This window comes from Megalobrama amblycephala, linkage group LG21 (genome assembly GCF_018812025.1).
Source record: "Megalobrama amblycephala isolate DHTTF-2021 linkage group LG21, ASM1881202v1, whole genome shotgun sequence".
NCBI lineage: Eukaryota > Metazoa > Chordata > Actinopteri > Cypriniformes > Xenocyprididae > Megalobrama > Megalobrama amblycephala.
Genome location: NC_063064.1, coordinates 28159008 through 28268863, shown reverse-complemented (window position 1 = coordinate 28268863; position 109856 = coordinate 28159008). Strand labels below are relative to the sequence as shown.

General features: G+C 36.8%; 2 protein-coding genes and 1 long non-coding RNA gene across 4 annotated transcripts; 2 read left to right on the top strand and 1 right to left on the bottom strand.

Moving 5' to 3' along the window:
• Positions 1 to 33762: 33762 nt before the first annotated feature.
• Positions 33763 to 56101, top strand: klhdc8a (kelch domain containing 8A). The gene is made up of 6 exons (XM_048173249.1): positions 33763 to 34283; positions 47724 to 48149; positions 49172 to 49336; positions 49572 to 49790; positions 55437 to 55538; positions 55626 to 56101. Exons 2-6 carry the CDS (start codon positions 47774 to 47776, stop codon positions 55826 to 55828), a joined length of 1065 nt encoding a protein of 354 aa, XP_048029206.1. The 5' UTR covers positions 33763 to 34283; positions 47724 to 47773; the 3' UTR covers positions 55829 to 56101.
• On the bottom strand, positions 55395 to 61498 carry LOC125256923. Its single transcript, XR_007182216.1, has 4 exons — positions 61303 to 61498; positions 60448 to 60610; positions 60288 to 60373; positions 55395 to 55798 (listed from the first exon to the last, which is right to left on the bottom strand). It is a non-coding gene; the product is annotated as an uncharacterized LOC125256923 (long non-coding RNA).
• Positions 61499 to 72654: 11156 nt separating this feature from the next.
• Positions 72655 to 105800, top strand: slc41a1 (solute carrier family 41 member 1). 2 transcript variants are annotated; one of them, XM_048171721.1, is made up of 12 exons: positions 72656 to 72819; positions 74374 to 74539; positions 74616 to 75088; positions 80985 to 81092; positions 92544 to 92615; positions 93407 to 93551; positions 95931 to 96077; positions 99145 to 99292; positions 99462 to 99541; positions 99652 to 99786; positions 99946 to 100094; positions 101426 to 105800. In XM_048171721.1, the coding sequence occupies exons 3-12, from the start codon at positions 74624 to 74626 to the stop codon at positions 101609 to 101611; spliced, it is 1635 nt and encodes a 544-aa protein (XP_048027678.1). In that variant the 5' UTR covers positions 72656 to 72819; positions 74374 to 74539; positions 74616 to 74623; the 3' UTR covers positions 101612 to 105800. The 2 variants fall into 2 exon arrangements, with proteins under 2 accessions (XP_048027679.1, XP_048027678.1); XM_048171722.1 differs by having other exon boundaries at positions 72655 to 72832; positions 74374 to 75088.
• The last annotated feature ends 4056 nt before the right edge of the window (positions 105801 to 109856 follow it).

The window sequence follows — 109856 nt, the reverse complement described above, 5'->3', positions numbered from 1 at the left end:
ACTCACTCTTGCATCATTCCAAATGTCTATGACTAACTTTTTTTTCTGCAGAACACAATTGGAGACGTGGTCTCAATGGAAACACACTTCCACATAATCAAACTTGGCACATAATGATTGTTAATAAAACTTATGTTGTTCCTTGAATGTAAGTCACTTCAGATAAAACATCTGCAGAAGGTGTACGCCACCATTCAAAAGAAATACACAAAAGACAAAAAAATTATATTTCAAATAAATGCAGTTCTTTTGAATGTTTTATTCATCAATGAATCCTGAACAAAAGGGTATCATGGTTTTAAAGGGGACCTATAATGCCCTTTTTACAAGTTGTAATATAAGTCTCTGGTGTCCCCAGAATGTGTCTGTGAAGTTCTCCCACAGATCATTTATTATAGCTTGTCAAATTTGCCCCTATTTGTGTGTGAGCAAAAACACACCGATTTTGTGTGTGTCCCTTTAAATGCAAATGAGCTGCTGCTGCCTGTCAGTTTCCAGAAGAGGGCGGAGCTTTAACAGCTCATGCTTCAGTTGCTCAACAACAACAAAGCTGGAGAATCTCACGCAGCCAAAATGAGGATTGTCAGTAACGGTGTTCAGCCTTACATTGTTCAAACCGGAGTCGACACTGATGGAGAGACTCAGGAAGAAGTTACAACTTTTAGAATGAAACTGGACGTTTCTGAATGGTTAGTGGATAAATTTATGTAGTTGCTGTGGAGTTGATTCAACTCATCCACTAGCATGTGCCGTCATGTTAATCTTTTGTGCAAATCCAGTGTTGAATTGATCCTCGTTTGTGAAGCAGTCCGGCGTAAAATGACGGCATGACAACAACACTCTACTACAACAACTAAAAGCAGCCCAACATGGCCCCTTTGTTGTAGGGTTTATGTCAATTTTAGGGTTAGTGATGTCACTAACTCAGTAAGAAGCTAGTTGTAGTCCCTACCAGCCATTTGTTGTAGACCTTAAACAGAGAATTCTTTAAAAGAAAATATCCCCCTCTGCATTGAACTTTGAGCTTTGTAACTTTCCAGACATTGTTTATGCTCAAACAGCAACATTACATACTTACTAAAAGTTAAAAAAATCCTAATCAACCACCCTTTAAGATGCGTTTTGGTTGATCGGATCAAAAGTGGATGAGAGAGACATACCTGTTTACACCTGGTGTTTTAATCCGTCTCTTTTGGCAGGTAAATGTATGGGCTTTTTTCAGATCTTTCGATCTAATGGGTGAAATAACAGCGTTCAGTTGGCATATGAACACAACTGGAGATGACGGGAAAGCATACAGAGAGCATCAGCTTTCGTTTCTGCTCTGACAGCCACAAGACCACGCTGAACATGGTGAGTGCGTGTTAGAAGAAAAGAAATGTTTAGAGAACATTGTGCTTAGTACATTTTTCATCTTCAACCCAAACTTATGGCTTCAGCTGACAAAGTTTAAATCCCGTCTGTTTTGCAAGCCTCCCATAATGTTTATTGTGTCAGTAGGCAGTCTTTACCAGCTGTTCAAACACTTTCAACAACATGAGTGTTTACACTATGAGCACAATGCGTATTTGACTACCTCTGGAAGTGGTCGAAAGTGGACAAGCCCAAAACATTTTACACCTCGTTTACACCTGTATTTAGCGTCGTCCACTTGTTATCTGATGGACCAAAAATGAATGATTTTGATAGAATGATTTTGAAGGATCATGTGACACTGAAGACTGGAGTAATGATGCTGTAAATAAATTGTAATAATATTTCACAATATTCCATTTTTACTGTATTTTTAATCAAAGCACAGCCTTTGTGGGCACTTTCAAGAACATAAAAATTCTCATACCGACCTTTTCAATAGCGATCTTTTGAACGTAATCATGACAGGATACTGAACAAAACTAGTTTTCTCATAAGAGGTTTCCCTTTTCATATTTTTTCTGCAGATTGATTGTGTGAGCTGCCAATATGCGTTACCATTTTTCCTGACAAAGCAAACTCTGGAAAAATTACAAGAATGGATGTTTGCAATCAATACAGCCAGCAGATACGAGTATAACCCAGAATAAATTTCCTCTCTCTTGAACAAGAATGGAAGACATTAATATATGAATATGAAATATTAAATTCAATCCAACAGATGCACTCAACCGCCGACAGAATTCTGACAGGTGTTGTGACAAGAAAATGATATGGATATGCTCATAAAAACCACTTATTGACAATGAAATTGCTTTAGAGGACATTCTCACTTCAGGTCCCCTAGTTTAATTCACTTATTATAATTTACTGTACATTTTTTGGTCGACTAGCTTCTGACAGTCATGAACTCTATAATATCAGATTGCAAATCTATCCACACAAGATTCACATTATAAACACGACTTATTTAAAGGATTAGATCAACCAAAAATGTATATTCATTCATCATATATTCACCTTCAAATTTGTTGTTGTTTCAAATCTGTGTCTTCCAAAGAACAAAAGTACTGGAGATATTTTCAAGAATGTCCTGGCTGCTGTTTTTATGAAACTTTGTTTTGGACTGAACAGACTGAAATCTGTCATCATTCACTGAAGATCTTGATATTTGGAAGAACATAATGGTGAGACTATTCATTATTTTAATCTAATTTAATTTAAAGATCTTACCACAGCGGGATAGAGTCTCAGTAAACCATAAACACCACTGGCGCCAATGGTTCTATGAATGATCTACAATACTTTTGAGAAACACAGCCCATTTTATTAGGCCTATCCACCTTAAACTGGAAGTGATTGACATGTCTGAAAGCTTAGGCAGTTGACTTGTTGCCACGTTGCCATCAGTTAATGACTTTCAGGCAGCGTTTGCAAATGAAGGTATCTCACAAAACTGATTTCAGAGGCACTGTAACGGTTTAATGATCTACAACAAAATAGAGAGAGGTGATATCTAAGCAAATATTTAATTACTACAATAGAAATTTCTCCCTAAAAATAACATCAAAAGTGGAAAATTTGGTCAAAATTGTACATTTACACACAAACTGACCACCAACCGCAACTTTCAGATGCCATCTATAGGAAAACTGGACAACGGCATTTTTGGGGCCTGAAAATGCAACAGGTTTCAGAGTGCAAGTTTTTGAGAATTATACCGTTTATTGTGAATTTTTAAAAATGGTGACGTCATAAGCATGCATGTTACGTGTTCAGTCTATAGGCGCGTAGTGTTTTTTTACAAAGTGACATTGCCCCCTACTGGCCTGGCAGCAGAATACAGTATTTTTGCGGATCCGTGTGAACAGGGATCATTTTGACGACGGCGTCTTCTGTACGCGAAAAACACAAAGGAAAAACTTTTCCATTTTAGTACTTCACTGTCGTTTGTACCCTTAGTGTTTTGCTCAATTGACTGTTCTCAAAGACCCGCCCCCTTTAGTTACTGTTGCTACGTCCGACAATCCAGGCCGCTCTCACACCACACTTCATGTTCTCACGCAGTGAAAAATACATCGCGGAGCAAAGACACTGACAACGTGTTGACAGACAAGACAGATCAGGTTACTTTTGATATGAAACAAAGTCTCAAATTTTGTCATTTTTAAAGAAATGTAAACAATAAATACCGTTTTGTGGCTCTTTAATGTGTTGTGACAGATTGCTGTAGCGCCTCAGTTTAAGCAGCTCGTAAACCGATCATCTTCCTGCTAGTTCATTTGTAGCATCAAATAAACATGAATGAACATCAGAAGGAATGTTGTTTCAACTGCGGAAAGATGTCAGTACACACCATTTTTCAAGTTCAATTCCACCAACGTTAATCTGTTAACTCCCCTGACTGCTTTGTCAGACAAAATGGTGGATTCGCCGTTATGATTGGTTAGATCGCCTGTCAATCAAACTCCCGCCGAAGGGTCAATTGTCACAGAATGGAATGCACAGGATTTTGGGATATCAAAGGCGAAGGATAAATCAGAATCAGAAAGAGCTTTATTGCCAAAAATTTACCTTGGTTTTGAAGCTTCCAGTCCACACATATAAAAATTACAAGACTCATAATAACATTTAAGAATAACAAATATAAAAAAGTATAAAGAGACAGTTTAGTCAGAATAAACATTTACAGATAATTGTATTGTGAATACTGAAAAATATATGTCTATTTTTTGAAATAATACAAATTATATGTATAATTTTTAATTATTTCAACGATGTCTTGACTACTTTTCTGGACCATGAAGGATGGTAATTACGTTGCTTTCTATGGGGGATAAAAAAAAAAACTCTTGGATTTCATCAAAAATATCTTAATTTGTGTTCCAAAGATGAATGAAGGTCTTACGGGTTTGGAACGACATGAAGGTGAGTAATTAATGACAGAAATGTCATTTTTGGGTGAAATAACCCTTTAATAAACAATTACCTTACTAACTATTAATAAACCGTAATTAGGAGTTTATTAATAGTGAGAATTGGACCCTAAACTAAAGTGTGACCCAAAAAAATAATGATATGCACAGATAAATACTGCCATATTCCATAAAAAAGAAAATAAGAATTTTCACTTTTGATTTCACAGTGACTTTAAACCAAGAACAGCAGGTGCTCCTCATAAACTCACCCAGATCTTCAGTGGCAGTCCGCCCTCACACCAGGACAGATGTATTAAGGCTGAGGAACAGAGCGTTTTCTACTGTCATAGGTTTTTCTTAGAGTGGGTGAGTGGAGAACATAGTATTTTACTGCTATTAATAATGACAAGTCTGAGGGAACACTCCTTTACTGCTTAGATTTAAGACACGGGTGGATTTTTAATAGTGGATTCCTTCTTTGGATCCAAAAGGAAGAATATGATATTAGTGAACAATCATTTCAGAGGGCGTCATTGAAATCTGGGCTTCACAGCAGTTCCCTGCTTCATCAGTATGTTCCTCTGGTTCATTATAATGTGATAAATGTACATTGACACTTCGTTAAAGTGTGATAAAACCCTCAAGTGACCAAAAAGAGGTAAGATGGTGGATTGAGGATTTAATGAGCTGAAGTCCACTGCATATTATCAGCCATGAACCATCCAACCTTATATTATATTAAAGGAATGTTCTAGTTCAAGTTTAGCTCTATGCACAGCATCTTTGATGCATGCAAGGATGTAAGAGAGAGAGACGGATTAAGACAGCTCAAACACACATTTCTGTATGAAATAATTAATATAAGAACTTTGCCAAGAATACAAGTTGCACATTTGCAATGTCTTGCCCAATAGACGTCCATTGTAAGTGCAACACTGATAACGGTTGTCTGTAGTAATCGACATCATGTCACAGATGAGAACATAGAGAAGGTTTTGAAAAAATTCCTTTAAGTGATTGTTAACTAGATGTGTTATGGTAATTACAAAAGTGGAAATTAACTTTTACGATGAGCATGTAAGAAAACAGTGTTGATTCACTCGTCAATCAGTGACACTGAAGTTAGGGCTGCCAACTTTTTGTCTTTCTTTTCAGAAATATGTTTGAAGTAAGCGGTTGACCATGACAGTTGATGACATTGGGAAGAAAAAACAAAATGCTGCATACAAAAAAAGATAGCAAATAGTCGCTGCTTAACTAAATTAAGTGCTAAAACAAATTTGAGATGCTTTTGTCTCATTGACATGTGACTTAATTGGATCTGTTGTAAAAAAAATAAATAAATGAATTTTAATGTCAAACTAAAGTGTCACACACCATTACGCACATCAATTTAGCATCAATCTAGGCACATTAAAACACTTGAGAATGACTGTACATAAATATTTCAAGTTCAACTTTCAAGTGTTTTGTATTGTAGACATTTTAATTAACAGAGCAACAGATCCAGTGAAAAATATGAAATGCTGAAAGTGGACTGATTGTGTTTATATATCAGCATAAAAAAACATTCTGATGTGAAAAAACTCAACATTAAAGTTATCTGGCCATTTGCTTCTTTGATGTAACAATTCTGTTGGTAACCCGTAAATGAATTATGATTGTGATATACATGCATAATGCTGTTTGAATATAAATCTTATGAAAGCTTTGTCGATTTGACGTTGCATATTGGCAGTAGCTCTAACCCGTTTTTGGCCAATGGGTTGTTAGTAATTTGGCTCGCGTATGTCAGGTCAGCTCTGAGGCTGAGAGAGCTGTTCAGTTCAGGGCGGCTCTGCTGAGAACTACTGGCAGATCTGGGCCAGCTGTGTCCATGAATACCATAGACCTCATTTCTCTATTTTATCGCAGAGGCCATCAAAAACGCCCGAAGTGTGTGGTGTGTGTGTGTCAGAGAGAGAGAGAGAGAGAGAAAGTGTATGGAGTGTTAAGGTGAAAATACAGCAGCGTCTAATCAATGCAAGAGTTTCTTAAAGGAACGGTTCACCTGAAAATGAAAATTCTGTTATTTACTCACCTTCATTTCATTCCAAAACCATATGCGATATTATTATTATTATTTATGGAACAAAGAGAATCTTCATTCAGCCTTCATTCAACTCCAATAATAATAATAATAAACACTATAAACGTAGTACATAAAGTATGGCTTGTTAGTTTTAGAGTAAAAGTATTTCCAACCCAACGAGAAAATATAACTATTTTACAAGGTTTCATATGAAAATGTACCATTTTTAGAAAAAGGTACGTATGAAAGTCCTCCACACTGGGGCTTTAAGCAGACTGTACGAAAATGTACAAATGACAAATTCACGTAAAATAGTTATAAACTGCCATGAGATTGTGTTGTTCAAACAGAAAGTTTGAGTGCAAAATGAGACCAATTTTCTTCTCTGTTTTCCTGGACAAGAAAGACTGAATATTTCAAATCCGCTAAACGTTTATTCAGTCAACTTTAGGAGCCCTCTAACACATAGACCCAAGCTAAAAGGCATGAACTAATAGCCACAACACTTAAATTTTGATTTCATGGTGTATAGCTACAGAAGACTTGAGTTGCATCCCAAATGACGCACTATGCACTCACGCACTAGTACTCAACCGTGTAGTGTATGAATTTTATAAGGTTATTTTGTCATTTAGCATCAGAGACTGATAGCCCCTCCTTCTTTGCTACATAAATAAAGCTACTACAGTTGAGACAAATGATGACAGAATTTTCATTTTTGGGTGAACTATAAGTGCATAACCCAATTGAGCTTAAGTGCATAACCCAGATATATAAAGTGCACTTTTTTTTCTTTCTTTTTTTCAGTTTGAACACACTACTCACACTATTTATACTACAAAACTGAATTATTTTGTCTGAGATTATTTGTTAACAGAGTGCTGCAGGGATGATGTATTTTTGTAGGCCAAAACCCATCGTCTAGAACAGTGGTTCCCAATGTGGATGTCTCTCTCATCTAACACACCTGATTCAACTCATCAGCTCATTAGTAGAGACTGCAAGACCTGAAGAAGGTGTGTCAAATAAGGGCGACATACAAAATGTGCAGTGCTAGGGGTCCTTCAGGACAGGTTTTGGAACCAATGGTCTAGAACAATGCCTGAAAAAAGGTCTGTGGTAACAAGCTCAAGATATTTCACATTTTATTCTATGACATAAAATACATCAGTAATGTCTCCTTGTGATTTTTTTAAAAGCTTGCATGTACTTGTCTTGACAATGGAATACTTTCAGGGAAAATGTTCTTTAAATAAAGACTGAAAGAGTTGTTGGAGGTTTAATGATGGTGACGTTGAAGTCACATGACCATGGTGTAGTTCGTTTATAGCCTACATTTAGCTTTTGACTTCTGCCGATTGTATTTAGGCTTCAAAGTTCATAAAAGTTGTGTTTAATTATAAAGATTATCATGATAAACAGAACATGTAGGTATCATAAACTTTTGTTGGTCGTATTTTCTAAAATAATCCAAAAGCTTACTTCATCAAAAAATTACGTCATGACTGCAGCACTCTATAGAGTACCTCAGAGATGACGTGTTTTTGTTGGCCAAGTTAGTGGCGCACGGGTTCCCTCGAGCTAAAGCCTATGCATTTTTCCCATAGACTTTTGGAAAATCACAAAAAATAAGATCTGTGTTTAACAAAGGGTTATGACACTTACACGTTTTGTCTGTCAAGATAATCTTTACAAGTTAACACAACATTTATACATTTTGAAGCCTAAATAAAGTCGTCAGATATAAAAAGCTAACAGTAGGCTATAAACGGACTACAGCAAACCATGGTCGCAGATCAATGTCACCACCACCAAGCTTCCTTAAAGGTGCCCTAGAACGTTCTTTCACAAGATGTAATATAAGTCTAAGGTGTCCCCTGAATGTGTCTGTGAAGTTTCAGCTCAAAATACCCCATAGATTTTTTTAAATTAATTTTTTTAACTGCCTATTTTGGGGCATCATTAACTATACACCGATTCAGGCTGCGGCCCCTTTAAATCTCTCGCTCCCTGCCCCCCCTGAGCTCTCGACTATAAAGCAGTGCATAAACAAAGTTCACACAGCTAATATAACCCTCAAATGGATCTTTACAAAGTGTTCGTCATGCATGCTGCATGCATGGATCGGATCAGATGAGTATAGTATTTATTTGGATGTTTACATTTGATTATGAATGAGTTTGATAGTGCTCCGTGGCTAAAGCTAACCTTACACACTGTTGGAGAGATTTATAAAGAATGAAGTTGTGTTTATGAATTATACAGACTGCAAGTGTTTAATAATGAAAATAGCGAAGGCTCTCTTGTCTCCGTGAATACAGTAAGAAACGATGGTAACTTTAACCACATTTAATAGTACATTAGCAACATGCTAACGAAACATTTAGAAAGACAATTTACAAATATCACTAAAAATATCATGTTATCATGGATCATGTCAGTTATTATTGCTCCATCTGCCATTTTTTGCTATTGTTCTTGCTTGCTTACCTAGTCTGATGATTCAGTTGTGCAGCTCCAGACGTTAATACTGGCTTGTGTAATGCCTTGAACATGGGCTGGCATATGCAAATATAGGGTGCATACATATTAATGATCCCGACTGTTACGTAACAGTCAGTGTTATGTTGAGATTCGCCTGTTCTTCGGAGGTCTTTTAAACAAATGAGATTTACATAAGAAGGAGGAAGCAATGGAGTTTGAAACTCAATGTATGTCTTTCCATGTACTGAACTCTTGTTATTCAACTATGCCAAGGTAAATTCAATTTTTGATTCTAGGGCACCTTTAAACTTTATTTAAAAAACAACTTTATTTAAAAACATTATGATCTGCGCTGTGTATGAATACTTTTTCATGAGAAATGCTGTCCAAATGTCCTGTTTGTCATGATGACGTCTAAAGTTCCCGCCAAAGGAAGTAGTCCTTTTTAGCAACTTGTTAGCAACCGCCGTTTTTAAGACACAATAAAGGTTTAAAAGATCACAAGCGGGTTATAACTGGTGTGTTTTATGTCATAGATCAAAAAGTGAAAATATTTAGAGGCTTTGTTAACCACAGACCTTACTTCAGGCGATTTAGCAAAAACCCATTCAAAAAACCCATAGACTTTAGGGCGATGGAACCGGAAGTCCTAAAATGCTAACTCACTTCAGGGTTTTGCATACAAAAACACGTTATCTCTGAGGTACTCTATTAGCTTACAAAATCTGACCACTTCCTTCTGATACCCACAATGCAACATGTATACATGAAAATGCCAAATAAGCACCTCAGCCAAAACCTCTCAGGCTCTATACGCTAATTTCCTTAGCATCACATTTAAGCATTCCTGGATAACCACATAGATAAACCAGCACTTGTAAACATGATTCATTAATGGCCTTGTTGATGTTATCAATTACTGTGTTGCAGCAGCTATTAGCTGTGCTAGTCGAGTTTGAGTCTATGCTGTGGGTGGGCAAAACTCCCATCCTTTTTAACCATGAAATATTCAGTTATCTAATTAAAGAGAAACTTAGTGGTTGGATGGCGGCCTTATTTCTCACAGCATGGTGGCGTTTGTCTGATTAGGTGCTTCCTGTCGTTCTTTACCCGGCTCACGCTGATAGCGCCGCACTTGACGGGAGGAAAACACACCTGACAGGAGTTTCACGGAGGGGACATGGTGTGCTTGAGGATGGATGTGTGTGGGTATGTCGGGTGGGGGATGAGCGGTCGTGCTCCAGTTGGCACACCTTGCATCGCATTACATTTCCGCCCACGTCGAAAAGCCACCCGAGGGGAAAACCGAAGGCGAGCATGGAGGGGGAAAAATGCGCGAGAACAAACGACTGGGTTGTTTGGATCCGGCTGACGGCCTCGACGTATCAAGTTTGTGGTGTCTGATCTAAATGCGAAGAAAAATGGGGAGGCCTCATGCAACCCCTTATTACTCTGTCACTTACCATTAAACATGAATAAACAGCTTGGGCTCCCCGCATCACCCAGGCTTTTTATTTTACTGGCTTTTTAATGAGAGTAAAATTGCATCCATTGCCGAATGTGCCTCTGTAATTTCAAGTGCATTAAAAAGGGGGGAAACACTCTTCGAATCTGTTCTGCAATGTTCTCTGCACGTAGGAATTATTTGATTATGAAAAGTTGCTCAAATGTTTACAGAATAAAATTAGATTTTGGATGGGCTGCTGATTCAGAAAGTTGTCTTTGATCAGCGAGGAGATGTTTGCTGTTGGTTCAGCTGGTGTGCATCAAAGTCGAACTGCACTGGGATCAACGCGTACCTTGTAGCTATAATCAAATTATGGCCAACAAAACAGGGAATTGACATGCTATGATGTAGTTTAGTGTGCGTTAACACAAATTCAATGAGTGGAACTCAGGTTTGTACAAACATTGGTATCTATATTTCAAATTGATTTGATTGTGACAGTTATTGTAAGAATATTTGTGCAAATTACACAATCTGCTCATGCTTCATGAATGAGGCTCAATTTTGCATTGCTTTTGAATATAAATTTGAGCATGTAGATTTTCACATGGAATGCAGTATATAAGTATGCAAATGCATACCCATGTGCAACAAAAAGCAATACCAAGATTATCCCACAATGCAATGTGCTCAAATTGACCACCGAGGCAAAGAAACGGAAATAATATCAAATGTGATTTTTAGTATCTCTTTCATCACTCTTTTTTTTTTTTCAGGTGGAGCTGGGGAAGGTGGAGGGTTTTTGAAAGAGCACTGCAACTGCTACAGCAAATGCTGACCAAGTATTTGAAGGTTGAGCAGCGAGTTCATTGGCTACTGAAACATACTGATGCTCTATAGAGAATGCTATGATTGTAAACAGATTGAGTTAAGGACCTATTAGCCTGTGCCATCTAGAGTTTTATGACAGAACTTTGAACAGAACTCATTCACTGTTTTTTTTTTTTTTTTTTTGTTTTTTTTTAAATAGTAGGTTGTGTACAGTAAGTAGTAAGCTAGTATTCCATTCTGAACGTTTGTATGTTTGTACAGGCAGATACAGGTGTATTCTGAGAAGACATGTTGCCCAATCCCAAAACCATCTTAATCAAAGAATGTTTTCTTGGATGGAACTACGTCCTGCTTGTCAGCTTGTCACTGTAGCTGCATAGCTTTATATTACCCCATCGTTTGACGTCCTCCATGCAGAAGCAAAGATAGCTGTTCAAAAGCTTGTTTGGGTGCTTTATTAAAAACAAATCTCTCCCTATTGACAGACCCCAGCAATAAAGCTCTACACGGCTTAGCAGAGTAACGCTACAGCATCCAGAAGCGAAGAGAGAGAGCAAACAGTAAACAAAAGTGACTGTTTGCTTGTGTATATTACAGAAATGCACTTCAGATAAAGGGTTAGATCACCTATGGGATGGGCATCTGTTATCATCGAAAAATACAGCAACAAAAAGGGCTTTGGAATAAAATAAAACTGACATTTTCAAAACAAAGTCCTCGGCAAAAACTGGAAGAAGTGCACTAATGGGATGGAAAGGCAATGCTTGTGTTTGTTGAATTAGTCATGTTTATTTTCAAAAGATTTGTTCCATCTACTGTTCACAGTTTAAAGTCAATATGAAATAAAAATGTGGGCTACCTAATTTACTTGTCAGTACACTTGAAGAAATTGTCCACAATGTTATTCCAAAGAATAACACTGCAATCTCACATTCAGGTCTGTTTAATGTGAACGCCTACATTTCACAATCCAACTCTGTATTCTCTTGCATATCTTGTTTCACTCATAAATATGTCATATTACAGAGGTAAAATGGGTTGTGAATGCTGTTTATTGCAATATGAACCAATATTCAAGTTCCCAACTTTCATTTTACCTGATATATAGTGTTTTGTAAATACAGTGTTTCACAAAGATCTTGCATTTTGTGTGTGTCTTGATGTTTAGTGTAAAATCTGCAAGCAAACCAGTTATGAATAAGTGTCCTGGATGTAAAATATATTTAAAGGTGCCCAAGAATGCTTTTTCACAAGATGTAATATAAGTCTAAGGTGTCCCCTGAATGTGTCTGTGAAGTTTCAGCTCAAAATACCCCATAGATTTTTTTTAATTAATTTTTTTAACTGCCTATTTTGGGGCATCATTAACTTATACACTGATTTTGGCAGCGCCTCCCCTTTAAATCGCGTGCTCCCTGCCACAAGAGCTCTCGACTATATTACAGTGCATTTACAAAGTTCACACAGCTAATATAACCCTCAAATGGATCTTTACAAGATGTTCGTCATGCATGCTGTATGCATGCTTCGAATTATGGGAGTAAAGTATTTAGTTTGATGTTTACGTTTGATTCTGTATGAGTTTGAGGCTATGCTCTGTGGCTAACGGCTAATTCTATACTGTTGGAGAGATTTATAAAGAATGAAGTTGTTTATGCATTATACAGACTGCACATGTTTAAAAATGAAAATACCGACGGCTCTCTTGTCTCCGTGAATACAGTAAGAAACTATGGTAACTTTAACCACATTTAACAGTACATTAGCAACATGCTAATGAAACATTTAGAAAGACAATTTACAAATATCACTAAAAATATCATGCTATCATGGATCATGTCAGTTATTGTTGCTCCATCTGCCATTTTTCGCTGTTGTTCTTGCTGGCTTAAATTGTCTGTGCACAGATCCAGACGTTAATACTGCCTTTCCTTGTCTAATGCCTTGAACATGGGCTGGCATATATGCAAATATTGGGGTCATACATATTAATGATCCCGACTGTTACGTAACAGTCGGTGTTATGTTGAGATCCGCGTGTTTTCCCGAAGTCTTTTAAACAAATGAGATTTATATAAGGAGGAAGAAGCAATGGGGTTTGAAACTCAATGTATGTCTTTTCCATGTACTGAACTCTTGCTATTTAACTATGCCAATATAAATTCAATGTTTGATTCTAGGGCACCTTTAAACATTAAACAAGACTGTTCTGATGACTCAATTGCTATTTTCTCTGATGCATGTTTTGCCTTAAAAAGATCGTCAAGTCTTTGTTGCAGTGTTCTATATATTGTGTAATATGCAAATTTTATACAGCAGTGCAAGTTCTTACCGCCCGTAACATCCTTAAATCAGTGGTTCATGTACTCAGATGGCAGCCAAGCGCTCAGTTACATTTTAGTTTGTAATCAAGCTGGTTTCATCCAAATAGAAACACTTATCCGAACATCAAGATTCAGCCGCCCCAGCCCATCAGCCCTCACCACAAATGAGTTTAATCAGTGTGCTAATTATGTCATTTGGTACATTTAACTCAGTGTGAAACTTTGGGCTTTATTGTGTAACAATCTATTGTTCCTCTCTGTGATTTAAAAGTGGCGAGCTAATGTCATGCTTAGTACAAGATTCCTTTGTTTGGCATGCCTTCAAACGAGAGATCTGTCTCATTTTGTGTTATCTCAAGACACTTTCAAAAGCATCTTTGTGAGCTGAAATATGGGTATGAAGTGAGCAGTGAAACAGTGCCACCTTTTGACTAATGGCAGCATCACGGTCCTTCTTGAGGGTTTTGAATGTCCAATTCCAGCTATTCCATCTCAAAGAAAGCACTTGGCTTCAGGTCAGAATGGAACCACTGCCAGATACGAGATGAACAGCAGCCCCCCCATCCCAATGGAAGACCGACTTCAGCTGCATGAAGATGTGTTTTATTACAATATTGACTGGCCTGGTTCTCATATGAATAAATAATAACCCAAGATGTTAAAAACCTCACAGAGGTGTTTGATTAATTTTCTAAGCCAGATAATCCTTCTAGCCTTTCAGAACAGCCAATAATCAGGTGTTATGCAAAGGTTTATGATTTTTCATGTTTTACTTTTCTCAAGATAGACCATGTATAAATGGGGAAATGATAGGTACTTATTTACGTTTTTCATCTCAAAACGATTGCTCAGGCACTTTTCAGAGGGTTTGACAGTCCCTTTACACATACCATTGTATGTTTTAAATTACCATACCAAATTATTATGTTGATGGACCATGGTATTCCTAATGTACTTTTCCAATTTCCAAAAACAAACCCATTACCTTGGTGCCATGTCCAAAAACCATGGTGATACTATGGTGATTTTTGATGAACTTAAGACATTAAATACCAAAATGCTTCTTTTCTAATATCTTGTATAGTGCAAAAGAGCAGTACAATTTGATGCTACAAAATTAGATTTTTCACATTATAACTGACTACTGCAAATGTAAATCAATGATTTGTTGAGTGATGTTGTAATTTTTCTGTCCACACTGAAAGCAAATGCTCAATATGACCAAATGATGTCTCATCATCCATATCAATGCTGTATATCAGACTTTTACACCGAAGACTCAATTTCTCTTGTTTCAAATGCAACTGCCGCCATCTTGTATTCCCAGATAATATTCATTAGTGAAAATTACCTCAGAGGACTTTAGCGATGAAACGGAAATAGTGGCAGATCTTTTCTTAAAGGGATAGTTAAACCAAAAATGAAAATTTGATGTTTATCTGCTTACCCCCAGGGCATCCAAGATGTAGGTGACTTTGTTTCTTCAGTAGAACACAAATGATGATTTTTAACTCCAACCGTTGCCGTCTGTCAGTCGTATAATGCATGTCAATGGGAACTCCATCTATAAGAGTAAAAAAAACATGCACAGATAAATCCAAATGAAACCCTGCGGCACATTGATGTCCTAAGACACGAAACAATCGGTTTGTGCGAGAAACCGAACAGTATTTATATCATTTTGTACCTCTAATACACCACTATGTCCAACTCCCTTGAGCATCCGGTGTGTGAGGTCTGAATGCACGCTGACGCCGGAAGTGATCGCTCGCACTCATTGACATATACGCATGAGAGATCACTTCTGTAATCAGAGCGCGTTTTCAGATCTCACACACCGGATGCTCAAGGCAGTTAGACATAGTGGTGTATTAGAGGTAAATTATATAAATACTGTTCAGTTTCTCACACAAACCAATCGTTTCGTGTCACATCAATGTGTCGTCATGAGCCGCAGGGTTTCATTTGGATTTGTCTGTGCATGTTTTTTTTTACTCTTATAGACGAAGTTCCCATTGACATGCATTATACGACTGACAGACGACAACGGCTGCAGTTAAAAATCATCATTTGTGTTCAGCTGGAGAAACAAAGTCACCTACATCTTGGATGCCCTGGGGGTGAGCAGATAAACATAAATTTTCATTTTTGGGTGAACTATCCCTTTAAATATTGTGATCTACATCGGCCTACATTCGAGTGTAACAGGTTATAGGAAAAGAAAATGGCAGGAACTTGGTTTTATGCCTCATTTGTTGACTGAATTTTAAAATGTGGCTGTTGCATGATAGTAGTCATGATAGTAGTCTATCGCTCAGCCATTGTGTTTGGTTTTCAAGGCTAATTGTCACTACACATGAACTTGGGATAGCAGTTATATAGAGTTTGACTTTATACAAATGAGCAAATATTATTAAAAATTATGTAGGCTAGGCCTATATATTATTATATATTTAAAAAATTGCCGACGTCACTAGTCGGTGGTTAATAACGATCGTGAATCATCCGTAACGGAAGCGTTTTGGTCGCGTCACGCGCTTGAAGAGTAGCTTGGTTAATTATAATGCAAGCGTTCTAGTTTTGTCACGTTACGTTGTGCCTCACACTTCCCGCGTCGACACGCAGCGTTTCGCTTGAGGGGAGATCGGAAGGTCTCTAGAGCCACCCTGCATCTCCTCAACCTGGCTGCATTCAACCTGTTCCTCTCACCTCTTTCCGTAGCCTTTGGCATCACTCAAACGCTGCTGAATAACTAACTCACTCTTCAACTTTATTCATGAGGCGTTTCATCTCTTCTCTTCATGTGTCAGTTTCTTCACAGCTGTCTGGACAGGTTTTATGGAAGTCCAGGGTCCCACAGACAGCTCTGGCTGAAATATTTCTCACTGTGTGTTGTTGGGAGCGTTGTAATGAATGGTGCCATTCAAAATCAAAATGCCATAAAGGAAAGAGATGAGAGCTGGAGAGATTGAAACGGCCCAGGTGACCGACTCCAGACAGCACTGCCCTTGCAAAACTTTACAATGGTAAACATTGTTTCTGCTAAAATACACTTCACAAAAAGTCCTGTGGTGGTGGTGGTGTGATATATTAGATTTTGATACTTTGATGAATACCATATTTCTTAATCATTGCAATGCTCATGTAGCCAGAGGTGTAAAGTATTTGAGTAAATGTAATTAGTTACTGTACTTAAGTATCTTTTTGGCTACTTTGTCGTTGTACAGAGTATTAAAGATATTGGCAACTTTTACTCTCTACTTGACTACATTTTTGAACAAGTAAATGTACTTTTTACACCATTACATTTGTGATGAGTAATGCAATTACAGATTACATTTTTCATGGCACCTAACTTTTTCTGCAGCAGTTTGTTTCTGATATAAAGAAGGGCTTGAAGGTACTATCTCGTGCGTTTTGACTTTACTCACCCAAACTTGTTAACAAGGCTACTTTACGTGAATGTGAGTGCATTAGCAGGTAGTTGCTGATCGCAGATGGTTGATTTATTAGATGAGGAAATGACTGCAGCCGGTGCTGAGGCTCAAACCAGCACGTACAGTAGACTTTGACTATTTAATTTTACTTAATTTTTACTGTAGCCTACATGAATACAACAAAAACTTGGTGCTACCATGGTATTCCTAAAAGTACTTTGGAATGCCATGTATCTGTTCCACTGGTGTGTAATTTGACATACTTTACCTTATTTTTATTATTCTCAGGTAAAGTAATTAAGTCAAATCTGACCTAAGCACTTTAAAATACTTAAGACTGGACAGAAGACTTCTTCGTGGTCAGTTCTGGCTCAACATCATAAATCAATGACCCAGGAGGCAGACCAGTTATAAAAAATAGAAGTCAATTTATTGATTACAATTAGTTTCCCTAGCAGTATAAGTCTTCTACAAGTACTCTATATAAGTTAAAGTACAAATATCAAAAAGTTTTTCAATCAAGGCATCTTTATCGGATGCTCTTCAGGTGGTCACAAAGCAGCATCTGATGTCACTGTTATCATCATAAATTAGTGACCTCCCCAAATGATGTTATCCAGACTGTGAACACCCCCTTTAAAAAAGCCTGTTTTATGTCTCCCTCTCATTTGGCGAGCTCCTGTCCTCTTGTCTGCATCACCTTTTACTTACATCAACATACTTAACACATAATAGTTATAAAGTTGCTCTAATACATGTTTTCTTCTCTACTTTGAGCATAAATAAGTCATCTGTAGAGTGATATGTAGAGCGGTCTCATCCTCAAATTTAACTCTGTACAACTGTACTACACTCACAGTACTACTGGGTGAATACTAACACATCATACAAACGTTATATTCATTGTAGTATAAATAAAATACCTATGTAACAGTTATGTCATTGCCCATTCAAGGCTTTTCAAGGAAATAACCAAAATAATAAAGCATATTATATTAGTTAAATAGGTAACACTTTAGTATGGGGAACAATTCTCACTTTCAGTTGCTTATTAGCTTGCATATTACTAGAATATTTGGATGTTTATTAGTACTTATAAAGCACAGCATATTAATGCCTTATTCTGCATGACCTTATTCTACCTTTATCCAACCCAATACCTAAACATATATGCTACAACATCTACCTTACTAACTATTAAAGGGTTAGTTCACCCAAAAATGAAATTTCTGTCATTAATTACTCAACCCTGAAAGTTTACCGAATTTACTGAAAGGGGAGAGACGAATTTGTTGAATAAAGTTATTTTTGTTTTGTTTTTTTCAGTGAACTAACCCTTTAAATATGCAGTAAATGAGAAGTTTATTGAGGCAAAAGACATAGTTAATAATTAATATGTGTTCCCTACACTAAAGTGTTACCGTTATCAAACAATGAAGCAGGGTAAGTGTATTCTTATTCATATTACACAAAAACTGCCACAGTACTTTTTTATAAGGATATTTACATGGTACTCCAATGAACTTTAACAGCTTCTTTAATAATACCATGGTATTAGCATGGTAAGCATAATTTAAATGGTACTGTGAGAGTTGATATCACTACTTTGATATATACCATGTTTAACATACTCGTATACAAGAATAAAAGGAAAAGAAAAGAACTGTCATGGTGATCTTATAAGTAATTTGATGTAAATACAATGGTATATACAAATTGCTGTGATATAACCACAATCACTGTATACACCTTTTATAAGGGTATTTACAAGGTAATTCAAGATATTTTAACCCTTTCTTCAAAAATACCATGGTATTACCATGGTAAGCATAGTTGTGGCACAAGGATAGTTGATACCATGGTGCTTTGATATACCATGTTTCTGAATGATTACCATATTCATGTACAATGGTTAACTTACAAAAATGTACCAGAAGAACCCATATGGCTGCATATTGTATTGTAAATGTCATAGTACATGAATTTCAGTATTTCAGCATATTTGCTGAATGGTATTGACCTTTATTTACACTTCAAGTTTCATCAAAAAATACCATGGTATTACGATAGTACTGTACATGTCCAAACCAACACAGTATGTCTAAAAACTATTGTGATTTTAACAGTAAAATACTGTAAAAATACTACGGTGAAAAACTGTTAACTGATTAACAGAAAGTTTATGTACTATATACGGTGAATAACTGTAATATATCTAACCATATTTAATGTAATTTTACAGTAAAATACCATTCAATTTACAGATTTTGGAAGTGAATTGTTTAATTTACAGTAAAAAACGTAAATTGACATTCCCAGAATTCCCTGCGTGACACTTCACATTTGATGTATTTTCTTTGAAATAGGCTGTTTCTTCTTACTTTTTTTCTAATCAGTTATTAGTGTTTTATGTTACATCTAATGTTGTCAAATTAATGTTTATTGCATTTATTAATCTCATGTGTGTTACCATGATGGTGTTTAATGTTTGTGTGAATGACACTGTGCACCTTCTATATATATAATTAACCTGTTCAGCTGGTGCCTGGTGGAAAAGCTGCTTGTGATGAACATGATTTATCACGTGACTTTCATCACCACTGTGTATTTATACAAACAGTTTATTTAAACAACGGTGGTTGTCAGTGTATTATAAAGGTATAAAACAGATATTAGTTCTTCAATAGACTGGTAAATTAACATTATATCAGTAAATGAAATATGGTATTTTCTGTAAATTTAAGTTAAATCTGTAAAACTTAAAGGCCTGGTTTCACAGACAGGGCTTAGCCTAAGCCAGGATTAGGTCTTTGTTCAATTAGGGCATTTAAGTAGCTTTTTTAAATTTTCACAAGAAAAAAAAACAAACATTTCTGGTGTGCATCTTGAGACAAAACTATGGCATATTTTAAGATATGTCAGTATAAGTTTTCAGTTAAAGCAGCTCAAACATGCATTTTAGTCTAGGACTAGCTTAAACCTTGTCTGTGAAACCGGGGGAAAATGTTGCAACCGTATTTTTTACGGTAAATTTCTGGCAACCACAGCTGCCGTTTTTTCACCGAAAATTTAACGGAATTTGTTTACAATGTATGCTATATATCCAAAAACATGTATGTATTGTGTATTATCATAGTACCTTATTAAACAAATAAACATGGTCGTACCATGGTACTTTTTTGTAAGGGAGGGCTGTGAACTGTCTTCTGGAATTTATAATAAAAACTGGTTTGTTGACATTTTGCATTATAAAGATAAATATATTTCATGTCATATTGATATTTCAATCAATCAGTCAAGAGATAAAATCTGTTGGTGCTGTTCATGTAAAAGCCACAAAAACATGACTGAAGACATGAATTCATAAGATGAATTATTCCTAAAAAAAAAACAACAACTGCAAACCATCTATAAATAAAACACAATAATGCTGTTTTAATTACCCACAGATTATGTCAAATCTGGCTAATTTATAGCCTTGCAACAGGCAAAAATAGGTGTTCTTTATTGCAACAAGACCAAAAAAACATCAAATCTAGGTCTTGTTGTTATTCTGTAACTGTGTCCCAGTTATGGCAAAATGGCCTATTTGTGTACGACAATATCTCACTCGAACATCCCACTCCTAATGGCTGTTTTATTTTAAACAATGCGTCTCGTTCCCTAGGCGTACTATTATCAGCGAGTGGAGTCTTCAAGGGGAACGCTCGACGTGACGGCGCGTGGGAGGCCAACTCCAGCTCCACTCATCTGTCACCTCATAAGGGTTTCCATGGGAACCAAAGAGCGCATAGCAAAGTAATGAGGCAGCCCATAATTGTTCACCGTGACCTTGCTGATCCCATCAAGGTTGTATCCCTTGCCTCGGTGCTACGTGTTTGCGCAAATGTTAATGCAAAACCATCTGAGATGGATAAGATGCAGCCCCATGTTTAGGCCGTTTGAGTGAGGCTGGACTTAATCGGTTTTACGATCTAGCCGATATATAGAGTATCATCCAGGGGATGAATCATCACGCTTATGTCCGCCATAACCCGATTAACACGAGGGCTCGAACGCTGCAATTTTGCAATTACGCACAGACGCCAGCAGCCTCTTGGAAACTGCCCTTCACTGTGTGTCTTATTTTTCCATATTCTCTCTTCTGATTGGCTTGTTTTGTTCAGACTATCATCTCCTTCCCCTAAAATCTGTCGCCGGATGCAGGACTTGTCACTGTCGCTGTCTGTGTTTACCTGTATCTCTTGAGATATGACAGGTGGCTGAAATACACTGTGGGATCAGCTATTAGTTACTTGCTAAACTGTCGTCATCTCTCTCCGGATTGAATTTGGAAAGACGATTTGAGGTGAAACAGGACGCTGTGTTTTCTGTCAGAATTACACAGATTTCCTGCAGGTTGCATGTAACACTTTAGCAACTAGTAGGATATTAGGGAAGCCATCATTTTAGATAAGGTTCAAGTGTTTACATAATGCTTTTTGCACACTAAAAAGGGTCATCATCATCATTTTTCCCCCTTCCTTTTCATATTTTTGGCCAAGAGCGGCTGTTCGCCAATAGTGTGTGAAACTCCAGCGCTAACCTAATTAGGGCACATTTAAAATGATTGCAGTGTATTTGCCAAGACTTCGTATTTGTTTATCCGGAATAATTGGTTCTAATGGTGATGTTTCCACAGTTGTTGAAGCAACTGGAAGTTTTTGAAATGTAAATGAAATTCACATGAGTCATATGTTTTCAGGAGGAGCGTTTTCTCCACGACTAACTAATATCTTCAAAGAGTCAGAATGTACCTGCTGTTCAGAATATCTTATATAATAAGACACAAGGATACAAAATGAGCAAAAAAAGTTCTGCACCTACTTACAATTCTATTATTCTTGAGTGAATTGAACTTGTGAACTTGTAACCCAATTTAGAGTTAGATTTAAATGTATACATTTCCATATTCATATGGCTTTACTTAGGAATTTACAGTAAGTCCTACAGATAAAAGAAAAATTCACGAATCTCTTTGATATCTCACTTGTTTTTCTTCATGCTGAGAAAAAGACCCTAATAATCTCATGCATCTCTAGAGTTTCAGAGCAGATCTCACTGTCACATACTGCGCTCAGATTTTCAAGTATGCAGTCAGTAGTCAGAGGTTTCAGTATGAACTCAAACATTTCTCATCAAAGTCTCCCAAGAGTATAATCAAAGAATGCTATCTACATTAATTGTATGGCTCTATACTCTTACTGCATACTATTGTTCAAACTATTTTGTGCTCAAGAAACGTTTCTTATTATCAAACAGTTGTGCTGCTTAATATTTTGTTTTTTGCAAAAAAAATAGTAGGCTAATAAATTGTGTGCGCGATTTACTATTTTGTTCTCTCGATTTTCTAAATCGTGCGTACGATTTACTTTTTCGTTCCCTCGATTTATAAATCATGCACACAATTTAGTAAAATGAGTGAACAAAATAGTAAATCGTGCGCATGATTTAGTAAGTCGAGGGAACAAAATAGTAAAACGTAAGCACGATTTAGTAAATCGAGGGAATGAAATAGTAAAACGTAAGCACGATTTAGTAAATCGAGGGAATGAAATAGTAAATCGTAAGCACGATTTAGTAAATCGAGGGAACAAAATAGTAAATCATGTGCACGAGTTAGTAAATCAAGGGGAACGATTAGTGTGGAGGGAACGAATTAGTAAATCGTGCGCATGATTTAGTAAATCGAGGGAATGAAATAGTAAAACGTAAGCACGATTTAGTAAAATGAGGGAACAAAATAGTAAATCGTAAGCACGATTTAGTAAATCGAGGGAACAAAATAGTAAAACGTAAGCACGATTTAGTAAATCGAGAAAATGAAATAGTAAATCGTAAGCACGATTTAGTAAATCGAGGGAACAAAATAGTAAATCATGTGCACGAGTTAGTAAATCAAGGGAACAATTAGTGTGGAGGGAACGAATTAGTAAATCGTGCGCATGATTTAGTAAATCGAGGGAACGAAATAGTAAATCGTGCACACGATTTAGTAAGTCAAGGGAACAAAATAGTAAATCGTAAGCACGATTTAGTAAATCGAGGGAACGAAATAGTAAATCGTAAGCACGATTTAGTAAATCGAGGGAACGAAATAGTATATCGTAAGCACTATTTAGTAAATCGAGGGAATGAAATAGTAAATCATATACACGCTTTAGTAAATCAAAGGGAACAAAATAGTAAATCGTAAGCACGATTTAGTAAATCGAGGGAACGATTAGTGTCGAGGGAACGAATTAGTAAATCGTGCGCATGATTTTGTAAATCGAGGGAACAAAATAGTAAATCTTGTGCACGATTTAGTAAATCGAGGGAACGAAATAGTAAATCGTGTGCACGATTTAGCAAAACAAGTGAATGGAATAGTAAATCGTGCGCACGATTTAGTAAATTGAAGGAACGAATTAGTATTAAGGGAACAAAATAGTAAATTGTGTGCACAATTTAGTAAATAGAGGGAACGAAATAGTAAATCAAGCGCATGATTGAGTAAATCTAGGGAACGATTTAGTAAATCGTGCACAGAATTTACTTTTTTTTCATGCATGTCATGTGCGAGGCTCTGTATTCAAAAGAATTTATTTGAAATATCATTTTTTTTATTAATAATGAAAAAGCCTATCACTTTGGATCAATTTAATGCATACTTGCCAAATAAAAATCTTACTGACCCCAAACTTTGAACGGTATTGTCAACAATCTTTTAATTCTGCTGAGGATTTTCAGGAGAAACACTTGAGACAATAATGGTAATGAGGACTCTATGTCTTTTACACTGTGAAAAAGCCACCTTTGAGCAATAAAACTTCCCTCTGGAGTAAAAATGACTACAGTGTCCTGCGTTTTAAAAGGAAAGAATGACAATGTCACGCTCCGTCCTTCACTTACAAAAGCATCGGATAAAGAAATGTCACTCTCCGTCCTTCACTTACAAAAGCATCGGATAAAGAACAACATCTTCTGAATGTCTATTTTTCTTCAAAAGCTAGATTACGAGGAAGGGTGTGATAAAGCCTTATAAGTTAAAGCTACAACAGAGATCTTCACAGATTGCTTCGAATGAATGTCAGAAATTGAAGGATTACTTTGTACTTCAAGGAAAGTACAAAGAAGTGTTCATGTCAGAGGGTTTTGGGAATCAACAATCCTCACCTCCCTTTTGTTATGCTATTGTACTCTTGCTTGTAGAACAAAGACCTGTATTGGTTTAAATTGAACCTGAGATTGTTTTACATTTTCTCAAGAAAATCCTGTCAATAACTATATAAGTTTGATTACGTAAATTGAAAGAATGAACAAGCCACACAAATTGAGACAGATCTAACAAAAGTATGTTCTAACAACATTTTGCTAATGTTCCCATTAAGCAGTTATTTCTGAATGTTCTCTCAACGTTCAAAACGTCCAGTTTTTAAAATGTTTTTTCTTGGTTATGCACTATTATATTAAAAGGTTAGTTCACCCAAAAATTAAAATCATCCCATAATTTACTCACCCTCAAGCCATAGGTGTATATGACTTTCTTCTTTCAGTCAAACACAAAAAAATATCATGGCTCTTCCAAGCTTTAAAATGGGAGTGAACGGTACCCTAGATTTTGAAGCCCAAAAAAGCGCATCCATCCATCCATCCATCATACAAGTAATCCATACGGCTCCTGGGGGTTAATGAAGGCCTTCCAAAATGAACCCATGCGTTTTTGTAAGAAAAATATCCATATTTATAACTTTATAAACTGTAATCACTAGCTTCTGGTAACGGCTGTCCGCGTGTTCACATAAGAGTTGAGTTCTGGCGTATGACGTAGGCGTAGCGTAAGCAGCGAAGTGATGAAAATGGAACTGCATAGAGCAAAACAAAATACCGGTCACAAATTAGAAGTAAACCAAAAGGATTTTTTAAAGAAACATGTCAGAGGATTTTGATATTAGAGAAGAAAAGTTAGAGTTTGTTTCCCAGCCCTATTTGTTTGAATACTAGCCTTTACATAAGCAACAGTAATAGTGATGCTTGGTTTGACCAAAAAAAAAAAAAAAGAAATAACACTGACTAACCTAATGGTTAAAGGTAAATACAATTAGCATGCGAACCGTAGCAACCTTTTACTAATGGAGACAGAAAATCATTGCTCAGTGATGAAGCGAAAAGGCCAATATAAAAGAGAAAATTGCTAATGTGATGTTTCCTTGCTAGAAAATCCAGGTAGCTTGCACCAATTACAAGATACCAAATTTTACAGCAGAGTTAGCTTGACATAAATAGAAATTAAAGGCTTTTTGGAACCGTAGCCGTAGAGCTTAGTATGCATGCTACAACATTTCAAGTTCTCAATGAATGTTTACTGCTTTCTCTCCATCAATATCAGTCACAAAAATGACAAAGAGGCCAAGAAATCTGCTTGGTTGTCTTGGTTTGTTGTGCTTAGCCACTTCACATGGCACAAATCAGTACTTTGTGTGACTGTGGGAGATATTGACAATAGTGTAGTATATACCTGTGTCATCTCTATCGGTCTTGAAGCACTCTTGGGAGCCGTACACCCAGCGCTCATGAGGCCAGAGTCTATTTTCAGGTCTCATTTCATCTTGGTCCTGCAGCGGCTGAGATTTGTACCAATTAAGGTGATAAAGACAACAGGCTGCCATATTTCTCTCCGCACCAAGGCTGGAAAATTAGGGCGGAAAGATCGGGCCGGTGAGAATCCTTGAGAGACCGCTATGATGAATACTCTTCTTCCTCCACAGGGCAGTGCTGGGTAGCAATATGGTATGCTGACCTTTCTCATAAGATCATTTTGCCGGTAAGATTCATTTACTAAAATCCCAGTTTACGCATTAATGCTGCATGGGGGCACATTTTCTCTTCTTATTGCCTGCTCTTTGAGTGGACTCAGCTGGTGAGCTTCTCCATCCACTCAGTTAGGGCTTAATTCGATGTGTTATCAGTGCTCCAGTAACCGGTTTGTGGCCAGAGATATGAAGCGGACACATGCTGTGATGGATGCGTCTTTGTGAATTTAAAGAGCTTGCAGTGCTGTCAATGGTTTGAAATCACTCTTTCACGCTGCTGTCCTTGACCTGGCTTATATTTTCATTAGAAGCCTCTTGACAAAAGGCACTGTAAACGAAATAAAGCCTGAGCCACTGATCTGATACTGATGAAAGGTTGAATGAGTCATCGTCAGATCAGGCCTCTGGAGAAAGTCACCCAAGAACTAAGTGGTGTGAAGCAGAAAATTCAATGATGTATTGAATGATGATCATTTATTGAATGGTTAGAAATACCGTGCTGGGAATATTGTGTGATTTGCATGAAATACATTCAGCTTCACAGTAGATCATACAAGATATCTGTATACAGGAAATAACCCTTTTTCCATTTGGTTTTGAATGGCTTCAGTTCATCAAAACAGCAGCAAAACCATCTCAGCCAACTTACTGTACAATATAAGAAAAGGCATGGAAACATTTGAACGCATTGACCATTGACTTTTACTGCTCATAAATTTATTCATTTTGTGCTTTTGAACACCATTTGACCATTATTTAGGTGTTGTGTGTTAACTGTTAAAAAGGGTGGCGTATGCGCTAAAAATGGTCATATTTTGACCAATAGTTTCATATGAAACGCATTTATTTTGTTGTTTTTGTGAAAAAATTGTAAGTCACAGCTAACTTACAAAACTACACACACACACACACACACACACACACACACATATATATATATATATATATATATATATATATATATATGCATACAGGGCTGTACGCTAACTCTTTTTGCACTTAAAGGATTAGTTCACTTCTGAATTAAAATTTACTCACCCCCATGTCATCCAAGATGTTCATGTCTTTCTTTCTTCAGTCGAAAAGAAATTAAGGTTGAGGAAAACATTTCAGGGTTTTTGTCCATATAGTGGACTTCAGTGGGGTTCAACGGGTTGAAGGTATAAATTGCAGTTTCAGTGCAGCTTCAAAGGGCTCTTCGCATTCACAGACGAGGAATAAGGGTCTTATCTAGCAAAACAATGTCATTTTCTAAAAAAATTAAAATAATAATTATATACGTTTTAACCACAAACGCTCATCTTGCACTAGCTCTCTTCTTCCTCTTCTTCTTGTAGAATTCTGGCAGTGTAGATGCTGCTAAGTGTATTACTGCCCTCCACAGGTCAAAGTTTGAACTAATTCTTATAAACTTGCACTAACATATTGTATATGACAATTTAGTTCAAACTTTGACCTGTGGAGGGCAGTAATACACTTACACTTAGGAGGAAGTGAGCTAGTGCAAGACGATCGTTTGTGGTTAAAACTTACATACATATATATATATATATATATATATATATATATATATATGACCAATCGTTTCGCTAGATAAGTCCCTTATTCCTCATCTGGGATCATGTGTAATGCTTTGAAGCTGCACAGAAACTGCAATTTAGACCTTCAACCCAGTGAACCCCACTGAAGTGCACTATACAGAGAAAAACCCTGGAGTGTTTTCCACAAAAACCTTAATTTATTTTCAAATGAAGAAAGAAAGTCATAAACATCCTAGATGACATGGGGTTGTGTAAATTATCATGAAATTTGAATTCAGAAGTGAACTAATCCTTTAAAAAGCAACACATTTGTAGTACAAGTATAAAAAGTCTGTTACCATCTCTGAAAACAACCACAAGTAGTGAAGTTCACTTCATATTTACTTCAAATTTCTTTACAGAGAAGTATTATCTTTCCTATTTTTACCCAAAACAGGTTGTTATGAGCATTAGTGAGTACACACATATAATGTAATGTCTGTTTCATTCATACTTGCAGCTGGGGAGCGCCCTTGCACAGAAAGTCCACAAGTGAGTCCACAAGTGAGACATAAAACTTATGACATTCCAGGAAATCCCTTATATGGACAAAGGCATCCAGCTATGGCTGTAGTGTAACTGAATAAAATGCAGATAAAGACGTTTCGACTTATGAAATATGAAGACAATAAACATACGATTAAGACAATATATGGTTTATCTGCATTCGTACACATCTCATGTATTTTCATAAGAATAAAGTATATTTATAATGCAATGCTAATCTAAATAGCCTTTATCACTCAATAGAATACTATAAAATAATATAATTTCTGCCTCATTCTATGATATGAAACAACGTCAGATCACAAAAGGAAGTTATTTCAAACACTCGACTCTTACATTATGAAGTGAGTTAACTGGCAAAGCTATATATACAGTATATAAGCTCTGCAATTACAGGAGTAAATTACTATATATACATGTAAATTGATTTTAATTTTAAATTGATTTTAATCACTGACTGACAAATTTCTTTCCAGTCCATGCAGTACTTTGTCGCTGCATGTCGCCAGTCACTGTACTGCTCAGTTTCTAGTAGGCGTTTCTTGTTTCTGGTTGCCCTAGTAACAGTTGTGAACCTCTCTGCTGCTAAGATGCCATTCCATGTTGAGATTGAATCAGTTTATTTGTAGAGCCGATCACAAACAAGCACATACATGCCAGCAAATTTTAGTAGAGAAAGCATCTTAGCAACCGCATAGCAACACCCTGGCAACCATCCACAGCACTTATGCACAGGCAGGCACCACAATTTTTCTTCAGGAAATGTAAGTCCCATTTTCTTGCTCAGATGTCAACAAACTCATCATTCCAGGCTGAATTGCTCATCCATGGTGATCTCAAACCTGTATTTTCCAGGAAGTGTGGAGGATAAGTCATGGTCCCTCATCTTCCACTTTCACACCTGAGTTGCGCTCTGCCCCAGGCATCTTCAACCTCAACTATTAGATAAAAGTTAGAAAATCCCAAGCATCAGCAAGAGAGCTCGCCGGGCCATGTCTATCACTTGATAAAGCCACACATTCACTGCATGTGAGGTCAGCATGAAATTGGTTGAATAAAGTTGTTTAGAATGGAATGCATTAGGAAATGCGTGACTACTCGTTATTTGTTACTAGTCATCTTCATTATGTTCATTATGCATCAATTCTGGCTTGGTACTTCAGAGGAATTTTCCTGAAACAGAAGTCATAAGATCCACGTTAAGTCAACACAAACTAGACGGTGCAATCCCTAGTCTGTATTCTTATTATACCAGTTATGCTGTTCTGTTATTTGGCTTCATAATTCACTGAGACGCTGCGGCATGAAATACTTTCATCATCCCAAGGAGTGCATAAATCAGCGCTAAATTAGCAGGGTGTTTTTATCAAGAGGCTGCGGCGAGACTCTCTGGATGAGGCAGACAGAAAATGATCACCAGGACGCTACAAATTTCTCACCCCATGCCCTCTCGTTTGCATTTCATCCCACGCATGCTAATTATGTGGTATGTTAATTTTTTGTGATTTTTTTAATTGGCAATCAAGTTCCACAAAATGTGTTTTTTGTCTGTACCAAGTACCATCTTTATAATTAACTCACAGTTGTCTTCTTCTTCTACATGAAATCTTGCCCATGGACGAATATGAACTTCTTCTAGTGTATGATGTGAAGAGAGTAAGATTGGATTACGAGAACTATTATGCCGAGTTTTGGGTGATTTTTCATGGAAGATTTTATCTCTTTTCTAAATTTAGTTAATCAGGCCTAGATAGAATCTGCAGGCATTTTTCTTCACTGATTTTAGGAGACACACTGCAGAATTCTCTGGAAATGGACTTAAAGAAGTATGAATTTTGTCATTTTTTATTTTAAAGGGGTGGTTGATTATGATTTCACTTTTTAAACTTTAGTTGGTGTATAATGTTGATGTTAGAGCATAAACAAAAACAAAGAGAGACATTTTCTTTTAAAGAATTCGCTGTTTAAGGACTACTTCCCAGGTTAGTGACATCACTAACCCCAAAATGTACATAAACCCCGCCCCCAGAGAACACGCAACAAAGGGGGTGAGGCCATGTTGAGCTGCTTTAAAGAAAAGGAAGAGTTGTTGTTGTAGAGTGTTGTTACCATGCCATCACAAACGAGGGTCAATTCAACCCTGAATTTGCACAAAAGATTAACATGATGGCACATGCTAGTCGACGAGTTGAATCAACTCCACAGCAACTACATAAATTTATCCACTAACTATTCAGAAACGTCCAGTTTCATTCTAAAAGTTGCAACTTCTTCCTGAGTCTCTCCATCAGTGTCGACTCCGGTTTGAACAATGTAAGGCTGAACACCGTTACTGACAATCCTCATTTTGGCTGCGTGAGATTCTCCAGCTTTGTTGTTGTTGAGCAACTGAAGCATGAGCTGTTAAAGCTCCGCCCTTTTCTGGAAACTGACAGGCAGCAGCAGCTCATTTGCATTTAAAGGGACACACACAAAAACTACGTTTTTGCTCACACCCAAATAGGGGCAAATGTGACAAGCTATAATAAATGATCTTTGGGGAGATTTTAAACAAACTTCACAGACACATTCTGGGAACACCAGAGATTTATATTACAGTACATTGTGTGAAAAGGGGCATAATAGGTCTAAAATATTTTTATTCAAAGCTTAATATGGAGAGCCAAGCCTTCATCCAGAAGTATGTTCTTCATTAAAGGCAGTACAAACTGTGACAGTAAGCAAATTTGGATGCAAAATATTAAAATGAACAATAAACATGCTCACATGTGTTACAGGCTGTATAGAACTTGACACTCTTGATTCCTATAACCAAATGTATTAAAAATATAACGTCAAATACAGTCTGCATTATCAGCATACGGAGTATATTTGGGACATTCTTTCTGCATTTCTGCATTATGTGTTATTGTCAGGGGTGAAGAACTATGAAGCTAGTGTTTTGTAGCTGGAAATAATAACAAGGCAGACTTTTTCAAAGCCAACAGAGTTCAAAACAACGATCAAGAAAACTATTGAAAAAATAATGAGGTTAAACCTGCTGGCCTGTTTACTAATATAGTTTGTCATTCTGATAGGGAAAACTATAGTTGTTAATACTAATAACATTATGAAAACTGAATGTTTTGAAATGAAACTGAAATGCCGCCGGTAAATGAAACAGTAGCAGTTGTTGCAATGCCCATGAGGGCATCACACTCTGTCAACATCCTGAGAAAAACTGCAGAAAGTGCTTCAGCTTACACAGTGTCTAGTGTGTGTGTGTGTTTAGTGTCACAAATTCAGAAAGTTTTAATAAGGTCTCCAATTTGACCTCCATCACCTCAAGCATATAACTGCATCCCACATAAATCCCAAGATCAAAGGTTCTTTAAAAGTTATTGACAACCTACTTAGTTCACAAATGAGAGTCACACCATGGATAAATGGAAAACATTCTGAATTCCCAAGCATCCCTTCAAATGGCGTGGAATCAGTCCTGATTGCAGCTTCTGATTTCTGGATTTTCGTCTCAGACTTCAAACCGTACCCGAGGCACCTGCTGTTCTCTGTATTGTTAATGCGTTGTCCTCAATCCCAGCATGCTCAGGAAGCAACATCTATTGCAACAGAACAGTGCAACATAAAAGTGGCGTTTCTTTTGACGTTATTCATTATTAACAGCACTTGGTGGACTGCAGAACACATAACATATCTTTATTGTGTGCGTGGGTGTGCATCTTTCATGTTTTATCACAAAGACGCCCTTACCGTCAGACTTCTCTCTGTAATTACTTCTCGTGGGTTATCAGCACAAGCGGGTCAAGTCTCCAGTGGACGGGCTACGGCAACACAAGTCTGGACGAGTGGCATTGGGAATCTAGGGCAAGCTGGAGCTTGATGTTGTGATTGACATCGCCTGGTTCAAAAGAAGGACTCCGGGAGCTATATATAGATTAATTATTGTTGCACAAAGACGTCCTTCTGGAGTGTTTGCAGATAAGATGTTTACAGACTAAAGAAGAAAGGAGGGTGACAGGACTGTGTGCCATTCAGAATTGAATTAAGAATGCCTTAAATTCCTGAATAGAAGCAAACAGGATTCGAATTTGAATCTGCATACTGTATGTTTTCTGCTGTAAGTTTAAAAAAAGGGTTTATTTTCAATGTTAATTACCCATTTTATCATACAGAAAATTATTGATGTTAATGTTCTATCTATCTATCTATCTATCTATCTATCTATCTATCTATCTATCTATCTATCTATCTATCTATCTATCTATCTATCTATCTATCTATCTATCTATCTACTGCTTAGAACATACTATCCCTTCACAGATGCTAGTATACACTAAATTTGTCTACAGGCTATCTATCTATCTATCTACTGCTTAGAACATACTATCCCTTCACAGATGCTAGTATACACTAAATTTGTCTACAGGCTATCTATCTATCTATCTATCTATCTATCTATCTATCTATCTATCTATCTATCTATCTATCTATCTATCTATCTATCTATCTATCTATCTATCTACTGCTTAGAACATACTATCCCTTCACAGATGCTAGTATACACTAAATTTGTCTACAGGCTATCTATCTATCTATCTATCTATCTATCTATCTATCTATCTATCTATCTATCTATCTATCTATCTACTGCTTAGAACATACTATCCCTTCACAGATGCTAGTATACACTAAATTTGTCTACAGGCTATCTATCTATCTATCTATCTATCTATCTATCTATCTATCTATCTATCTATCTATCTATCTATCTATCTATCTACTGCTTAGAACATACTATCCCTTCACAGATGCTAGTATACACTAAATTTGTCTACAGGCTATCTATCTATCTATCTATCTATCTATCTATCTACTGCTTAGAACATACTATCCCTTCACAGATGCTAGTATACACTAAATTTGTCTACAGGCTATCTATCTATCTATCTATCTATCTATCTATCTATCTATCTATCTATCTATCTATCTATCTATCTATCTATCTATCTATCTATCTACCTTTTCACCATTTGCATCACTCCGCTTGAAGCAACTGTCATGGTGGCCGAGCAAATCCACCGTATTTTTTACAAATGCTACAGTACCACAAGCTGGTTTTAAGAGTTTTTAGGCAAGAATGTAGTGTTTTTTAGACCTGAAATATGTGATTTATATTTAATTATAGCACCTATTTTACAATTTGTGTAGACATTTTCGGAGATGCGAGCTCCAGGCCATCAGCGGCCGTTCAGTGCTCGTGTACCCGCCGACAACAGCTTCATCTCGGCCAGATGATTCAGGGATTTACCGCTGGCTCTTATAGTGGTTAAACATGAGATATAATTAATTTTGAGTACATAAAACAGGCAATCTTTGGTCTTATTAATCTATTGTTACTGAGCAAATCGAATTGGACTTTGACTTTGGACTTGAATATTATTAAATTTACTCGTATGATATTGCTCATATATATATATATATATATATATATATATACACACACACATTTTGGTGTTAATATTTATAATATTTTATAAATAATAATTTTAATAATTAGAATTATGTATTGTATTTAATTTTAAAATATATAATTATAAATTATTATATATAACATATATTATTTACCTACTTATAAAGTTCCATGAAAACAATGTACCAATGTGGCGGATATTTTGTGGCATGTAACTACATTAACATTAAATATATTTTAATTTTGACAAAGGTGTAGCTATTCATTTTAGGCAACGTTTAACTTGAATATCTAGTCAATTATGTATTCCGTGTAGGCATAATTGCATAATTAATAATGTAATTCATTATTTTTATTTATTTATTTTTTTTGTCACAAAATGTCCTTGTTGAATTTGAAGTAAATAAAATAAGTAAACAAATTCCTCTTCCTGTCATTCCATCTCAACTTCCTGTGGGGAGTGGCCAATTCGGTCCAAACTTACAACATTCTTAAATAAAAGGATTCATTTCTTAATTTCCCCAAGTTTAAAGGTAATAAAGATCAACAACAACACAAAACCAAGGAGAAATGACTCCTGCAACTTTTCATTTCTTCACAGGGCGGGAGCGTCATTTGCGTAGACGTTACAGTGACATGGACTTATGTAGGTTATCAGACGCACTGGAGCCCCCTTGAGCATTTCTGAAATTAATGTCAGAATGACGAATATGATGAAGGGCTGCGATGAATATTTCATGTATGACCCATATGAGGGAAAGAGAGAGGGAGAGAGCAGGAGAGATGCTGAGAGACGCTGTGCTGGGTTCGGCGGATACTGAGCTAGTGGTGATGATGCGGGGAGGCTGACAGACAGACGGAGGGAGGGTCTATTCCACGCGTGGATTATTATTGCTCTGCGTCGCTCTCTATCCAGAAGGGAAGCACCCGAGGAGAATCGGAAGAAACCGAAGCCCAGACCCGAAAAGTAAGTGATTCATTTCCAAACCTCTGTGCTTTGATGTTATGAATAAGTGCATGTATAGAGAAATGCTCTCTGTCTTCACTGTTCACAGTAAATGACAACCTTGAAACATTTGAGTCACACTTTATATATTGCAGTGGTAGGAGGCTACTGTATATTTACTGTACAAATCGAACTACTTTGTGTGATTATTTTGTGGAGCGAGCTCCTTGTAAATTGTTGTTCTATATTGTGCAATTAATGCAGCTTGAACTGTTTGCAGACTCCATTCAAACTTTACTGTGTGGATAATTTCTCAGGTGTGTTGTTTTTTTTTTAAACTTTAGGCTTTTAAAGAAATGTATGATTCAAGTTTGAAAATCTCCCTTTGACTTTGTTTGAATGTTCTCCCTTGTGATGGCGTCATCATTATATTTGCATACTAAAGCGCAATTGGCCTTCTGTCATGCATAAATGTGAATTGTGTCATTTCTGTGCCACTAATGACAACAAACAGAATTGCAAAAATAATGGCTGTGTCCAAAATCACATACCCTCTGAGTAGGTACTTCTTTTGTATAAGTATGTACTTACAGTACTTTGCGACCATTAAAAAAGTAGGTTCTATATAATCTCTCAATACTCAGATTGATGCTTCCTCGTTTCCTCGTTCCTCCGCCCTCCAGCCCGTGACCCGGAAACCGATCGAACTCAGCCATCTTGAAGGGTATCTCTGTCAATTCTCTAATTGCACAGCGAGGAACAAGGAGCGAGGAAGCTTCCTGAGGAGTCACGAGCGAGGATACACAGATGTATCCTTCCCTCGCATCCTAAGGGAGCTAAGATGTGAGGAAAGGAAGGATGCACAAATAAGAAATGAGAAGCACCCTATGAATGTGTGTATTATCAGTGAAGCGTCAGTTGCGTCACTTCACTGCCATTCACAACTCCCGAGGCCTCGTGGGATATTAAGGTGTCTATTGAATGCGCACTTCAGAATTTCACCGGAAGTAGTACTGTTTTAAGAATACTGTGGCTGAATCCCAAATGGCACCCTAAACCCTCACGGTCTTCCTCAGTGCGGAGTCCGCACTTTCGTGACATAATGCCGGTTTGATTGCCGGGTAAAGTCCTCCGCGTAGCTCGCAAACTTGCGGGCTCAGCTGAAGTGTGCATTGAGGGCGCATAGCGGCTGCAAAGGGGGCGCTCGTGGGCACCCTTCTGAAACCTAAAATGATGAACGGGACACCCTATGGTCTTGTGGACTTAACGAACACGTGCACACGGCAGCCATTGTAAGTCCACAAGGCCGAAAGTGCATAGAAGTGTGCCATTTGAGATTCAGCTTGTGTATTTGGACATACTACTCTTTTCACATACTGTTTATAGTAGTGAAGTATGCATTTTGGATGCCAATTACTTTTCAAACAGATAGTTTCACCCCAAACTCAGACCATTGGTTGTGCTAAATTGAGTATCTGGTGTCGTGGCAATGTATGCTATATGCAATACATACAGGATGTGCTACCAACAATATATTTGCATGGTTTTAAGGGTATGTTTAGGCCTTTGTAAAGCCTCACAGCACATGACCTTAATGCTGGTATACATTCTGACGAGTTATTATTTACCTACATTTTCAACACATTTCACACTGTCCTACTACATCTGACTGCTTCTTTTGTGCACCACGAAGCATGCTACCCATGTTTTGGACTGTTTTGCCCGAAAAAATGAAAGCGGGTGGCACAAATCATCAGAAAACCGGCCCAGTTGGACCAATCAACTAAAAAGATTTCAATTCCAATCGGTGCCACTAGTGTTGCAGACATAACATACTTTTAACATTTATTTTTTTACATTTTAATATAATATGATAACACCTGCAGAGGTTGATCAGAAGCTGCGTAACGTTGATTTTCATGTATTGCCAACAGAGAGCTATGATGTGACATTTACTGTACATTTTGCTCAGCATAAAACCAAAGCCTTAGATCTTTAACTCTATGGTTTTTACTGGTATTTTATAAATTATACAGTAGTAACATGAAATCATCTATTTGCAAGTGCAACAGGATATTCAATGAAAAAAGAACTTCATTCTGTTTCTGACTATCTGTTTGGAAATAGAAAGTCATTAGTTTTGCAATTCTGCCTGGTGCCGTTATTGGCAGAGAAATTGATCGGATTGTGAAAAGTGGTCAATTCATATCAGAAGAGAGTCAATTGAAGAGAGGGGCTAAAAAAAATTAAGAGGGATTTGTGACATCATTCTAAAATGCAAGTCGTTTCAGTGGTGGAGCATGTTATTACATTTAGAAAAAGATTACAAGGAAAACTTTTTTTTTAATTGAAAATAACATGCACAGATGAATTGTGCACAATAAGACCAAGAACATGCAAAGTAAATAGGGTTAATTTTTTTGAATTTATGTTGCCTTTAAGGTAACATACAGCGTACATGTGAAAGTCAGGTGGGCTAATTGAATTGGACGTTAGTTGGCCAAATGAAAAAATGTGTGTGTTGTGTTTTAACCAATATATCAGTGCTAGTATTTTTGCACATATCCTGAGATCTCTCGCCCTTTGGTAAAGATGTCACACCTTGCTCCATCCATGACAAGTCTTTAAGTATGGATTGCATCCATCTACCTGAAAGGTCAGCGGCATTGCAAGCAGTCAGTCAGCCTTCTCATTTGAATGCAGCTGATAATGTGTATTAAAGGTTAGCGGACTTTGACTTGCAGCTCTCTTGCAGGGCATTTTCAAAAGGGGGAATATTTGCTCTACAAGTTTTTTCCCCCAAGGCTCAGCCCAGCCAATTTCTAAAGACTGTTTCAGCCTGCTTTAAACTGCAACTGCATAATGTCCACCCGCTCCAAATATTAACTGTCTGCAGCAGTGACAGCCTGCCAAGTTTTCCGAGTCGAGCTTCAGTGATTTCTCGCCGTACTGGTGTCTTTAAACACCGCGGGGGAATAGCCAGTCTGCTGATTAAGGATCCACGGCCTTGGTCTCATTCATACTGTAGGAAGGTATTTCCATAGCAATTAGCTATGAGACCTTTTGGCTCAAGCTTTAGAGAAATACATCCCCAGCTCCCAATTGTAATCTTCCTGCCGAATCCTCATTCGGACCAGTCTCATCCACATTATTATCCCACTGCATTTATATTCAAATGGCACATGGAAGGCCTTCGTAATTGAATCTAATCCACTCCGTCTGATCAAAGGCCTTTTACAGGAGTCATAGTTTAATTTGTTGAATCAATAGAGCAGCTATGGTTTTGTCCATGGCTGACCTAGATTTCTCTGGGTTTTATTACACCGCCTAAGTTAGCCGGCTTTTTTTTGGGAGAGAGTGTTGCAGGGAGTTTTGAATATAAAATCGTCACGGAAAGACAAACGCGTTTTATATAATCCTCCAGGGAATGGCGACGGCAGAATTGCATTATATTCTGTGCTCTCGTGCACTGAATTCAGGGTTGCTATGGAAATGATCTGCTCTGCTACAGTTGACATTGGCCAGACAATGAACACAAAGGATTAAGGAAGCACCAGATGTATAAAGAAGAGGTCAGGTATAGTATTCTCCGATTTAGCTCTGTTATATCATGATTGTTTGATACTAGGTGTGGGAGGAAGTTATATTGCAGGGTGAGCCATTTTCTATCATGATGATATGTATCACTATATATATATATATATATATATATATATATATACAGAGAGAGAGAGAGAGAAAATGGTTCATCCTGAAATATAACTTTGGCCCTTCCTCCCACGCTAATAAATATTAAAAAATATATATATAATAATAATACATTTAATAATAAATTAATATAAAATAATATATATAAATAATCACGTCATTCTCTATAGGGCACAGCACTGGTTTTGCTGTCTCAGTAGCCAATGAGCTCACTGGTCAGCCTTCAAATACTTGGTGTGCATTTGCTGGAGCAGTTGCAGTGCACTTTCAGAAACCCTCCACTTTCCCCCAGCTCCACCTGTATAGATCTACTACGGGTAATTCATGTACGCTGTACTGTACAGCAGCAGCATGGCTTACTTGCTCACAGCAGTGTATCGTGTATGTATTGGCATTAGCAAGTCCCGTACTTGCTCTGCAGCAGCAGCAATGACAACAGCAGCGGCAATAACTAACAGCAGCAGCAACAACAGCAATAACAGCGGCAGCAATAACAGCAGCAGCAATGACAACAGCAACAATGACAACAGCGGTGGCAATAACAGCAGCAGCAGCAGCAGCAGCAGCAGCAATAATAGCAGCTACAATAACCAGCAACAGTAATAACAGCAGCAGCAATAACCAACAGAAGCAGCAATAACAGCAGCAGCAATAAGAGCAGCAAGAATAACAGAAGCAGCAATGACAACAGCTGCGGCAATAAGAGCAGCAGCAGCAGCGATAACCAACAGCAGCAGCAGCAGCAATAACCAGCAGCAGCAATAACTAACAGCAGCAGCAATAACCAACAGCAGCAGCAATGACAACTGCGGCAATGACAACAGTAGCTGCAATAACAGCAGCAGCAATAACAGCAGCAGCAATGACAGCAGCAGCAGCAATAATCGCAGCGGCAATAACCAGCAGCAGCAGCAGCAATGACAAGAGTGGCAATGACAACAGCAGCGGCAATAACAGCAGCAGCAATGACAGCAGCAATAACCAACAGAAGCAGCAATGACAGCAGCAGCAATAACAGCAGCAGTAATAACCAACAGAAGCAACAATAACAGCAGCAGCAGCAATGACAGCAGCAGCAGCAGCAGCAATAACCAACAGAAGCAACAATAACAGCAGAGGCAGCAATGACAACAGCAGCGGCAATAACTAACAGCAGCAGCAGCAATGACAAGAGTGGCAATGACAACAGCAGTGGCAATAACAGCAGCAGCAATGACAGCAGCAGCAGCAATAACCAACAGAAGCAGCAATGACAGCAGCAGCAATAACCAACAGAAGCAGCAATAACAGCAGCAACAGCAATAACAGCAGCAGCAATAACCAACAGAAGCAACAATAACAGCAGTGGCAGCAATGACAACAGTGGCAGCAATGACAACAGCAGCGGCAATAACAGCAGCAGCAGCAATAATCGCAGCGGCAATAACCAGCAGCAGCAGCAGCAATGACAAGAGTGGCAATGACAACAGCAGCGGCAATAACAGCAGCAGCAATGACAGCAGCAGCAGCAATAACCAATAGAAGCAGCAATGACAGCAGCAGCAATAATAGTAGCAGCAATAACCAGCAGCAACAGCAATAACAGCAGCAGCAATAACCAACAGAAGCAACAATAACAGCAGCAGCAGCAATGACAATAGCAGCAGCAATAACCAGCAGCAGCAGCAGCAATGACAAGAGCGGCAATGACAACAGCAGCGGCAATAACAGCAGCAGCAATGACAGCAGCAATAACCAACAGAAGCAGCAATGCCAGCAGCAGCAATAATAGCAGCAGCAATAACCAGCAGCAACAGCAATAACAGCAGCAGCAATAACCAACAGAAGCAACAATAACAGCAGAGGCAGCAATGACAACAGCAGCGGCAATAACAGCAGCAGCAATGACAGCAGCAGCAGCAATAACCAACAGAAGCAGCAATAACAGCAGCAACAGCAATAACAGCAGCAGCAATAACCAACAGAAGCAACAATAACAGCAGCAGCAGCAATGACAGCAGCAGCAGCAGCAATAACCAACAGAAGCAGCAATAACAGCAGCAGCAATAACCAACAGAAGCAACAATAACAGCAGCAGCAGCAATGACAGCAGCAGCAGCAGCAATAACCAACAGAAGCAACAATAACAGCAGAGGCAGCAATGACAACAGCAGCGGCAATAACAGCAGCAGCAGCAATAATCGCAGCGGCAATAACCAGCAGCAGCAGCAGCAATGACAACAGCAGCGGCAATAACAGCAGCAGCAATGACAGCAGCAGCAGCAATAACCAATAGAAGCAGCAATGACAGCAGCAGCAATAACCAACAGAAGCAACAATATCAGCAGCAGCAGCAATGACAACAGCAGCGGCAATAACCAGCAGCAGCAGCAGCAATGACAAGAGCGGCAATGACAACAGCAGCAGCAATAACAGCAGCAGCAATGACAACAGCAGCAATAATAGCAGCAGCAATAACAGCAGCAGCAATGACAGCAGCAGCAATAATAGCAGCAGCAATAACCAGCAGCAACAGCAATAACAGCAGCAGCAATAACCAACAGAAGCAACAATAACAGCAGCAATGACAACAGCAGCGGCAATAACTAACAGCAGCAGCAATGACAAGAGCGGCAATGACAACAGCAGCGGCAATAACAGCAGCAATGACAGCAGCAGCAGCAATAACCAACAGAAGCAGCAATAACAGCAGCAGAAATAACCAACAGAAGCAACAATAACAGCAGCAGCAGCAATAACCAACAGAAGCAACAATAACAGCAGAGGCAGCAATGACAACAGCAGCGGCAATAACTAACAGCAGCAGCAGCAATGACAAGAGCGGCAATGACAACAGCAGCGGCAATAACAGCAGCAGCAATGACAGCAGCAGCAATAACCAACAGAAGCAGCAATGACAGCAGCAACAGCAATAACAGCAGCAGCAATAACCAACAGAAGCAACAATAACAGCAGCAGCAGCAATGACAACAGCAGCGGCAATAACAGCAGCAGCAATGACAGCAGCAGCAATAACCAACAGAAGCAGCAATGACAGCAGCAACAGCAATAACAGCAGCAGCAATAACCAACAGAAGCAACAATAACAGCAGCAGCAGCAATGACAACAGCAGCGGCAATAACAGCAGCAGCAATAACAGCAGCAGCAGCAATGACAACAGCAGTGGCAATAACAGCAGCAGCAGCAATGACAGCATCAGTAGCAATAACCAACAGCAGCAGCAATAACCAACAGTAGCGGCAATAACAGCTAAATAAATAATAATAAACAGATAAATCTATATTTTATTTGTGAGAACTGAACGCGAGTAGAATGTTATTTAAAAGTTACTTAAGAAATCTAATATAAAGGAGGAATGTTTTCTTTTCCTTTTTTCTTGTAATGCTGATAACATAATAAGGATGTTCTGCTTATGTTTATTCCTAAGACTTACTAGTGTTTATGCAACATTAGCCAGAGTTAGTTGGGAATTCAGCCCACATTTGGAGCCCTTATTTTTGCATTACTCCTTGTTTCACGTCACTTTCATGTTTAAATTGCTTTATGCAGTTCTATCCATGCAAATATATACTGAGATACATAGCAAATAGTCTTCCCGCTGAGACATTTCTAGCATCGCACAGTACAGTATATTGTCAAAACGCTCAACCCTATTTGATACTGAAAGCAAATGTAAATTTAAATGAAGATGGTGCAGAGAATCCCCCGCAGAACTTTAACAACTCTTGGTAGATAAACCCTCCCAGGATCATTTTGTTCTGATTAAGAACCGCACTTCTGTGGACTTTAGAGTTGGCGCTGTTTGAATTCAGGGAGGCTAATTAAATAGAAGTCGATAAACGCTTACCTGCTGGGGCCTTATGGATTCACCGGAGGAGAGAATGACAAGAGGACCTTAAATGGATCATTTGCGTAAAGTCTATTGGATCATACTCGTAGCTAATAGCTCAGGTTTAGGATACAATGAGGCCCAGAATTAAGCCCAAGTTATGTATTGGGGATGGGAGACTAACTAATTAAAAGTTTGAAAAGGATGCACACTGATTGTAAATGACTTCAGTGGGCGCTCTTAGGCCTACTGTTGATCTCAAGCTGTTCGAGCAGTTAATTAACCAAAAGAAGAAGACGTGGTGGAGCAAATCATTACAGATTGCAATTAATGCGATTTGCAAGGCATGCATGCCAAGAGAACGTTAACAAGAGAACGTCAGCTCAGGTCAAAGGGGTAAGATCGCAGTGATTTTTGTTTGTTTGTTAATGCATCATTAAAAGCAAAGAAGCCTTCCGCTCAGAACCCCCGATTCCCACATCTTGAGAAGGTCTCATTGTTTCTATGGTAACCCATCTCTGCATACCGAGTCGAGGGGGGGAGGGGGAAGAAAAACGGGACTTGAGAAATGTGTCTTTCCTTCAGCTTTCTTTTAAGTTTCTGTCTTCTCGTGGATGAAACGTATGACAGCTTGGCCTGTAAATGATGGTGGAGATAGTCGAAACCCCAGGTGAAAGACTGTGATTGGAATACAAAGGCTGAGAAAGAAAGGCAGAGGGGCGGACTCTGAGAAAAAAAAGCTTCTCATCTCAGCTCGTCTTTGACAGTCAATTTACATCTGAGAATATCTCCCCAAGTTACGACTCGCCCCAGCTCGGCTTCGTGGCTCTTTGTAATTGATACGTGAAACATTTATTTAAATCTCAACTGATAATCTGCACTACAAACGCTCTTCAAAGAACAATGTTTTCCAGGTGACTGAGCATCAGAACGTCTAATTGGAAACAGATCCATTTCTTCACATTCCAAAGGGATTTTATTGTAGATTAGCATGTCTTGTCATTTTTCAGATTCAAGGGTATTGACTTTTTTAAAAGCATAAAAAGGCTGTCTGACTAAGGGAGGCTTGCTGGTTAGACTAGTTAAAAAGCCTAGATCCTTATTTCTTAATGTGTTCCTTTCTTCTCTTGTGATAAGTTTCCATTGCCTGTCGTCTGTCTCTTAAAAGTTTTTATTTTCAGTTGTGAAGCAAACTTGAGCTGTGGAAAGGGCGCTTAATAAATAAAACTTATATATATATATATATATATATATATATATATTTTTTTTTTTTAAAGATAGCATATTAGAATGATTTCTGAAGGATCATGTGACACTGAAGACTGGAGTAATCATGCTGAAAATTCAGCTTTGCATCACTGGAATAAATTACATATTCAAATAGAAAACAGTTATTTTAAATTGTAAAAATATTACACAATATTACTATTTTTACTGTATTTTAAATCAAATAAACACACCCTTGGTGACAAAAAAAAGGCTATTTTCCACATATATTTTCCTCATATAATATCACATTTCTCATTCTCTTGCAATCGATTGCTCCTTGTTCATGTTTGATGTTTAATATACGTGAAACACTGTATTTTGCTCCTGCGAGCACCCTTAAGATGGCAATATGTTGAAAGAAAATGAGAAAGTCTGACAGAGATAGTGATATTTTGAACCTGTGTGAGAGCACAAGAGAAAGAGACACTGAATGATCACCTCATTTTACACTGTGATTGGACTTGATGAAGTGTTCACCACTCTCAGGGGTCCCTGTGTAGTTAACACAATCACTAGAGGCCCAGAGCTCTCAACCTGTAATAACCCAGTTTAATCGTCATTAAAGTACTATCTGATGGCTTTCAATGAGTGCAGAGCGGCCAAACACTTATAGTCTGTGATCAACTTTTACAGAGAAGCCCATCAGGGACTCACCATCCGCCTGATCGGCTGTAAATGGCATTGAGATGGGAATAATTATGAATGAAGGTCTTGTAAATTGAGACATGTCCTCTGGGATTTTTCTCATGACTTGCGTTGAGGACTAGCTAACTCCTAGTAGCAGTACTACTAACTTTACTAAAAAAAAAAAATTCAGTGGTGTGGCAACTGTTTTGTTTTTTCACCAGTTCATGTAAATGAAACATTTACAAAAAAAACAGCAACATATTTTGCATTTTAGGTCTGCTTTTTAATACTTTGTTAAAGGTGCCCTAGAATCAAAAATTGAATTTACCTTGGCATAGTTGAATAACAAGAGTTCAGTACATGGAAAAGACATACATTGAGTTTCAAACTCCATTGCTTCCTCCTTCTTATGTAAATCTCATTTGTTTAAAAGACCTCCGAAAAACAGGCGAATCTCAACATAACACAGAGTGTTACGTAACAGTCGGGATCATTAATATGTATGACCCCAATATTTGCATATGCCAGCCCATGTTCAAGGCATTACACAAGGGCAGGACATCTGGATGTGCACAGCTGAATCATCAGACTAGGTAAGCAAGCAAGAACAATAGCGAAAAATGGCAGATGGAGCGATAATAATTGACATGATCCATGATTACATGATATTTTTAGTGATATTTGTAAATTGTCTTTCTAAATGTTTTGTTAGCATGTTTGCTAATGTACTGTTAAATGTGGTTAAAGTTACCATCGTTTCTTACTGTATTCACAGAGACAAGAGGGCCGTCGCTATTTTCGTTATTAAACACTTGCAATCTGTATAATGCATAAACACAACTTCATTCTTTATAAATCTCTCCAACAGTGTGTAATGTTAGCTTTAGCCATGGAGCACCATCAAACTCATTCAGAATCAAATGTAAACATCCAAATAAATACTATTCTCACATGATCTGACGCATGCATGCAGCATGCATGACAAACATCTTGTAAAGATCCATTTGAGGGTTATATTAGCTGTGTGAACTTTGTTTATGCACTGTATAACTGCACTTATAGTCGCGAGCTCAGGGGGGGCAGGGAGCACGAGATTTAAAGGGGCCGCAGCCTGAATCGGTGCATAGTTAATGATGCCTCAAAATAGGCAGTTAAAAAAATTAATAAAAAAAATCTATGGGGTATTTTGAGCTGAAATTTCACAGACACATTCAGGGGACATCTTAGACTTATATTACATCTTGTGAAAGAACGTTCTAGGGCACCTTTAAATGCTGCTGTTTTTTTCACTAAAAGTAATTTTTAAGTCATAATATTTACTACATTAGGGTGTATTGTAGTTGATGAAATTTGCCACAATTGTAGAGATGGTCATGAATAGTGATTGGACTCAATTTTTTTTATTCATCTTTGTTCAAAACTTATGATGTCGCGAACTTAATGAGGTCGACCCAAAATCAGTTCAGAGGCTGTATCTCAGGCAGATTTTGAGCAATCGAAATGAAAATGGGTATGCTTCATCAGAATCATGATCTGAGGGTCCATGATCTGAGGGAAATTTGGCATGTGGGTGAACAAACATCTACCCAGTGGCGCAGCAAGATGAGTTACAGGCACCTTACCCAGAGACTGTGGGTTCGAATCCCGTGTGGGGCAACTTTATAAAATTGTGTGTAATGTTCTGTCATTTTGTACTAATCTTTAATCCTCTTGGATTATACATTAGTATGTTTTTGTTAATTCTGTGTTTGTTCTCATTCTGAACTCATTTGAGTTCATTCTCACCTGTACTCCTGGACCAGCTGTTTTCATGTACGTTCAATTTCTGCTGTTTTTGCTCTTCATGCTCCACATTAGGCTACAGCCCCTTCAGGGGTTTTGCCCTATATCGCTGCTTGCAGCTATATTCTGAAATATTTTTACAATTTAAAACAACTGTTTTTTTTTTTTTGTTGTTTTTTTTATTTGGATAAATTTAAAAATGCTATTTATTCCAGTGATGCAAAGCTGAATTTTCAGTATCATTACTCCAGTTTTCAATGTCACATGATCCTTCAGAAATTTTACTGACCCCAAACCTTTGAACGGTAGTGTATAATGCTACAAAAGCTTTCTATTTCAGATAAATGGTGTTCTTTTGAACTTTCTATTCACTTTGAAATGTATACAATGTATACATTTATTTACATATATAGCCTACTCTATTTCAGTGTATGTCTAAAGAACAAGTACTGGTTTCAAATGAGGGTCAAATTGAGATGTGTCCTTTCAGTAACGAAGCAACTTTGTTGTGTAGTTTAAGAAACAAACCGGATGTTCAATATTAATTGGATTTCATTTTGAAGCTAATGTGTGTTTTGTTTATATCTGCTTAAATGACAGCTGCAATACTTGTAATTTTTCACCATTATATTCATCGGTTGTGAAAGCACTCTGGGAAAGCCTTCATGCAAGGGTTGTAGGGGAAGCATGGGAATTGTCTCTTGAGGAAAGACAGGGACTGGGGTGAAGACCACGGTTGCCTAGATACTGCTGGATGCTAAGCCGCGGTACAACAGCCCACTTCAAGCTCATTGTGTACACAGCTGAGGAGAGAAGAACAGTTGTGTGAAATTGGCTGCATCAATTGAATCAAGTGATGATGCTATTCTGGGCCTTCTTCCATATCGCTGCCTCCACTTGGATGGAAATAGAACATAAAAAGTGTTTGCATAACTTAAGCCGTGGACTTCGCAGCCATAAATAAGACAAAATGTGCCTCTCTGTATGCCTACTGGAACAACATTGAGCTTTTCTTTCTGAGTTCAAGTATTTGATATGCATTAGCCTTCTGTAATTAGTTCCCTTATTATTTGTCTTAATATGATTACAGAATAATTGTAGAATGTTATCCTATTAGCACTATGTATATAAGAGCGCTAAATGGAAAGACAACAAGCTTTTGATACATATTTTTGTTTTTAGCAGGCACTACAGTAGATCTATCTCACATTTAACTGCCACTAAGTGTTCAAATACACTCTAAACAATGCTGGGTTAAAAATGGACAAACCCAGCAATTGGGTTGTTTTTGACCCAGCAGATGGGTTAAATGTTTGAACCAACCTGCTGGGTAGTTTTATTTAACTCAAGTATTGTTTAAAAAATTACTATATTGCTCACTAAGATGAACCCAAGATGGTTGGAAATTAACATTTATTAATATGTTTAATAAATTAACGTTTATTAATATGTTTGATAAGTAAATATTAAACATTTATTAAATTGCTTATTAATAAATGTTCACCTTTTGATTATTCCTGTTACCTCTAGTAATTATATGTTTGATTTTGGGTTATTGCTGGGTTTGTCCATATTTAACCCAACTTGGGTTATTTTTAACCCAGCATTTTTTAGAGTGTACAGAGAAGTATATATACATAGTGTATATACAAGTTTTTCATCTAATATTTAGGGTTTTTTATATTGGTTTTTACATTGTTGTTTAATCTGCACTTTATATTGTAAATATTATATTTAGGGGAAAAAAGACAAAAATAATAATGTATAGCATTCATTATATAGAATTCAGTTTGCACATTGTTTAAAGAAAAGCATTTGGCTATTATAAATAAATCTAATAAATAATGGAAAGATTTGATTAGCAAGACAGTTTGTCCTACTGGCTCATAAATACATGTAACTTCTGCTCCTAAAATATTATGCTAAATGCTTCTGGAAGAAGGATGGAACAGCAGACTGCAAAAGTGAGATGCACTCCAATGATGCCTAATATATATTCAGAGGTGTTATGAGATGAGTCAAGCATCATATCCCAGTAGTCGTGGGAATAGTAGGCGACGGTATGAGAATATATGGACATTGTCATTGTTATTGCAAATGTTGTAATCACTGTACACATTGTCATAATTGCTGTATGAATTGCACACTGCGGCTACAGCAGTGACTACTAAACATTAATGCTATTATAGACGTGGGCTGAATGTAGAGTTAGCCGTGTAAACTAATTACTCTTGATGTTTCACAGGAGCTGACTCCAAAAACCAAAGTGAGAAACCACAGCGATCGGACAGGGTGATGACGGTGCCCTCGGCCCATGAGTTCCATTGGCAGAGCCTGGCATGTCTTTCCAGTGCCCGCGTGTATCACTCACTGGCTGATGTCGGGGGGCAGCTTTATATGGTGGGGGGTTGCGATGCCTCGGGTCGACCCACCAGCGCTCTTGAGCTCTACTCACCCGAGGTGGACCGCTGGCTCAGTCTTCCTCCGATGCCCACGCCAAGAGCCGGGGCGGCAGTGGCTGTTTTGGGTAAGCAGCTGCTGGTGGTCGGTGGGATGGGGAAGGACCAGCGCCCCCTGAAGGCAGTGGAGGCGTACAACACAGAAGAAGGCAAATGGAGGAAGAGGTGCTCACTCAGAGAGGCGTCCATGGGGCTTTCTGTCACTGTTAAAGGTAGAAAACCATCTTGTGGCTTTAAAGTCAACACGGAATGGTGTTCATTACCAATATTATTTCCATACTCTGATGTATTTACAAGCAAATATATTCAATGATTGAATGAGAAAAAGTACAGGGCCCTTGATTTTATTCATGGAAATTGATTATATTATATTATATTATATTATATAAAACTATTTAAAAACTATATATTAAAGTTAAATAAGATGAATTGTGAGCAATACAAGTGTTTAAAGAATTACATTGATAAATATGAATTTTACAATAATATATATTGTGTGTATATACATATATATATATATATATATATATATATATATATATATATATAAGGCACAACAAATGAACAAATAATAAGATCAAGAAAATGTATTAAAGAATGAAATAAATTGTTTTAGATGTTGGGATATTGAAAAATGTATCTATACTACAAGTTGGAGGATCAATGTTATATATTAGGAATGTGTATTAAAGAACGAAATAAATAGTTTTAAGACTTGGATGGTAAAAAATGTCTCTATATTACAAGTTGTTGAAAATGTTTAATTTTTGATAAAATACAATGTTGATAAATATGAATTTTACACTAATACATTGTATCATTACATTATAATATATATATATATAAGGTCAATAAAACAACAACAAATAAACAATAAAATCAAGAAAATGTATCAAAGAATGAAATAAATCATTTTTAGATGTTGGGATAGTGAAAAGTGTCTCTATACTACAAGTTAGAGGAGAATATATATATTTTCTTTGGAATAATATGATGATAAAAAGCAAGAGCATGTATTAAAGAGCAAGTTAAATCATTTTATTTATGTTGACTTTAAACAAGACCATGTCAATGTCACTTTAAATAATTCAGTTACCTCTTTTCAGCCGCAGTTCTGTCAGAACATGGCATTTAAAGTATTTATTCATTGAGAATTTGACATTGTGAGGTGAGAGACTGTTTTGTTCAAGAGTTCTTTGTTCAAAATAAAGACCTTCATTTGACCTCTGTTCAGATGGCAGAGCTCTTGCTGTTGGGGGAATGGCAGCAGACCTCCTGCCTAGAAGTGTTCTCCAGCAGTACGACCTTCGCAAGGACGTGTGGGCGCTCCTTCCGCCCATGCCCACCCCGCGCTACGATACCAGCGTCTGCCTACTGGGCTCCAAGATCTACGTGGCAGGTTTGCTGAGCAGAGAGAGTCCTTGTGTATCCGTTATCTCCCCTCCACACTATGTGCGTGTGTATTTGTGTTCCTGACCTCGATGTAGTGTTGAGGACAAAATTGCCACTTAAGTTAGCTAAATCCGAAAAAATAACAACTAAAATGATTTACAACGGATAACTGGTTTATAAAATCGATTTACTTCTAAATGTGCAAAAATGACCAGTCACCACCAATAACCCTGTCCCTTCAGGTGGACGTCAGTGTAAGCGTTTGGTGAAGGCGTTTGAAGTCTTTGACATGGAAAACCGCACTTGGTCCTCCCTACCCAGTCTGCTCTGCAAGAGATCTTATTCTGGAGTCATATGGGACAGCGCTGGGCGTCTCTGCTGGTTAGGAGGGCTAAGACAAGGAGGAATACACCAAAGTTCAAAGTTCACCAAGAACGTTAACATCTTTGACACCAACCAAGGTAAATTAGCTAGACATACCAACACTATAATAATACATATCTCTGTATGTCTGTTTCCCACTGTAAACATGAGTAGTGTTGTGAAAAGAGCACTGAAAACTATTACTATTACATATTAGAATGAAGGATCATGTGACACTGAAGACTGAAGTAATGATGCTGAAAATTCAGCTTTGATCACAGGAATAAATTACATCTTAAAATATATTCAAATAGAAAACTGTTATTTTAAACTGTAATGATATTTCACAATATTGCTGTTTTTATTGTATTTTTTATCAAATAAATGCAGCCATGGTTGGTGGGCAGAGGAGACTTACTTTCAAAAATATGAAAAAATCTTACTGACCCCAAAACTTTGAACTTTACTTCATAAAAGGCTAGATTGCTAAAGATTGTGTTGATAAATAGGTTTATAGGGCATATAGTCTAAGATAGTTTGCTGGCATTACCCAACTAAGAACGGTTTGCTAACGTTCCCATTAAGTTATGAAAACGTTATTTCTGAATGAAACATTTCTTGGTTATGCGAACATTAGGGAAACATTCCATTTCGTTATTTTGCAAACATTAAGGGAACGCTAGTTTTGAATGTTCTCTAAGCATTCTGAATCAAGTTGTAACATTTTAAAAATCTTAGACAAATGTCCAATAAAATGTTTCAGAAAAAAAAAAAAAAACATTCCATGAACGACGTATAAATAATGTTTTTGTCCTAAAGTTTTGAGAACATTATTAAAGACCAGAAAGCTTTGAACTAATGTTCTATTTAAAGTTACTGGGAAAATGTTTGTTCATAACTTTGAGAGAACATTGCCAGAACATTTTTCAAAGTTCTGAGAAGATTCCATGTTAGCTGGGTAGCTGGTTAAGATGGAAGCTTGTTTTCACCACTAAATAAAAAAGGTAATAAATAAAAAAAGGTTATTTCTCACAATTGTCAGATTTTCTCATGCAATTCTAACTTTATAACTCACAATACTGACTTTTTTACTCAAAATTGTGTTATAAAGTCAAAATTGCATGATATAAACTCACAATTGTGTCTTTCTCAGAATTGTGTCTCAGTTTTTATCTTGCATTTCTGACTTTATAACATGCAAAATATAAACTCACTATTCTGAGGAAAAAATGTCTTTTTTTCTGTCACAATAGGACATTATAACACGCAATTTTGAGTTTATATCTTGCAATTCTGACTTTTTTTCTCGCAATTTCGAGTTTATATCACACAGTTATGACTTTATATCACACAATTCTGACTTTATATCAAGCAATTATGACTTTATAACTCACAATTCTGACTTAATATCACACAATTCTGACTTTATAACTCACAATTCTGACTTTATATCTCGCAATTCTGACTTTATAACTGACAGTTGTGTTTATATCTCACAAGTCAGAGAAAAAAAGTCCAAATTGTGACATATAAACTCACAAAAAAAAAGTCAGAATTGTGAGATAAAAAGTCGCAATTTTTTATTTCATGGTAGAAACAAGCTTCCATAGGTTAAGCTAGTCTTCCCATCTGGCAAAGCTGGTGTTTAGCTGGTCTCCCAGACTGACCAGCTAAAAAGTGGCCAAAACCTCTATAAAATCAACAACCTTGACTAGCTTAAGCAGGCCTGGAGACGAACTAATTCCATTAAAAATCCTAGGCTGTTTTCAGATTTTTTTTTTCCACATGGTTTTCATCACACAATGCATTACAAAAAATAGGCTTAGCGCTGAATCTCTCTGAATACTGTAACCTGTAAATATAGACACCAAATTAGATAAGTGCTGCTTATACATGCAGTATTACAGTGAATCAGTGAAATCTCCAAGAAAAATAGTTTTTTGTTGAATGCGTACATAAAACACGCATACATCATCACGGGTAACAGTTCCCTTTTTATTCGATTTTTTTTGTTTTTGTTTTGGATTAACCCAAAATAGGGGTGGAAAGATACAAGGTGTGACAAAATGTAAGACCTGCTGAAATGAGTTATTGATTTCTCTCCGGCTTCTCACGCTTTTTCTTCCCCTACATCGTTTCCGCTCAAATCTGATCTTTTCTAATCAGATTCAGCAGATGGGAAAATTGCACAGTTTTTTTGGCCCCAAGGGCGATAAAAAAAAGTTCCTGTCGTAAGTGGGTAGCGAGGAGGTCAACTGAACTTTGCACGCTGGCGTATGAATCATTTCTCTCTTTTTTTAATTATTCCATTACTGGTGCATGTGTCAGTCAACAGGTGCGTGAGCCGGCGTTCACAGAGCAGCACGGGGGATTAAGCCTCGCTATCTAATTTCCTTCTGCCCGAATCCGCCACCGGCAATAAAAGCCCTCGCGTACAAGTCTCCCAATCTAATATAACTAGGCGATAAGATCGTGGGATTGGAAGGGGGCGTTAAATGATGCTATTCAGAAACACATTGTCATCCCTTATCCATAGCTCATCCTGATAGATAGTTGAGCCCATCTGCTCTTTTGTCTTAACGCAGGCTGCTGCGGAGAGAGTTATATCCCAGTTTGTTGGCAAGATGGATGTGCACTTTATTAAAGATCCAACTTGACAATGTATACTTGCTAATTGAGTGGTGATAGACCCAGAACAGCATGTTTTCTAACGTTATGCCAAATGAACAGCCACCAGGATGGACCCTGCCACTTGTTTGAAAGGAATATGAGTTTGCATCTGAATAAAAAAAGTATGCTTGGCATCAGAAAAAGTGAAAGGGCAACACCGCTCAACAGAAAAAGCGTCAGATTTTGGGCCAACAACAGAGCAAGCGTTGCACGCCAAGGGCTGAAATCAATATCCTGTCCAAAGTTGACAGACCCTTCATTGCTCATTCAAGTCGGACACTTTGATCCTGATCCAAATTGCCAAATTTGCAGCAAAACATCAATAAATGATTTAACTAAAATCACCGGAGAAAAACAAACACAGCGAGCAGCCTTGTTGTCCACTGGCTACATGGGCTGCTACCTTTTAAAGCAGCTTCCTGACTGAATATTGCATAGCCTTTGATTGCATAAGGTCTTTGAATTCCATAAAGTCCACACTGATGTTTATTTTAGTCAAGAACCGCCCACTGAGACAGGAAGAGATCATCGAGTTTTGGCGAAAGTTATTTATAAAAGCAATGCCTTAGAATATTGTGTTATTCCCTAAAAAAGTAACTCATTGCGTTAGTTACTTTTTATGGAAAGTAATGCGTTACATTACTTTTGCATTACTTTTTTTTCACCTGGGCTGGACCTGCTTGTCTGTTTTTTTAATGACAACAAAAAACGTTATATTCTCGTCAAACGTAAAGGCCCTTTCACACCAAAAGTTAAAGCATTAGTTCACTTTCAAGTGAAATTTAGCCTAAGCTTTACTCACCCTCAAGCCATCCTAGGTGTATTCTTTCTGATGAACACAATCGGAGAAATAATTAATAAATATCCTGACGCATCCAAGCTTTATAATGGCAGTGAACGGGACCAGTGAGTATGAGCTGAAGAAAGTGCTTCCATCCACATCCATCCATCAAAACGTACTCCACACGGCTCTGAGGGGTTGATAAAGGCCTTCTGAAGCGAAGCGATGCATTTTTGTAAAAAAAATAAAAAAATAAAAATACATCGTTATGACGTAACATATCTAGCTTCCGCCAGACCGCCTTCCGTATTCAACATACCTAGAAAGAAAGTGTAAAAATTTTGGCAGTTCACAAACCTTACACCTTCCCTATTCAACTTACCAAAAAGTGTAACTGACGCAACGCCAGTTTACAATTTCTACGTAACCTGAATATGGAAGACGGTCTGGTGGAAGCTAGATATTTTACTTCATAATTTGTTAAAATATTGATATGTTTTTACATAAACGCATCGCTTCAGAAAGCTTATATTAACCTCTCAGATCCATGTTGAGTACACGTTTATGATGGATGGAAGCACTTTCTTCAGCTCATACTCATTGATCCCGTTCACTGCCATTATAAAGCTCGGATGCATCAGGATATTTATTAATATTTCTGCGATTATGTTCATCAGAAAGAAGAAAGTCATATACACTAAGGATGGCTTGAGGGTGAGTAAAGCTTGGGCTAATTTTCATTTCAAAGTGAACTAATAATTTAAATGAATAAGCCTCAGACTGAAAGAAATGCAAATTGACGCCTGTACAGTAGAGGGCGCAGTTAAGACATTGATTAATAAAGTGAGATTAAGTACATAAAGTATATTTGTATAATTTTCTGAGATTGCATTTCACTCTTTATTCATTTTGAGTAATACTGAATATTTTTTTATTTTTGCAAGTGAAATGAGTAAATGTATGCTCACATTTATTCTAAAGCTACAATAACCATCATGTTCACAAAGCACACACAACACCTCTGCACTTACTCACTATTTCTCTCAACATGGGGACAGGAGAGCTGTCAGTCAATAATTATTTGAAAAAGTAACTCAGATATTTTGCTTTAAATCTAAAAGTAATGCATTACTTTACTAGTTACTTGAAAAAAGTAATCTGATTATATAACTATATATATGTTTTGTTTCGTTTTCACTTCTTCCTCAAAAGCAGTTATTGTATTGGCCTTTTTACATTGTGTAAAGTTTTTTAAAGCAACATTAGCATGATGCTAAATAAATGATCTGAGAAGCATTGGGTAAAAAGTAAATTTGGTCACTATTGGGTCAGATTAATTAGGCTGATCTATTTTTTATAGATACTTTCTGGTATTAATAATACATAAATGCATATATATTTACAAATACATAGGATATGAATGCATATAAAACTATAATATAAATCCAGTATAAAATATAGCCAGTGTATCTGGTATTATTCTAGGATTGCCTGATCTGTGAAAAATGCCTGCAATGACAAAAGTTAGGTGTTGCTCTTCCATTCTGAAAAGGTTTTAATCATTTATATATACACAAGTGCTGTGAGCATCTGCATATGTGTCTTTGCAATCAAGCATGTAAACATGAATGTTGGAAGATGGTCAAACAACCATCATTATTCTAATGCCGTTTGTGTGTTATTGGCTATGATTGTGCTTTTTGGCAGATTAGGTTGACTGAGAAATGTAAATAATGTGCCAAATTAACATTCTACATCTGTGAAACACAGAAAGCCGCTCAAATCCAACTTCCTTTTCAAAGCAATTAAAGTGTTCTAGCTCAGTAATTTTTGAAGAAATAGTGCTTGCATTTATTACAGCAAGCCAGTGGCTTAGTTATTAGACATATATTAGATTCTGCAAATGGAAAAAAGTCTGTCAAGTCTAATCGACAAGCACGCAGGCTCTAATCTGCAGGAAAGTCCTTTATTTCTATTTCCTCTTTAGATGCTTTAGGAAAAGCTGTCAAACAAAACCATTTCAAATCATATACTGCATAAGCCTGTTAATTTTCTTTCACTCATTGTATAAATCTGATTTATTATGTCAGATTTTAAATCGCACAGTGTTAATGGTGAATGGTGTGTAATTTATTCAAAGCTAAAATACCCAGTTTAATGTACAAACTATACGTAAGACATAATTAGAATGACATCTTGCAAATTGCTGCTAGATGTGCAGATAATACACACTTCACCTTTAATATTTTGCACTTTATTATTGTTATTTGTTTGTGTCCGCTTTGTTTCGTAGGAATTTGGTTGAAATCAGAGGACACCGTACCCTTGAAGACCAAGCGAGCAGACTTTTCCGCAGCCATAGTGCGAGGCAGAATGATCGTGGCGGGAGGTCTAGGTATGGAAGTTGCACCATAATATATTTATCTACCGCACAGTTGCTGTCACGGTTGGTGTCATCCAAACATCTGCTCTCTTCTTACAGGCCATCAGCCATCAGTGCTGGACACCGTTGAAGCCTTCCATCCCGAAAAAAGAAAATGGGAAAGGCTGTCGCCAATGTCGACGCCGCGTTGCTCTGCCTCAAGCGTCGTGATCCGTGATCGCCTACTGGTGGTAGGAGGCGTCAATCAAGTCCCAAGCTCCGCCCATGAGATTCTATATGTAAAAGAGGAAGAGATTCTTTAACCACAGAACCTTTACACTTCAGAAAAAGTTGCCTTCAATGATTAAGTAAAAACACAAATTTTCACACTAAAGGTGCGGTCACATTTACCAATGCTTGGCCAAATTTCACGGGCGAAATCCAGCCTGCAATTTCGCTCATGTGCGTTAGTCAAGTGAATTCGCCACGCTGACCAACAGTGCTTCATACATCTCTACGCTATTGACAATTGATGTTTCGTTAATGTGACCACACCTTAAAGGGATAGTTCATCCAAAACTAAACACAAAAGAAGATATTTTGAAAAATGTCAGTAACCAAACAGTTGATGGACCCCACTGACTTCCATGGTATAGAAAAGAAATATTATGGAAGTCAATGGGGTCCCATCAACTGTTTGGTTACCGACATTCTTCAAAATATCTTCTTTTGTGTTCAGCAGAAGAAAGAAATTCATACAGATTTGGAACAACTTGGGGTGACTAAATGATGACATAATTTTCATTTTTGGGTGATCTATCCCTTTAAATCCTGAAATATACTCTACGCCAGTGTTTCCCCAACCCTGTTCCTGGAGGCACACCAACAGTACACATTTTCGAACTCTTCCTAATCAAACACATCTGATTCAACTCATCAACTCATTAGTAGAGACTCCAAGCAAGTCCAAGGATGCTTCCGAAATCACATACTATATAGGTATAGGTACTTATTTTGACTAGGTAATTACTTCACAACCACAAAAAAAGTAGGTTCTATAGTATGATGAGTATGTGTACTATGAATGTAATCCGGACATACTACATTCGCCATGTTGTCATTATCATGTGACCTACCAGCATCAGTTGTGTCGCTTCATTGCCATTCATATGCCATGGATAGTAAAGTGTCCATCGTATGCACACTTCAGACTCTCGCCGGAAGTAGTAGGTACTTTTTGCTTACTCTTACTTAGTACTGTGAATTCAAACATATTTCTTTTGTCACATGCTGTTTTCCACCTACTATATAGTAGGGAAGTATGCGATTTCGGATACGATTTCCCTTCCCTCGCTAACTTCCCTCCGTCTCATTCACTTGGATGTACGTCATGTACTTACAGTACATTGCATGAGTACCCATTACTGGCAGAACCCTTGCAATGTGTTTAAATGGAACGCCCAAAGCAGGGTTGCCAGGTTTTCACAACAAAAACCTGCCCAGTTTCTACTCAAAACTAGCCCAATCACATTTCGGGGGGATCCCCTGGTAAAATTCACATTCCAGGGGCTAAATATCATGTTATTTGGGGTCGCTTCAACCCACGGACATGAAAAACAACCTGCGGCAACAGTGTTAAAGAAAAAAAGTGGACTTGGCAACATTGGCCCAAAGCCCACTTGGAATCTGCAATGGAGCTGATTTATTATTTACAGTTTTTTTTCCATATGAATTTGTTTTACACACCATTCTATACCCATTTATGTATACTTGAGCTGTTGGATAAATACAAAAAAAAAATACACAAACAAAAATTATAACAAAACAATAAACTATAACAGCCTGCTTAAGGTAGCTACAGGTATTATGCAGTAAAATGTAAAAATAACTTCAATATCATACACTAGAGTTGTGTGGAGTGGGGGTAAATTAAGCTCGACCTGCTGTGACATCACAATCATGTTGCATTGTGGTCGATGGATCTGCCTGAAGTGTACATATTGAGTAGACTCGCTCCCTCTGTCAAAATCAAGGGGTCGAGGGTCTGTCCAAATACACTTCCTTCACCCACTTGACAAAGTTGAACACACTTCAAAATGGTGGGGAGGGGAAGTGCTTAGGGAAGTTGGAGAGTGTATGTCTAAAAGTGGAGTTAAACGCATCTCAAGACCGGAAATAGATGGGTCAGATAATGGAGACATCCAAAATGTGTACTATTGGTGTGTCTCCAGGAACAAGGTTGGGAAACACTGCTCTACGCAAATACACAAATGTGAAATCTTGGCCAATAGAGGAGGCCGTAGAGCAGGGGTTCTTAAAGGGATAGTTCACCCAAAAATGAAAATTTGATGTTTATCTGCTTACCCCCAGGGCAATCAAGATGTAGGTGACTTTGTTTCTTCAGTAGAACACAAATGATGATTTTTTAACTCCGACCGTTGCCGTCTGTCAGTCGTATAATGCATGTCAATGGGAACTCCATCTATAAGTGTAAAAAAAAACATGCACAGACAAATCCAAATTAAACCCTGTGGCTCATGACGACACATTGATGTCCTAAGACACGAAACGATCGGTTTGTGTGAGAAACCGAACAGTATTTATATCATTTTTTACCTCTAATATACCACTATGTCCAACTGCCTTGAGCATTCGGTGAGTGAAGTCTGAATGGACTCTGACGCTGGAAGTGATCGCTCACACTCATTGACATATACACGCGAGAGATCACTTCCATCATCAGACACGTTTTCAGACCTCACCAACCGGATGCTCAAAATGATATAAATACTGTTCGGCTTCTCGCACAAACCAATCGTTTCGTGTCTTTGACATCAATGTGTCGTCACGAGCCACAGGGTTTAATTTGGATTTGTCTATGCATGTTTTTTTTTTACTCTTATAGATGGAGTTCCCATTGCCATGCATTATACGACTGACAGACGGCAACGGTTGGAGTTAAAAATCATCATTTGTGTTCTACTGAAGAAACAAAGTCACCTACATCTTGGATGCTCTGGGGTAAGCAGAAAAACATCAAATTTTCATTTTTGGGTGAACTATCCCTTTAACTCCAGCCCTCGATGTCCACTTTCCTAGAGAGTTTAGCTCCAACCTTGATCAAACTCACCTGCCTATATCTTTCTAGTATTCCTGAAGACCTTGATTAGGTGTGTTTGATTAGAGTTGGAGCTAAACACTGCAGGAAAGTGGACTTCGAGGGCCAGAGTTGAGAACCCCTGCCGTAGAGTTTCCTTCAAACGTCTGTCTTAAACCACATTCAGGTTGCTAGCTCTAAACATGTCAACAGTTTAAACGTAAAATATGGAATTTTAGCACCCCTAGCACAAGATTCTATTCAACGCCTGTAGAAAATAGACGTTTACATTGATGCCTATAGTGCCCCTTGTGGCAATGCTGAGAACGCTGACATATTTCCTGATGCAATCTTGCATGAAATCAAACTAGTGTTGGTGTTTACAGTACTTATGTAGAGTGTGTTTCAGGCTTAATGTCAGCACAACAAGGTTCTTGGATGCTAGACTGTTCAAATGAATAAGCTACACTATCTGATGAGGAATAACTAAGCACATTTTAGGGAACGACATGTATTTTAGTTCCACAAAGCTCGCTGTTAATGCCATTTTTACAAGATGCACAGCAACGACAATCTGCCTCCTAAAGCCAACAGCGCCAAACACCCACCGAACGAACTAAGCCAACAACATATGCACAAACACAGCCACACACTCTTTAGAAACAGAATAAATAAGTGTTTGAAATAGAAACAGATTTAGCAGCCTCCCTATAATGGTGTCTTGAGATATTTTTAGGGTATTTACAGGGTTGCTAATTAATCTACTGCTAATTTTAGCATGATCGGCTAGTAATACAGCAGAGGTCTTGTTAATAAAGTGAAGTTTTAACTTTAGGATATTCATTGTGCATACCTCCCTGCATTAATTGTGTAGGAGGTGATTTTGGTGGTTTGTATGGTGAATATTGTTGGTTATTTTTCACTCATTCTGCTCAGTTTCATCCTTGTCAAAGGTAAATTGCACTGCTGTAGCACATACATGCAATCCTTTTTCTAAATGTTTACAGGGTCTTTAGCAATTTATAGTAGCATCAAGTACTCTTTAAAAACCCCTGAAATCAAATATTGGGAGTTTTTTGGCTTTTTAAAAATGTAAAGACGAGCCTTTTGAAATGTTCTAGCCCAAATAACTTACTTTCCAATGGGAAATGCATCAAAACAGGATAAAAAAACTGCCCTCTACAAAGGATTTCATGGGGTTTTTAATGCTACATTAATAAGATATTGAGTGTGTTTACAGGCACAACAATTCAGCTCATTCTGAAATCCCGGCAAAGCAAGAAACATTTATGTGAGATTTGAAATGTACATATGCACACACAAAATAAACCGCCAGGATTGTGTCTTAAACAGTTTATGACCTTTGGCTGATAAAAGAAAACATTTATGTGTTTACACGACCTTACATGCTGCTGGGTTATTAAACATAATCAGCGTAAGATCGTGCATGTAAACACCCTCATTGTCAGCACAGAGTTCAGAGATGCAGTATTTTGAATCGAAATAAAGTTGAAAAGCCTTTAGGGAAGTCATCATAGCTATGACCAGCATCATTAAATGATGTTTACTTTTTTCTATTATAATGTTGGCCATTTGCTCTCATTTTGTTAGGATAATGTGTCTTGGATGCACATTGCAATAAAATAAAGCACTGTAATAACATGGTTTTCTACAATTGCTTGTACGTTTGTGGTTTTGCCATTAAATGAACTTTGTCTCCAGTCTTTTTGCTTCCTTGTTTCTTGGTTCGAATTCACCACGGCACTCTTATCTGAGGGGGGAAAAAGAAACAGTGGATTTTCTTTTCTCTTTTTATTAAATAATGTCAAATAGTGACTCACTTACTCTAGTCTTGAGCAGCATGGTGGTTGACACAGAATGAGGAGCGACTCTAACCGTGTGGACTCCTGGCCTGAGGTTTATTTGTCTCTATTGATTTCTCTCACCTCTGCAGAGGTGAAATGTGTCTCTCGGTCCTGTCGGCCACGCTCAGACCTGCTGAAACACACTGCAGAGATGCAGTTAAAAAGTGCTGCAGTGGTTCGACACAGTTTATCTGCAAAATGAGGCTAGTGCTGATGTGTTATTGTGTTCTGGATTGCTTGGAAGTCTCTTGGCCTGCTTTCCAGGAAGTAGTAGCAGTCTCGGCTGTTAGTTTAATCAGGTATAATCTTAAATATTACGAACAAATAGCAATATTAGTTACAGATCAAGTCTGAAATTTGCATTTAACCATTAAATTTATCCTGTGCTGTCCGATTCGTGAGTCGTTCGTTTGAGTCGATTCTTTTTAATGATTTGGTCTAACCAATTTGTGTGCAAATTAGTGAGGGGTCGATGGAAATGTCGGATTATTTTAATGACTTGACCTTTGAATCTTTCATAGCCTACATGTCATTTCGTTCATTTGAATAGCGTTAAATTGCCCATTCGTCCACATAGCAGTCCACATTGATCATATTGCAAATAGGAAATCATTATAATGCAGCCAGAGATAAATTATGAGAAACAAAAATGATTAGTGTACCTCTCGAGTCCCTATAGCCTTATTTGTCACGTTAACGAATCAATGGTGAACCCTGGAGGTGTGTCACAAACAACGCGACATTTGTCGACATATTTTTTTTTTAAAAAGAAAAGGTACATTTATCTGACACAAACATTACAGCGTCATACATGAACACATAATCTTCCACATACCATTTTAAAGGAGTCTGGCCAGCAGGTGTTTAGCTGGGCAACCAGCTGAATTCCCAAACTTGTCAGCTGAAAAGTGCCTAAATCCCTCTAAAAGCCAACAGACCACCCTTAACGTGGCGAAAAGCCAACTAAGGCCATCTTCTTTTTATTTATTTTAGCAGACAGAGCGTGAACACTTTGAACGATGGAAAGAATCTTGAATTTGATTCAGTTCAACCGTCCGGAGCGACTCGCTCAAGTGAATCGGATTCTCAACGCTATAGGTGGGTGGTAAGGCTGCAATTATAGTGTTTACCGCTTGGTGACACTGTTTATCAGTTTATGTATGCTTACAATCACTGAAATTCCTTGCTATACATTATAATATAGTTTTGGGTTATAATATATCCTAATAAGTCAAAGTTTTGACATGTCTAGAAGAAGATCAAAAAATAGCATACACCATCAAGAATTCTTATTTCACAAGTGGTGGATCCAAAATGGTCAATATTCATATTCGTGCATTTTATTCATAGTTTATGTTAATCATTTATGGCTTATGATTTATCAGTATTACTTTTGATTTCATATATTCATGTACCCCTACTCTATATATTAATCCTCATCATATTTTCAAGTATTTACTTTTTATTGTAGCCTACCCTTATGGTTATTTTATCTTATATGCTTGTTATATTCAGTTGTTCTTTAAAGTGTTCCAGTGTGACGGGTCATGATATTGGACGTTTGCCAAATACTGCAGAAGTGATGTTTTCGGAATTAGTTGCTCATCTGAACTTGATGTACCTTAATCATAATACGTCCATTTCTATTTCTGCTGACGTAATAATGTAAGATTTGCAAAATTCCTTAAGGGGGTCAAAACAACTCCTATATCTATTTTTGACATTTTACCAGTCTATGACATAATGGGTAAATCCATTTGACCTTTTTTTGATAAGAACAAAACATAAGTTTGAGTGGGATGTAAATTTCCCTATGCTTATGGTATAAAACAGACTGAGTCAGCTTTTTCCTTTGCTTTTTGCAAATGTCTTAATTTTGTTCCTTCTTTCTGTATATTCTGATCTTTATCTATTAGATACAATACTCTAAATTTTATTATTAACTATTAATTATTACTTAATGAATTTGTTTGTCTCTATAATTTCTAATGAATAAATTTGTTATTCCTTATTCAAATTTAATCTCTGACATAATCATTGCTGGACTGCCTGGATCTCATTTTCTCAAGTTTTTGCATCAATAAGCAAACTTGCATTATTCTTTAACAGGCACAGAGAGAACCACGTCTCTACACAACTCATTTGTGAATCACTTCCTATTCTGGACATCAAGGCACCCTGAGGGCACATAAGGTGAAGTGTTCTGGGGTTGAAGTACCTTTTTAAGATGTGATACATGCAGTCAGGCTACTCTGTAACCAACCCTTTCCTGTGCAAGGTGCCTCCTGGCTCCATCCACCTGGTCAGTATTCTGATCACGTGACCTCGCTGAGCTCAGGAGCACCGGGTGACCCGTCGTGAGCGGCTTTTGCTCCCTGAGCCCGGCTTCAGTGGAGAATTTTCCACATTAGTTGTGTTAAGCTATCTGCGACACGGCTCTGAATGTATTAAAACAGAGCTTTAATGATGTTTAGGCATAAAAACAATGAGGTAACATCTAGCAAAGTCTGTCTAAAGTGGAAAATGCTTACACTCTGCACTAAGCTGCATGCTTGTGACTCAGAATGAGGAACACGTTATATGATTTTCTGCTGTTTCAGAGAACATAATTACAACAAGCAGAGTTTGAAATAACATTCTATTTAATAACAAATCGAGGAGTGTGATGTAACAATTTTCATTCCTCATATTGAAACAAATAGAACACATGCTGCTACACGCTGAAGCTCAGTAAAGTCAGATAATGGGATTTGTGAGCCTGAATCAGATATGTAACCGCGTTTGTGGGCGGAAGGAGTAGCAGGGAGAAAAATTCAAGCGAATGTCTTTATCTACCAAGAAGGTGTTCGTCATGATCGTGATGTAGGGCTACATTTACGAGTGTTAACCTGGAATAATCTTTAAATCTGGACAGATATGAGAGATGGTGTCTGAAAATAGCGTATAATAATATTATCATTAGTGGCGCTTGTTATATTTAAGGTTACGGATTCGAAGTTCGTATTAAACTTTAGTGCATAATTCATCCAGCACCTCATGAAGTGAGATGCCTTAAATTGCATGGATGGTTGAGGAGAGCTGTGGCAGATTTAAAAGATAAGATGCTTAGAAAAGCAATATTATTTTCTAAACCACTGGACTTTTTTAAATCAATGGGTAAAATGGCATTAAATGCTACCACATATTGTAGCAACCACTCAGAACACCCTAGCAACTGCATAGTAACGTGCTAAAAAATGACAAATTTTGTACAGGCGTTCTGAAAAACAGGGGTCATTCCTTGTCAACTCAACCAGATTTTTGATTTTGATCTTTTTTTTCTGGTGAAAGGAAATACATTAAGGAAGAAAAAAGCCAAAATATTAAATGTCATGAATGTATATTTACGGACTAATTCACTGTTTTGTGGAGGGGGGTCAAAATGACAATTTTTACCTGAGATTTGGAGCCCAATTACAGGGGGGTAAAATGACTTCAGAAAGATGGCAGCATCTTCATTTTATTTTTACACAGAGATTGGTAAGTCTATTAGTTAAATCTGTTGACTTTAGCAATCTTTGTTGCATTATATGCCAATGGTGACAGTTCAAAAATGGGGGAAAAGCACTTTTTGTGTTTTTTGCCCCAAGTTTGCATGCTTGTAACTCAAGAAGTTTTAAAGATATCTTAATATCCTTTTAGATTCTGGTTTTTAACAAACTTTTCTTTTGGTATCTTCATTTTAAAGGCCCTATATGGTTCAGTCCCAGAGATATGGAGATCTTAATGCGGCTCCTTGAGTAAATTGGTAAATTGTATGCATTTTTAGTGGTCGAAAACCAAATGTGGGTCACTTTGCATACAGCTCATATTTTTTTAGTGGTTGCTAAGGTATTCTGTGACATTTTTAGCATGTTGCTATATAATTTAAATATATAAATCACGTTAACCTAGTAGTGAATACGTTAATTCGTACATTTGTCTTGCTGGAATATTTGCTCTTGCAAAACTTGAAGGGCATTTATATTTGCTCAGTCTACACACTGGGGTAGATTATTTATTTTTATTTTTTTCTGTTGAAAGAAATACATAAAGGAAGAAAAAAGCCAAAATATTAAATGTCATGAATGTATATTTACAGACTAATCCACTGTTTTGTAGAGGAGGATCAAAATGACCATTTTCACATGAGATTTGGAGCCCAATTACAGGGGGGTAAAATTACTTTAGAAAGATGGCAGCATCTTCATTTTATTTTTACACAGAGATTGGTTAGTCTATTAGTTAAATCTGTTGACTTTAGCAATCTTTGTTGCATTATATGCCAATGGTGACAATTCAAAAATGGGGGAAAGGCACTTTTTGTGTTTTTTGCCCCAAGTTTGCATGCTTGTAACTCAAGAAGTATTAAAGATATCCTAATATTCTTTTAGATTCTGGTTTATAACAAACTTTTCTTTTGGTATCTTCATTTTAAAGGCCCTATATGGTTCAATCCCAGAGATATGGAGATCTTAATGCGGCTCCATGAGTAAATTGGTAAATTGTATGCATTTTTAGTGTTCGAAAACCAAATGTGGGTCACTTTGCATACAGCTCATATTTTTTTAGTGGTTGCTAAGGTATTCTGTGTCAATTTGAGGATGTTGCTATATAATTTAAATATATAAATCACGTTAACCTAGTAGTGAATACGTTAATTCGTACATTTGTCTTGCTGGAATATTTGCTCTTGCAAAACTTGAAGGGCATTTATATTTGCTCAGCCTATACACTGGGGTAGATTTTTTTTGTTTTTTCTGGTGAAAGAAATACATAAAGAAAAAAAAAAAGCCAAAATATTAAATGTCATGAATTTATATTTACAGACTAATCCACTGTTTTGTAGAGGAGGATCAAAATGACCATTTTCACATGAGATTTGGAGCCAAATTACAGGGGGGTAAAATGACTTTAGAAAGATGGCAGCATCTTCATTTTATTTTTACACAGAGATTGGTTAGTCTATTAGTTAAATCTGTTGACTTTAGCAATCTTTGTTGCATTATATGCCAATGGTGACAGTTTAAAAATGGGGGAAAAGAACTTTTTGTGTTTTTTGCCCCAAGTTTTGTAACTCAAGAAGTATTAAAGATATCTTAATATCCTTTTAAATTCTGGTTTTTAACAAACTTTTCTTTTGGTATCTTAATTTTAAAGGCCTTATATGTTTCAATCCCAGAGATATGGAGATCTTAATGCGGCTCCTTGAGTAAATTGGTTAGTTGTATGCATTTTTAGTGTTCGAAAACCAAATGTGGGTCACTTTGCATACAGCTCATATTTTTGTAGTGGTTGCTAAGGTATTCTGTGTCATTTTTAGCATGTTGCTATATAATTTAAATATATAAATCAAGTTAACCTAGTAGTGAATACGTTAATTCGTACATTTGTCTTGCTGGAATATTTGCTCTTGCAAAACTTGAAGGGCATTTATATTTGCTCAGCCTACACACTGGGGTAGATTTTTATTTTATTTTTTTTTTCTGTTGAAAGAAATACATAAAGGAAGAAAAAAGCCAAAATATTAAATGTCATGAATGTATATTTACAGACTAATCCACTGTTTTGTAGAGGAGGATCAAAATGACCATTTTCACATGAGATTTGGAGCCCAATTACAGGGGGGTAAAATGACTTTAGAAAGATGGCAGCATCTTCATTTTATTTTTACACAGAGATTGGTTAGTCTATTAGTTAAATCTGTTGACTTTAGCTATCTTTTTTGCATTATATGCCAATGGTGACAGTTCAAAAATGGGGGAAAAGCACTTTTTGTGTTTTTCCCCCCAAGTTTGTATGCTTGTAATTTAAAAAGTATTAAGGATATCTTAATATCCTTTTAGATTCTGGTTTTTAACAAACTTTTCTTTTGGTATCTTCATTTTAAAGGCCCTATATGTTTCACTCCCAGAGATATGGAGATCTTAATGCGGCTCCTTGAGTAAATTGATTAATTGTATGCATTAGAACAAGCATTTAAAGTTTGGTCGAAAACCAAATGTGGGTCACTTTGCATACAGCTGATACTTTTTTAGTGGTTGCTAAGGTATTTGGTGTCATTTTTAGCATATAATTTAAATATATAAAGCCTAGTGAATACGTTAATTCGTACATTTGTCCTGCTGGAATATTTGCTCTTGCAAAACTTTAAGGGCATTTATATTTGCTCAGCCTACACACTGCGATAGATCCTTGAATGTTCTTGTCGACTGGGTAATGACCGAGGGTTTTATTCAAGCTGACATTGTTCTTATCCTGAACTTAATGACCATGTGTGTCCTCAAGTTGCATAAATGTAAAATTTTTACCTGGAACTTCTTCAAATTTCAGTCAACAGAAGCAAGAACATGTTAACTCAGCAGTTAGAACTGACCAGGCTCTCACATTACAAAAACATCTTAATTTCTTTCTTTCTTTCTTCCTTTTTTGATTGTGATTAAAAGTGAGTTTAACTTCAGAGTAAATGACCAGAGTTCTAGCCCTCCCACTGTGATTATTCCAAATGGATAAACTGTTTTTTCATGTGCTCTTTTGAGGTAAACAAGGTCAGGAAGTATGTTTCTGCACAACTGTAGTGAGACACATCCCCACGATCAGATAATTCCAGCAGAAATATGGGCAATGACGCGTTTTGTTGTCAGGTAAGCAAACTGAACTGTTCATGTTTCCAGTAAGACATGTCACTGAGGCTGAAAGCAGGGCATGTCAGGAAGGCCAACGGGTGTCTATTTTTAAGCCAAAGACTATTATTTATTTACAATAATCACCATGCAACTCATAGAGCTGCAAAAATGACAAACTAGTCTTCAGAAAGTACATGGTTAATATATGAGGTTTGTAGTTATAAATATTTCATACTATATTCAGTTACACATCAGTATCTATAGCTACAATTTTAATATTTGTCATTCAAATGACATAGTGGCACTTTACAGTTAGGTCTCATTTGTTAACATTTGTTAAAGGGATAGTTCATCCAAAAATTAAAATTCTGCCATCATTTACTCACCCTCAAGTCGTTCCAAACCTGTATGTATTTAGTTAATGAGCCCCATTGACTTCCATAGTAATTTTTTTATTCTTTCCATATTATGGAAGACAATGGGGTCCATCCATCAACTGTTTGGATACACATATTCTTTAAAAAAATCTTTTGTGTTCAGCAGAAGAAAGAAGTTCATACAGGTTTGGAACAACCTGAGGGTGAGTAAATGATGACAGAATTTTTATTTTTGGGTGAACTAACCCTTTAATGCATTAACTAACATGAACTAACAATGAACAATACATTTTTACAGCATTTATTATCCTTTGTTAATGAAAATGTTTATATTCAGTGCATTAACTAATGTTAACAATGTTGAGATCAACATCAGCTAAGATTAATAAATGCTGTAGAAGTGTTGTTAAGTTCAAGTTGTTAACGAATGTTAACTGAAATCTTAATGTAAAGTGTTACCAATGACACTATAATTTTCTCTCTCCTTTGATCGTAAGTTGGTGTGTGAACTACGACCCAGAATAAACAGATGTAATCTGTAAAATCAATTCTTTCTGTACTTCATTTGAAATGTGCGCAATTGTGCAATTTGTGGCATTGGACCTTGTGCCAAATGTCATGTCAAATGTGAGGTGAGTTCTAAAATAGAGAAATCCCTTACGTAATCATAGTATTTACACATTTGGCAAACTCTTTTTTTTTTACACCGTGCATCTAAGGTAGTTGTGTTATATATTATGCCATTATATAAGGTATACACTGTTTAGCTGCTTTGGTTCTAGGTAAGCACACAATTTAGTAACTGACTGTCCAAATCCAAGTGAACATTCCTAAGAGGAAGACAAAAAAACAAGGCACAGCGGACCAATCTGGCAGAGATATCCGGAGAGTTGCCAGGAGAGAGTGGTTGTCATGATGCTGTTGCTATGGATAGATTTGTTTTGCCGGCTCATCTGTACCTCAGCAAGTTGTGAAAACACTCCAAGAAACACTCTGAGCATTTATAAAGATAATAAGGTTTGCAATCCACAAGCTGGTTTTAGATTTAGGTGCATAAGGCTAACGCTTGACTAGCACAAAATTCTGAGCAAAAAATCCAGGAGTTATGAACACTGAGTTGAACTGGACTGTGACATCACTAAAATGAATAGTTTCAGCTGTTTAGAAGCTGATGTTACTTCAGTCTCAAACTAACAGTAGTTTCACTGGTAAACATACAGCTGATACAACCATCCGTTTTGTGTTCGAGGATGCTATGGGTGTGAAAACAACAAGATAAGGTGTGATAATAATATTACACATCTAAACATGGAGTTCTGGAAATATTTCAATCTGATTTGCAGAAGTATAGTTTTTTGTGCCAAATAAGAGTATATTTCTGCCAAATGGTTTGTTGCCAAACACACACACACAAAACAGTTTCATACACTATAAACTGAGAAATAAACAACAAAGATCTGAATGGATCATCCGTGTGTGGGTCAGTACGTTTTTAATTTTTTTTTAAAGAAATTAATACTTTTATTCAGCAAAGAATCATTAAATTGATCAAAAATGGCAGTAAAGACATTGACATTGTTGCAAAATAATTAAAAAAGCTGTTCTTTTGAACTTTTTATTCATCAAAGAATCCTGAAAAAAAAATGTATCACGGTTTTCTACAAACATATTAAGCAGCAAAACTGTTTTCAGCATTGATGATAATAATCAGAAATGTTTCTTGAGCAGCAAATCATCATATTAGAATGATTTCTGAAGGATCATGTGACACTGAAGACTGGAGTAATGATGCTGAAAACATGATCCTCCTGATCATAGGAATAAATTACATTTTAAAATAATAATATTTCACAATATTACCATTTTTACTTTTTTGATGATATAAGCACAGCCTTGGTAAGAGATTTCTTTAAATCTTACCAAGCCCAAACTTTTGAACAGTAGTATATGTGCATTAAACTTCATATTAAATGAAATCTTTCTGCTGTAAGCCATATATCGAGATCTACCAGTTCACATTTTTTATTGTTTTGATACTGTGATTTTGTGTTTTATGTACCGTTTCTGGTCACCCCATAATTAAAATCTATAATTATTGGTATAATTATACTGTTATACAGTTTTTCACTGCCACATACACAGTACTGGCCCCAGGCATATAATTAAGATTCTATTCTATTTATTGATATTTTCTTCTGTTCTCTTGTATTGGGAATGCATTGACAGTGCAGTTTAGCAGTCTCTGCGTCAGACGGTCCAGTCAGCTGTCTTTTCTTAATCTAGACTGGTCTTGTTCTAATTAAGCAGTGACCTTTACATTCCATTAATTTAGGGCAGTTCAACAAACTCTCACCTATATCAGCTGATGTGGACTTACTGAACTTCATGTGACTGAACCAATTCCAAACCCGCCTCATTCTTCTGACGGACTTACTTGTTTATCTGCATGCTTTGGTTGACTCTCATGAGAATGGCATGTGTAGCTGTCATCAGCACTCTGCTTTCTAATCATACAGCAAGATTCCTGTTAAACAAATGTTGACAGATATAATCGCACTTATAGTTAAAGGCACAATATGTACGATTTTTGGATTAAAATATCCACAAACCACTAGAACAATGTTATTTTGTTGACTTGTGTACTTACAATATCCCAAATGTTTCCAAGAATGTTTAAATCCAGAGAAATAAGCTATTTTAACCAGGACACGGACCGTGTTCATACGTCGCCTATCAAGGACATCATACCAGCGTTACCCTCGATTCCCGGTTTTATTTTGTAGAAACCATGGAAACACCAAAGACGCTTTAATATATTATGTTTTATTAGACAGGTGAGCAACTGTTTGGATACATTCGTCGACAGAAATGGTTTAAATCTCGTTTTCTTGATTTATAGTGAGTACCATGTTTTACCATGACTAATATTGATGTAGCTTACTGCAGCGTGCAACAAGTGTCTCACAGTAGCCGCCGAGCAAACGCGGTGTAGCATTATAACAACTTTCAACACACAAATACATCTAATATGATAAAACAGCGCTGCGTTATCCCACGTATGCTTGACCTGAAGAAGCGGAATCGGCACCTGCGGCATAATAAACGCTTCGCGTCGTGGCCGCATTATACCACGGGTGTGTATACCGTCGTCAGTTATTCCTTACTTAATACATTAGCTCATCCATAAACATGATTTCTGCCAGAGTTCCATCCCAATTCTTTTCCACCGGCTGTAAACATGAAGACAACACCTCCCATGATTCCATGAAATCCTTAAGCTATGCCTTTGTTTTGAATAAGCGACCTCTAGTGGCGAAAAACTACATATTGTGCCTTTAAAGGATAGTTCACCCAAAAAATGGAAATTCTGTCATTAATTACTCACTTTCATGTCATTTCAAACCCGTAAGACTTTGGTTCATCTTCGGAACACAAATTAAGATCTTTTTGATTAAATATGAGCGATTTCCATTCATCAAATGACAGCCTCACAACTGACACTTTCAAAAAGTTCATGAATAGATTGTAAAACTAAATTGAGCGGTTTAGTCCAAATTTTCTAAAGAGACTCGATCGCTTTATATGATAAACAGATTGAATTTAGGCTTTTATCCACATATAAACATTCATCAGCTCACACATTGGTTGTGGTAAACAACTTCAAAATGCTGGACACGTCTACAGTAAATGTGTCATTCACTACAACCACCAACAATAAATGACATCACAAGTCAGATAACACTGTCTGACAACACAAATAAATAGTTATCTGTGACTGCATGGCAGCCCTTTGAAAGTGTCTTATAAACAAATACATGCTTCAAAATACAGGTCCATAAGGTCACCAAAGACAACAGGCCTGCGTTAAGTGGGCAGTAAACACATTCACTTTTGTAATGTGTTTGTCCCTTATCAGAAGGAGACAAGGATTTCTAATTCAAAATTCAAAGGGCTCACTTTTGATTTCTTACAAACACATTAGATTCCACCCAAGGCTAGAAATTTACAAGTTCAAGTTTTGGGTTTTCAGAAGCAGCTACTTTGGAAACATTCTTAGACATTCTTGTTGGCAAGCAGAATAATAACTCTCAAAGCAACTTTTTTTTGTCCCCTGAGAAGCACTACTGAGCACAGAGCGCCAGGGGATCTTGTTAGGGGTCAGTTTGTGGATCGTGTTGATGCCTTGGGGTGTAAGCATGTTGTGGTGTCCCGGTTGGCCAGCTGAGAGCAGCTTCCCGACATCCTGATAGCTTTCAGAATAAAGCCATGCCTTGTGACTTCTCAGTGCTGGGGTTTATACTGCATGTACTAGGAGAAAAAAAAAAAGTTGTTTTCTTTATGCAAGCATTCTACCATAAAAAAAGTTTTCATAATTGCACATTTAAATCATATAGGTTCTTCAGTGGTTCTTTGGAGCCCTTGTATGATTTTTGGCTGTATATGTTCTTGAGTTGGTTACATGTTTTAATGTTCTATTGTAGGTTCTTTAAGTCAATGTTTTTGTTTCTGCATATTTAAAACACCATATTTTACCATATGCAAATAGACTAATATAAATACATTTTCTAATATAAATATTCTATTAGAAATCTGTTAGCTTTTTTTTTTTTTTTTTTTTTTCATTTTTCATTCATTTTATTTGGCTGCATGTAACTTCATTTATTTCTGGCAATTAAATCTTAATAGTTTCCTCTTGTATGAAGATTAATTCACATTGATTCATTTTCTATGGGTGCATTGGGTGCAGTGAATGTATTACAGACTTCGGAAACAGATTCAGGAAGACAAACATTTAGTTTCAATGATTATCCAGAGTGTTGTTAAATTAAAATCAACTGCGCTTCCTGATGCTTGTAAATGAACACATGTTAACACACACGCGATCCCTTCTTGGCCTACTATGGCGAGGGCTAGTCTCATGAATATTAATTACATATACTTTGACGCCCCGCTTTCTGATTGGCTGAAAATAAGACTCTGTTCTAGTCAGTTCGCGAAGCAACGAATCCTACTAGGGCGAAGGCTTGGGTTCATGAATAATAATTACGTTGCGTGACTGGACGCTCTATTTACATATTCATGAGCTAAGCGTTTTCCATAGTAGGATTCGTAATTCTCTTCAGCGTCGCCCGCCTAGCGACTTCCTCCTGTCATATAGATGCGCAGGATCGAGCGCGTGTCAAATGGAACAATGTAACGGATCGGAGTTGACAGCCTCAGTCGAGAGGTTACTGATTAATCTCAGTCCGGCTCCATAACCATAGATAAGGGCACGAGATCCGCCTGAATGACAGGAGAATGACAGCAGGTCCGCATCGTCTTCATTTCAAGGTAGGGACCTGAGGTGACTAATTTACCGGCATCTTTTAATACTATATTGTTATGACAAATAAATCTGTTGAAATGTAATTTGTTGCACACTGCCAAAGCTCTACTCTAATCATGTCCTTGAAAACCATAAATTACACGTGATTAACTCGTGTTCTAATATACACTGGGTGTGTAAAATATTTAGAATTTTACATTTTAAATCAATAAAATTCTAAATGTAAAGATTCCAATTAGAAAATAAACAGATTTTAGATCTTTGACAGTTTATTCTAAAGTTTATTCTAACTTTATTCTATAGTTTATCTTCAGAAAGACATCTGTAAACCTCAGACCACCCATAGTATAAAGTATTTTTTTAGAGAACTTTTTGTTTATTTCAAATGAAACTGCATTGTAGCTCAAGAACCTTAGACACCCACTTGGGTTTCTTGCTGAACTTTCAAGTGCTCGACAGAACCACATTAGAAACCTTTATAAGTGCCAGATAGGCTACTGTTACACAAGTTTGTATTGTTTTGCCCTAAAAAAAAAAGAAAGACAAAAGTAGCAACTGTTTTCGCCACTTTGTTCCAATTGGTATAAAGTTTAAAATAAGCCTCAAACAAATGGAATGGACTTTCTTTACTGAAGGATATACGAACGAGGTGTTGATGCGAAGTACCACCGAGCCATGTTAATTTACGTCGTCCCATGCTGCGCTGGATTTGATCGGACTACTAAGTAGGGATTTTGTTTCAGTGCGGAGGTAATGAGCAAATTGTTGTTGGCTCGTATACTCTCTGCTTTCTACCGTGCCGAAAAGACGTTTCTAGGTGCTTTCTTTTAAGAATCGCCCAGAAAGTTTCGTCATAGGCAGTTTATGAAGTTTTTACGTCAGGTAGAAAATGAGTGCCGTCATGTTTTCATCGAAACTGCATAACGAAGCCGGTTTTTAAATGTTTTCTAATGTCGCTGTAGGTTTTGATATCTATCTATCTATCTATCTATCTATCTATCTATCTATCTATCTATCAGAATTTTAGCTTGATTTTCTTAAGGCATTAAATTCAAAGTAGAAAAAAGATATTCACTCACATTTAATTTCAAATTAAGGCAGCTATTAAACTTAAGTTTATGAATTAGTAGGTTGATATAGATGCAGTATATCTTTCTTAAATTGTACATGGATTTCTGAACCAAACTGAAGAAAGTAGAACTTTTAAGAGCTTATATTATATAAGATGCAATTCCCTTTGGCAGGTGACAAGTCGACCTTATCGGACTCAGGCATTTCAGTGAGTTGTAACAGTATCCTGACTCCAGAGACCTTTAAATACATTTCAAAAACCAATTTACCACGTGGTGTAAAGTGAGACACATCCAGCCCTCCAACTGCCCAGAGCTGGTTGGGAAGTTTTAGCCAAGTGTCTTCAAGAGACACAAGCATTGGACGTTCATTTTTGTGACATTTTGCACTTACGGGACATCCGCTTTGTCTCTTTTGTGAAGAATATTTCACTTGGATTCTTTTTGCACACAGACTAACATGTGACTTTCTGTTGTTATGTCTTAAAGGAAAATTTGCTTTGAATGGGGAACATAATTTGCATGCTACCCAAGTTCAGGCAGGATCTTACACAAGCCTGGAGACGGGGAACGCACCTGCCTCTCTTCCTCGACCTGTAGACTCATTCATCAGCACCGGACGTCTTTAATGGGATAAACTATCTCCAGAGATCAGGTGAACGGCTGATCTAAACTCAAGTAAGACCTTCAAGCTACTTAATTTCTTCTTAATTGACACTTTTCATCCTAAGGCCTCCGCATGGTACTCTGGTCGAAAGATCAAGACAAACTGTCCGACATGTCCACCGGGACGGAAAGGATAGAGATGAAGAAGGAGGGAGCGCCGCCGGCGTACCACCACTCCAATGGGTCTGTCCATCCGGTAATACTACCGGACAACCCCGAGGAGGTGCCCCAGACTCCCGGGGAGTACGAACTCACAGAGGTGACCTCCTTACCGGACCGCGGCGATCAGGAGAACGAGCGGCCGGACATGGTAGTCCTCGACTGTCGGGCCAACGCGAAAGGCCAGAGGGAAGAGGACGCGCTTCTGGAGAACGCCAGCCAAAGCAATGAGAGCGATGACACTAGTACGGACCAAAGCCCGGTGCCGCCGGCTCCACTGAAGGAAACGTCCTTCTCTATTGGACTCCAGGTTTTGTTCCCTTTCCTGCTGGCAGGGTTTGGGACAGTTGCAGCTGGCATGGTTCTGGACATTGTTCAGGTGAGTAAAACCCAATTTCCTTGCGTTTAATGTACATTTTGGAGATAAATAGAGCTGTTTAATCATTAATCGTGATTAATCGCATCCAAAATAAAAGTTTGATTTTACATAATATGTGACCCTGGACCACAAAACTAGTCATTAGGGTCAATTTTTTGAAATTAAGATTTATACATCATCTGAAAGCATAAGCTTTCCATTAATGTATGGGTAGAAAAATATTTGGCCGAGATACAGCTGAAGGTGCAAAAAAATCTAAATATTAAGAAAATTGCATTTAAGGTTGTCCAAATGAAGTCCTTAACAATGCATATCCACTCACAAAAATAAATTTTTGATATATTTTCAGTAGGAAATTTACAAAAATATCTTTTATATCTTTACTTAATATCCTAATGATTTTTTGGCATAAAAGAAAAATTGATTATTTTGACTCATACAATATATTGTTGGCTATTGCTACAAATATAACCGTGCAACATAAGACTGATTTTGTGGTCCAGGGTTACATATATGTGTATAGAGAGAGAGATTTTTTATATTTTGCATTTTTCTTAAATATATACATGTATATGTATGTGTTTATAAATACAAAATACATAGTTCACACACATATATTATGTAAACACCAACTTTTATTCCAGATACGATTCATCACGATTAATCGTTAAACAGCCCTAAAAACAATACATTTAAAAATCTCAAAGGATTAAAAAAGATTCTGGTAAAAAATATGTGGGGAAAAATAGTATTGGAATATTATATGAGAATATTCTGTTCTGGAATACATTTATTTTCATCAAAAAAAAAAAAAAACCTTTCAGTATCGTTTATCTTATTTATTGAAAAGAAGCACTATGTCAAAGCCTGACATTTACAAATGTCAAAAGTAAAACTAATTGTGACTCATTCTGAGGTTTTGCATGCTTGTGATGCCATTGACAGATAGCCATCAGTCAGAGTTTTTCAAGTGAGCATATCCGACGCTCTTCAGATACTTGTTGCTTGCAACAGGTTTTTTCCAAATAAGCAGTGAACATGTGCTGCTCCATGCTAAGGGTTTCCCTTTTCCCTAACAGCACGTGGAAGGGTGTATTGGTGTTGATTATCACGTGAAGGATGTGTAAGGTGTATAAATAATTGAAATCTACAGAGTTGAGAACTAATAGAGTCTATTTTCAGCAGTGAGACCACTCTAATGATAGATAGATAGAATGACTGATTGATTTGCAGTTGACTTCTGAAAACAGTTGTGTTTTTATGTTTGCTCTGTTTAAAAATAAAAAGCACATCCCTGCTGACAGGATGTATATTTTTTTAAGGTCAATCTAATAAAGATAAAGTCAGCTGTCCTCTCTTTGAAACCGTATAGGTCGCTCTGTGCGTTTCCAGTGTATTTTTATTCAAAGTATAAAAACTGAAGAATGTTTATCCCGTGATGCTGTTTAAGTAATTGTTTCTTTGGTAGACAGATGCTCTCTCTCAAGATCTTAATCTACATTAGTGCAGTAAGCAGTGGCAGTCAGATCACTTTGCGTGTCTTTTGAACCTTGTTTACTGAAATAATTTTTGGCTGCTCTAAATTCACAGTGCTCTTTAGGCAGGTAATCTGTATTACTACTGAAAATGCGTCACTCTACAGATGGTCATACGAATTTCCGTTTTACCCCGGGTAGACGCAAGGATGGTTAACCATGTGGGGGTTTTCAGAAACATTGCGGGTTCTATAGAGTCTCTGAAGAGGCGTGCTGTTCCATGTAATACTTACCTCACTTCCTCAGTTTCCTCAGTGAAAGATAGAAATCACATATTTGAAATCCAAAGAGCGATTGTTTAATTGCTTATTGTTGTTTTCTGAGGAAAGGGTGTTGACCTGTGGATTGGCGTAAGACATTTTATAACCAATTGTGTGGAAGAGAGTTTACTAGTTGTTGTTCACATGCAGCACTGTAGAAGCCATGAGGTTTTCGTTCACTACATTATACAGACCACAGCTCCACACCCTCTGTAGTCTAGCGTGAAAACTTGTTTTTCAGCCGACTTGGTGATTTCGCCTTTTAGCCTGCTGATGTGGAATGTATTGTGCTAGAAAACCTCTAGTCAGACCTGTTTGTGCTGAAGTTTGAATGTGTGAATAACTATTTTTACCACAAGTGCGACAGACTAAACATTAAGGCCTGACAGGAAGCCAGTAAAGGTTTACCACATTCACCGTCATCTCATTTTAACATAATTCAGTGCCAGACAGACAAGCGTAACCTGTCCTGTCCTAACCTTCTGTGAGCTGAGATTATGTAATAGATTTCAATTTAATATTTGAACAGTGCAGTTGACTGGTTTCAGGTGCAAACAGCAAGTTTGGCACCAGACATCCTGTGGAGTAACTGTGGTCAGGAACAGGTGCCGAAATTGTGCCTCCTTTCTCTCCTAGTGTCATCAAAGATCAAAACAATGACTTTTTCCATTTGACAAACACGCATAAATCATCGCATTTCCTTAAACAATTAACATGTGAGATTTTATGTGATTATTTAGTGGTGTTGCCAAGGATAGTGTCAATATTATTTAGGATTTAGGGATGTCAATCCCAATCCTGTTCCTGGAGATCTACCGTCCTAGTTCCGACTGGACATCCCTGGTTTAGGTGTGGTTTCAAATCCCTTAAATATTTATCTTTATTTATCTTTGATGTGTAGTTCGTCCCAAATTTTTTTGCATTATTTTTAATTGATAGGTATTTAGGTATTTATTAATAATTTGAACAAGCTTTGAATTTTATATTTTCAGTTTTCTTTTTTAAGTTTTATATATATATATATATATATATATATATATATATTTCAGCTTTATTTCAATTAACAATTGATAATAGTTTTAGTTAACAATAACAACACAGTTTGGGCTACGGACACTCAGTAAATGATACCTCAGATTATGTGGCTTGATGATTTTACTTTTCTAGGTTAGCAGACTTATAATTTTTCCCTGATGGACAAACAAACCTGACAAAAATGTCCCATCGACTTAAATTGAAGGGCCTTAACCATATTCATTGCTTGTTTGTTTTCAGGTAGTAAGCAACCTACAATACGCTTGCAAACAATTGTTGAGCGATGGTTAAGCACTAATCACATTTTCCAGACAATTCCCAGATTATTAAAGAAATAATTTAACCCAAAATTAAAATCATCAGTATTTTACTCACCCTCATGTTTCTTTCTTCTGCAGAACACAAAAGAAGATATTTTGAAAAATGTCTCAGTATTTTTCCATACAATGAAAGTCAGTCGACCTCAATTTTATTTAAAATATCTTCTTTTGTGTTCAGAAGAGAGAAAGTCAAGTGACACTCTTAAAAATAAAGGTTTTTATTGGAATCTGTGGTTTCATAAAGATCCATTAACATCCATGGAACCTTTCTAAAAGGTTCTTTATAGTGATAAAGGGTTCTTTAGATGTTTAAAAATGGTTCTTTTTAGAACTGTCCACTGTAAGGTTCATTTAGAACCAAAACTGTTTTTGGAATGTTTATTTGGAGCAACACGTTGATTTGGAACATGAGAGTGATTAAAGGATTTTTTTGGGTGAACTATAAGCTGCAGCACTATTGATGAGTTGTGATAAGTGCACATAGATCACTGTAGGTTCACCGGTGTTAAACACAACCCAGGTTGGTAGTGCGTCTTCAGAATTCCTCTGTGACCTTATACGCTGAGCCTTGGAGACTAAGGTGCTGGAACCGAGGAGCGTTGCCAGCCAACATTACACAATCCTGCAATCCGAGCCCCCCCTCCAGTTGCATGCCTGCACTGCTGTGCGTCAAGTTCGCAGAACCCTTGGAGGCACATGGAGGCATTGGCCAGGACTGCTCTGTTCCCTGAAGACAACACCGTACTGGGGGAGGGAGATAGACAGAGTAGAGGAGATTCAGTCAAAGGGAACCGAAGACAAAGTGGCTGGGCGCCAGCTCCCAATTGATGTTCGTCCTTTTTTAAAAGTGGCCCCTGCACTGCCAAAGACTCAAGGAAAAAGAAACGGCCATTAAAACCCGCCCACTGAAAGCTGCACCGTTCAAACTCCTCAACTACTTCTTTTTGCTGCTATTTGTGGAAGATTTTGTGTTGTTGTGTTATGTTTACCATTTGCTTTTTTAGAACGTTACGTTAGCAGTGCCCGCCGCACTTTATCACTCTCTCCATGTGCTGACGAGATGCTGCTAGAATTGATTTAGCTAGTCAGTGTCAGGCCTGTAATTGCTGTGCACCAGTGGGATTGTGTCTAAAGATAAGCACTCCTTCTATGTATTGATCTATACTGCCTGCTGCTGCATTGCATCTAAGTCACTGCAGCCTAATGGAAAAAAAACAGCCTGCCAGTTACCAGAGTCATCAACTTCAGACGTCTCAAGTTAGGCGTTTGGAAGAGATTCAAATAGACGAAGGCGTCAATAGACCTGAAATTGGCCTGAATTTCACATTGGCAGATGATAAGTTCAGTGTTATCAGAGCTTTTCCTTTTGGAAACTTAGTTATAAATGGAACAGTGTTTGTTTTTTAGGGTCTTATCTCCACAGTGGATGATTTCATGGTCGTTTTTTCATATCTCAGGAGATATGAGTTTTCTGTATCTTCTCTCTCAAAACTTTTTTCTAAATTTCCTTAGAAAAGTGCAAATGGACACAAACAAGTCAATTTTTGACACAGAGCTATAACATGTGAATTAGTTCTTATTATGCAAAAATATCATAACTATTTTTTTCAGGCAGGATCGCGATACAAAATCTTATCACAAACCTTTTTCATGTTCGTTTTTAAGATTATTTTGCAGGCTCGGATTTCCCTATTTAAAAATGATATCCACATAAAATTATATAAACATAAAACAAGGCCAACAGGCTATTCATATTGAGATCTTTTGGTATCTTGGCTGATTGGAGAACATTGGAGACATTTCAATTTTCTGAGTATTATCTATACTATTAATCTACTCATTAATCTGAGTAAATATATTATGTCATCATATATATACTGTATATATTCATATATAAAAAATATATCAATAGTACAGCTCATGATCTTTTTTACTGTAGCCCCTTACTGGAAAATTTTAGGAGCCAAATCAGAAAGTTTAGTGGCACACCTTAAATCGATCTGCAATGCAATTTTTCATATTTAAAGCATTGAAAGCCTGGAAAAGTTGTGTGAAGCACTTGAAAGCCCTTGAAATGTGCTTGAATTTCCTCTCAAAAGGTTATACAAACCCTAAAATGAATAATGTAAAGACATTAGACTATGGTTACAGTTAGCATTACCATCCATAGTGAATGTTGGTGATTTATGGACTGAAAAGCCTTCTTTGTTTGAGTTGTTTCTCCTGGTTTCCACGTCAGCCCTGTTTGAACTGATATGGTACACGACAGAGAATTCTGCATTGAATTTGAATGCTTCTCACTAGATCTCGCAGTGATGTTATTAAAACTGCAGCGAATTCAAACGCATTCTCGCTGGATCTCCCAGTGTCTCATGATCAAAGAAACCTGTTCTGAGCTCCTGCTGCACTAATTATTGGTCTGAGCTGATAAACGGTCTGTGAAGAACAAGAAGCACGGTTTCGTTCCGCTTTCGTTTAGTTTGCCGTTTGATGTTTTCATATGCAACAGAAATGGCAGCTCTTATCAGTTGGGCAACATGGTGGTGGGACCAGTGCGACCTCTAATGAAATTTAGTCGCACCGGCAGGAAATAGGTCACAAAATGCAACAATTTGGGTGCATTCTGGAGCCCTTAAGAGAGAGAAGACCGATTCGTTGACCGATTAGTTACAGCATGGCTTACAGAAGATCTCTAGGTGTTGTGTTTAGTGATGCTTAAAATTAAAAAGTGTCTCTTTCTCAATAGCATTGGACGGTATTCACAGAGGTGACTGAAGTCTTTATCCTGGTGCCTGCTCTCCTGGGCCTGAAGGGGAACTTGGAGATGACCCTGGCATCCAGACTGTCTACCGCGGTAAGTCCTTTAGTATAATATTGATATGGGCATGATTGAACCTTTTTTTTTTTTTTTTTTTGTTGAAAAATAGCTTATGTATTTTTAGGTCAGCAAAAGACAGGGCCTATAAAATTAAGACTTTGAAAGGAATACTGATAAAAAAACTGTATGTATGCCTGCATATTTATTGAGATGATCTCATCTGAATTTCATGATGCAATTTCATGACGTGTGGTTTTCTTTCTTTTGTCTGCATGGTGACTAATGTTTACTTCAGCCTTTGTGCAGCTTTCAGAGGTGTGTTTGAGTTTCATGTAACCTCAGCTGAGATCCTGAAGAATCATTTCCTGCTGCTGTCAAAACTACACTAATATTCTCATTTGAAGGAAAATATTGGCGTAACAGGGGTTTGAATATTTTGATAACGAGCCGTTGACTGAAATATAGTTTGAGGGCAATTGCATTTATGAAGGATTGGTGTGCTGTTACTTCTCTAAGTGATTGGATGATAAAAATTTCTTGAACTTTTGACTTGCCTTACAAAAACTCATCTCCATGACACTGTGCAGAGGCAATTGCTGTGGGGTTGCTAGGATGCTTACTACATTGTTGCTTACTTAGAAACCACCGAAAACACCCTAGAAACTGCATAACAATGCCCTGGCAGATGGGTTTTGTATGGGCAAACAATTGCATTTTACACTTACACTACCATTCAAAGAATCCTGAAACAATGCGTTGTGGTTTTCACAAAAATATCAACTTATTAGAATGATTTCTGAAGGATCATGTGACACTGAAGACTGGAGTAATGATGCTGAAAATTCAGCTTTGATCACAGAAATAAATTACATTTTTTAATTTATTAAAATAGAAAATTTTACAATAAAATTTCACAATATTACAGTTTTTACTGTATTTTTGATCAAATAAATGCAGCCTTGGTGAGCATAAAATACTTTTTTCTAAAACATTTCCAAACTTTTGAATGGTTGTGTACATTTTCTTCATAATATGTCAAAATCTAGTTTGCTTACTCATTTGTGTTTGACTGTATGTCTGTAAGCAGCAACATGAGAGGTCAGTTATCCACTATTAAACATTTTCACAAAGCTTCATTGTCCTTCACTGAAGTATGTTAAAAGTAGGGTAATAACTTGGGCCGTCTGCCCCATTCTCTCAGAGCTCAATGGGACATCATGTAGGACACTATGGTCAAATTAACATCATTTTAATCCTGTTAAGCACATGACTGTACACTTCCCCTACTTGCACTCTGTACTCCTCCGCTCGATGTCTCTCGGCTAGACTCGGATATGGCAGGTTTGTGGCATAGCCAGACATACTTTTGGGCTGTGGTTCTGTGAGCTCTTGCCACAAGATTACATGTTTAATCATAACACATCCTTAAGCAGCCCATGTTAGCTGATTAAATCTGGGAGCAGTGTTTGCACGCTGTCGGATGACATTGTTTTTCGTTTAATTACATGTGAGAGCAAACGATTTAAAAAGTCATCCCAAAATGACATTTTTTCATCATTTACTCACTTTCATGTCATATTATTATATTAAAGCAGAACTAAGTAACTTTTTTACCTTCATAAATAGAGCTTACAATGGTTAATTGACTTGTAGTGGTATGTTTGAGGCGTGCACTAACCCCCTCTGGCACGTCTACGCCAGAAAACAGCACTTGCAAGTTGAGCTGCGCCGACCCGACACAATCTCGCCTCATGTTCACGTTCACGCGAGAGTGACAAAATGCTTTACGGTAATTCAAAAACAATGTATATATTATGACTTAATAAGACAATTTTGAAAATTACCCAAATTTCTTGTACTGTATTTGCAAAACTACTGCGCTGGTGAGCGTTGTAGTCGTTGTAGTCCAGAGCTGCCCTTGGAGTATTTACGACAGTGTGATTCACTGAAGGAACCTGTAGGGGGAGCTTCGCAAATCTTACTGAGTTCCGCTTTAAAGGCAGGGTAGGTAAGAAATTTTGTTCCAAATTTGTTTAAACTTTCTATATATATACATGCATAATTAAAATGTAAGAACTCTGATAAAAAGAGTATAAAAATCGAGTGACTCTAGACCGTTTAATCTGTATTAAACACAGCTCATTATTTCCATCCGGGACGAAACATAGGATTGGCTTAGGCGGCTGTCACTCTCTCGCAACCATGGCAACCACCCTTTTGCCACACATGACCTGCCCACTTGCGCGCACACGTTTGATTTGGGGAATCCAAGAGGCATGGATCCTAGGAATACCAAAACAATGGCAGAGAAACAGCAAGCTAAATTCACAGTACCGGCCTATGCAGTTAGTGAAGGCAAACCAGGCAAAAAAAGGAAGACAGTAACAGTACAAGAAAAGGCAATGAACAAAAAGTCTTTGGATAAACAAAGAAATAAAACGCGAGTTAATATCGGCGTGGCTTTCCAGCGATGGCGAGAACTGAGGGAACTCAAGGGGCTGAAAAGTGACTCCTTGATGGCTTTATTTCTGCTGGACAGGTAAATCTTTCTTTTTGTATTTTGATCATACATATTTTTTTGTTTATTTTTTCATGAAGCATGTGTCATTAGCACACGTAGCTGCGTAATATAGCTAACATAACATTACTTAGCGAGCCGTAGTAGAGACGATAAATAATGATAGCTATAGTGTTGAATTGTGCATAATTTTACCCTCTGTCTAAGTCTTTTACCATGTTCACCTGTAAGTTTACCTGCACGTTTTTTTCGCCTTTGTTTTGTTTTTATATTCTCTACCTATGTTTACTGATGTCTTTATCTTGTATCTGTGTGTGTCGTACACACTTTGTTGTATGTGTGTGTTATTATTTTGTGTCTGCAATGCAGTTGTGAGTTGATATTTGAGTGTATGTTACTCTGTTGATCTGTAGAACAACGTATATGTTATGAATCTTACACGAAATTCATCTTCATCACAGTGTAAATGATGGTAATGGAAAAACGTGTATCATGCAACCTGTTTTTAGCTTTGCCTTATAGATAACTAGCTCGTTAGCGATTCAAAAAATATATATTTTAAACTTTACCAATATCAATATGCTAGCTTGATAGTGAGTACTAAAATACATCTTGTTTATCTTCATAATTATAAAGTTATTTTTATTACATGTGATTCTGACATGATGTCACTACATGCACTGTGCTCCTTCCTCTCCGCTCGTCTCAGGTAAATAATGCGTCTTCCAGCTCAGTGGTCGGAGTCACACGTTCATGCGTTTTGGGGGCGTGGCTTTGGAAGGAGCCCAGAAGGGAGGGGGTGGAGTGAATGGAAATAATGAGCTGTCTTTAAAACAGTCGTGAGAGGTCTACAGACACTCGATTTTTATACTTTCTTTTTCAGAGTACTTACATTTTAATTATGTATTGATATATAAATAAAGTTTAAACAAATTTTGAAAAAAAGTTTTTTATACATTTTTTTGCCTACCCTGCCTTTAAGAAAATAATGTTGTGTAGGAATGGGGAGTAAGTAAATGATGTGAAATTGTTCATTTTTGGATGAACTATTTCTTTAAATCCTAATTAAATACCTGTACTTGTTAAACACTTTAAATTAGGTGCAGACCCACACTCAGAAAAAGTGAATCTGCCTTTAGCAGGAATAAAGTGATTCACAGGCACACAGAAAGCGCTGACCCCGCAGTCCTGAGGTCGTCTGTGTGCTGCAAATCTACACTAAGTGATTCGCTGCGTTATGCTGTTTCTCAGAGGCCGCTGCTAATTATCAGCAGATTAACAGCACTGTTGGTTTTTAATGCTCTTACAGTACTTCAGAAAAGATTGAACTTCTTTCATAGTGTGAATTAGACCCACATGACCACATTTTTCATTTCTTGCCTTTGAAAAAGACTCCTCTTGTTTAAAGTTAGTGTGGATTGTTGCTCTGCCTTACTTGGGTCTTTTTTGGAGGGATTAAAAACTTGATCTATTTTATGAGCCCATGAAATGGTTTGTCAAATTTTCTGTCCTGTGTCGATGTATTTACTATTCCAGCAGAAAGTTGGGATGAGACACGTCAGTGGGCTTGTGCTTTTTTAAATAGCTATGGTGCTTTGCTACTTGTACTCTGTGACATTCTTATGCTTCCAAGCTTTTTATTGGACAACATTTTTAATGATTATTTTACTTCTGAATTAAAATGTACTGATAATTTACTCACCCCCATGTCATCCAAGATGTTTATGTCTTTCTTTCTACCCTAAAAAAGAAATTAAGGTTTTTGAGGAAAACATTCCATAATTTTTCTCCATATAGTGGACTTCAACAGGGTTCAATGGGTTGAAGGTCCAAATGTCAGTTTCAGTGCAGCTTCAAAGAGCTCTACACAATCCCAGATGAGGAATAAGGGTCTTATCTAGCGAAACGATCGGTCATTTTCTAAAAAAAGAAGAATTATGCACTTTTTAACCACAAATGCTCGTCTTGCACTAGCTCTGCGATCCGCACGCATTACGTAATCACGTTGGAAAGGTCATGCGTGACGTAGGCGGAAGTACCAAGCAAGTTTTTACAAATCGAATATGCAAAGACTGCCTGTTTACACCTGGTCACTTCATGCATTTTCTCTGATCGGATAGCTATCCGATCATAAAAAGACCAGGTCTAAATGCCCTCCGAAACGCATTCGAGACGGATTTAAATCCGATCGCTCAAAGCACTTCAAGAGGTGGTCTGGGATGCATTCCACTCAAGTCTAAATGCATCTGGTTGTTGAAACCACATATGTAAATTTTACTCCTCCCAAAAATACTAAAAAAAAAAAACATGTGAGAGCATGTTAGGCTAAATAACATGTTATAGCCAGATATGACTGCACTACTGCATCACGCATCACTGCAGATGAGCAGCTGAGTATCTCTTCAGCAAACTGACGCACAAACTGCCACAAATCAAACTGAAAGTAAGTCGCAGATGCTCAAAACACAGTCATCTTTTTTTAAATTAGATGATGGTCAATAAAATACAGCTCATATCTGTTGCATTCGGTGACATCAACTCCATTAAATCTGCATATAGCGCGGGAATTGAAGATCGGATTTATATCTGTTTTGCAGAGACACATATATGTGGCCAAGTGTAAATGGAATCGCTTTGATAAATCAGATAGCTATCCGATCAGAAAAAACGCATGATGTGACCAGGTGTAAACAGGCCCTAAGTCAAACACCCTTTATGAAAAAAGGTAAAACAACGATGTCAGACAATTTTGAAGTTGGAGTTGAAAATGAGAATTAGAATGTTTTTTTCGCCCTACTGCGGTACTTCAGCCTACGTCACGCGTGACCTTTCCAACGGGATTACATAATGCATGAAGACATGGACGTGCATTTTTATCAAAAATGACCGATTGTTTCACTAGATAAGACCCTTATTCCTCGACTGGGATCATGTAGAGCCCTTTGAAGCTGCACTGAAACTGCAATTTGGACCTTCAACCTGTTGGTGCCCATTGAAGTCCACTATATGGAGAAACATCCTGGAATGTTTTCCTCAAAAACCTTAATTTCTTTTCGACTGAAGAAAGAAAGACATTAACATCTTGGATGACAGTAAATTATCTGGAAATTTGAATTCTGAAATGAACTAATCCTTTAAAAGACAATATAATGTCATCAAAATTTTTTGCCCATTTTCCTGGAAGACATTTTTAAATGTGTATATTTGCTAAATTAGGTATTTAAGTATAAAGGAATTAATACTTTTATTCAGCAAGGATGCATTAAATTGATCTAAAGTGACAGTAACTAGACCTGTGTAATCTAACAAAAGATTTGTATTCAACAACAAAAGATTTGAACTTTCTGTTCATTCTGAAGAATCCTGAAAAAAAAAAAAAAAATGCATCATGGTTTTCATAAACAATATTAAGCTGCAGAAATGTTTTCAATATAGATAATAATTAGACTATTAATAATGTTTCTTGAGCAGCAGATCAGCATATTAGAATGATTTCTGAAGGATCATGTGACACTGAAGACTGGAATAATGATGCTTAAAATTCAGCTTTGCATCACAGGAATAAATTACATTTTAACATATATTCAAATAGAAAAACAGTTATTTAAAATTGTAATATTATTTCACAATATTACTATTTTTACTGTATTTTTTTATCAAATGAATGCAGCTTTTGTGAGCAAGTAAAAAAAAGAAGAGGAAATGTGCTATGGCACAGCTTTACCACAAAGTAAATGTTTAACTTCATTTGATGTTTAATGAAAGATCTTGTGAGATTTTTTTTTTTTTTTTTTTACTGCTCATTTTTACATTTAAATATTCCCTTTACAGAAAGAGGCTGGATGAAAACAGGTGACTCTTTGTGTGCTTCTGATTCTATCTAGTTTTTAATATTAGGTAGTTAATTATATAACGGTGGTGTTGTTTGTCTCGTGTCATTCCACAATGCCTGGAAGGTGACTAACCGCCTTATATACAGTGTTCCAGTAATATCAAGTCAGAGGGTGTTAGCTCTTTATCCTATTAAATATTACATCCCGTAAACCCTGTGCTTGCTTGACAACTTGTTTGTCAAAATGTTAACGGTCACATAAACGTATATCTTGTTTTCACAGTACAGAGCACCTAATCTGGCTTTCTGCCATAAGTAATTTTATCTGAGCTTGTGGACTAAAAACCAGAATATATGCTACGTGGCTCCAGTCGCTGCCTCTGCCAGAGGTCCCTCCCTTGTCTGCTTCAGAATTGCGTGGTTTATCGGCTTGTAGAAGTGCTGTGCGTGTGACCACCACCATGTTTTGCTTAGAATGATTTGCGTAGAGCTTATCGTCATCACTCGGACCCCACTTATCAGTAAGCGGCAGGCTGTTGAAGGAATAGTTCACCAAAAAGTGAAAATTTTGTCATTTACTTACCCACAGATGATTCCAATCGTGTATTATTTTCTTTTATTTTTCTTTCTGTGAAGCACAAAAGGCAGATATTGGGCAGATTTCCAGTTTTTTGCACTTGCACCAAGAAAAAGCACTATCAAGTTATCTTAAAAGTATGACTTTGTGTGAATTATTTACCTCTGGCGAAGCCCTTTATTCATATTCAGATCTTTTATTATGGTTCACAAAACCAATCTGGGCAGCGTTTCCCAAAAGCATCGTAAGCTTAAGTTGATCGGAGCTACGATCAACTTAAGTTTACTATGCTTTTGGGAAACGCTACCCTGAATGATTCACTTACAAATCATGCTTTGCTAATCTGTTTATTATTTTTGTCTCTATTCATTGTAATTCCCTGGAAAAGAGTGACCAGCACATTATTTTGTGTTCAGTGGAAGAAATGAAGTCATGAGGAGGAATAAACAATGACAGTGTTTTAATTTTTGGGTGAACTATTTTATTAACCTTACATCAGCAGTGGAAGTAGTCGAGCCAGCTCTGTTTTTCCCGCTCATGCTGTGTGCGTGTGTGTGTGTGTGTGTGTGTGTGTGTGTGTGTGTGTGTGTGTGTGTGTGTGAGCTCTAAACAAGGCAGGACGCACTGCGGAAGAATCGGCATGACCGCCGGAGTGGGGTCACCTCAGTGAGCAGCAGGCGGTTGGCATCGACTCAAGAGCTCCTTCCTTTTGCCTCATGGAGCCCCTGTACACACAAACATACATACACACACACACACACACACATACATACATTCACTTCACTTAAACATGGGCTACAACCGCCCCACTAACAGCCTCCTGCCTGCTTTTTCCTTCATCCTGTTGCACAGGATATTTGTGATATAGTAGTGTTGCTAATTTGCTGTTATTGTAGTTTGAGTCAGAACAGAAATCAGATTGCAGGAATTGATGTTTTTCCGCCTGGTGAACACTGAACAGAATACAATGATTTGTAGACACGCAAAACGAGGCTTTTAGTGGCCATTTTATTACTGTAGGTTGCACTTAGGGTGACGTGAACAAACCCTGAACCCTAAGGACCTCGGCACGTAAGACATCCTGCCTCAGATTGTGCAGCTTATTGAGGAGAGGTTTGCTATTATTTTTCTTTTGTCTGTTGGGCAATCAAACATCCCAAAAATAATAGTTATATTGCCAGTGTTTTCCAATAAAAATTTCCTAGAATAAGATACATTTATTTGAAAATTATTATTATTATGATGATGATGATTTAATATTATTATTATAATAATCTAATATTAATTAATTTTAATATTAATTTAATATAAATCTATAAATAGGTAAATATTATTAATAATATTTGAATATTATTGTTATTAATAATAATAAATCAATCTGAATTCATTTTAATATTAATTTAATATTTATAATCAATCAGAAAATGAATAAATAAATAAATATCTGTTTTGTCAGTGTTTTCCAGTAAAAGTATCCTAGAATAAGATACATTTTATTTGAATATTATTATTATTATTATTATTATTAATTTATTATATATTATACTTAAATATAACAAATGTATTTATGTAACTGCATATAGTGAAGTTTATTCCAAAAAAATGGTCTTTTTTGCCAATAAAACATCCCAAAAGTAGGTACACTGCACAAAAATACAGTTTTGTCTTGTCTTCCAGTAAATTTTTTTTTAAATGCATTTTGAACTTTTTCCCCACAAGTGTTTTTTTATTAAAAGTTGCCAGCCAGCGCCAGCATTTTTGATCATTTTCACATCATTTTATAACATACAGTATATCAAAAGAAAGAACAGAGCCTCTGCTTTTAAACAACAACAAAAAAAAACATTTTATTCTTGGATGTGGGTAAATTTAATTGAAAAAAAGCGACATTTTGAACAAAAAGCTGAGAGAATCACGTTTTTGTCAAAGACTTATGCTGCCTTCACATGCACATGCACATTATTGTAAATACGAGTTTCCTAGGTAAAAATAGCACATGAACGCCCTCCCATTTCAAAACTTGAATGCAATGAGCTCTGAATCACGACTACAGAAGTGGGAATTATCAAATTTTTAATAGGCAGCATAAGTCCGGATCGGATTCAGAACGATTATCATAACATAGTTGATCGAGTCCATCAACACGCCCAAAGCTTGCACAGTCCTGTATCTCTTCATGGTCTCAACATTTCATTCGGTAATGTTCGGCAGGTTTATATGCTGTTTAATGATTGCATTAGCTTACATGTGTGTAAGCAATGCTTCTATCACTCGTTTCTCCTTCTTCACTTGTTACTGGATCCAGAGATTTTGTACTGATGAATAATAGCGACCCCTACCATATAACAGTGAAAACATGGAAAGCTGGAAAATTCCGTCAATGGCAGGGAAAGAGTTAAAATAGGGAAAAAGGCAAAAATACTAATTATAAAAAAAGGTTGCAATGTTGCCTTAAATTGAAGGATTGACTCGAGTGGTGAGCTGTTTTTGGCCTGGAAGGCAGCCTAGCATCAACATGTGAAAAACCACTCAAAACACCTTAGCAATGGCAAAAGAAACATCCCGCTCCTGGCAACCACCAACAACACCCTTTGCATTGTGGCAGCGACTTTTGTACCGGCACGAAGCACTCGCTTTTTTTTTTTTCCAGAATATGTAAAAAATCTGGTTTATTTTGTCATGCAGTGTGTAATTGAGTTTTTTAAAGCAGTGAAGTGGTGGAGTTCACAGGAAGCTCAGAAGTGCTACAGCTCTTTTGAAACATAATGAAAGGCTACAGTGAGGTGCACTGAATGTCTAAAAGAGACTGCTGGGCTGTCAGCCTCTGTGAAATGCATTCTGCCCACGTACTTGGGCTATTCTACTTCCTGTCTCATTTAGGAAAGTGCACTGGTTCCTTCACATTTGTGTGTTGGGCTGCTGTACTAGATTTGCATTTAAGAAATTGCCTTGCCTAGTTGTGCATTTTCAGACATCATGCAGTGATATATTTCCAATTGAAATAGGAAGTTGGGGCAGAACATATCAAAGGGTTTGTCCATTTTAAATAGCTTTTTTTTTTTTTTTTTTTGAAATACCATATTATACGATATCTGCAATAGTAATTCTGTGCACAGTATGCACATTTTCCATATGCATGGAAAAGATAACCATATTACATTTAGCTAAAATGTACTGTATCTACTGTATTCCACATTGAAATGCACTTGAATTCACCTTCCATTCCCAGGTTAACAAATGAACCTGATTTATAAAGCGTTAAGACATTTTTACTCTAATTTTGTTTATTAAAAGGTAATAATTAAAAGATTACAGCCCTGATATATACTGTATTGGGTGAATTCAGGTTGATTGGGACATCTTTTGCCATTGAGATGACTGGGAAAAAGTGTCCCAGTCAATCTGAATTCACAGTGTATATATTATATACTGCGTATTATTCAGTAAGTAGTAAGCTAGTATCTATTGCAATAGCCTTTGAGTTATATGTTATTGTGTGCTGGTTTTCAGATGGATTTATTAGGATGTACATCAAATGTTATGAGTAGACGCACTCAGAGCTAATAGGCATGAAGTACAAGCCACACAATATTTTGTTTCAGGGGGTTTTATGTTTCTTAAGACACAAAGATTCTCTTGAGGCTGGTAGTTTTGGCCCATTTGAGTGGGTCCAGGTTGGGAAAGGCGTCCCCCCATGATAGAGAGACCCTCTTTAGGGCCGGAGCCACTTGACATTAGTGTCTGCACTGAGAGAGATGAGATAAGTAGGGAGAGGAGGATGAGATGCATCTGTCCATCTCATCAAACCCTCTTTTGTCTTGTGAACTGACCACTGTTTGTTCTAGTGGAAGCTGGGCCGAAGGCACCTAAACACCAGCAAAATGTACATTTCCTGCCATGTATGTTTGATTGTTTTATTTACATGGAAAGATCACAGTTTAATGATGATGGCATCAGGACTATTAGTTTTTTTGTGGTCCTTAAAGACAACATAAATAGCTTTTGCTTTGTGTTTCACATATTTCAGAGCGAAACAGAATATCTAGCTGGAAATAATGGCTTTGTTTTATCCATTGGGATTTGATTGGATCATGAAATGTTTAACAATGTTACTATTAGTGGTGCTTGCTAAGGTTTTTGTTCTGAACCCGTAACCCAAAGTATTTAGTTTTGGCACGCAACAAGGTCTCCACCGCTTGTGCTATGGACATGAATGATTCCTTGAATCTTGCAGCTTTTCTAAGCCATAAGATTACAATTTTTGCCAAAAAAATCCCTTGAAAAAATATTTAGGCCAATATTAAAAATTTAGGCCAACTTCTTTAGAAAATGTAAGCGCAAAAATCTTGTTGGTTAATGGTTTTTCAGTTGTTTTTTAGAAGGTTATCTTTAGGTTATGTTTTTTGGGATGTTGAATCTGACTGAAGATATAAAACAGCATGTAAACTCTTAAGCGAGATCCGTGTTGCAGACACGCTCAGAGGAAAGTGCAGTGGTTAAACTATAATGGGAACATTTGTAAATGGACTTCCTGTGTTCTCTCTTCCCCCCTCTCACCAGGCTAATATTGGACAAATGGATACAGCCAAGGATATGTGGAAAATGATCATGGGAAACCTCGCACTAATTCAGGTTGGAGACCTTCTAAAAATATCAATCCTGTTTGTCTAATGTACATTCTTCAGTTCACAAAGGCTTTGTTCAGACAAACTGATTATTTGGCAAATCTGACTATGAAATAAGCAAATAAGAATATGAAATCCTATGTTTACATACTTGATCCTTATCCATAAATAAATGTCATTTTTTAACATGTCTTAGTCTGGAGTCAGATTAGATTTTTTTTTTTCATATGTAACATTATCAATGTTATTTTAGTATTATTTATATCTTATTTTTATAGCTTTTCTTTTTATATTTTCAGTTTTCATTTTTATATAAACTTAATTCACAAGTTCAAGTTTTTCATCTAATATTTCCATTTTATTTTTAATATCAGCTTTATTTAAATGACCAAAAATGATTTTTAATAGTTTTAGTTAGCAATAACAATACTGAACATCATACAAAGTGCATAGTATTGACTAAAGCTGTTTCCAAATACATATTTTCTCAATTTTTCCTTATATAGTGAACTCAGTAGTGATTGTAGTTTGATTTGTGTGCAGAATGAGCAAAGACACAGAGTCACATTTCATGTGAGGTTTGACTTTTCCAGATTGCACACTCGAATGAACAATTATGTAATGATTGGGTGATCTTTTTCTCGGAAATTACCCCAAAACCCAATAATGTCATGTGTACACTAATGATGAAAGAGAGAGAACAAAGTAAACTTGACATGAACGAGACGAAAGACTTTGAACTTCAGGCGGGAAGGTCAAAAGAGGTGTCCGAGTTCATCTTGTCCCTCCTGCTTTCAGGTTCAGGCCACTGTGGTCGGCTTCCTGGCTTCCATCGCTGCAGTCATTTTTGGCTGGATTCCAGAGGGTAATTTTAAGATGGGTCATGCTGTCCTGCTCTGTGCCAGCAGTGTGGCCACCGCATTCATCGCTTCTTTGCTGCTAGGTAAGAGAATTGAGTCATCTACCTCTGAGTTACGAGAAACTGACACCGTGTAGTTTAATTTGTGTCTGCGGTAACATTCCAGGAAACATAAAACGTTTTCACAATATTGCATTTTAGTTACAGTTAGATTGCATCTCAGTGCAACATGTTAAATACATTTTACAGTACACATTTGAAGAGAAAACAAATATTATCAGCAAGATATGATGTGCTGTGTGTGTATTAAAGGTAACCAACAAAAAAAACATATTTTAGGCCCTGTTTCCACCTGGTATTAACATTGATACTAAATACGTTTTTAGCTTGTCCACTTTCAACCACTTCCAGAGGTAGTTGAAAATGCATTCAACCAGATTGCTTTCATAGTGTAAACGCTCATGTGGACAAATGCATTCAAATAGCCACTAAAGACCACTACTTTCCACCTACTGACCTAACGCGTGAACATTATGGGAAGCGTGCTATCCGTGATGGGATTTAAACTTTGTCGGCTAAAGACCCAAGTTTGGTTTGAAGATGAAAAATGTACCAAGCACAATGTTCTCTCACCATTTCTGATTTCTAACACATCCATTCAGCTGGTCTTGCGACTGTCAGAGCAGAAATGAAAGCTGATGCTTTCTGTGTGTTTTCCTTCATCTCTAGGCGCGTTCATATGTAAATTGCGTGAGCTTATTTTGTCCATTAGATCAAAAGATATGAAAAAACCCATACATTTACCCACCCATAGAACCTCCCCTCGAAAAAACCAGGACAGAAGTGGTTAAAAGTGGACAAAAGAGACGGTGTAAACGGGAATGTGTCTCCCTTGTCCACTTATGATCTGATCGAGCAAAACATATATCATGTGGGAACTTATATCATGTGGGAACAGGGCCTTAGCAAATGTGTCTCAGTTTTAATTATTTACAATAAAAACAAAATTGTAGAACAAAATTGTTGTACAAATAAAAAACTATATATATATATATATATATATATATATATATATATATATATATATATATATATATACAGTCAAACCAAAATTTATTCAGACACCTTGAACATTTCATTTATTATTACAGTTTATTCACTAAAGTTTTTAAAAAATTATAAAATAAAATATGACAAGATCTCAGAGTTAAACTGTGTCAGAAAAAAATAATCTTAATTATGTCAGATTACACTTAAGCAAAACATGGTCAGGTCAAAGTGTCTGAATAACTTTTGGTTCCAACTTTTTATAAATTTTACTGGTAGTCCACTGTATGAAGAATTTTAGGTATAAAATGTTACAGTTTACTTTATTTTGCTATCCTCACTTACATAAATGAACTATAGTGTCCTGCACCCACTAGTTAAAATATACCAAAAATATAAAAAACGTCTGAATAATTTTTGTTTTGACTGTATGTATGTATATATATATATATATATATATATATATATATATATATATATATATATATATATATATTACTATAAAGAAATCTAGCATAATAATACATTATTAAAATGTTTGGTTTACATTTCAAAAAATGTTTCAATGGATGCACAAGATATGCAAAAATCATTACAATTTTTTTTTTTTTTTTTTTTGCATGTTCATAAAAAATGTGGGATACAAGTAAAAAAGTTTCTCAAACATCACAAGGCAACATTATAATTATGCCATATATAAGGGAGAGTTCACCTTAAAATGAAAATTAAGTCATCGTTTACTCACCCTGGTGTTGTTCTAATGCCGTATGCCCTTCTTTCTTTTTCAGACCACAAAAGGGGACTTTTTTAAAAAAAAAAAATATGCAAAAGTATCACAGAATGACCACATGCAACATGTGCCATATATTATATACATTAAATTTCGGTTTGTTTTTCACCAAACCCTATTGTGTACCCCCAGAACACCTGGAATATACGATACGTGTCGCGTGGGACCATTTTTAAAAAAAGGAGTATTTTTTTATTCACTGCCATTACATGGACAAGCATGAGCAGGACATTTTTCTTAAATTTCTCCTTTTGTGGTCCAAAAAAGAAAGAAGGGCTTACGTCATTAGAACAACACCAGTGTGAGTAAATGATGACTAAAATAAATATATATTGTAGTGGTGTTACTTTAAAAAAAAGATCTATCATATTAAGCATGTTATGACAAAAACTTAAAAGAAATCTACTAGCTGAAGTGAGTAATGCTAATGCTTGTTTTTGAACCTGGAAAGGCAAAGCAGCTCTAAGTCCTCATTTCAACACTAGAGTGGAAATATATCCTCCAAACAGGAGATATCAAAAACTAAGAATGCTTGGACTTCATTGTTTGGCATTGACACAATCTCCTGTGTTAATACCACCATTCAACACTAACTTGACAAATCTTTCCTTTCCACTTCTGCCCAGGTCTTATCATGATCGGGGTTATCATTGCGTCCAGGAAGGTTGGCATCAACCCAGACAACGTGGCCACCCCTATTGCTGCCAGCCTTGGTGACCTGATCACCCTGGCCCTGTTGGCTGGCATCAGTACGGGCCTGTATAAGGAACTCGGTGAGTGAATGCCGCAGTTCTTTGGCTGAGCTCTTCGGGAACACTGCCGTAATCGGATATCTACTGTCAGTGCGTTTTGTGATCCAAGTGCAGGCAGATATATGAGCAGGCACATTAAAAGTTGTAGATTCACATACATTATAGCGTATAACTTATGAACCCAGTGGCCTAGACACGCAATTCTCTTTCATGTCGAGTTTAATGGAGGTATACGGATCTATCTTGGGAACAGTTTTGCATGCTTAAAATAAATTTTTGTATGTCCTAACTGAAGATATCAAAACTCAATATCTTCTTTAATTAGCCACCTCCTTTGCTTTGCAGAGGAACTTCCACGGTCATAATCATACTTACATTTTAAAGTTATTTCATGTACACTGTATGTGAAACCACAGTAATATTTTATGGCTACCCTGACATTTTTGCCATAAACCGACTTTAAGACAACCATTAACTAACACTATCATTGTAGACAAACTTCCCATTACCGTTTTGAACTCGCCCACTGCTATTAAAAAGCCTTATTATTACTCCTACAGCTTTCACCCTGCATAACAGTCGTAGTTTTCCTTTGCGTAGTTGAAAACCACAAGCTCTTTCTACAGAAAATGTTTTGAAGAGATTTCAGGTTTCAGGTTTATTTGTCACTTACTCACAGACTGTGCACCTACACATTCACAATAATATATGACACACATGCTTTTAATGAATGCAAAAATAGTGCACAGATATAGTACAGTAATGTAAAGCTAAAAATCCTGAAGAAAAAAGTGCAATTGTAATATAAGTTTGTGTATATGCTTATATATACAGTATGTACATGAGCATTATATATATATATTTACAATGCCGTTCAAAAGTTTGGGGTCAGTAAGATTTACTTTAACAATTTTATTCATCAAGGATGCATTATATTGATCAAAAGTGATGGTGAATACTTTTACATTTTTACAGAACAATTTGGTAACACCTTAGTATGGGGAATACACATTCACTATTAACTACAACTTTTGCCTCAATAAACTCCTAATTTACTGCTTATTAATGGTTAGTAAGGTAGTTAAGTTTAGGTATTGGGATTAAGGGATGTCAAATAAGGTCATGCAGAATAAGGCATAATATGTACTTTATAAGTACTAATAAACATAAATATGCATGCTAATAAGCAACTAGTTAAAAGTGAGAATTGAATCCTAAAATAAAGTGTTACCAATGATTTCTATTTCAAACGAATGCTATTTTTTATCTTTCTGAGTAAGATGAGTAATGGTTACACAAAAATAGCAGCTCCACACTAATAATCATTAGAAGAAATGATTGTTGAGCAGCAAATCAGCATATTAGAATGATTTCTGAAGGATCATGTGACGCTGAAGACTGGAATAAATTACATTTTAAAATCGATTGAAACAGAAAACTGTACAGTTAATAATTCCTTCTGATGAAGGTTATCATGTGATTTTTGTGTATGTTTGATTCTCATGAGTAATACGTTCAGTCAGTCATCATGCTGAGTCATGCTAGAGCGTAGTGGAGCTTGTTTAGGCATGTTGGGGCTTGTGGACACCTGCTTCATGAGTTTCTCAGGTGCACTGAGGGTGTGCTTGTTTCATATCATACCCATTAGACTCTGCAGTCTCTTCCTTTAGACCCATAAAGTGACAACACTCTCTAAGGGGAGGACATTTTCTTGTTTAGATTGTGATGAAACGACACAAGAACACATATATTGTTTTTTTGTGGCAACACCTTAGTGTTTTGATGATGTGCGGTGAACAGTACTGATGTGAGAAAATGCACATGGAAACATTTATGGTAAAGAATGATTGCATGTTTATTTCTTATCAAACCTCACACGACCAAACCGTCTGGATATAAACATTTAAAACTGCCAAAGTGAAAAATGGTAGGTCAACCAAGATTTCATCTTACCCAACTTCTCCAGAATCTGGGTGCAAAATTACGCCCAAAAGAATGTTGTGTGTTATTGTGATTTCCCAACCAACTTTGGTTTTGAAGCTGTCTGAACTGGTGTTGAATTCCAAGTCTTGGATTAAACATGTTGGTCATGACAGTTCAATATCTGTATATTATGACCATTATTTTACAATTTACAGAAAAAAAGCAATGTTGTGAAATACAATTTAAAATAACTTTTTCTATTTTAATATACTTTAAAATATAATTTATTCCTGTGATCAAAGCTGAATTTTCAGCATCATTACGCCAGTCTTCAGTGTCACATGATCCTTCAGAAATCATTATAATAAGCTGATTTGATACTCGGTTATTATCAATGTTGGTAACGGTTGTGCTGCTTAATATTTTTTTGGAACCTGATATACTTTTTTCAGGATTCATTGATGAATAAAAAGTTCAAAAGAGCAGCATTTATACAAAATAGAAATCTTTTCTAACAATATACATCTTTACTATCACTTTTTATCAATTTAACACTTCCTTGCTGAATAAAAGTATTCATTTCTTTCAAAAAAAAAAAAAGAAAATTACTGACCCCAAACTTCTGAATTATCGTATATATTGTTACGAAATATTTCTATTTTAAATAAATGCTGTTCTTTTTTAAACGTTTAATTCATCAAAGAATCCTGAAAAAATATCACAGATTATACAAAAATATTAAGCAGCACAACTGTTTCCAACATTGATAATAAATCATCATATTAGAATGATTTCTCAAGGATCATGTGACACTGAAGAGTAATAATGTTGAAAAATTGCATCACAGAAATAAATTATATTGTAAAGTACATTAAAATAGAAAACCATATTTTAAATTGTAATAATATTTCACAATCTTACTGTATTTTTGATCAAATTAATGCAGCCTTGATGAGCATAAGAGACTTCATTCAAAAGCATTATAAATAGTAACATGTCCAAACTTTTGACTGGTACTTTATGTATTATATTATATATGACAAAAGTATTATATTATTATTAATAATATTTTATTTAAATATACATTTGTCATTTATAATCATATGCAATGTGAAATTGCATTCAAATGAGCTAACTTTCAATTAAATTACATTTTTCCTTACAGAATTCAATGATTATGCCAACCCGATGGTTTGTGCCTTCTTTGTCGCCCTGACACCCATCTGGGTACTAATCGCCCGGCGGATACCTTCCACCCGGGAAGTGCTCTACTCAGGGTGGGAGCCTGTCATTATCGCCATGGCGATCAGCAGGTAGGAAGAACACTGATTAAGATAAAGAAGCTCCATTTCCTCATTCCTCTTTATGATGGATGGGTTACTCACTTGTGGCTGACAGTGATATGTCAATCATTTATCTGACACCACAGATGCAGTACCTTTGTGTCATTAAAATTAGATTTATCTTCTCCTTTTGAAACAGTGTTGGAGGCCTCATTCTGGATAAGACTGTATCTAACCCCAACTTTGCTGGAATGGCGGTTTTCACACCCGTCATCAACGGTGAGACTCCTTATCAACCTGTATCTCATGTGTCAGTGTGGGCTAGTAAGAACAACCGTGAGAAACACAACGGGATCATTACGTACATTGTTTGTTTTGCCCTGCTGCAGGTGTGGGCGGCAATCTGGTGGCGGTACAAGCCAGTCGAATCTCCACTTACCTGCACATGAACGCCCTGCCCATAGCAGAGCCAAACCCAACCCCACAGAAATGCCCTACTCCCTGGAGCTCATTCTTTGGGTCAGGTGAGCGAAGGGAAATGGCACACCCATCAGCCCTATTATTAGCAAAGACGTAATCAGTAAATATTGATAGAAGCGTATTTGCCTGTATTGTGTCTTAATTCATTTGGTCATGCTTCTACAACAATGCATACAAAGACTCTACTTTTACTCTCTCGTCAGGTGTCAACTCACGTTCTGCCAGAGTGCTTTTCCTCCTGGTCGCTCCTGGTCATCTGGTTTTCTTGTACACCATTAACTCAATGCAGGGTGGACACACCACTCTCACCTACGTCTTCATTGCATTTTACCTGGCCGCTGCTCTGCTCCAGGTATACCTGAGCATCTATTCCTCTTTACAAGGAAATTTGAGGTTTAAAAGGAAAGTTATGTGGTGTTTTGGGTGACTCCTATGAAGGAATGTTTGGTTCATGTTTCACTGTAAAAGCTGAAGGAAGTAATAAGGAAATTACACTTTGCATGAAGAACATTAACCTTATTTTAAGACTCTATTACTATAATACAAAACTTATTACTTATTACCCAATTCACAACTATTCAGAAGTTTGGGGTTTGGGGTCAGTAAGATTACTTTTTAAAGAAAATATTACAATAAATTGAAAATTCAGCCTTGCATCACAGGATGTATTTATTTATTTATGTCCTAAAATATGCATGTATATATGCATATATATATATATATATATATATATATATATATATACTGTATTAGGTCTGTCAAGCGATTACAAATTTAATCTAATTAATCACACAATGAGGCGATTAATTAATCTAATTTATCGCAAATGAATCACATGTCAACTTTGGCTGAGTTAATTACCCCCAAAAGATCATTTAAAGTCATTATTGTGTTAAATGAGAAAAACATCAAATAGACATTATAAAAAGTTGCTTTAAAAAGAAAACAATTATTTGATTCAACATAGAATTTATTACACAAACTTTTAGGCTTCAACGGGCATGAGGGTGAGTAAATGATGACAGAATTTTCTTTTTGGGTGAACTGTACCTTTAATGGGTTTTTTATTAATATGGAAATATGAAATAATTCTTCAATGAAATGATACTACAAATAAGAAACTAAAACTGCCAGTAGGTGGCAGTAAAAGTCGTTCATTCATTCGATTCTTTCAAACAATCATCGGTTCATTGAATCATTGGTTCACCCAATTGATTCGTTCAAAACGTGGATTCATTCAGAAAGGAAACACCTCTGTGCGTTGCTTGAAGATGCAAAACAGTTCTGCTCAGGCTTTATAGGTAATGTTGTCGTTGGCAAAATTGAGCAAAATCAGACAATACTATCTTCTTATTTATTGAACTCTTGTATAAAATTAATATCACATTTGCACTCATGCTATTCGGGGCAAAAACAGCAATCATTTGATATTGCACTTGTGATATTGTTGAACTAGGGTGAATTCAGGTTGATTGGAACACTTTTTCCTAGTCAATTAAATGGCAAAAAGTGTCCCAATCAACCTGAAGTCACCCTATATCATGACATAAATCTCTTGATATCTTGAATTTTAGGGTAATTCTAAAAAAAATGTACATATCTTTTTTTTCAATCTTCAAATGTCCTGCAATTCCCTGGTGATTTCCATCATGCCACACTGACACATTCTGTCTTTCCGACTAGGTTGTGATCCTGCTGTACCTTGCAGACTGGATGGTTAACTGGATGTGGCGTCGAGGGATGGATCCCGACAACTTCTCCATTCCCTACTTGACCGCCCTGGGAGACCTGCTGGGGACGGGCTTCCTGGCTCTGTGTTTCCACATCCTGTGGCTAATTGGAGATCGGGACACAGATGTGGGTGATTGATCCACGCTGCTTCCTTTGACTCTGTCCAAGCAACACAAACGTCTTTATTTATAATGCCACATAGAGAAATAATATCTATATTGTTATTGCTACTATGTCTACCATGATTATATTGATGACATTATTGCTTTAGTATTGATTTGTAATTTCGTTGTTGTTTAGCTACTGGGAGAACAACAATCCTCATTATTTTTCAATGGGGATGTTCGGCCCAATTTTACGGCCAGTCGCGTTGGCTGCATGTAAAGATGACATCGACCTAAACTTGAAATATTTCACGAGAGGCAAACAAACATAGAATGCTTAATCACCAAGTGCTACAAAATGATGTAAAATGATGTGTTTTGAGGGCAGCACTCACAGCCTTTGCAAACTAAAGACAAAAAATATAATTTTGGACCATCACAGAATATCCTTACATTTCAGGCTAGAGATTGAAGGGGTCTTAATACCGGATACTGAATCTCAAAGGGGACCTTATTTACGATAAAACATGCATATACAGTAGAGTACTTTAAAATACGCATTGATCGCCCTGTTTAACATGCAATGCTGTTTTCAGGATCTAACTTTGCTTTAGAAGCGCTGCTTGTAGTCACAGAGAGTGATAGTAACCAAAAGCGCTTCTTTGTTTCTTTTGAAATCCCTGAAATACTCAAGTTGTGCAATGCAATATGAGAGGTTCATGGGTTGTTTACACTCAACACCTAAAGGATAAAATATCAGACTTTGCCTCAATTGCGTAGGTACATTTCTGTTACCTACACAACAGTTTCACCCAATCAAAAACCCTGAAAGATTTGTTTGTTGTAAGCTTCTCAGGCCGTTATTGTGAAGTTCACATCTGTTAATCTCTAAAATCTCTTCTGTGGACTCAAAATACTGGGACAGTTAATGTATTTGTAGTGATGGATAACAAAGCGGCTATTTTAAAAGGGCAGTGAGTTGGCAGTTTTCAAATGCAGGACCCATTTTGTCATTTTTGAAAATGATCTCTTAAATTCTTATGAATTCATTATTCTATTATATAGAGTAAATATACAATTTGACCCTTCACTAAGCTCTTACTGATGCTAACATAAGCTATGTTTCCATCAAATGTTGTGAATTTATCTTGTGTGCAAAATTGGAATATCACATAAAACATTTGCGAGTAAAGCGCCATTTCCATACCATGTGTTCAAGAGAACAAAATCATCATTTCATGGGAAATTGCCGCAAAATATCTGTAATGAAAATCAAAGTTGCTGCAATCAGTAAAGCCACTGTGACTCACATTTCACCTGACATAACGTAAAAAATAAAATCATGTTATCTTGCATTCGGAGGCAGATGCCTGCGTTTGAGAATGCAGTTGTGCATTCTGGGAGGAAGTAATACCCAACAATTTTGATGACTTTGCCTCAGGCATTTCAGAATGACCAAATCAACATTTGAGATGCTGTGCAATGACACTGGTCCACTGGTTAGTCCAGTTGCCCAATCACATCCTCTGTTGAGTCTTTTGTTGCGCATTGAGGGATTTATTTGGTAAATGTATTTCCATCATAGTTTATGCGCATGTCTTGTTATTGGAGAAATAATTAACCTCCTCAGTTGAGTGCCTGTTTTTATGCACATTTTTAGAATTTCTGCTTCCTGCCTCTGTGTTTCCACATCCTGTGACTAATTGGAGATCAGAGCACAGATGTGTGTGTCTGCTATGTCTACCATGATTATATTGATGACATTATTGCTTTAGTATTGATTTGTAATTTCTTTGTTGTTTAGGAGAACAACAATCCTCGTTATTTTTCATTGGGGATGTTCGGCCCAATTCTCATATCCGTTGCAAACTAAATACGAAAAATACATTTTTGGACCTGAGTGATCTTAGATAACATTTCAGGTTAGAGATTGAAAGGGCTACCTGGTCATAACACCAGAGAATGAACCTCAAAAGGGACCTTTTTATATGATAAACATGCATATGCACATTTTTGCGCATCTTGGCGTTTCCATCTTTTGTTTTTGTTTCTTCTTATGTGATATTCCAGAATTCACATAAAAATAAGTGAATGGAAACATAGACAAGCTTTACAGAACTGAACTAGAGTTTCCATGATTTTTAGTTAAATGTGCTCACAGTGTTCAGAATTAATTGGAAATGATTCCTCTGTGAGCTGAAAGGAAATATGCATTGCAACGCATTTAATCTGCCAATTTCCTTTAAAGAAATTGTTAAATTACCCAGTAATGTGATTAAAAAATGCAGAGCTTGCAAACTGGAGGCGAGAAACGCTCATTAAAGTCTAAAAAAGAGAAAAGGCTCGTTTTATAGCACAATGACCCTTTGGGTATAATTTTTTTTTAAAATAATATCTGTAAAAGTCAGTTTAACACAAAGCTTAGCTAAGGGTCAATTGGTGAATTAAATGACTTTAAACGAAAAGCACCTGCTCATTGACAGGACACACAAAACCCTCTGCCTCAAAAGCCTTTTTACAATACGATCCAAGAATTTCTGTAGAATTATGCAAAAACACACAAAAGGGCTATTTTGAAATCTATATGCATGCTAGCTGAAGAAGTTCTGTTGTAACCGGTTCCCGAATGTGATTTTGAAGCCATGCTTTATTAAAATCCCTGAAAGAGTTTCTTTCATACTGGAAGAGGAGAGAGATGATTTCCTTTTTCTTTTTCTTTTTTAATGTGAGGTCAATGCCACTCAGAAACACTTGAAATGCTAATAGGATGGCTAGCAGCTAATCCGTACCTCGTTTCTCGGCCATAAAAATCTCTAATCAGTAGTTGCCAGTACGCTAATGTGTATTTTAATGACTAGCCAGACCTTATAAAGCAACTGACCTCCAGTTATCGACAATGTGTTTAACTGTAATGTTAGCCTCCCATTGCTAAAGGGCTGTGTAGAAACATCGCTCCATTTGCTGGTATCTCATCACCAGTTCGCGCACATCGACAGCAAAATGAATTGTGCCGGGCACATAACATTAAAATGCGTTGTTAGTAACTATATCTTGAACGTATTCTCCTTTATTTGTACTTTAACTTGTCAGTTTGTGTCAAACACTTTGGTTTCTGCCCTAAAATGTCTGTTTTTAACTGTGCAAGGGCGAGTTACTGTGACATTAAACATGCTTACCACGACACTATACATTTTAGTGTCGTGTAAACGTGTTTAATGTCTCAATAGATACTGTGCACAAGATGTACTGTAATGTCAGACGTTGCCACAAGAGGTCGCGCTTGTGCAAGGAGAGCATGCAGCTTCAAAATGTGTCATATGCACGTTTATAGTTTCACAATTATGCATTCAAACATTACAAATATTACTGTGCAACTGGTCCGGTGCTGCCATTGTACCATGAGCAGCTCTCTATAGTTGTGAATATTTCTTCAGGGGATGGGAGGCTTTGTTTATTTATTTCTATAGATGTGACAAAGCTATTTGTAAATAATATATTTATTCTATAAATGTTTATTTTTCATTTTGTTGCATTTTTTCTTTGCATTGGACCAGTAGAGATGTTTACTGTACGTTTATCAGTAATTTTTGTTTTTGTTTTGGTAAACCTTAACAAATATATCAAAGTTTGGTGCCTAATATCCAGCAAAACCTCACACTCGATCTGGTTCGGTGAAATGAGCATAATATGCCTTAACAAATCACATGCAAGGCTTGACACGTAGGTTTTATAGGTCTTCTGATTTGTTTTTGGGTTTTTTTTTTTTTTGTATATGAGCTTTTTTAATTCATGGAGTTGATTTTCATATTGTATTGATTTGGTTTGTGTACACAAATCATCCCGTCCGTTGTGTTCTTCCAGGGCAGATGTATTGCTGGTAACTTATCCAAAGCAAAGCCACTGAAGATCCCCATGAGTTTTAGAGTGAATTAATATTTGCTTGAGGGTTGTCTAATCTGTCACATATATTCCCTCTTATTGACGTAATATAGCTTTCAAGAAAACATAACCTTCTCTGAGTCAGATCCCAGCCCCTCGAGCAAGACCAGATCAAACTTACCAGGTTATCCAAGAGTGTACAGCTAGTTATGGTAACTGGTTATCTGAGTTGTATGATTTCTTCTCCATCACTTCTGCCCCTGCTGCTTCAATCTGACACTGTCAAGTGGACTTAACAGAGGTACTTGTAATTTGCTGGAAATAAAAGATTATATTATTTCGTACGACTGCCCTGTGCTTTTCTGTTTTCACACCATTTGACACGGGACCCCGTATGGTAAATGATCAAAAATCACATTGGCATTGAGATAACTATGTAAATTGTACCAACAAACTGTAGCATTTACACCTCAAAACTGGCTCCCTGAACTGCTTATTAATTAATACATGACCGCACACATTTACAAGTCAATAAATATTAATAATAATGTAAATTATTATAATATAAGTTTGGCGATAATATAAGTCTCTTCTGCTCTTCAAGGCTGCATTTATTTGATCAAAAATACAGTAATATTGTGAAATATTATTACAGTTTCAAAAAACAGTTTCTATTTGAATATGTTTTAAAATGTAATTTATTCCAGTGATCAAAGTTGAATTTTCAGCATCATTACTCCAGTCTTCAGCGTCACATGATCCTTCAGAAATCATTCTGATATGCTGATTTGATGCTCAAGAAACATTTCTTATTATTATCAGTGTTGAAAATAGTTAATATTTTTGTAGAAATAATGATCAGGATTTGTTGATGAATAGAAAGTTCAAAAGAATAGCATTTATTTGAAATAGAAGTCTTTAGTGTCACTTCTGATCAATTTAATGCATTCTTGATGAATATAATTAAAGCTGCAGTCTGTAAGTTTTGTATGACGGTAAATCAGTAGCAAAATCCAAGAGGTTTGCTGATTTGAATGTGAGAACTTGTATAAATATTTGTATTTGTAAATTGAAATTTACACTCACAGCCCTGATGTGAAAAGCTGAATGCTTCGATTTGCACATGCAGACAACAATCAAAACACCCGTGTTACGAAGTTGTAGCTGCAGATTAATAGTTACAAATGTGTAAAATAGCATTCACATAAACAAAATGACAGACACAAATGTGTGTGACATATTTACTTTTGCACTTTACTTCAGTTTCGATGTACAGATTCAAGTCGGCACTTACAACCTCTCAGATCTGGCAGTACAAGTTCAATTCCTGGCGCTTTGACTTTTGCTACTCTTTTTGCAATATTCCTGTTGCAGGAATATCAAAAACTGACTTGAGTATACCATGAGAGGACGCTATTTTATTTAATTAATTTTTTTACAAAATTTTTAAATTGATTATTAAAATCTATCTGTGTAAAGTCATTACATACTAAGAGAGCAAGAGAGAATGAGAAGTTCTGAGCCCTGAGTTAAAATCCCTGTTTTCATTAAAATATCATTAGTTTTAACTGAGTTTTATATTACAGTAAAAGAGTAGTAAAGTCGTTTATTGGTTGGAGTCAGCCAATGAAATGGGATGTTTTTGTACGCGATGACGTCACTACATAGAGCAGATCGTGCCGTTTTGGTGCTCCATGTAGTAGCCACCAAATTAAATGACTTTACTACTTTTTTACTGTAATATAAAAAAACGTTAAAACTAATGATATTTTAATGAAAATATTGTCTCATACATATGCAAATATTTATTACAGCATGCCAAGTCGCACTGGATGGCATTGTTCATTGGTCAGGCATCGACCAATAAAACGGCTTCACCTCCCACCCCCACCCCCGTTCATGTCTGCTTTCAAGTGCTCAAGTCAGTTTTGCAACAGGAATATCGCAAAAAGAGTAGCAAAAGTCAAAGCGCCAGGAATTGAACTTGTACTGCCAGATCTGAGAGGTTGTAAGCGCCGACTTGAAGCTGTACATCGAAACTGAAGTAAAGTGCAAAAATAAATATTTCACACACATTTGTGTCTGTCATTTTGTTTATGTGAATGCTATTTTACATATTTGTAACTATTAATCTGCAGCTGCAACTTCGATTTGATTGTTGTCTGCGTGTGCAAATCGAAACATTCAGCTTTTCACATCAGGGCTGTGAGTGTAAATTTCAATTTACAAATACAAATATTAATACGACAAGTTCTCACATTCAAATCAGCAACCTTTCGGGTTTTGCTACTGATTTACCTTCATACTTTTGTCGCCTCTGTTCATGTGATGAATCTAATGTTTTGAGGAGAATGTGTGGCTGTCAGTCACCGCACCGGTGGATATTGTACTTCAGAATCACAGATTGTAGTCTTTGAAGTATGACCAAAATAAGAATTTTGACCAGAAACTGTCATCAGAACAAGTAAGTAACAAATCTGCCACTTTTGTTCTGACCAACCGAGAAAAATCAATAAATCACGCTGCCAATGGTGATTAAATCTAACGATCGCTTAACTCATATCACATCAAACCATGCAAATTATTATTAGTGTTATACTTTGTTCTCAAATTGTATGTTAACAACATCAGCATTGCGTGACTGTGTATTTAGTGTGTATTAGCGTTACCTGTAGATTTCAATTTCTGTACAGTCTGATCACGAACATTAATTTGTCATACCATAGGCTACAATCCACCATCAAAATGATAAGTTTAATTATTCCAGCTGCTGTGAGAAAAGCAAAGTAATGACGCAAAAATGAATGGCGTCATGGTCGAATTTCCCGCGGAAACCCACCAGTACCACTCGAATTAGAAAACATTTTTATAAAACATTATCATTAAGCTTACTGTTGTGAATCAGGCTAAGGTAAAGAGATAGTTTGAACACTGGCTGGTTATGTGCTTGCTCAGAAATTGATTTTGGATCATTTTTTAATCAAAAGAAGTTACAGACTGCAGCTTTAATTATTCATTTCACTCTTTCAAAAAAAAATCTTGCTGGCTTTTTTGAACAGTGTTGTAAATACTACTAATATCTTATTATCAATGTCAAAACTGATACATTTTTTCAAGATGATAAATGTCTGATAAGTAAACGTCTGTGTCTCAGCTGACGTCAATCCCAGTGACCTTGCGTTTGTACATTTCTACAGTTAATCACAGTGTTACTCAGCTGCTCCTCGTCTATCAGAGTTTCTGGAGACAGTGTTTCATCCTTATCATTCATAATACAGAGGAAGACTTCAGCAAATCATCCAGATGCATAACTCAGCAGATCTGTTTCCAACATGAGAGCGGCTCAGTCAGATCGGGATAGGAATAATAGGGATTGACAAGGATAAGAGCGGACAGGGTAGAATGAGGCCGCGGCTTACTGGATGGAGGAGGAAGCGTCAAGATCTTTCTAGAAAATAATAGTAGCCCAGGAGAACTGACTTTAGTGTCAGAATGACTTGAAAATTGTTTGAGAGTTTCTTCTGCACACGAAGGGTTCAGAACACACTGTGCCTGAGACGCTCCGAGACAAACTCACACACTGAGGCTCTTTGTAATCTGACAGATGTTTGGGGTTGGATCTTCACAACACTAAACAAAAGAACTATACAGCAGCAAATATAGATATATGATTATTAAATAATATGATTTGTGATGTACAAAGAAGTATTTAGACATTTAAGGCCCACTTAACCCTATAAAGCCTAAAGTATCATATTTGATAAGCAAATTTCTAAGGATTCTATATTGTCAACATGATGCTGAAAAACCCTTTGTACACAATCTACTGCATGCCTTTTGTCGTCTGATTGATAGTTTCGTTTTTAGCAAGTAAAAGGCCTTTTAGTATCATAAAAACATCACCATTAGGCTTTAATGATTTTTATCAAGTAGTTAGTAATATTACAAGACAAACACTTAGGTTTACTTGATTATCCATTATATATTTTTACCCACAGAAAAACTATAGAGCTTTAATCAGAATATTAAGCATTTAAATATCATAAGACATATAACTGGGAGATATAGAGTGACAAATTATATTTGTATGCTAAGAAGTCTGCTATATTGTTTTAAAGATCTCACTGCTTTACATTTACATTAGAATTTCTTCTTACTTTTTGGCAATATCTGCAACAAATTTTGCTCCATTTAGGTCTCCATATTCTTTTATATCATGAGCCATAAAAGCCTGATGTATCAATATGGTCTCACCGAAAATGCAAACTTTTTTTTTACCATTACATTTTATAAATTATTATTTTTTTTTCCCCCTGACTATTATTTCATGTCAGGCCTTATATACAGAGATAATAAAATATCAAATCAAGTGGCATTATTTTTTTACTTTCCAATTAAAG

Excerpts from the sequence above, each read along its gene's own strand:
- slc41a1 (XM_048171722.1), top strand. The coding sequence starts at position 74,624 with ATGGTACTCTGGTCGAAAGATCAAGACAAACTGTCCGACATGTCCACC. Across the intron at positions 96,078-99,144 it reads GGGCCTGTATAAGGAACTCG|AATTCAATGATTATGCCAAC; the intron begins GTGAGTGAATGC and ends TTTTCCTTACAG. Across the intron at positions 100,095-101,425 it reads TGGCCGCTGCTCTGCTCCAG|GTTGTGATCCTGCTGTACCT; the intron begins GTATACCTGAGC and ends CTTTCCGACTAG.
- klhdc8a (XM_048173249.1), top strand. The coding sequence starts at position 47,774 with ATGACGGTGCCCTCGGCCCATGAGTTCCATTGGCAGAGCCTGGCATGT. Across the intron at positions 49,791-55,436 it reads CATCTTTGACACCAACCAAG|GAATTTGGTTGAAATCAGAG; the intron begins GTAAATTAGCTA and ends TTTGTTTCGTAG. Across the intron at positions 55,539-55,625 it reads GATCGTGGCGGGAGGTCTAG|GCCATCAGCCATCAGTGCTG; the intron begins GTATGGAAGTTG and ends CTCTTCTTACAG.